Raw genomic sequence first — 119,189 nt, 5'->3', positions numbered from 1 at the left:
GAAGGAAAATAAAGAGGTATTTCTAGGCCATGGAAACACTCAGAAAGTGCCTTCCAAATTGCGAAGGATAAAGACTTGTTGCTGCGCCTTTACACTGATAGGGAAACTGAGGCCAAGGTCTGGAAGCTAGCCCACCTGCTAGCTCTATATGCACAACAGACCTAAACCTTGTCCCTTCTTTCTGCCTGGAACTCTAGAGTCCAATTCCTCCTCAGGCGCCTGAAATAGCTCTAATCTGCTGGCAAGGGTCACTCATTCCCTGTGGCCTGCATTCTTTGGATGGGGAAGAGGGGAAAGGCGGGTGGTTACTGCTATGGTCTGTCTTCCCTTCGAGGGGAAAGTCCTAAAGTAGCTCTTTGTACACCTAAGGTTCCACGAAAATCTTATTCCTCCAAGAGGGGAGAGGCCGGTGGTTACCTTCTGGCCTTCGATATCACAGGCCTGGACTTGACAGTTATTTAATCTGACAAGTGGATGGGTTTGGTAATAGGAACTGTGGTGGACTCTTTTCTCTGCCCATCCCCCACAATACTGCCCTGAAGGGGACCATTCTTTCCGTGGCCTGTGTCCAGGCTGGAATTCCAGGCCCACACTCTTCTCAGCAAGCAAATTCTGAACACAGAACTGGTGGCTGCCTGCCTGGGGTTCCTCCCTGAATCCCAGACAGCTCTGGCGCTCCCTTTCTTCCTTTTCTCAAGAGTGTCTGAGAGAAGCAAATTCAGAAAGCAGAAAGGAATACCCCACTTCCCAAACACAGTACCTGTTTGCAGTTCTCTGTACTTAAGTGAGTAATCTCTAAACATCACAGAGACTAGAAGAGGAAGGAATTAAAAACCAGAGAAAAGTCCTCAGATCCAGTTCTATAATTCTGCTGCTTTAATAGGCTAAAAATGCAGAAAATTATTTGGTCTTCTAAATAAAATTTAGGTCAGGCATGTTGGCACATGGGTATAATCCCAGTGTCACAGGAGGCTGAGGCAGGAGGATGGCAAATTCAAAGCAAATTGCAGGTCAGTTTTGGCAACTTAGCAAGACCCTGTCTTAAAATAAAAATAAAGAATTGGGGACCATGGTGGTGCATACCAGTAACCCCAGCAGTTTCGGAGGCTGAGACAGGAGGATCTTGAGTTCACAACTCAGTGGGATCCTGTCTCTAAATAAAATACAAAATAGGGCTGGGGATGTGACTCAGTGGTTGAGTGCCCTTGAGTTCAATCCCCAGTACCAAAAATAAAGAAAGAACAGGGTGTGTGTCTTAATGACAGAGCTCCCCTGGGTTTAATCCCCAGTACCAAAAAATAAATAAATAGATAGATAGATAAAATAAATAAGTAAATAAAAAGAAAAAAATATTCTCTCATTCACCCCATTCTGCCACACACCCCTAAATATACACCAGACAGTTTGCAGCCCCAAGTTCTGTTGGGTATTTCAGTGTCAACTGCATAGTTATATATCTGTTTTTCCAAAATGAAAAATAGGGGCTGGGATATAGTTCACTTGGTAAAGTGCTCACTTTGCATGCACAGGCCCTGGGTTTGATCCCCTGCACCACAAAAAAAAAAAAAAAAAAAGAAAGAAAAGAAAAAGAAAAACAGGAGTAAACATGGGCTTGAAGAGATGCTTCCCAATTACTGCCATTTGCAAAGAAGTAGCAAGCCATTCTTCAGACCATACTGATCATCCACAGACCAAAATGGCTCCCTTTTGTACTTTATGATATTGCTGTTGCTAGACGAGGCATCAGGCCTCATTTTCACCTCCAGGATCTCAGTGCCCCTTGCCCAAGCACCCTCAAAGTTATGGGCAAGAGAGTGACTCTACCATAACTAGCCAATACCCAAGTGTAAGGTAGATATTTCTTAGTCCCAGGAGCAAAATCAGTGAAGCAGAGTTTTCTTAAAACAGCCAAATCCTTCACATTTCCTACCTCCCCCAGTTTTGGGGCTCATGAACATGCTAGAGTTGATGATGCTTTCCTTCCATCAGCCCTCCACTTTCCACCAGCCCTCCAGCCTGGATTATCACAGGGCATCCAGCACCCCACCAGGGCAGTTTCCTGCTCAGGAGGAAACTGAGCATGAAAGCCTGAAATATTTGGTAGTGAATAAGAGACAGAGACAGAAATTAGATAAAGAGGAAGCAGAGCCCCAGATAGGTCCTCCAGTCCTGGTAGGAGCTGCAATCAAACAACTAGACAATGGCTTTGGTTCTTTAAGGGAGAGTACATTAAAAACAGGGATAAGGTTTCGGTGGGAGGAGTCTTGCTTCCTCATCCTACAGTCAACAGGTTGATTGGCATCTTGGCAGGCCACACCCATCTCTGAGAGACTGTGGCCTTGTGGCTCCAGCAGGTCACCCCATCTCTGGTGCTATGCAGAACCAGTGGCAGAGCTAGATAGGAATGTCACATGTATTGGGGGGTCTCAAACCAGCAGGAGTGCCACTGGGAGTTCCCAGATACCAGGCTTTCCTGCCCATTGGCTACCATGCCTATTGGTTTACAAACATTTCATTGGTGGCTTCCAACACTTGACACATCCCACCTATGTTCTTTCCTCCTAGGCCAGAGAAGCTCTGGCCTAAGCTCTGGCCTCACTGATGTCTTCCTTCATTTTTGTCTGGATTTGAGTTCCCCAAATGCCATGTTCCTTCATGCCCTAGAAGACAGAAAGCTGACTGGCCAAAGTTGAACCAGCCTATTGGGGACCTAACCAGACTACTCTGAAGTCCATACCAAAGTAGAAAGCGAGATGAACAGCTGTCTTCATGGTTTTCTAGATTGGATGGTGTTGTAAGATTGAGGTCTAGTTATTTCCTGTAGTTTTTTCCCCCTCCCTGGGAATTGCACAGCCTCATCCTGAGGCTCCGCATAAGTGCCCCAGTAACTCATCCTTGGAATCCCAACAGAGCCTAGGCCATCCAAGGCCAGGCTCCCTGTTTCAGATTTAAGCCAGTAGGAGGACAGGGGCAAGCAAGAGTGAAGTCTAGTGTATACCCAGGAGCAGCTGCTCAAAGCCCCCATGTGGTATGGACCTAAGGGGAACTGATCAAGAGGCTGAAATTGAGGCTGTTTAGGCCAAGAGTGTGCATTCAACTCTCCTAAATCTTCAGTCCTTAATGCATCCTCTGCTTAGACTCATGGCCTGTGGTTCCAGGAAAATTATCTGATAAGGTTTGTCTTCTCTACTGAATTGTTGTGGCCCCAATTGCAACCATCACCTAATAGTTAGCACAGAGTAGAGCTCAGTTTCTATTTGGGAAGGAAAGAATTGGGTTGTTGCCTGGTTGGCAGTCATCCCAGGAGGTGTCCAAGCCCTGTAAGACCCAAGGCAAATGTCCCAGTGTTAGCTTGAGGCTGATATTATTTAAGCTTAGACTTTGGTTCTAGTTCAAACCAAATCCAACACATGGTTCAAATGTTCCTCTGGTCCTAGGATCCCAGGGCTTTTTTTTTTTTTTTTTTTGAAGGGGGGGTACCAGGGATTGAACTCAGGGACACTCAACCACTGAACCACATCCCCAACTCTATTTTGTATTTTATTTAGAGACAGGGTCTCACTGAGTTGCTTAGCATCTAGCTTTCTGCTGAGGTTGGATCCACTGGGATTACAGGCATGTGCCACCTCACCTGGCCCCAGGGTCTTTTATTGTAGCGTATACCTGAGGAATCAAGGACCAAAGACCAGTGCCCATTCTCAGACTCTTCCCACAGGAGGGAGCCTCCTGATGATTCTTGCTCCAGGACTGATAGAGCAGGGAAGGGCCCAGTCCTGGCTAAGGGTGAAGGCTCCAGACCCAAATGCTATTCCTGCAGGCCTGCCTGGGGCATGGGCTGACAAGCAGGGCCAGCCAAGTCAGAGAAACGAGGTCCCTTTTGTCTGAATTTAACAGAAGACAGATTGTCTGAAAATTCTGGCAGAAAGAAAGAATTGATCAGTCTGGGAGTAGGCATGTTTTTGGATTACCACCAATTCAGTTTCTTCCTTTGTAGGGCTCTGTACTCTAGAGCTTCACCAAGCTCCTTCATATATAGCTGGCACAGATGAGCCACAGAATCTGTACTTGGCCCTCTGGGAACACAGAGTCCTTCTAGAGCAGGAACCCCATAGCAAGTGTAAGTGTTGGTTTAATGAACATTGTTCATACATGTCCAGTGCCCTCTCCATCAGCTACATTCCACTCCCTATTGGCTCTAGGGTAAGACATCCCCAAAGCCAACTTTGGGTGACTGTTCCCAAAACTTTGGATGTGTGGCTTGAGCATTGGACTAACACCAATTTAGATCTAATTTGGCCAGGCAGTCAGTGCAAGCAAGCAAAACTGAGGGTTTAGGGCTAGGATCGTGGCTCAGTGGTAGAACGCTTGCCTAGTATGCATGAGGCACTGGGTTCAGTCCCTAGTACCACTAAATTGAGTGGTTTATTAATTATCTTTAGTCACTGACCAGCTACCCACTAACCCCTATTGGGGGGGGGGCACCTATAATCATGCAATTCAGATGCATTGAGAGTCTTTTCTCTGTTCTCTGTTGTGTTTTCAAATCTGGCTCAGTGCTCAGCCAGGGACTCCTCCAGGGTAGAAAGCTTTTCAGGGCTGGCCTAAGGTCTGGGCCTGTCATCTCATCAGCCTGGGCACCCATTGGTGGCCCCTGAGAGACATTAATGATTACCCAATAATCACTAATTCTGACTCTGTTATCATAGCTGGATGAAGAGATAGCCTTTGCTAGAGGCTGAGCACTAAGGCTGAGAGAGGTGGGGTCTCTGGGAGAGCCCCACTTCAGGTCTGGAGAATGCCCAAGATTTCTGGGATGAATGAGAGGGGTCCCTAAGCACGTTTCATTCATTCTTTCTTTTTTTTTTTTATTCTTTCTTTCTTTGTGTATGTGGGGGAAGGCGTACTGCAGATTGAACCCATGGGTAGCTCTCTTCCACTGAGCTATATCCACAGTTCTTTTATTTTTATTATTTATTTATTTATTTGATGCTGTGGATTGAACCCAGGGGCACTTTACCACTGAGCTACATAACCCAGCCTCCCAAGTAGCTGGGACTACAGGTAATATCACTGCACCCAGCCTTTTTCTTTTCTTTTCTTTTTTCTTTTTGCAGTATTAGAAATTGAGCCCAGATGAACTCTACAACTAAGCTACATCCCCAGCCCTTTTTATTTTTTATTCTGAGACATGATCTCACTAAATTTCTCAGGCTGGCCTCAAATCTGGAATCCTCCTACCACATATTCCTGAATTGCTGGGATTACAGGCATGTACCACTATGCCTAATATTATTTCTCATTTTTGAGATAGGGTCTTGTTAAATTGCTGAGACTGTTCTTGAACTTGTAATTCTCCTGCCTCATCCTCCAGAGTAGCTGGGAGTACAGTCACACACTGCCATGCTGGCTTTGTTTTTTACTTCCCCCTTGAGATAGATTCTCATTATGTTATCCAGGTCTTAAACTCCTGGATTCCAGGACGCCTCCTGCCTGAGCTTCCTAAGTGCTGGGAATGCACGCCTAGCTCTCTTCAGCCACCTGAGGTAGACTAATAAAGGGATGAAGAATGAATGTCAGGCTGGGTTTGGTGGCACAGGCTTGTAATCCCAGCAGCTGGGAAGGCAGAGGCAGGAGGATTGCAAGTTCAAAGTCAGCCTCAGCAATTTAGTGAGGCGCTCAGCAACTCAGTGAGTTCCTGTCTCTGGTAAAATACAAAATAGGGTTAAGGATGTGGCTCAGTGGTCGAATGACCCTGAGTTCAATCCCTGGTACCAAAAAAAAAAAAAAAAAAAGAATGTTAAATGGGAAATGGTAGTGCATGCCTGTAATCCCAGTGCTTGGGAGGATAAGGCAAGAAGATCGCAGGTTCAAAGCCAGCCTCAGCAACTTAGTGAGGCCCTAAGCAACTCAGTGACAACCTGTCTCTAATAAAACACAAAAAGGGGCTGAGGATGTGATTAAGTGCCCCTGGGTTCAATTCCCAGTACCAAAAAAAAAAAAAAAAAAATAGTGAATGTCATCCCAGCACCGAAGACAAAAAAGGTAAAAGTTAGTTCATTAGCCAAGTCTCCCAGTGTGTCCATATAAGGACTAAACCCTAGCTAGGACTAAACCCAGAGCTGAGTGCACTGTGTAACCTTGTATAAACTGCTTGCCCTCTCTGAGTCCCTTGGACAATATATCAAATGATCACATGTGTGGGCTGTGGTCATTTGCTCACTGAAAGTGACAAGACTACAATTATGTGACTGAGTCTGGGTGAAATATCTATTCCTGCATTGTTTAATCCACAGATTTTACTGAGTTTCTTGTATGTTGGTAATACAGCTAAAAATGAAATAAACCCTGCCCTGTGAAGCCCTATAGTGTAAGAAAGGCAGTAAATACAAATGTAAAAATCAGATAATTACAAAGGGAATGGAACAAGTGACAAGAGGTTGGGGTCTGTTGTGTGGTAACAGGGAAGTTCTGTCTTTGAAGGTAGAGCCTGCAGGAAGTGAAAAAGAAAGATTTGGGGTTTTCTCCAGAAGGAATGGAATAAGCCTAGGGAGTAGAAATAGTGAAGACCTAAAAAGTAAATCTAAGGTGCCTTGGAGACCACCAAGACCTGAGCAGTGAAAATGGGAAACAACTGATGGTAGAGCAGATGCATTTAATCAGACTGATGTTTGCCATGAGTATAGGATCCCAGACTAGGGTGCTGGAAGCTGAAAATTAAGAGCCAGGGGGGAGGGAGTAGGAAAGACGCCCTCAGACCTCCTGGAAGGAATGCAGTAGGGTGAGGAATAAGGAAATAGCAGCTGATCCTCAGCCCTGAAGCCCCTTCTTCTCTTGCTAGGTGGGAAAAGACAGGTTAGAAAAACACAGAACAATTGTGGAAGGAAAGAACAGGCCAGGGTGGGGCAGAAATGGGAGTCATGTGGAGGAAGAATGCTGGGCACCATGGAAATCAAGTTAGAACAAGCATTTAGAGAGAAAATGTCTCACTTTTTCCTGCCTCCACCTTCTCTGGAATGCAGAGAGGCTGATCCCTTCCTTCTAGCCCAAGGGGAAGAAGATTGAAGGAGTAGGGATCTCTGAGGTAAGAAGGGCTCCCCGGGGCTGGGGATGTGGCTCAAGCGGAAGCGCGCTCGCCTGGCATGCGTGTGGCCCAGGTTCGATCCTCAGCACCACATACCAACAAAGATGTTGTGTCCGCTGAGAACTAAAAAATAAATATTAAAAATTCTCTCTCTCTCCTCACTCTCTCTTTAAAAAAAAAAAAAAGAAGAAGGGCTCCCCTATCCTTGGGCAACTCCTGGTATGCACTACAAGAGGTTCTGGGGAGATCCTGTGCTGACGGATCCTTTCTAACTCCCTCAGGAATGGAATTCAATGGACTGGGTCAAAGGTAGAGGTCGGGGGAGAGGTAGACATAGTGGGGAGAGAGTCCTATCACAAGACGGATTCTGGGGCAATTCTCTACCTCACTCCTTCAGGGGTGCTGGCCAGACAGAGACACAAAGGAGGCCCTCAGGATAGGTACAGGGTCACCTGGAAGGCAGGAGGCCTCAGCCAGGTATTCTATCCCATCCTCTCCCGCTTGCTACTCAGGCCAGTGACCTATGTATGTATGTATGTCCTATGTATGTCCCTTCTAGCAGCTGCTACTATACAAGCTGGACAGAAATATTGGTTAGAGTCATCATGATTGGTGTGACTCTCAGGAAAGGGTCTATGTCTATCAGCTTCATTTGGCTAAACCTGGAAAGGAACCCCAAGGACTAAGAAAGCCTGAAGTAGGAAGGATTATGGGCTGGTTTAGGACAGGCTCTTAAGACTGGGGTTGTAGGTCAGTGGTAGAGCATTTGCTTAGCATGTGCAAGGCCATGGGATTGAGCCCCAGCCCTGAAAAGAAGGAGGAGGGATAGGAGGAAGATGAGGAAGAAGAGGAAGAAGAAAGGAAAAAGGAAAGAAAGAGAGATAAACCCCAGCTTGAAGTCGGGCTCAGGGCTCTGGGTCTCTCAGGGTGGGCATGCTTGATTTTGAGCATGAGTAGCTCTTTGCAGAGCAGTCGTTAAGTCCCCAGGGTCATACAAAGACCCATTCATGGTGGGGGGAGGGTTTTTCCAGAAAAGGTAAAAAGAAATATTCTATCATTTTCAGGCCCAGGGCACTTGAGGGAATGTGGCAGCTGGTACAATACACAGGTGGTAATATGGCAAGTGGGGAAGGCTGTTTGCTCCAAAAGGGGATATTCTGTGTATCAGAGCCAAAGCCCAGCAGCTGCACCTCCTATACTCAGAAGATCCTAGGGAGAAAGGCTGACCTCAGCTGACCCCCTTACAGGGTCATCTTAAAACTTCCCTGTACTCACTGCTGCCCAAGTCCCTGAGCAATTGATTCAGGGTCAGTAATACTGAAGCCATGGTATTGAGATGGACAGAAGAGTGGAACTTACAGGCTTCCTCACCACATTTACAACCACTGGAACCAGACTCACTTCTAGTTCACAGAGGCAAAATTCCAGGGGACCCTAGGCCCACTTGTTCCTCTTCTTTTTTTTTTTTTTTTTAATATTTATGTTTTAGTTTTAGGTGGACACAATGTCTTTATTTATTTATTTATTGTTAGAGAGAGTGAGAGGAGAGAGAGAGAATTTTTAATATTTACTTTTTTTTTTTTAAAGAGAGAGTGAGAGAGGAGAGAGAGGAGAGAGAGAGTGAGAGAATTTTTAATATTTTTTTTTTTTTAGTTCTCGGTGGACACAACATCTTTGTTGGTATGTGGTGCTGAGGCTCGAACCTGGGCCGCAGGCATGCCAGGCGAGCGCGCTACCGCTTGAGCCACATCCCCAGCCCCAGAGGCCCTGTTTTGTGTCTCAGAATGATTGTGACCTTGGGAAAACAAACCCCTTCTTCTCCCTAGACCCTTTCCCTCTGTGACCTTTATAGCCAGCGCTTTCCTTCCTTAGGAATCCTGTGTTCTGTTTGCTTCCCTTCCTAAGGGCTAGGGCACAGAATTGGATAAGGAGCAGAGGAGGATAGGAAGAAGAGGGACATCAACACAGGGAGAAAGTTAGGGAGGGCTCCTGAAGGGTTCTAGGGTAGGCAATGAGCCTAAGAGCATAAATCTTTGGGGGAACTCCTGCAAAGGAGAGAAAAGCACCTTGCTCCTTTCCTAAGTTTCTACCCCATGATCCCAGCCATTCTTTCCCAAAGGAATTCCAGCTACATTTGAATGGTTAGTTCTTTAGTATGTAGAAGATTCCATCCCAATTTCCTTAAAGTCTCTCTGGATCCCTTCCCCCAATGCCCTTCATCCCCACTGATTCTGTTTTCCCACAGCTCAGCAGTCACAGAACTACTTCACCTGCTGTTGCCTGACTTCCCTCCCTCTTCTGCGCAGCTGTTCACAGACAGCTGGATCAGAGTGGGACGTTGCCTCTTACTGAACTACCAGTATCTCCTTTTTCTCAGCCTTGATAGCTCTGCTGGCCCACCCACAGCCCTGCCTTTCATATGTCCTTGGCCTCATATCCTAGAGACTATAGCACCCACAGGCCACTACAGCTGTTGAGCTGCCTGTACCCTTGCCAGGAGTAACAGCTGCCACTGCTCCCAGGCTTACCCAGGGCCAAGGTCCCCTGCTTCCTATCAGCATGAGAATGAAGTGCTAGCTCCTACCCCACACCTCTCTCATCTCTTCTTGGGCCTTGGTCTTCTGAATAGTTTCTCCCAATAATACAGTGACTTGCAGAGAGGAGAGACTACAGGGCCCTGTCTTCTGCTGGAATCTGTGCTTTCAGCACCCTCAAATCCGATTGGCAAGCGGCAACAGCCAGACTTCTAAATAAACTCAAGTTTACCTGTGATCTTACCCTGCTCAGTATTCTTCTTTTTAGCTGCTGAGGACAAGGATCTCTCCCTTTATCCTGACATCCCTGAGTGGTCTGCTTCTGTCCCTTTCACTTTCCCCCAGTTCTTCCTATCTTTCCACCTTCTACTTCTCCCCACACCATATTCCTTTTTTTTAAAATTATTTTTGTAGGTGCACACAATCTTTTTTTTAAATTTTTTTTGTAGTTGTACATGGACAGAATGCCTTTATTTTATTTGTTTATTTTTATATGGTGCTAAGGATTGAACTCAATGTCTCATGTATGCTAGGCAAGCACTCTACCAATAAGCTAAAGCCCCAGCCCTTATTTATTTATTTATTTTTATGTGGTGCTGAGGCTTGAACCCAATGTCTCACACATGCTAGGCAAGTGCTCTACCCCTGAGCTGTAATCACAGCTCACACACAATCTTTATTTTATCATTTTATTTATTTATGTGGTGCTGAGGATCAAACCCAGTGCCCCATGCATGCAAGGAAAGCTTGCTACCACTGAGCACCCCAGCACCCCCATATTTCTTTACCTTCATTTTTCTCAATGCCAACACTCTCCTCCTTACCTGAGTCCTTCTTTGCATACAACCCCAGCCATCCAAAGACCCCAGCCACAGGAAACCTCTTTAAGTTTCTACAACTATGCCAGGCATTTGTAGCCTCCCTCAAGCCTTCCCACAAGCTAACCCTTCTGCCCACAGCATTCTTTTCCCACTTGACCTATCTTATTCCTGTTTATCCTGTTTTAGCTTCTAGCCTGTCACTGCTCTGGATCCTCACCTAGCACAGTTTATTATTATATGTAATTTAAGATTATTCCTGGGACAAACTGGAGATCCTGTGTCTGTCTATTTCCTCCCCACATCCTGGAAACCTCTAGTACCCAAGGCAATTAGGAGATTCCCAATAAAATTGGAATGGGAATTAGGGTAGTAGTTCAGTGGGAGAGTACTTGCCTAGCATTTTACAGAGCCCTGGGTATGATTCCCAGCACTGAAAAAAAAGAAAAAGAAAATAACAACAACAAAGGAATGGGGTTGGGTGTGTAGCTCAGTAGTGAGTGCTTACAAAGTGTTGGCCAGGTGTGGTGGTGCAGATCTATAATCCCAGTGGTTTTGGAGGCTGAGGCAGGAGGATTGCAAGTAGCCTCAGCAACAACAAGGCACTAAACATCTCAGTTAGATCTTGTCTCTAAATAAAATACAAAATAGGGCTGAGGATGTGGCTCAGTGGTTGAATGCCCCTGAGTTCAATCCTTGGTAGCCACCCCCCCAAAAAAAGGAAATAAAATAAATAAATAAAAAAGGGCTGGGATGTAGCTCAGTAATAGAATACTCCTGGATTTCATCCTCAGTACTGCAAAGAGAGGAAAAAAAAAATAGCAAGGCACAGTGGCTCATACCTGTAATCCCAGTAACTCGGGAGGCTGAGACAGGAGAATCACGAGATCAAAGCCAGCCTCAGCAATGGCAAGGTGCTAAGCAACTCAGTGAGACCCTGTCTCTAAATAAAATTAAAAATAAGGCTGAGGGGGCTGGGGCTGTAGCACTTGCCTAACATGTGTGAGGCACTGGGTTCGATCCTTAGCACCACATAAAAATGAAACAAATAAAAAAATAAAGGCATGCTGTCCATCTACAAACACACACACACACACACACACACACACACACACACACCAAAATAGGGCTGAGGATGTGGCTCAGTGGTTGAGTGCCTCTGAGTTCAATCCCTGGTACCCTCACCCACCAAAAAAAAAAAAAAAAAAAAAAGAAAAAAGAAAGAAAGAAAAGAAAAGAAAAAGAAAAAGAAAAAATGTCCCTAAGCTTTCCTGGCATGTGTCTCTCCATTGTCTCTGGAGGGTAAAGAAATAACTACCATCATTGAGACCTTTGGACACACACACAAAATCTCACCATGCTTTCCAACAAACCTCTGCTGCCATTGTTATTACAGGGTCCATGTTATAGGGAGGAAACTGAGCCCAACAGGTTAAGTCACTACCTGAGATCACTCAGCCAGTAAATGGCCAACCTCAATCTATGAATGTGTTCATCTTAATATATCTCAATGGGCCTGGCCCAGAATAGGAACTCCAGTGATGCTTGTTGAATGACTAAATGAGTGGACATAGTTAAATCAAAACTTCAGTTGCCAAGGGTCCTGAGGGCTAGGATACATGCCTTAGAGTCTTGTAAGGGATTTCTAAGTCAACCCAAGCTGATTTTTGAAGTCAGAAATAGCTCTGGGGGCTGGGAATGTGGCTCAGGCGGTAGCGCGCGCACCTGGCATGCGTGCGGCCTGGGTTCGATCCTCAGCACCACATACAAACAAAGATGTTGTGTCTGCTGATAACTAAAAAATAAATATTAAAAATTCTCTTTCTCTCTCTCCTCTCTCACTCTCTCTTTAAAAAAAAAAAAGAAATAGCTCTGGGTCTCTGTTCTACTACTTCTTTGGACACATGGTCACTAGCTACTTTGGCTTCACCTACTTTGGTGGGATCTTTACCCTGTTGAGTTATAGGTATAGTCAGGGACCAGTGTGGAAAGAAAGAGGCTGCAAGGCAACCTCAGTAAAGAAGAAAAGGCACAGAGGCCTACAGATTGGCCAACCCACTTCAAAGAGCTGTAAAATGACTTAGGGGCCAAGGGTTCAACAAAGGTATTCTCAAGGCTTTCTGCAGTTCTGGGGTTTAACCTAAGTCCACTTCAGTCATTTGTAAAGAGGGTAAGGATCTAGGGAGAGGGTAGAGAAGTAGCCAAATCAAATCGTAAAGTCCTATACTGAAAAGCTACTTCATTCCCACTCATGTAAGAAGGCCAGAGGCAGAGAAATAAAAGTCACAGTCAGGGCAGCTGAGAAGCATGTGTTTCTGCTCCTAGGTGGGGAAAGCTAAACCCAGGAAATGCAGAGGTCTGAGGAGATCATCTGGAGAGGAGTCACTGCAGCTGAGTCTTTAGGGAAGGAAGAAATTAGGATTCCTGCTGGCTTAATGAATTCCCAGGAGAAATTCAGGAATAGCAAGGCATGTCCAGGCCTGGCCAAATGGACAGGAATGGGGCAGAGGTGACTGCCCAAGCAGGCCTCAGGAAGACATCCTAGATTCTGCTGGAACTTGCCCGACTAGAATGATCTGGAGTGGGGAACAAGGAGGGAAAGCTCAGGGAAGTCGGCAGGGGAATTGACAGATAGCCAGCTAGGTCTTGTATTGTGTCACTCTAAAGTCCTCTCATTCCAGATTTCTTTCATAATGGGATAAAATGTGCCAATGGTGAGGACTAGAATGAAGCTGGTGAAGCCCAGTGACTTTAGTGGCAGGACATGGGTCCCAGGAAAGCCAGGAAAGAACAAGCATTCCTTGGCTCCCTGTTCCCAGCAGCTGCAGGAAGCTCTAAGCCCCCAAGAACTGAAGAAAATCTTGTTTCATGCCCTCCCCCTGATTGTTCTGGATGGGGGCAGCTGAATACTCCATAGAGTGCCCTCAGAGAGATGGTGGGTTTGTCAGCCAACGTTTGGGAAGGCAATGTGAGTCCTATCTGGAGATGGAGCCTGGGAAGGAGATACTATTATACCATAGATTTCATACTCTGTGGCAGAGTCTACAGTCTTCCTTTTCTCTATAATCTTAAAAAGCTACTGATAATTTTCTTAGAAAAACACCCTCTACACACACTATCTTCCCTATAATTTAGAAGAGTCCCTAAAAACCTTGTAGTACTTATTTGCAGGGACTCCAGCCTAAGAGCCCCTGAAGTGTGCTTAAGGTCAGGGAAATTCCAATTTGATTTTATCCCAGTTGGCAGCTAGTCATGGGCTTCCTCTTAGCCATCTGGACTTGCACTGCCCTCTAGAGACTGTGGGGCTGGGAAAGGGACGCCTCAAGGGACACACTTGCTCAGCCACCTCGGTGCTACTTCATCCTATTGGAGATAGTTCAAAAGAAAGGGGACCCTGAGGGCTGGGGCTGTAGTTCAGTGGTAGAGCACTTGTCTGGCATGTATGAGGTACTGAGTTCAATTCTTAGCACCACAAAAAAATAAACAAATAAAATAAAGGCATGCCCTCCATTAAAAAAAAGAGGGGGGCCCTGGGTTTGACCCTCCACACTGAAAAAAACAGTATTGTTTCCATTTATTTATTATTATTTCTTTTTGGGGTGATACTGAGGATTGAGCCCTGGGGAGCTCTACCACTGAGCTACAGTCCCTAGCCCTTTTTATTTTTTATTTTGAGACAGGGTCTCACTAAGTTGTCCAGGCTGACTGCAAACTCCTGCTTCAGCCTCCTGAATAGCTGGGATTACAGGCATGTTTCACCATGCCTGGCAAAAAGGAGTTCTAAACCCAGCAAAGAAAATGGGCTTACATTCACCAGGGATTGGCTCTCCTATTCACATTAGGCTTCCTGTGAGACTCCTGACAGTAACTGTTGTTCCCTTACCTTCTGCTCATCCAGATGGGTCTGCCAACTTGTGGGCTCCCAGAGGCTTTTGAGGCTTTGGTTTCTTACTCATAAACACACACATGCACACACAAACACACACACAACTGCTAATGTTGCCAAGCCTTCCATTTTTCTTTTACATTTATTAACAGTATCAGTCATTCATCAATTGTCCCCACCCCCCCCCTTTTTTCAGTGCTGGTAATTGCACCAAGGGCTTTGGGTATGCTAGGCAAATAGTCTATGACTAACCTATTATCCCCCCATTCATCACAATTATTGAGCACCTATTATATACCAGACCTTGAGCTAAACAGCATGAATCCAAATCACATCCTTATTTCTGAATCTTATGTCCTCCCAAGCCTTAACCATCTACCAAGCCTAACCTTGGTTTCTCTTGAAACCAAGTCCCTCTTTTATTCATTAGGACTTTTGATAAACAAATGTGGCCATAGCTGGGTAGGGCCTGGCCATGTTAGTTACTTCTTGGTATCTTCTAGCTTCAAGAGATGAGGAAAGAACTATTTTCTGCCCTAGGATCCAAGAGACCTTTAACAGAAGTGGCCTGGCTGAATCCTGGCAAGATTTGTAGGATGTGTTGCTTGCCAGTTTATTTAGAGTGTTTATTGTTATTAGACATTATACATAAACTTATTTGACTTATCTCACTCCCTAGAATGAAAATTCTGATGGCAGAAAATTTTGTTTGCTACTGTATGCCTAAGAGAGAAAAGTGCTTGGTAAATATTTGTTAAATAAAACAAAGTTGAGATCACCTACTGAATGCTAAATAAGTCTTAGAAATTATTATTATTATTATTATTATTATAAAATTTTTTAGTTGTCAATGAATCTTTTATTTATTTATATTCAGTGCTGAGGATCAAACCCAGGGCCTCACACATGCCAAGCAAGCACTCTACCACTGAGCTGAACTCCAGCCCCCAGAAATTATTATTACTATTATTATTTGCCTCATTCCTTCAATATTGCTAGTTGTTGTTGTGAGACAATGCAAGAAGGTTTGGAGGAGAAATGATTGAATTATAACCTCAATTTAATCGGTGAATTAATCACCTGATGGTATTAATTGAGTGGTAACTGAAGGCAGGTGGGGTGTGACTGGAGGTGGTGGGACTTGGAGGTGTGGCTTTGGAGTATATATTTTGTATCTGGCAAGTGGAGTCTCTCTATCTCTACTTTCTGATCACATTGTGAGCTGTTTTCCTCTGCCATACTCTTCTGCCATGATGTTTAGCTTCACCTTGAGCCCTAAGGAATACAGCCAACCTTCTATGGAATAAGATATTGGAAACTGTGAGCCCTCAAATAAACTTTTCTCCCCCTAACATATTTCTGGTCAGATCTTTTAGTCACAACAGTAAAAAGGCTAACTAAAACACTAGTTTTACCCTCTTAGATGGGAAATTTGATCACTATTGTGCCATTGGGCCAAGGTGTCATTCATTCACTACAGGTTTATACATACTTACTCTAAGGGCAGATCTTTCCATTAGGGCATCTTTCATGGGTTCCCTACCATTATGAACAGTGTGTGTGTGTGTGTGTGTGTGTGTGTGTGTATGTATGCACACATAGTACAATCTTGGAGGAGGTTGCTTTTCATTAAGTTCTCCAAAGGTCCAGACCTTGCATAAGTTTAAAAGGGGTAGGAAGAGGGTGGGCTTACATGATGCTCTCTCAATCAGCCATTTCCAAAATTGAAATTTGAACCATGTGAAAGGCAGTCTGTCATAGTCTTATTGTTTTGATAATTGATGGGACTCTTCCTGTAGCCAATGCCCGCCCCGCCACACACACATACACCAGGAATTGAACCAGGGGCACTTTACCACTGCCCTATACCTTCAGTCTTTTGCATTTTTTACTTTGAGATAAGGTCTTGCTAAGTTGCCAAGGCTGGCCTCAAACTTGTGATCTTCCTGAGCTGGGGATTTAGCTCCATGGTAGAGTACCTGCCTAGCATGTGCAAGACCCTGAATTCAGTCCCTCACACTGCAAAAACAAAACAAAAAAATTGCAACCTCTCCTGCCTCAGCCTCAAGAGTTCCTTAACCGTGCTCAACAAATTGATAGTTTGGTGGGCTTTTTGTTTGTTTGTTTTAATGGTGCTGGAGATTGAACCCAGGGCTTACACACATGCTAGGCAAGTCCTTTACCTCTGAGTTACATTCCCAGCTGATTGGATTATTTTAATTTTTTTAAGTTGTAGGTGGACACAATACCTTTAATTTATTTATTTATTTATTTTTATGTAATGCTGAAGATCGAACCCAGTGACTCACGAGTACGAGGCAAGCACACTACCACTGAGCTACAGCCCATCCCTGATTGGATTCTTTTTATATTATTTAATTATTTATTTATTTTGGTTCCCTATGGACTTTTATTTTATTTATATATAGTGTTGAGAATTGAACTCAGTGACTTGTACATGCCAGGCAAGTGCTCTATATCAGCCCCTGATTGGATTCTGTGATAGCTGCCTTGGTAATACTAGGAACTAGCTAAGGGCTGGGGAAGAACTTTGGTAAGCCAACCAGGCCCAATAACCTTGGATGGACTGTCTCAAGGTGGGTGAATCACCATCATCCAGCAGGTGGCACTAATCGTCTAACAAAGCCTGAGGATTGCCAGGCCATTACTTTTTTTTTTTTTTTTTTTTTTTTTTTTGTAGTTTTAGATGGACAGAATGCCTTTGTTTTATTTTTATGTGGTGCTAAGGATCAGACCCAGTGCCTCACATGTGCTAGGCAGGCACTCTGCCACTGAGCTACAGCCCCAGCCCCTTGACATTACTTCTTTTTTTTTTTTATTTTTTTTTTTTAGTTGTCGTTGGACCTTTATTTTATTTATTTATATGGTGCTGAGAATTGAACCTAGTGCCTCACACATGCTAGGTAGGCACTCTACCACTGAGCTATATAACCCCAACCCCTAGCCATTACTTCTCGGAGACAGGAATGGGAACCAGTCTCAGGCAATGGCGCCAAGGAATGCAAAGTCCCTCTGTTTATTAATTCAACAGACACTAATTGAACACCTGTATGCCAGGCCCTATTCCAAGGGCTGGAAATTTGACGATGAACAAGATGAACTAAATCCTGCTTCTACAGAGTGAGCATTTTAGACATATGAATTCAAATATGGCAGTCACCAGCCACATAAGGGCATAGAATACTTGAAATGAAGTTAATCCCAAACGTGATGTATAGTAGATGTAAAATTCATACCATGCAATTTTTTTTTTGTACTGGGGATTTGTATCCAGAGGTACATTACCACTGAGCTACATCCCCAGCCCTTTCTATTTATTTATTTATTTAATTTTTGGGGGGGATTTAAATTTCATTTATCATTTGATTTTTACAACAAGAATACATTTTACAAAAATTACACAATTAACTTTTCTTATACTTTTATTTTATTTAATTATTTTTTTTATGTGGTTCGGGGGATTGAACCCAGTGCCTCATGTATATGCTAGACAAGTACTCTACCACTGAGCAACAACCCTGGCCCACAATTAACTTTTAATACAAATTTATAATTAATACTGTGGCTAAAATGGAATAATTTTTTATACCCAAACAAATGTAAAACAAGTAGATATAAACTTTACAATAATTTTTTTTAAAGAGAGAGTGAGAGAGGAGAGAGAGAGAGAGAGAGAGAGAGAGAGAGAGAGAGAGAGAATTTTTAATATTTATTTTTTAGTTCTCAGCAGACACAACATCTTTGTTGGTATGTGGTGCTGAGGATCGAACCCGGGCCGCACGCATGCCAGGCAAGCGTGCTACCACTTGAGCCACATCCCCAGCTCAACTTTACAATAATTGTACAAGATCCCTATCAAGAAGAAGAGAAAGGATACAATAAAAAAAAAGAGCCAATTTGAAAGAACTTGAAGGTATGTATATAATTATTATCTAAAGGCTGATTGACCAATGTACCAATGTATAGCCATCCATTAAAATATCAATTGATTTCTTATTCTAAGTTATTTGTGGAATGTTAAATGTATATCACATTATCAAAATACTTTAACTGTATAATAATGACAGCAGTGTAGACATAGTTTATGGGTGAGACATATTGTAAAGGTAAAATTTCTAAGCTGGGGCTGGGGATGTGGCTCAAGCGGTAGCGCACTCGCCTGGCATGCGTGCGGCCCGGGTTCGATCCTCAGCACCACATACAAACAAAGATGTTGTGTCTGCCGATAACTAAAAAATAAATATTTAAAAAAAAAATTTCTAAGCTGATTCTAAGCTGCAAAAGCCTGAATTAAAATGTAAAAGACTGGGCATTGTAAAGCTTCTAAATTGCAAAGCCTAAATTAAAATGTAAAAGACTAGGTATTGTTAAGTTCCTCTGCTACATCCAGAACCTGAAATTCCTGAGATAGTTAAAACAACGCCCTACTGGCCATTTAGCCTAGGGCCCTGTGCAGTTTGTCACAGGGCCCGAACCAATCAGTTTGAATGTGTACCCCGCTTAGGAGTGACCAATCACCCCCGCCCGACCTGTTCCCACCAATGAATGTGCTAATCATGTCTCAGAGTTGTTGTTCAATTTTCCCGCGCCTCATGATGATTTGTTCTGATATATGCAAAACCCCCCCCCCCGCCCTCCCCAAAAAGTGTACTTAAGCTCTGCTTGACCTCTGCTCTGGGCTCTGGGCCACTCTCCCTTCCTGAGTGAGCCTTGAGCCTCAGCGCGCTGAATTAGGATCCTCTTCAATAAACTCCCTCCTGCTCATTGCATGAAGCTGGTCACTTGTGGTCTCTTTCTCCAACGATTCGCCAGACCCTTACATTTGGTGCGTTGGCCGGGAACTGCGCATCGCCGGACAGGGGGACCCAACAGACAGCTTTAGGGAGTAAGTAAGGCGCCTCTCTCTCTCTCTCTCTCTCTGTCTCTCTCTCTCTCTCTTTCTCCTCCTTCTCCTTCTTGTTCTTCCTTTGCGAGCGCTCAAGTCTGGTTTCTGGCTCAATGGCGGGCGTAAGCTCCCAGAGGGTGTCCTTTGCGAGTGCTCAAGTCTGGTTTCTGGCTCAATGGCGGGTGTAAGCTCCCAGAGGGTGTAAGCTCTCAGAGCTCTGGTTTGAGGGTTGGCAGCGTGTGGCTGCCAGCGGAGAGCGTAAGCTCCCCCTGGCGGTGGTGGACAGACGTGTCCAGGAGCCACAGACCACGTTCTCCAGAGGGACGCCCTGGAGGACTCGGGGAGGGACGGAGGTGCCCTCATCTGGGGGGGGCGAAAACGCCCCCCGTCGGTGCTGCCAACCTGTCTGATTTTGCCGGCTACTCTTTGTTTACTGTCTGGGTTGAGTGTACTGTCTGTCTTTAATCTTTGCCTCTGAACTTGTGTTAAACTGTAAAGGTAAAATTTCTAAGCTGCAAAATCCTGAGTTTAACTAAGTTAAAGTTAAAGTGTAAAAGACTAGGGCATTGTAAAGCTTCTAGATTACAAGGCTTGGGCTAAAAGGTAAAAGCCTATTGTTACAATTCCCCTGCTATCCCCGGAACCTGTTATCTCTGTAAAGTTGTTAGGACAATGCGGGAGCTGCTCAGTAAATATCTCTATTGATTCCCTGGTTGTTTAATAGCTAAGGGCTCCAGGTAACATGGCACGTAGGCATCCAGGCCCCAGAACCAATCAGTTTGAATGTGTACCCCACTTAGAAGTGACCAATCACCCCTACCCAAACTGTTCCCGCCAATGAATGGACTAATCATGTATCAGAATTGTTGTTCAATTTCCCCGTGCCTCATGATGATTTGTTCTGATGTATGCAAAGCCCCCCACCCTCTCCAAAAAGTGTACTTAAGCTCTGCTTGACCTCTGCTCTGGACTCTGGGTTGCACTCCCTTCTTGAGTGAGCACAGAGTCCCAGCGCGCTGGAACGGATCCCTCTAATAAAAATCCCCCTTGCCATTGCATGAAGTTAGTCTCGTGTGGTCTCTCCTTCTCCGACACTTCGCCGGACCCTTACAAAACGTTTATTGTGTGTGTCCGTGTTTGTGACATGTTTGTATTCTCTCTCTGCATTTCAAAATGGCCCACCCTTGGAGTTGAATGGCCCCCAGGAGGGTCCCTCCATCTCTCTCTAATCCGCAAAGTCAGAGATATTGTCTTTCAGCCAGGGCCGCATGGCCATCCAGATCAACAGCCATGTAATCTCCTCCTGCATGGGTGGGGTCCACCCAGTCCACCAGGAGGATTCAACCCGGCAGTATGGCGGATCTGCCCCGTCCCTGTTCCTCCTGGCCCCTCCACTCACCTGTCCTCTCCGCCCCTTCGCCGTCACCCCTCCCCAGAGGGGGGGTGCTCCAGCTGGCGGGGTCGGAGGTAAGGTCGGCGGGGGACCGTCCCTCCCCCTCCTCTGCAGGCAACCGGCTGCCATCGGATGCATTTCCACCACAGCGGGGCGGGCGGGGTCAGAGATGGAGTCGGCGGGGGACTGCTCCCCCCCTCAGTCCGCCTAGCGGGGAAGGCGGCTGGGGGCACCCGGCCCTTTCCCTCCCTCGTGGTGGTAGAAGGGACCTGGTCCCCAGAACCGAGTTGCTTGGGAATGCAGCCCCAAAGCGGGTGGTAAACTTTGCTCCCCTTTGTTAAACAAAATTAGGAAAACAATGTTTTCTTTCCCTCGGCTTGAGTGCAAATAGAGATGCCTGCTGGGGATTTAACAACTTTGACATCTCGCTTTGACTTTTCTCAAAGCCCTGTCCTCATTATTAAATTGGTGTTAATTGGCTTTGGGGGATGGGAACCAAATTTTCAGTCACAAATTTTGACACTCCCAAGGGGGCTTTTAAGAAATCCCCACTCTGCTTTCTTGGGGAAGCCTAGCACTCAAAACAACTACAAGCAGAGGATGAACTTTTTGGGAGCTGACTACTGAAAAGTTAGGGAAAAAAAATGCCTAGTGCCTAAGGTCAAACCAAACCAGAGAAAATGATCCTGTGTGTGGAGGATGGGATTAAGGGACTCCCAGCAGCTGCCAGAGCCATTTAGCTCTGGGGAGTTCCCTCAGTCCTTACTTGCACAATGGATGCAGTAATGTGTTGATATTATGGATTGTTTCTTGGAAATGATCTGGGCTGAATATGTATCTAAAAGATGATTTTTTTATTGTAACAATCTGGTATCTGAATGGGTTTCTAAAGCATTGCACTATCTTGCAGTTAAAAGTTGGGTTTGAGCAATTGTTTAGTGTGATTTCAGATAGTTCATGCCAGAGAACTTAAATACTTAGGATAGAAAATTAGAAGAACTCTACTTCCAAGTTGGCAAGTAACTCCCAATCATTCAGTTTTATTTTTTTTCATTAATTTTTGAACTGGGTAGCCTAAGGAGATTTCACTAGGTATACAGTGCATTGATTTGGGCAAGGATAGTAAATTATGATTTGGTATCTGTTTCTCTTAGTGTGTAAGATTAGGAAAAAAGTGTTGAATTAAAACGTTGTTCTCTTGGGGCTGGGGATGTGGCTCAAGTGGTAGTTCGCTCGCCTAGCATTCGTGCGGCCTGGGTTCGATCCTCGATCCTCAGCACCACATACAAACGAAGATGTTGTGTCCGCCGAGAACTAAGAAAAAATAAATAAATATTAAAATTCTCTCTCTCTCTCTGTCCCCCTCTCACTCTCTCTTTAAAAAAAAAAAAAAACGTTGGTCTGACTTATTAAAATGACATTAAATAGCAACAGTCTTGGAAATTTTTAAAGCTTAATTTTAGATATACATGGTAGTGTGTGGTTCTTTTTAAAAAATTTTCAGGCGATTTAATGTAACTTAATACTACTTTAGGAACTTCAGAACAAAGAAAGTGGCTTAATGATCCTGAAAAAATTTCTTCTGTGGTAGCTTTTATATTATTAAGACCCTATTTTCAGTTTTGTGTGAGCAAGTTTTTCTAGTGTAGGAAGATATAAAGATGTGAAATATTGTGAATTGTATCTTAAACTTGTATCATAATTTTCAACTTCCAAACCTAAAAATTGTGACTTATGGTTAAAATGCCTTAGACATAAAGTTTCTGCTCAGAACCCGGTATTCCCAGGCGGTCTCTCCCATCCAAGTACTAACCAGGCCCAACCCTGCTTAGCTTCTGAGATCAGACGAGATCGGGTGCGTTCAGGGTGGTATGGCCTTAGGAAGTATATTTTAGTGCCTGAGTATCTTATGAAAACAAATTGATCACTATACAATTTTTATTCCTGGCTCATGGATAAGTCTCCTATCCCTCCACTTATCAAACCAAACAAAAATTTAGTATCCAGTTCTCTAAAATGAAAAACATTCTAGTATGAAACAGGTATTTTGAGTGGATATTAACTGAATGCTATGTATTCTCCTGGTAAGTGGAAATAACCTATGAGCATTACCAGAAGATAAGTCAATGGAGATTAGCAAATCTAACCACAGAAAGGAGCACACTATAGTTACCTGGGTAAGCAAAAATCTCCAGGAAGATGAAAAACATGGGGATTTTACTGGTGGAACCTATATATAGTCATACAAAAAAAAAATACATGTAGGCATGGTGACATTTCTAAGTATGCTAAGTTTAAGGTCATAGTTAAAAAATGAAAGATGGCAGGGTATATTTCTGAGCTTGCTCCACTCAAGGCTCAAGGTCTGAAAGCACGTGTTAAAAAGGACAGATGGTAAACTCAAACTGTCCTGTTAATGCTCAGATCAATAGTATGAGGCAAATTTACTGTGAATCACCTACAAGGATGAGTCACAGTGGCTTGGTGACCTTGACTAGTTTTTCCTAAGTTTCTCCAAACAATTTTAGCTGGGACAGTACTTTGAATGTGCATCAATGTAATAGTGTGCCAGTACAGGTGCCTGCCTCCTTTTTGTTTTTTAAGACAGGATCCCAGCCTGGCATAGTGGTGCCACCTGAAATCTTAGCAAGACCCTGTTCTAAAAATAAAAAGGGATGGGGGTGGGGGTGTTGTGGCTCAGCTGGAAAGCACTCATCTAGCATGTGGGAGACACTGGGTTCAATCCTCAGCACCACATAAAATAAATAACTACAACTAAATAATAATAATAATAATAATAATAATAATAATAATAATAAAATAAAAAGGGATGAGGATGTGGCTTGGTGGTTAAACACCCCTGGGTTCAATCCCTAGTATTGGATATGGAAAATGAAAAACCCCAAGATAGTGTGGCCTGGGAAAGGGAGTGAAAAAGAAAGCCATACATTAATAGCTTTCATCGATTTCAAGATAAATCCTTGCCAGGCAAGGCACACTCCTGCAATCCCAGCAGCTTCAGCAGCTCCTGAGGCTGAACCAGGAGGATTCCAAGTTCAAAGCCAGCCTTAGCTAAAAGTGACACACTAAGCTACTCAGTGAGACCCTGTCTCTAAATAAAATACAAAAATGGGATGGGGATATGGCTTAGTGGTCGAGTGCACCTGAGTTCAATCCCTGGTACAAAACAAAAAAAAACAAACAAACAATTTTTTTTCAGATGCTAGCCAGTGGTAGGGAGAAAGTGTTTCATCAAACATAGAAAGATAGTTTCTAGGAAACACCAATCTCTTCCAAGACAAATTCTCTCCAGGTGCTGGCCACTGACACCCCAACCCAAAAACCCAAATTCCTGAGTGCACAGACTGACACACTCACTAAATCACCTCTCAGTATAACCAATATATATAAGCCCAATCCTCTCCTTTGTTCAGTGGCTCATTTTCCACCAGGAGATTGGGTTCACCAAAACAATGACTCCATTCCTGAATAAAGGCTTTCGCTGATGTGTGAAGTTTGCATTGGGCCTTTGTGCTAACATCCAGTACAAAAACAAACAAAGACATGGAATTATAGGTGTGTGCCACAATGCCCAGCCCAATGGCAATGATTTAGTATGTAAAAAATTTACATTGTTAACTATCCAATTCATATTTTAAATATTGATTGTGCTAGGCATGGTAGTGCATGCCTATGATCCCTACAACTCAGAAGGCTGAGGCAGTGTTAGAAATACCAGGGTGCTACAAGGAAGCAAACATGTGCTCCAAGTAGCTCAAACAGGCAAACTACTTCTGCCCCAGGGTGTGCTACCAAACAAAATCTAAAAAACAAGTACACTTGGGTGGACAGTCTGCCTGCTTTTATCCCTAATGCAGCATCGTTCCTTGCTCTGATAGGAAGAGCTTGGGGTTACAATAGCTACAGCTATGCAATTGGCTAATTTTAAAATTGGGGCAGAAGGGAGGGGCTACAGTTAAAATGGCTGGGATTGGAAACGGGTTGGGAAGCTCAAAATGGCTACAATTGGATCTTACATTCCAATTAAAGCTAAATACTATATTCTGAAAATGTACCACCAGACTTTCTATTTCTCACAGGCAGGAGAATGGCAAGTTTTCGACCAGCCTCAGCAATTTAGTAAGACCATGTCCCAAAATAAAAATGGTTGAGGATACAGTTCAGTAGTGAAGCATCCCTGGGTTCAATGCCTAGTACCACACAAAAACATTGATTTTATGTTGAAGTTATATTTTATACATTTTTTAAAAAATATTTATTTATTTTTTAGTTTTCGGTGGACACAAATCTTTATTTTATTTGTATGTGGTGCTGAGGATTGAACCCAGGACCTCACGCATGCCAGGCGAACGCACTACCACTTGAGCCATATCCCCAGCCCATATTTTATACATATTGAGTTAAGTAAAATTAAACTATTTCTGGGCCAAGGTTTAGTTCAATGAAAGAAAAATTGCCTATGGCCAAGAATATGATCCCCAGCACCACGAAAAACAATACCTATTCCTTAGCTGGGTGTGGGGGTGCACACCTGTAAACCCAGTGATTTGGGAAAATTGAGCCAGGAGGATCTCAAGTTCTAGGCCAGCCTCAGCAATTTAGTGAGACCCTATCTCTAAAAAATAAAAAAGACTGGGGATGTAGTTCAATGGTAAACATCCCTGGCTTAAATCCTCAGTATAAAACAACAACAAAAAACATTTCTTTTATATTTTATTTTTATTTATTCATTTTCATTCGGGGGATTGGATCCTGGGACTTATACATGCTAAGCATATACTCTACTGATTGGTTTAAGCCAAGAGGGGTGTTCATGCTGAACTACAAGGTTCCCAACACGTTATCTACCACCATAAACTACTGGGAGGGTCATCTGGCATCCCAGGTATTTCCCTGTCTCATGCTGATTGGTGGCTGCTAGGGGGTTGCTATGGATCCCCACCTAGCCTGACTGAGTCAGGGACACCTGGCTCCACAGATCTTTCCTGTTATTTTGTAGATAGACAAAGTAGCAGGGTGGGAATGTGCCTAGTAGTGCTCTGTGGGTCTTTCCAAGGACAAAGGTCATGTCCCTTCCTTGGACAGGCTTTGCTCTGAGGTAGAGGCTGGTTTTTCAGCGCACAGCACACACTTCTAGACATTCTGTCTTAAGCATGGTAGTTCTTTCTGATACTATTCAGTATTATGGTTACAGTCTGAAAAGAAATTTGCCACAGTTTGGCTGGGCACAAATCATGAGCCACTGAAGCAGGAACAAACTTTATTTCTGAACTCCACCAGCACACTCCACACACACTCCCGGGAACTCTCCTGAAAGCCACCCACGTGGCTCCTCCAGCAACCAAAACCAGAAATCCCTCCTCCTGCACTTCCCCAACCAATGGGAACTCTCCTGGAATCCCCTCGAGAACTCCAAAGTAGCGGCCAAGGCGGACAGTAAAGGTTTAATATACAATTGAATCAATCCAGCATCATCTTAATGGCTCACCTCTCAACCATTACTTCTGGCAAAATGCCAGGGGCCATTCTGACTCAGCTGTGGCTCTCAACAGATATTTTCTTTTCTTTTTAAATTTTGTGCTACTGGATTAAACGCTGATACTCTCTATCACTGAGCTACACTCCTGGCCCTTTTTAAACAATTTTTTTTTTTTTTTAAAGACAGGGTTGTTGAGGCTGGCTTCAAACTTGAAACCTTCCTGCCTCAGCCTCCTGAAAGATTTGGCGAGCGCCCTACCACTTGAGCCACATCCCCAGCCCTCCACTGACTCTTGCTTCACCTAAGACTCTTAACAAAATAAGTCCTAAAAACAGAATTGGGCAAAATTTAATTCAAACACATCAAGGTAAACTGATCCCAGAATTCCTAGAAATAACTTTGGGGGCTGGGGATGTGGCTCAAGCGGTAGCGTGCTGGCCTGGCATGCGTGCCACCCGGGTTCGATCCTCAGCACCACATACCAACAAAGATGTTGTGTCCTCCGAGAACTAAAAAATAAAATATTAAAAATTCTCTCTCTCTCTCTCTCTCTCTCTCCTCTCTCACTCTCTCTTAAAAAAAAAAAAAATAACTTTGGTTAGGTACCTATAACCACTCTTTATTTTTGGCAGGAATTACTTCTGCATTTTTATTAAGTTCATTAAAAGTTTATGGGCTTTTTTTTTTTCAGGGGTAAATTCATTTTGGGGCTTAAGTTGGTATTCTTGCTTGACCAACATGCCTAAGTTAAAACATTTCTCTCCCTCTCCCTGTCCCTCTCTCTTTTTCTTTGTGATCCTGGGGATTTAATCTAGGGCACTCTACCACTGAGCCATGTCCTTTTTATTCTTATATTTTGAGTCAGGATCTCACTAAATTTCCCAGGCTGCCCTCAAAATTCTGATCCTCCTGCCTCAGCCTCCTAAGTCACTGGTATTATAGGCACCACCAGTTTATTTTTATTTTTTATTTTTTTAATGAGTGAGAGAGAGAGAGGAAGAATTTTTTAATATATATATATTTTTTTTTAGTTTTTGGCGGACACAACATCTTTGTTTGTATGTGGTGCTGAGGATCTAACCCGGGCCGCACGATGCTAGGCGAGCGCGCTACCGCTTGAGCCACATCCCCAGCCCAAGGCACCACCAGTTTAACTAAATTAAAACATTTCTTATAAGTACCTTTTTGATAATTCTTAAACCACAAATGCAAAGTTTAAAAGCTTTTTATATATATATATATATATACATATATATATATGTATATATATATATATATATATAAAATCTAGGTAAATATAAATAAGATAAATGTTTATAAATGTACATAGAAGAGAAAAAAAATCAAAAACCAGGCCAAGTGGTGTCCCGACTGGCAGTGGGCAGAGAACCTAAGTGGGGAGGAATGAAGGGACAAGAGACAGGAGGGATGACAGCAAGACGGGAGTTCTGATCAAGCTGCCAACTTTTTTTTTTTTAAAGAGAGAGTGAGAGAGGAGAGAGAGAGAATTTTTAATATTTATTTTTTAGTTCTCGGTGGACACAACATCTTTGTTGGTATGTGGTGCTGAGGATCGAACCCGGGTACTACCGCTTGAGCCACATCCCCAGCCCCAAACTGCCAACTTTTATTGTTCACACAGGGGTATTTATATGCTGGGGATGGGGAAGCTCTCTAATCAGCAATTGCTGGATGTGGGTGGTAAAACTGCCAGCTGAAGGATGTCTGATGGTCCTGATAACCGCAGGATGTCTCCCAGGCAGGATGTCTCCCAGGGGGCTGTTTCTTGTAAATGTCAGGCTATTCTTTGAAGGAGAATTTTCTTCTAGCCCCTGACACAGTGGCACATGCCTGAAATCTCAGTGATTAGGGAGGCTGAGGCAAGGGGATTACAAAAAAAAAAAAAAATTTCAGTACTGAGGATTGATCCCAGGGCCTTGTGCATGTGAGTGAGACAAGCACTCTACCCGCTCAGCTATATCCACAGTCCAGGGACTGCAACTTTGAGGCCAACACTAAGCAACTTAATGAGATTCTGTCTCAAAATAAAAAGGACTGGGGATGTAGTCCAGTGGTAAAGCTCCTCTGGATTTAATTCCCAGGGCAAACAAAACAATTCAAAACAAACAAACAAACAAAAAGTAAAATGACCAGGTTGTTACAAAATGGGAAGAAAGATGGGACAAAAGTTAATTTTTTGTTTTGGTTTTGGTTTTTTGGTTTGGTTTGCTACTAGGGGATGAACCCAGGGGCACTGTACACAACTGAGTCACATTCCCAGTCCTATTTATTTATTTATTTATTTTGATATAGGGTCTCTCTAAACTGCTGAGGCTGGATTCAAATTTGGAATGCTCCTGACTCTGTAAGGGTCCAGCGAAACGTCGGAGAAAGAGACCACGAGACTAGCTTCATGCAATGGCAAGGGGGATTTATTGGATCCATTCCAGCGCGCTGGGACTCCATGCTCACTCAAGAAGGGAGAGCAGCCCGGAGCCCAGAGCAGAGGTCAAGCAGAGCTTAAGTACACTTTTTGGAGAGGGTGGGGGGCTTTGCATACATCAGAACAAATCATCATGAGGCACGGGAAAACTGAACAACAACTCTGATACATGATTAGTCCATTCATTGGCGGGAACAGGCTGGGCAGGGGTGATTGGTCACTTCTAAACTGGGTACACATTCAAACTGATTGGTTCGGGCCCTGTGACAAACTGCACAGGGCCCTAGGCTGAATGGCCAGTAGGGCGTTGTCTTAACTATCTCAGGAATCTGGGTGTAACAGAGGAACTTAATAATACCTAATCTTTTACATTTTAATTCAAGCTTTCCAGTTTAGAAACTTTACCCTTTCAACTCAACCTCTAAAATGCTAGGATTATAGGCATGTGTCACTGTGCCTGGCTTGGTTTCCCAGGCTAGCCTGGAACTCATGTTCCTCCTGTTGTAGCTTCCTAAATTGCTGGGATCACAGGCTTACTCCATCATGCCTAGAAGCTAAAGATTTAAACAAGCTGCAGAGGATCTAAGCAAGTCCCAGAAGGTTTATGAAGGATACATATTATAAAAGGAAATTTATAGCTAGTATAGTAGCCCACATCTGTAATTCCAGTGACTCTAGAGGCTGAGGCAGGAGGATCATAAATTCAAAGCCAGACTTTCAACTCAAGAAGGGGTTTTGCTAAATTGCTTAGATCCTGTTTAATTCCTAAGGCTGACTTCAAACTTGCAATCCTCCTGCCTCAGCCTCCCCAGTCACTGGGATTAGAAGAAAAGCAGACTATAAAAGAAAGAGTCTCAAGCTGGGCATGGTGGCACATGTCTATAATCCCATCAGCTCAGAAGGCTGAGGCTGGGGGATCAAGTGTTCAAAGCTAGCTTCAGCAAAATCGAGGTGCTAAGCAACTCAGTGAGAATAGGTCTGGGGATGTGGCTTAGTTGTTGAGTGACCCTGAATTTAATCCCTGGTACAAAATAAAAAGTTAAGGTTTATTAAAGTACCTGAAAGTACAATTGCAGAGTCCATGCAAAGTCCAAAGACTATGCCACACACCAGAATCTCACACAAGAGATTTATTGTCAGTAGCACAAGGAAAACCAACAAGGCAGCAGTGTGTTGACACACACAGAGCAGCTTTATAGCCCGCAAAAGGAATTTCATAAACTGCTTAGGAGTTGCATCATAAGCTGGGGTGGGGTTGATCATTTAGCAGGAACATGTTCTTCCAGGAAGTTAAGCAGCATTGCCTCAGAATTAAAACTTTGAAGCCAAATGGGAGTTCATAACCCACTTGAATCAAATGTATGAAATATGATATGTCAAGAGCATTGTAATGTTTTGAACAACCAAAAAAAGAAAAAAAAGCAACTTTGAAGCCTCTAGATAAAATGGCTCCCAACCTAACTTGGTGAATCTGATGCCAATAGTATTTGTTTCAAAATGTCTTAAGTTATCTGATTTATAATTCTGGTTAATTGAAGAACCATTATTTTAAAATGATAAGTGATATATGATATTGATAAAAATTATAAAGATTTTATAGATTTATAAAAATCTGATGCTCCAGGTGTTACCGCTGTTGACCGGTGACGAGTCCTTGCTTCCCCGATGTTGAAGAATAACACCAAAGAAGCACGCCGAGGCAAGGTCAGAGTAGAAAGTAGAAGTTTATTAAAGGACAGCAGAAAAGACTTCTCCCGGAGGAAGAAGGGGACCCAAGAGATGGAATCCAGTTGGCGGGCAAATGTGTTCCCCTTTTTATAGTTTTGGTGATGGAATGTAGGTGGGAGGGGTTGGGACACAGGTGGGCCAAAGAAGTCATCCGGGCAGGAAGGACTTCATTATCACTTCTTTGGGATGGGGTATCTTTAAGTTTGCTGGGGGCTGTTTATTAACACTTCTTTGTGATGGGCTATCTTCAAATCTGTTGGGGGCTGTTTCCTGGGCTCCATTAACATTCCATTGTCCTGTGTTTTTTCTGAGTCATTCCCAGCATGGCCTCCATTTTAGATTTCACTCGGTATTAGATTTACCTAACTACACTGACTACCTAACTTTAAATCTGGCTTCACAGGTATAATGCTATTGAAGCCAGATTTACAGATAGGTAGTTAGTGTAGTTAGGTAAATAGGGTCTAATATTGAGTAAAATCAAGAATGAAGGCCATTATTGAGAATGGAGTCCAAGAAAAGGGGAATTGAAAATGTCCCTAAGGGGGTGGGGATGTGGCTCAAGTGGTAGCGCGCTCGTCTGGCATGCGTGCGGCCTGGGTTCGATCCTCAGCACCATATACCAACAAAGATGTTGTGTCCGCCAAGAACTAAAAAAAATAAATAAATATTAAAAATTCAAAAAAAAAAAAAAAAAGAAAAAAGAAAATGTCCCTAAGGCCTGGAGCCCATACCAAGGAAATGTTAATGAAGTAGCTCCCAGCAAACAAGGAGATGCTAATCCAAAAGCTCTTCCTTCCCAGATTACTCTTTCAGCCCGCCTGTCCCCCACCCTTTGGGCATTCCCACCTACATTCCTTCAATGCAAGATAACAGAACAAAGCACAGGAATGCAATGCAACAGGAATGCAGGAAAGATGAAAGTAGACCTTAGCTATAAAAGAGGGAAGATCTTTCCCTTACATGGATTCCACCTCTTAGGTTCCCTTCTTTCTCCAGGGAGAAGTCTTTTCTGTTGTCCTTTAAGAAAGCTTCAAGTTTTCACTCTAAAACTTCCCTTGGCGTGCTTCTCTGGTGTTATACTTCAGCATTGGGGAAGCTGAAAAACCAGCCTCTACCTCAGAGCAAAGCCTGTCCAAGGAAGAGGATGTGACCCTTGTCCTTGGAAAGACCCTCAGAGCACTCCAAGGCACATTCCCACCCTGGTGAGTTGTTTATCTACAAATAACAGGAGAGATCTGCTGTGCCAGGTGTTCCTGACTCAGTCAGGCTAGGTGGGCACCCATGCAATCCCCTAGTAGCCAACAATCAGCATGAGATTGGGAAATACTTGGGATGCCAGATGACCCTCCCAGTAGTTTATGGTGTTGGGAAACCATGTAGTTCAGCAGGAACACCCCTCTTGGCTTAAACCAATCAGTTCAAATGGATCCCCCTCTTGTAACCAATCACCCCTACCCAATTTGTTCCCGCCAGTGAATGTGCTAATCATGTTTTAGAGTTGTTTTATGATTTTCCCGTGGTGTGTGATGATTTGCTAAGAGATGCTATGATGTATGTGAAGCCCTGGCCTTCCCCAAAGAATGTATAAAACTGCTGCAAACCCTGGGCTCAGGGCCTCTCAGCGTCACCAGTTGCTGTATGTGCGCACGGAGGACCTAGCTAGCTCACAATAAACACTCTTTGCTGTTTACATCGAGATCTTGGTCTCTGGTGGTCTTTTGGGGGTCCCAAATTCGAGCATAACAAAGCAAGGACTCATCACTGGTAAACATCGATAACACTATCAGTTTAATTGCTATCCTAAGATGCTGTATACAATGGAAATAACAAATAACTAAATTGTTTTATAAAGCTTAACTTGTAAGAGACCACAAGAGACTGGCTTATGCAAATGCAGAAGGGGATTTATTGAGGATCCAGTTCAGCTTGCTGAGGCCCCAGGCAGGCTCGCTCAAAAAGCAAGAGCAGCCCAGAGCACAGAGCAGAGGCTAAGCAGTGCTTAAGTACACTTTTTGGGGAGGGCGGGGGCTTTGAATACATCAGAACAAATCAGCATGAGGCTCGGGAAAATTGAACAACAACAACTCTCATACAGGATTAGCACATTCATTGGCGGGAACAGGTGGGGCGGGGGTGATTGGTCACTCCTAAGCGGGGTACACATTCAAACTGATTGGTTCGGGCCCTGTATGCTTACGTGACAAACTGCACAGGGCCCTAGGCTAAATGGCCAGTAGGGCATTGTCTTAACTATCTCAGGAATTTCAGGTTCTGGGTGTAGCTGGGTGTAGCAGAGGAACTTTAGGATGCTCGGTCTTTTACATTTTTTTTTTTTTTAATATTTATTTTTTAGTTCTCGGTGGACACAACATCTTTGTTGGTATGTGGTGCTGAGAATCGAACCCGGGCCGCACGCATGCCAGGCGAGCGCGCTACCGCTTGAGCCACATCCCCAGCCCGGTCTTTTACATTTTAATTCAGGCTTTGCAGCTTAGAAACTTTACCCTTTCAAACTCTCCTTAAATTTATTTTTTTCAGGCACAGAGGGTATCAGGGATTGAACTCCTGGGCACTCAATCATTGAGCCACATCCCGAACTCATTTTTGTATTTTGTTTAGAGACAGGGTCTCACTTGTAAGGGTCCGGCGAAACGTCAGAGAAAGAGACCACGAGACTAGCTTCATGCAATGGCAAGGGGGATTTATTGGATCCGTTCCAGCGCGCTGGGACTCCGTGCTCACTCAAGAAGGGAGAGCAGCCCGGAGCCCAGAGCAGAGGTCAAGCAGAGCTTAAGTACACTTTTTGGGGAGGGTGGGGGGCTCAGAACAAATCATCATGAGGCACGGGAAAATTGAACAACAACTCTGAGACATGATTAGTCCATCCATTGGCGGGAACAGGCTGGGCAGGGGTGATTGGTCACTTCTAAACTGGGTACACATTCAAACTGATTGGTTCGGGCCCTGTGACAAACTGCACTGGGCCCTAGGCTGAATGGCCAGTAGGGCGTTGTCTTAACTATCTCAGGAATCTGGGTGTAACAGAGGAACTTAATAGTACCTAATCTTTTACATTTCAATTCAAGGTTTCCAGCTTAGAAACTTTACCCTTTCATTCCCCACTCCTTTTTCTGACTACTTTTAATCTTAAAAGTAATGAATCATAATTATTGGGGAGTCTCATTTTTCATCTCTGTCGGTGGAGCATATTGCCTTCTGATTACCATGGGTTGTCCTGTGTTTCCTGGAATCATTTTTAGCATGGCCTCTATTTTAGATTTCACTCGGTATTAGACCCCGATTTATCTAACTACACTGACTACCTAACTTTAAATCTGGCTTCATTCCCCCCTCTAATTTGGGAACTCCTTACTGCTGTGAGGAAGGGGGACGAAGAGGATCTTTCTGGCTTCTTCAGGCTGAAAACGGACGGTGTGGGGCAAGCAGTTTGGAGTCCCCCTTAAAAATATCGGGTTTATCGAGTGGTCCATGCTAAAAGTCCAATTGAGAAGTAATAGGCTGGAGGGCCATTCGAGTGATTGGTGGTCTATAAGAGAAACAAGAATTCATTAGTACTGGAACCAGATTGATGCAGCAAGAAATGCCACAGCACAGAAATATGCCAATGAGTATAATGGCCAAGACAAAGATCAACAATGTTTTCTATCAGGCAGTACCAGGAACTAAGAGTTAAGATACTGTTTCCACGACAATGTTGCTGAGGACATGGCTTCTATCTGAGCATGTAAATCTTTAAGGATATTTGTCACATTGTCAGAAATGTCAGGGATGTCAACACAACAACTAACATTTAGGGTTACAGATGTCTTTTTCCTTAAGATATAGTCTAATAATTTAATGCCATCTGATCCTGCAAAATCCTTTTACTAGTATGACCTCTGTGTCTAATAGAGAAATCTTTAATTCTGCTACTCAGGGCTGGATAACCATACTAGCAAACATCAAGCCTACCTGCGTTGGTTAGAAATAAAGGCCTTAGACTAAAACTACTCTAGCAGTCCCTTTGACAGTTATCAGGCATTTCTGTCTAAGAATCTCTTTTGTAGCCTCCAGTCTACTTATTTATGGAAGTTACATTTAACTATTGTTATCATTTAAGATGTCCAGGAACAGCTGTGCTTTGGCTTTGACTGTCTTTGCTAAGTGTTTAAGATGAAGCAAGTCAAACTGACTTCTGTTTCTACCTATTGTTAACAGTCAGCTGAGTTACGCTGGGAGTCCTCGGGAACTTTACAACAGCTTCTCAGTTCTGCTAGTGCCATTTGCGCTAGGATGGGTCCAGGCCTTGCTTGACCATACGGCTTCCCTCAGAAGCATCAGGGATGTCTCCCTTCTCTGATGACCCTCCTCTTTACAGCAAATGCACTGATTGGCCTTCTGCCCTCCACTGGTCTCATTAATCTCCCTGCTGGGGAAGTTATGTGGCCTAGAGTTGCAGAGCCCTTTGAAAAAGTTCCCTATTCCCTGATTCAGACTGACTCAGAGGGCAAGAGCCAAATTTTTAATTTTAAAACTTAATCTTAAACATCTAGCAAATAAGTCAACAGCCTTATATTAAGGGTGCTGAACTTTAATGTCTATCTCTCTATCCTGTAGGTGATAACTCCTTATCTTAAGTTAACCCAGGTTGTGAGTTCTTAAAGCAGTGCCTCTTTAAAAAATTAACAGGCAATCCTTAGACCATCTAAAAGCAAACTTCAAAACAAAACTAACTAGGATAAAAACATATTTAGTTTACGTAATAGCTACCTTGAATTCTGGCAGAGTTATACATTATAATCCCCTGTTTGAGGTCCTGGCAATCGTGACAAAAACCAACTTTTGGACACAACCTTAAATGCACTGAAATCTGGTCTATTTTTTATAGTCGCCTTCATATGCAGTGAGATGGGACATAGAGCCTTATCTCAAGTAAGGTGGGGCTCTTCATAAATCTTAAATACTATAGTTCTGAAGTTGATCTTTGCTTTTTAGACATCATTTTACAAAGCCTACATAAATTGTTGCTCAAGTTCACATGAATATTAGCTAACACAACATAATATCACATCTAAAACATGAATTAAAGAAAGGCTGAAAGCTTTTAACCTCTTGTAGGAAAGTAGCAAAGCACTTTTGTGTTTTACAATAAAACCTTTACCCAGATTAGGCTCTCATTAACTTAAAAATACATTTAAATTCTGTCTCAGTGTAGAAAGCAACATAGAACTTTACATATCTTACTGATAACAAGTCCAGTTATAGAACACAAATGATAAATACATTTCCAACATGTTTTTTTTTCTAAAAAAATTACCATACAACTTTAGAACACCAGCTTGTAAAGCTTCTACCTTACAGACTTGTATACCTGGAAGATATGAACACATTAGTAACATCACAATTACATTGATGATTTTATGCTAACCAAGTTTGGCTTTTAAAGAAATAACATAGCACAATTCTCTAAAACAACAGCACTTGTTTAACCAGGTGCTTAATTTCTTTAAGATTACTTGCTCAAAAACTTACTTATAACCAACTTGCACAGACCTTTTTTATCACTTACTTAAACCCTCTTAATTACTTAATCACATAGACTCTCTTATCCAGAAACACATTTTCCCACTATTAAATCCATACCTAGAACCTTCTAGTTTCTCTTTTTTATCTGTTAACCTCCTTCTGTTCACATCTTGAAACAATACTTGTAAACTTTTTAATTTAAGCAGAGTTAACATTTTATTAGGGCCTTTTTGAACACCTAGAAAAACTTATAAGCTTAATTTAAGACCTCTTTACTTTCATGTGTTTACCCAATTTAAATTGAGCCATTTGAATCACGTGAATCAAAGATATTTGGATCCATTTTTAATTTTTCATGAGCGCTCCTCATCTGTCAATTGTCATATCACTGCATGATATATGGACATACACACAGACATACCGACATACAACACGTAATACAAGTGTAACACATAACACAAAAGGCCTTGCAGCTTTCTCAGGTGAAATCTCATTGCAATGTTTAAAAAAAAAACTCCAGTTGATCAAAAATAGAACTTATCAGAAAAACATTAACTTGTCTGTAGGATAAAAATCATGAGCTCAAAAAAATATAGAATCTAAGAAAAGGCAAAATTCCTAGAAAAAATTGACCGGCCAGTAATTAGTAAATGCCATACAATTTACTCTTTTTTAATCTAGTTTGAGTTCCCATAAAAAGACACTTTTACTCTTTTTTTTTCCCTTGGGCCTGAGTTCCAAGCTTCTACGGTTTGCATATCAGCTTAAGCCCTGGCTAAGGTCTGGAAGGAGCAGGGAAAAACTGCTATTTTGAGCAGACACTTTAGGCCTAAGGCATTTTAACCTTAAATTATATTTTCCAGATTTGGATATTGAAAATTATGATACAAATTTAAGAAGCAATTCCCAAAATTTTATATCTTTTCACACTAGAAAAACTTGCTTACATAAAACTGGAAATAGGATCTCTACCATTAGAAGAAATTTCTTTAAGACCTCTAAGCCACTTTGCTTGTTCTGAAGTTTCTAAAGTAGCATTAAGTTACATTAAATTTGCCTGAAAAATTTTAGAAAGAACTACACACTACCATGCATATCTGAAATTAAGCTTTGAAAATTCCCAAGACTGTTGCTAATTAATGTCATTTCAATAAGCCAGACCAACGTTTTAATTTAACACTTTTTTTTTTAAATCTTACACACAGAGAAACAGATACCAAATCATAATTTACTATCCTTGCCCAAATCAATGCACTGTATACCTAATGAAATCTCCTTAGGCTACCCAGTTCAAAAATTGATGAAAAATAAAACTGAATGATTGGGAGTTACTTGCCAACTTGGAAGTAGAGTTCTTTTAATTTTCTATCCTAAGTATTTAAGTTCTCTGGCATGAATTATCTGAAATCACAAACTAAACAATTACCTAACCCTAACTTTTAACTGCAAGATTATGCAATGTTTCAATCTCATTTAGATACCAGATGTTACAATGAAACATCTTTTAGACACACATTTAGCCTAGATTATCCCCAAGAAACAATCTATAATAACCTTTAAAACAGACCAGATAAGAAAAAATCTCTCTAGGTTTTGAACTTTTATTTAATTATGACTCCTATCAGTGGCACCTTAGATTTCCCATGAGTGGACCAGATGTTCTCACATAGGGGCAACTACAGGTGTAAAATCAAGGGTCTCAGTGTGACTGACTTTACTGCATTTAGGTGGAGTAATCCTTACAGTTCAGAGAAAAAAATGAGGAAATTTCCCCAAAGCAAAAATGGCTCTGGCAGCTGCTGGGAATTCCTCAGTTTTCCCTTTCACTTACAGGATTAGAAAGCAGAGTGGAGACTCCTTAGAAGTCTCCTCGGGAGTGTTAAATTTTGTGACTGAAAATTTGGTTCCCATCTCTAAAGCCAATTAACACCAATTTAATAAGGAGGACAGGGCTTTGAGAAAAGTCAAAGCAAAATGTCAAAGTTGTTAAATCTCCAGCAGGCATCTCTATTTGCACTCAAGCTGATTACGGGAGGGAAAGAAAACATTGCTTCCCTAGTCTCAGTATTTAGCCTTAGTTGGAATTTATCACCGGCCTTGGGCTGTATTTCCAAGCAGCCCGACTCTAGGAAGACCCATTCGCTTCTTCGGCCCCCGGATTTGGTGATCACTGTGGCCAGGGAGGGCTGTAACCCAGTCCCTTTTACCCCCATGAGGGAGGGAGAGGGCCAGGTGCCCCCGAGCCACTTTTTTTTGCTCAACAGGCGGACAGACGGAGGGGGGGGCAGTCCCCCGCCAACCCCGCCCGCTCTGTTGTGGTGCAAATGCGCCCGGTGGCACCCCCAACTCCGTCCGCCCATCCCCCAAACCTGCGGGAGCATTCCCCCCCTCCCGGGAGGGGGGACAGCCACGGGCAGAGAGGACAGGTGGGTGGAGGGGCTAGGAGGAACAGGGACAGGACAGATCCGCCATACCTCGGGTGGAATCCTCCCAGCAGACTGCGCGGACCCCACCCATGCAGGAAGAGATTCTCAGAGGTCCTGAAAGGTTAGAAGCCATGATCTGGATGGCCATTCGGCCCCGGCTGAAAGACAATATCTCTGACTTTGCAGATTAGAGAGAGAGATGGAGGGACTCTCCTGGGGGCCATTCAACTCCGAGGGTGGGCCACTCTGAAGCGCAGAGAGACAATACAAACGTGACACAAACACGGACACACAGTAAATGTTTAACACAAATTCAGAAGCAAAAATTAAAGACAGACAGTCGACTTAACCAGAAGAAAAAAAAGCCAGACGGGTTGGCAGCAAAACACACCGACGAGGGTTCATCCGCCCCTCTACCCGATGGGGGGCACCTCCGTCCCCCCAAGTCCCCCAAAGCGTCCCTTGGGGGGTGGCCTGTGGCTCCCTAGACACGTCTGCCTGCCACCGCCAGGGGGAGCTTAAGCTCTCCACTGACATCCACACACACACACTGCCAACCCCACCCGAGGCTCTGAGAGCTTATGCCCTCTGGGGACTTACGCCCACCATTGAGCCGCCAGAGACCGAACCTGAGCGATCGCACCTGAGCGATTGTGAAAGAAGAACAAGGGGGAGAAAAGGAGAAGAAGGAGGGGAGAGAGAGAGAGAAAGGCGCCTTACTTACCCCCGAAGCAGTTCGTTGGGTCTCCCTGTCCGGCGATGCGCAGTTCCCGGCCAACGCACCAAATGTAAGGGTCCGGCGAAGCGTCGGAGAAAGAGACCACACGAGACTAGCTTCATGCAATGGCAAGGGGGATTTATTAGGGATCTGTTCCAGCGCGCTGGGACTCCGTGCTCACTCAAGAAGGGAGAGCAGCCCGGAGCCCAGAGCAGAGGTCAAGCCGAGCTTAAGTACACTTTTTGGAGAGGGCGGTGGGCTTTGCATACATCAGAACAAATCATCATGAGGCGCGGGAAAATTGAACAACAACTTTGAGACGTGATTGGCACATTCATTGGCGGGAACAGGTCGGGCGGGGGTGATTGGTCCCTCCTAAGCGGGATACACATTCAAACTGATTGGTTCGGGCCCTGTGACAAACTGGACAGGGCCCTAGGCTGAATGGTCAGTAGGGCGTTGTCTTAACTATCTCAGGAATCTGGGTGTAACAGAGGAATTTAATAATACCTAATCTTTTACATTTTAATTCAAGCTTTCCAGCTTAGAAACTTTACCCTTTCAAAAGTTGCAAAATTTAGAATTAAAACTGACTACCACCACTTTAAGACTGATGTAATGGACTTCTGATTATTCTACAACCAAGACTTAGAGATCAATGCCAAGGAGGATTAAAAGGCTAAGAGAAAGGGCCAGGAGCAGTGGTGCATGCTTGTAATCCCAGCAGCTCAGGAGGCTGAGACAGGAGGAGTTCAAAGTCAGCCTCAGAAATGGCAAGGCGCTAGGTGACTTAGTGAGTCCCGGTCTCTAAATAAAATACAAAATATGGCTGGGGATGTTGCTCAGTAGTTGAGTGCCCCTGAGTTCAATTCCCAGTACCAAAAACAAATCTGGCAAGTGAGCACAGTAGGTGGGATGTCTGCCCTCTTTTTTGTCGTTGTTTGTAGTTGTGGATGGACAGCATGCATTTATTTTAGTTGTTTTTATTTTATTTTTTTTATGTGGTGCTGCGGATAGAACCTAGAGCCTTACATGTGCTAGGCAAGCACTCTGCCACAGAGCTATAACCTCAGCCCTGCCCACATTTTTATCCCTAATGCAGCACTGCCCTAATAGGAGTTCAGGTTACAATCTCCAGATGGACAAATTTAAGATTGGCAAGGGGAAGGGCTATAGTTATGATTAAATCACCTACCACACTATAAGCATTATGATTGGAAGACTTAAGGACAAAGGGAGATATGTTGTAAGGCCCAAATTAGCTACTTTTTTCTTGTCTTTTTCTTTTTCTTTGTTTTGGTACCAGAGATTGAACTCAAGGGCACTTAACAACTGAGCTACATCCCCAGCACTTTGTTTTTTAATAACTATTTATTTATTTATTTATTTATTTTTATGTGGTGCTGAGGATTGAACCCAGGGCAAGGTGAGCACTCTACCCGCTGAGCCACAACCCCAACCCCCTAGTACTTTTTACTTTTTTATTTTGATACAGGGTCTCACTAGGTTGCATACAGCCTTGCTAAATTGCTAAGGCTGGCTTCAAACCTACAATCCCCCTGCCTCAGTCTCCTGAGCTGCTGAGATTACAGACATGTACCACTGAGGAAAAATGGTTACTTTTTTTTTAAAAGAGAGAGTGAGAGAGGAGAGAGAGAGAGAGAGAGAGAGAGAGAGAGAGAGAATTTTTAATATTTATTTTTTAGTTCTCGGCGGACACAACATCTTTGTTGGTATGTGGTGCTGAGGATCGAACCCGGGGCCGCACGCATGCCAGGTGAGCGCGCTACCACTTGAGCCACATCCCCAGCCCAAAATGGTTACATTTTAACCATGTGATTTTGTAACTTAAAAATGGCTCCACTCACTTTTTTTTTTTTAAATATTGCTCAGAAACAATTTTGGTCACCTTTATGGGGTGGAGTGAACCCTTCCCCACTCAAGAGGATAAAGCAACTGAAGTCCATCCACAAGTCCTATCAGAAATGTACCATGGGGGGATGTGGCTCAAGCGGTAGCACGCTTGTCTGGCATGCGTGCGGCCCGGGTTCGAGCCTCAGCACCACATACCAACAAAGATGTTGTGTCCGCTGATAACTAAAAAAATAAATAAATATTAAAAAAAAAAGAAAGAAATGTACCATGGGCTGGGCTGAGCACAGTGGTACAGGTCTATAATCTCAGAGACTTGAGAGGCTGAGGCTGAGTCAGGAAGATTCCAAGTTTGAAGGCAGTATTAGTAATTTACTCAAAATAACAAAAAGGGCTGGGGGAATGTGGCTCTGTGGTTAAGCTCCCCTGCCCTGGGTTTATCTCTGGAACAAAAAAAGAGAGAGAGAGAGAAAGAAAGAAGGAAGGAAAGAAAGCAAGCCAGTCAGGGAACCCTATTCTGTGTGCTGTCTCCCTTGTGCTTGAGCATAAGCACCATTAAATTCTTATTTGTTTGGTATTTGCCTTTTGTGATTTTTTTTTCTTCTAGGACTGAGCAAAAGAACCCCAGGCTGAGCTGATGGTGGGTTAAACACTAATCAATGTCCTGGAAAGCTAGTTAAGAAGGTCTCTAAAGAATATGATAATGAAGGAAGACAGGAAGCTGGGCACATTCCTCATCTCCAGTTTTTTGTTTTTTTTTTTTTTTTTTTTTAGTTCAGGGGACCTTACCCACTGAACCACATCCTCAGCCCTTTTTATCCTGAGACACAGACTCCTTAAATTTCTTAAGGCCTTGATAAATTGATAAATTGCTGAGGCTGTTTTTTTTTTTTAATTTTTTGGGGGGATGGGTACCAGGGATTGAACTCGGGGGCACTCTACCACTGAGCCACATCCCCAGTCCTATTTGGTGTTTTATATAGAGACAGGGTCTCACTGAGTTGCTTAGGGCCTTGCCATTGCTGAGGCTGGCTTTGAACTTCCAATTCTATTGTCTCAGTCTCCCCAGCCACTGGGATTACAGGCTTGCCCTGAGGCTGGTTTTGAGTTTGTGATCTTCCTGCCTCAGCCTCCCCAAATGCTGGGATTATAGCCTGTGCCACCACACGGGGGCTTCTTATCTTTTATTTTGAGATAGGATCTGGTTAAGTTGCTTAGGGCCTTGCTAAATTTCTGAGACTGACCTCGACTTGAGATCCTCCTGGCTCAGCCTCTCAAATCACTGGGTTTACTGGTGTGCGCCACCATGGCTGGCTACATCTAATTTTCTTTTCTTTCTTTCTTCTTTTTTTTTTAAGAGGGGGGGGAGGGAGGGAGAGGGAGAGGGAGGGAGAGAAACAATTTTTTTTTTTTTTTTTTTTAGTTTTCGGCAGACACAACATCTTTGTATGTGGTGCTGAGGATTGATCCCGGGCTCCACGCATGCCAGGAGAGAGCACTACATCCCCAGCCCCTACATCTAATTTTATAGTTTTAGATATTGCACTTATGTCTTTGTTAATTTTTGTACATGGTATGAGATAAGTATCGAACTTTGTTTTTTATGTATTTATTTATTTTTTTTTTAAAGAGAGAGTGAGAGAGGAGGGAGAGAGAGAGACAGAGAGAGAGAGAGAGAGAGAGAGAGAATTTTTAATATTTATTTTTTAGTTCTCGGCGGACACAACATCTTTGTTGGTATGTGGTGCTGAGGATTGAACCCGGGCCGCATGCATGCCAGGCGAGCGCGCTACCGATTGAGCCACATCCCCAGCCCGTATTTATTTGTTTATTTGATGATACTGGAACCCTGAGGCACTATACCACTGAGGTATATACCCAACCCTTTTCTTAAAAAATTGAGACAGGGTCTGCTGATGTTGCTGAAGCTGGCCTCAAACATTCCATCCCCTTATCTCAGGCTCCTCTGTCACTGAGATTATAAGCATGTGTCATCAAGCCCATCTCAACTTTATTCTTTTTTTTGTACTGGGAATTGAACCTATGGTGCTTTACCACTGATCTACATCCTTAGCCTCTTTTATTTATTTATTTATTTTAAAGAGAGAGAGAGAGAGAGAATTTTTTTTAATATTTAATTTTTTTTTTTAGTTTTCGGCGGACACAACATCTTTGTTTGTATGTGGTGCTGAGGATCAAACCCGGGATGCACGCATGCCAGGCGAGCGCGCTACCGCTTGAGCCACATCCCCAGCCCCCCTCTTTTATTTTTTATTTTGAGATAGATAGGGTCTCACTAAATTGCTTTGAGCTTTGTTAAAATGCTGAGGCTGGCCTGGAACCTGTGATCCTCCTACCTCTTGAGTCTTTGGGCTTACAGGTGTGTACCATGCACTCTATTTTTTTTTTCTTTCTGTATTTGGGTTTGAACTCCAAAACTATCTACCACTAAGTTATCTCCCCAACACTTTTTATTCTGAGACAGTGTGAGGATGGCCTTAGGCCTGAGCCTAAGCAACTCCATTTTAAAAACTCCAGTTTGAAACCTGCAGTTTCACTAGGCACACCCTCAGAGCCTTCCAGTATGGCCTCAAACAAGTTACTTCCCCTCACCCTGATAAACAGAGTGAAGCCCCTGGCAGGCTGTCCTCTCCTGATAAGAGGGAAAGGCCAGAAGATCAGGGTGGAGACCACCAGACCAGATGATTCTGATCCCAAGGTAAATGATGTCACTGAGAAATCTGGTGGTAGCTGATAAGGTTGAAAGGGGGGTCAAACCCCCCAAATTTAGTATAAATAATAGAGCAAATGAACAGGGATTCAGCCAGCCGAAACAAGGATGCACTGGAGCTAGAGAGCCTAATGAGGACCTGACATCCCATCACTTGTCATCGTTTCCTCAGCCTCTGCTTGATCCTCACCGATCTTAAACTGCCTTGTCTGAGCCACAACTCCTCCCTAAGATCCTCTCCTCAACAGTCATCTACTCCAAACCAGGAAAAGCCTGCCTTGGTTCCAGATCTGGTCACCTTGGTTTGAGTGAGTGCGCATCTTCTGGACATAAAGCTTAAGGCTTAAGACATTTGAACTTTGCATGCAGAGGGAATGTCTGTCATTAGCTTATCATGATTAAGTGGGTTTTGCAGTGCTTAGAATTAATCTAAAATTGTTTGCTGTATTAATTAATCTAGAATTGTTTGCTGTGAATTAATTAATCTAGAATTATTTGCTGTGAACTGATTATGTCTATTGCAGTGCCTAGCATTAAGGATTGTCATTTTCTGGATTAAGAACCTATAGAGGGGGCTGGGGATGTTCCTCAAGGGGTAGTGCGCTCGCCTGGCATGCGTGCATCCCGGGTTCGATCCTCAGCACCACATACAAACAAAAATGTTGTGTCCGTCGAAAACTAAAAAATAAATATTAAAATTCTCTCTCTCTCAAAAAAAAAAAACTATAGAGTGAAACTGTATTGAGTAATTTGAGGGAATAAAACTTTGAAAGGGGCAGAAGCAGTGGACATTCTTTATTTCTCTCCTCAACTGCATACATTGCAATTTTGCTACATCAAGACACTGGGCAATACAGAAAACCCCAATCTCAAAGTAGGCATGGTGGCACAAGCCTTTAATCCCAGCTGAGAGGCTGAGGCTGTAGAATTTCAAATTCAAGGCCGCCTCAGCAACTTAATGAGGCCCTAAGCAATTTAGCAAGATTCTGTCTCAAAATAAAAAGGGCTGGGATGTGATTCAGTGATTAAGTACTCCTGAGTTCAATCCCTGGTTATAAAAACAAAATAGAACCCTATCTCAAGGGAAAGAAAAAAGGACAAAATTACAACTTTTTTTTTTTTAATTTTGTTTTTGGTACTGGGGATTGAATCTTGGGGTACTTTACCACTGAAATACATACCCAGCCCTTTTTTATTTTTAGAGAGATCTCACTCAGTTGCTTAAGGTCTGGCTAAATTCCTCAGGCTGCTCTCCAGCTTGTGATCCTCCTGCCTCAGCCTCTCAAGTAGAGATTACAGGTGCATGCCATTGTGCCCAGCTTCTGAGTTAAGATTTGATGATTATTATCTCTTTTTATTTTGAGGTAATTCTTTCCTGGGCTTTGAGTATTTTCCTCACATGCATGTGCTGATTATTACTCAGCTGAAGGCTCAAGGGGAACCCCTTGGAGTAATCTCTCTTCGGGTTTTGTCCTTTTTAGCCTCTAGCCATTTTTACCTTCTTAAATTATCCAGTTTTGCCTCTTCAACATGGGAGTCTACCAGATCCCACCTGGATTCCTCCTCTTTGTGCTTGGAAACACTCTTTAGACAGAAAGCTGGGATAATCATTAAATTCATTTAATGTCTTGTCTTTAAAATCTTGTGTGAGGGCTGGGGTTGTAGCTCAGCAGTAGAGTGCTCGCCTAGCATGTGCGAGGCCCTGGATTCAATCCTCAGCACCACATAAAAATAAATAAATAAAATAAAGGCATTGTGTCCAACTACAACTAAAACATAAATATTTTTAAAAAATCTTCTGTGACTGATTTGTAATATCTAAAAGCCATTTTTCCATATATTTTGTCTTGTCCTTTAGTGGAGCCAAGTAAGAGGGTAAGTCCTTTCTTGGTGACTCTATTTTGGCTTTAAGTGGAAATTCCTAAAATCAAACAATAATTTGTTCATTTGGAATATACTTACTGTGCCCATCATATACTTACTGTGCCCATTGTATTGCTAAAAGATGTTGGATATAGTCGTTAAACAGAGAAATTTAATTCCTGCCTTCTGCTCTACATGAGCCAGTGTGAAAGACAGGCTTTAGGTGAGGATCAAAATAAAACCTGAAGACCACTATGACAATGTGTAATGACCCAATTAGTCCAAGAATTAAGAAAAGATTCTGAAAAATTCAAATTTAAAACTAGACTAGGAGGGGCTGGGAATGTGGCTCAAGTGGTAGCGCGCTCGCCTTGCATGCGTGCGGTCCGGGTTCGATCCTCAGCACCACATACAAACAAAGATGTTGTGTCCCCCGAGAACTAAAATAAATAAATATTAAAAAAAAAAAAAAAAACTAGACTAGGAGCCTAGCATTGTGGCACACACTTAGAGTCCCAGCTATTTGGGAGGCTAAGGCAGGAGGATTGCAAATTGGAAGACAGCCTGGGCAATTTAGCTAGACCATGTCTCAAAAACTAAAAAGATGTTGGGTCTGGTGGCACACACCTGTAATCTAAGCAGATTGGGAGGCTAGGCAGGAGAATCAAAGTTCAATGCCAGCCTCAGCAACAGAGAGGCGCTAAGCAAGTCAGTGTCTCTAAATACAAAATAGGGCTGGGGATGTGGCTCAGTGGTTGAGCACACCAGAGTTTAACTCCTGATACTCCTGTTGGGTGTGTGAGAGACCTTGCCTTTTGGTTTTATTTCTCCCATAGGGTTTCTCCCTGCTGAAGTTAAGTTTCCATCTGGCGAGAAGAACATCACCTTAATACCTTACCCCTCCCCCTCTCTCCAAAGGCCATCAAAGTCAAAAGTCTTCTTGACCAATCCCCAAAGGACACAGTGCCCAATCGCCCTACTTGAGTTACCATGCCAATCAGCACCCGCCAAGTCACCAAGCAACCCTTCTTAAGCTGAAGCTTGCAAGCTCAGGCTCTCTGCTCTCTTCCTTTCCTTTTCTTCCCCTTCAGGCGGCTCCCCCAATGAAATCTCTTGGTTGAATATCCGACTGGGGTGAGTCACTAGCCTTTCACCCCCCAAACAAACAAACAAACACATACACTAAAAAGAACTGAGCATCTAGTTCAGTGTTAGAGCACTGCTGAGTTCAGCCCCTAATACCAGCAACAAAACAAAACAAAAACAAAGACTAGAATAAAAGTGTGGAAATGTGGGTTAAGAGTAAGATGTAGAGTGTCCTGGGTAGAGCAGAATGTGAAGAGGCTAGGAAGGAAGAAAGCAGTATGTGGGAGGAACTTGAGTTAAGGTGCCCAGTTGGAAAAAGTGGAAGGTACTGACCAACTTTTTGGTAGGGGCTATTCATGTTCCAGATCCATGGACTTATTAAAAGAGTTGTACTTGGGTCTAAAATCCAGGGACTCGGGCTGGGGATGTGGCTCAGGCGTTAGCGAGGTCGACTGGCATGCGTGCGGCCCGGGTTCTGTCCGCCAATCATTAAAAAAAAAAAAAAATTAAAATTCTAAAATAATAAAAATAATAATAATAAAAATAAATAAATAAAATCGAGGGACTCAGTGAGGATTCATATTGAAAAGGTCAACCTACCAGAATATAGGCAATGGATTGGAGGGGCTCCCTACCAGAGAGCTATGAGGTTAGATTTATCTGCAATGAGAGGCCACACAAGTCTGTGTTTGTCGCTGTGCTCTTACACCAGGAGCCTGAAGGCCAGAGCCTGTCTGTACTCTCTGGATGCCTTAGGCCTGTAGTCTTCTTGGATTTGGGGAAGTCTCTGTTCCAGCATAGGAAACTTCCCTGAAAAGGAAATATCTCAGGAACCTGGAAGGATCTAGGAAGGGAATCATTAGCTTAAATCAAAATAGAGATGAAAATGGCCAGGAGACTAAAGGTTACAAATTGTTTCCCCTGACAATGGTCGAGGAGGAAACAGATTATTTCCTATCACTGAGGGTTTCCAGGCCTGGGCTGGAAAGTACAACTTCTTTAGGCCATTCCTTGGTCTGAACTTTGCGATCCTCCCGCCTTACTCTCTGGGAATTACAGGCGTGCGCGACTGCACCAGGCATCCTCAATCCCTTTAAAAAAAAAAAAAAAAGTCTAATATCTATCTTTGCGACTAATGTTGGCCAGTCGCTACGCTCACTCATGTTCATGGCTATATATACAGTTAAGTGGCTACTGCCCTACCGAATCAAATAGCAGAGATTCAGAGAGACTGGAAGTGCTACAAGTGGACATAAAGGTTTGGATTCTGAAAAAGTCGACCGTTGCAGATCGCAGCGGATTGTGGACTTTAAGGTTCCCATCGTCATTGGCTAAAGGAAAACTTCCGCCGGCACTTCCGACTCCTGGCCTGCCTTAAACGCCGGTGATTGGCTAGCCTGGCCAAGTGCGAGGCTTCCCGGGAGTTGTAGTTCTTGGTTCTTTGCTCGGAAGCCAGGAAGGTTGGAGGCTCTAAGCGACGACTGAACCTGGTCGCGGCTGCTGGCATCATGTCCCGCGTGTCGGTGCCCTGTCATGTGAAAAGCACTGTAGCCCTGCAGGTGGGCGACGTACGGACTTCCCAAGGCCGGCCTGGCGTGCTGGTTATCGATGTCACCTTCCCCAGCCTAGCGCCTTTCGAGGTGAGCACGCCCCTTGCGCGAGACCCGGGCGCCTGGGCGGGGCAACTTGGAAACCTGGGCGTTTCCCAGAAGTAATCATTTACTGAAAGCCTCTGTATTCTTGTACTGCCCTTTGACCTTACGAATTAATAAATCACTGATTTACTTATTTCTTCAATAGAATATATAGTGTTTATTAGAACTTTCTGCCCTGTTCTCTTCCACACCTCTTCCCCGCATCCAGAAGAGCACTGGCACCAGGGTGCCAGAGAGTAGGGTATATGATACTGGAAATACTACACACACACACACACACACACACACACAGACACACACACACACAATTAGAGGTAAGAGATCAGGTCAGTCCTTGGTCACAGCTGGGTTTAGTTAACAATGATTTACCGTGAAACCTACCTGCCTCCCCATTCTTGCAGTCTCTGTCAGAGGTCAGGTGTAACTCATTTCTCATTAGAGACTCCCAATGATTCCAGGTTTTACTCTCCAATTGCATTTCTATATCAGCTGGCAGAGTGACTGAACACTGAGTGATCTCAGCGCAGAGGATAAATCCTATTTCTAAAGGACTGGCATTCAGAGCCATTCTTTGTCTTGTCCTCACTAGCTCTCTGGGCCCCATGCACTTTGGGTTACAGTGTGTGGTTATCTTCCAAGTTTTTCCTTATTGTCACCTGGTAAACTATTGAGAGGACCTGACAGTGGAAATTCTGATTTAGTAGGTTTGAGGTGGACCCTGGACACCTGTATTTTAAAAAATTTCTTTGGATGACTCTGATGTGTATGCAGACACATGTTAAACATGTGGCAAGATCTGCACTCATGGTTTGTTTGCATGCACTTACTCATTTAGACTGTGGGTTCTTCTATTTTTTTTCGAGAGAGAGAGAGAGAGAGAGAGAGAGAGAGAGAGAGAGAGAATTTTAATATTTATTTTTTAGTTTTCGGCAGACACAACATCTTTGTATGTGGTGCTGAGGATGGAACCCGGGCCGCACGCATGCCAGGAGAGTGTGCTACCGCTTGAGCCACATCCCCAGCCCATAGACTGTGGGTTCTTCTAGAAAAGCAAAATTGTGTTTGGATCCTAGCGGTGCTTGTTGGATTGTTTAGCAGATGAGTTGGAGATGTGGCTCTGTGGTAAAGTGCTTACCTAGTATACTTGAGGCCCTGGGTTCAATTTCAGCACTGAAAGAAACAAAAACTAAAGCAAAACCAACAACAAAATTGTTTAGCAGGGCTGAGGATGCCCCTCAGTGGTAGAGCACTTGCCTAGCAAGCTCAAGGCCCTGGGTTCAATCCCCAGCACTACAAACACATACATACCTACACACCCACACACATACACACACATTTAGCAAAAGAGTGCATTTCAAAAGAAAGAAGATAGTGTCTTTGATCCTTTCAGACTCTGGGCTTGATTTGTCATGGTGAGTTGTGTGTGCTCTAGTTGCAGGAGATCACATTTAAGAATTACTACACAGCCTTTTTAAGCATTCGTGTCCGTCAGCATACTTCAACACACTCACCAGCGAAGTGGGTGACCTGCCTGCGGAACTACTGTCTGATGCCTGATCCACACAGTGAGGAGGGAGCCCAGGAGTATATATCGCTGTTCAAGCACCAGGTCAGCTTGACCTCAGCATGGCCAGGGAAGCCAATATGAGGACTTAGAGATGTGGGGGTTAGATCAGTACACCAGGAGGGAAGAGGGGGGAAAGACTTGTTTGGGCTGTGGCTTCCAGGCATGTTCCTTGGAACAACTACCGTTTTTCCTTTGCAAAGAACTTGCTCACTGCTGTTTGGGAGGTTCCTGGGAAGTGAATTGGGTCTTCTCTGGGTTCTTGTTTGTGTATATGTCAGATGCTGTGTGACATGACCAGAGTACTGGAGCTGCGTCTGATTCTACGGCAGCCATCACCACTGTGGCTGTCTTTCACAGTGGAGGAGCTGCAGATCTACCAGCAGGGACCAAAGGTAAGTGACTAGCTCAAAGCTGTTGGTTAGCCATTTTCACAAGAGGCTTCCAGGTAGGGCTGGAAGAGTTGGGGCAGTGGGATCCGGTGGGTGAAGAGTGAGGATAGTGAGACTCCGGAGTCTTTCATGGAAGTTAGTTGCATGTGAATGCTAGAAGTTTGTGAGGAAAGGTGGGGCTCTGTGTCCATATTCCTTGGCCATTTGATGGGGTTCATTTTTTTTTTTTTTTTTTGTCTTTTTTGGAACTGGGAGTTGAACCCAGGGCTTTGCAAATGCAAGGCAGACACTTTTCCACTGAACTACCCACCATTTTCAGAGTTGGAGTCATCAGGACACACTTTCTCCACCCCCTCCCTACAATTGGAGATTGAACCCTTGGGGCACTTTACCACTGAGCTACATCCCCAGCCCTTTTTCTTTTTCTTTCTTTTTTTTTTTTTTTTTTTGGTGGTACTAGGGATTGAAGCCAAGAGCACTTTGCCACTGAGCTACATTCCCAGTCTATTTATTTATTTATTGATTGATTGATTGATAAGAGAGAGAGAGAGAGAGAATTTTTTTAATATTTATTTTTTAGTTTTCGGCGGACACAACATCTTTATTTGTATGTGGTGCCGAGGATTGAACCGGGCCGCACACATGCCAGGCAAGCCTGCTACCGCTTGAGTCACATCCCCAGCCCAGTCTTTATTTTGAAACAGGGTCTCGCTAAGTTGGTGAGGCTGGCCTCAAATTTGTGATCCTTCTGTCTCAACTTCCAGAGTTGCTGGGATCACAGGCATGTGCCGTATCCAACCAGAAGAAACTTTTTTGCTGCTTATGTTTCTGGGGCTTCCTTCTGCATAGCAGGAGAACTTAGTAGTCTGATTGTTCCCTTGAGCTTTGTGGGCCTCTTGAACAGGATTTTTCCAGTGTCTGAGGCTCAGGGCCCCTTATCTCTGCTCTCAGGTGCCAGAATTATCCCACTATGCCTTACTCAGAACAGTATGCCTTTGTTTTGTAGAGCCCCTCCATGACCTTCCCCAAGTGGCTGTCTCACCCAGTACCCTGTGAACCACCTATTCCTCTCCCTGAGGTAAGCTTTCACCCTGGGTCTGAACCACATATGAATGGCTCTGGTGGCCCTTTCTATAAAAATCTGGGGCTGGACCCAAAACCCTTAGTTCAATTTATGACATTTTCGTGGGAACACTTTGGGATTTGCGGTATCTCTGGTGTTGGGCTGGGCTGCCTACCAAACATCAGGCCCCAGCCTTGTGTTTCACAAGTCATCTGGAATACTCATCTTAACTAGAGGGTTCCATAGGCTATCTTGGCCTCTTTAGAGCTCTAAGGGTACTTCTTGGGAGAGACTCATGGCCACTGACCCCTCCTTTTGAGCAGGGTCTTCCAGACCCCAGCAGGGTGTCTTCTGAGGTGCAGCAGATGTGGGCACTGACAGAAATGATCCGGGCAAGTCACACCTCCACGAGGATCGGCCGTTTTGATGTGAGTGACTTGTTTCCTTGTTTGGCTTGCATTTGCCCTGAGCAGGTCAGACCTGATAGTTTTTTTTTTGTGTGTGTGTTTGCAGGTGGATGGCTGTTATGACCTGAACTTGCTCTCCTACACTTGAGCAGTGGCTCCTAGCTGAGACATTGGTCTTTCAATGCCCATCCAGGCTTGGTTTGGGCTACCAGAGGCAGAATTGTGTATCCTGTGCATTCCAAGTGTTGCTTGCATGCCCATTCTGTCTGGGCCACATTTACAGATTCAAGATTCTTGGGGCTTACTGTATTACTTCAGCATGAGTTCCTAACAAGGATACACTCTGTCTTCCATCTGGCTGCAACACAATTCCTTCTTCTACCTTAAAAATACTGAAAATTCTTGAGCACCCTCTGCCCCTTCTGCCAACAAGCACACCCCTGTCTTCTGCCAGTTCCCCTATCCTGACTGCAGTGGGCTGGGATGAATCTGCTCCATCTAACCCTAGAAGGTTACTGTTCCCTTGGCACTCATTTATTGGGAAGCTTGATGAAAAGGTGCCCCATTCATTCCTCAGTCCCCCCTCATGGCCTTCTTTCCCTTTGGTGTTATTCCTACAAAACAAATTTCCTGTTTAAACTCAGCTGCTACCTGCCTACCAGGCAAAGCTGGAGATCTGGGTATCCTGAGTTCCTAGATCCCTGAGCTGTCTCCTGGATGTGTTCCATTGGGCCTGGACAGGTGCCTCTGGCAATACTGGATCCTGAAAATGAGAACTACAACCTGTGTGCCATCTGACACAGCTCAAAGCATATCCATGTTTCTTTTCTCAGTTGGTTCTTTGCATTTGTGCTCAGCATGAGGGGTCAACCTTGGTAGGTAGGTGGGATCCAAGTGAGTCACTGGTGCCTTTTAAGAGGCTAAGGTACTTCATCAACCTGGGCCAACTGTTGAATGATGCAGGCACTTCTTCCTTCATGTGAGAAAGTCCTGCTTACTTCCAGTTCTTCCTGGCTTTGCCCCTGGGGGAGTATTATGAAGGCATACTGCAGGTTGTCTCAGACATGGCAAACTGGACGTATGTGGCATAATAGTTTTCTGGGGGAAGTTTAGTCGAGTCACCATTTGGTTCCCACCCTCTGTTCTCACCCATCAGCCTTCTTGCAGGTGGTGTCTATCTTCAGGGTCATTTACTTAGCCCCACTCAACTTTTTCTGAAAGGATGATGACCATAGACCTGTGTTCAGGAAACAATACTCCTCAGTGTGTGTATATGTGAGTAAAGAGGACCCTGGGGTTGCAGGGATCATATGATATTCCCAGCTATGTTCCCAGTACCCAGCACAGGACAAGATCAATAAATATTTGTGGAATGCATGATTGTGCTGGCTGCCTGTGTGTTCCTGTGCAATAGTTGGAGAACCCTACATGAGGACAGGCTGCAGTGGTGCTCTGCCTGCCAGATTCACTCCACCTTCTTGTGACCTCTCCACTCCTCTATTTGACCTTACATTCCTGAGGTACTGAATGTGTGATTCAAGCCTTTCAGCCCCTTGCAAAACTTTGACCCTTTGGAGGCAGGGCTGGGGGAGGGCTAGCCTCCAGCTTTGGTTCTAGGCAGCCTAGTCTACTCTGGACTGCCTGACCCGCCTGGATTAGGTCTTGCTTGAGGCTGCTGGGAGTGGTTGCACGCTCTGAATCCCAGCCTGCCCTCGGGGCTTCCCGCCCCCTTTTTGATCCCCTGCGCCTTGGGAAGACCCGTTCGGGCAGGGGCTTGGACTACATCTCCCGGCGTGCCTGGCAGAGTGGTGGCCTCTCTTCGCCCTCTGCACTAGTTGCCAGCGGACGATGCAGCGGGCTATGAGCATGGTGGCCCCTTTGGGTTTTCGCCTGCAGGCGCTTCCCTCGGCCCCAGGTCGCCCTCTCAGTTCCTCGCAGGTGGGATAAAGGGTGTTGGAGGTTTGCTGCCGGTTTTGGTGGGTGGGGGAGGGATGCAGCCAGGAACTAGCGCCCTGATGGCATTAAACCCGGTTGCCCACAGGATGTGCTCCGCAGAACTCCGCTCCATGACTTCCACCTGGCCCATGGCGGGAAAATGGTGGCATTTGCGGGTTGGAGTCTGCCTATACAGTACCAGGAAAGTCACATTGAATCGCACCTTCATACACGGCGACATTGTTCGCTCTTTGATGTCTCTCACATGCTGCAGGTGAGCTATGAGAGTGTGTCTGCTGCTGAAACAGACCTTCCTCGACCGCAGTGTTGCACTCCTCGGCTTTGTTTTCTGGGAGCGGGATTCTGAAGACAGCCCATAAATAGCTGGAGGTCTAAGGGTTTCTTGGCAAGGTCAAGGAACTCAAGGGGCTGGCTGATTAACTCAGGGTTTCCTTGATCATCTGTGTGTGTTCTCTCCTGCCTGTTTTCGCTAACTGTATACCTTAATGCCCTGGGTTTTCCAGAGCTGGTACAATGCACCGGGTTGGGTATTGGTTTGGAAAAGTGGGTATTTCAGTAAAATGCTGTATCCCCCTTAAGTCCAATCACACTCTAGGCTGGGAAATGGGAGTGGGAGTGAGGGGTGCAGAACTGAAAGACCCACCAATTACTTTGGGCTGGACTGTCTTGTGAATTGAGAGATGCCTCCTTGCCTAGTGGCTTTGTGTGTGTTTGTGTCTGTGTGTGTGTTACTGGAAGCCAAACCAAAGGGTGCTCTGCCACTGAGCTACATCCCCAGCATTTTTTTATTCTTTTGAGACAGGATCTTGCTAAATTGTCCAGGCTGGCCTCGAACATATCTTCTTCCTGCCTCAGCCTTTCAAGTAGCAAGGGTCTAGTGGCCTTTCAGATGCAGCTATTGCAGTGGCCTAAGGCTTTTGATCTCTTTCCCAGACCAAGATATTTGGTTGTGACCGGGTGAAGCTGATGGAGAGTTTAGTGGTTGGAGACATTGCAGAGCTAAGGCCAAATAAGGTGAGCCCTTTTATTTCTGCTCAATGGGTGTTCTTAGTCACGAGCCAGCAATCAGGCTGGGTCCCTGCCTTAAGCTTGAGGACATAGACATGGATTAGATATGGATTCTTGGGCCTTAATGTCTTGAGGAACTCGGATCTTAGGTCATTTCCAGATGCCTAGCCAGCTGTGGGATGCAGTCCCAGCATCATCACATCAGGCTAGGAGGCCAGAAACCAAGGTTTTATGTATAATTTCTGGCCTTTCATGCTTCCTATCCCCTTGCTATTCAAAGTATGGTCCCTAAGCCAGCAGCCTCACTGCCTCGTAGGATCTTGTTAGGAATATACTCTCAGACATTGCTCCAGACCTCTGAATGAGAACCTTTATTTTGGCAAGATCCCCAGGTGATTCATGAGACCTTACAACCTTAGGTTCTTCATTCATTTAATGGGAAGGCTAAGGCCAGCCTTGCAGTATTTTGGTGGTTTATCTGGGATGAAGATGGACTTCAAGGTTTTTACCCATGAGCTGAGTTGTCTGGGTGGGATGAAGCAGTAGGTATTGGATATCATAGATTAAACGTGAGATGGAATTCTCAGTACTGTAGGGCATTGCCCAAGGTGGGGAGGAGTTGAAAACTTGGTGCATGAGAATCAAAGACTCTGGATTTGAATCTAGCCTTGCCCCTTACAACTTGTACAGCCTGAGCTCTGGGCATGAAGGTTCATGAGTTTGTGGTGTCTGCTTACCCTTGGCTTTGGTTTTCTGGACCTAAAGCAAAAATGCTCCACTTTGATGCTAGGGGACACTGTCGCTGTTTACCAATGAGGCTGGAGGCATCTTAGATGACTTGATTGTGACCAATACTTCTGAAGGACACCTGTATGTGGTGTCCAATGCTGGCTGCTGGGACAAGGACTTGGCCCTCATGCAGGTATAGCCTTTCTGTGTTTCAGGCACTTTTGTTTTCCTTTTTCATAAAGCAGTATTCCTTGTTGTCCAGGTCACAGACAAGAGGCTCAGAAAATGGCTCAAGAGCAAGTCCTCCCTGAAGCATGCCAGGGTTTGGTTGTGGGTACTAGGGAACATGGGGAGGTAAAAGTGACCCTGGCCACTAAGTGAGCATCCTCTGGGGAAGGTAGAAGTGACAGAACTGAGCATAGATCAGCCTTACCATCTGGTAGATGTGTGACCTTGTAAGATGGGAACCAGCCTAGTATCTCATTGCTCAACACTGCAGTGTCCAGCCTATGGTAGGTGCTCAGTAAGTGGTCCCAGACACTGGTGTGGTGTTTCTTTTTTTCTTTTTAGGACAAGGTCAGGGAACTTAAGAACAGGGGCAATGATGTGGGCCTGGAGATTGTGGATAATGCTCTGCTAGCCCTGCAAGGTGAGCGGTCTGGGCTAGATTGAACCTAACCTTTGTCTTCCTGGCTTCATCTACTGCTTAACACAGAGGCCGTTCAAAATGAAGGTGTAGATGGTATGATATTTGTGTGCCATAATTCTAAGGTATCTTTCCCCCCCAACTATTGTTGGACCAGGGGCAAAGGCATCTTCTCTCAGAGAACTTGCTCAGGACTTACTCTAGTCACTGAGTAAGGGCTATAGTCTAGCTTTGAGTGGGGGCTGGGACCAGGGCTCTTGGTCATTGGCTTCTTGGGTCCAGGCCCTACTGCAGCCCAAGTTCTTCAGGCTGGTGTGGCAGATGACCTGAGGAAATTACCCTTCATGACCAGTGCTGTGATGAAGGTGTTTGGTGTGTCTGGCTGTCGAGTGACCCGTTGTGGCTACACAGGAGAAGATGGTGTAGAGGTATGTCAAGTGAATGGAGGGCAGTGCAGGGTACAAAATTTGTAGGAGCAACTGACCACCTGCTCTCTGGTGTCCCATGCAGATCTCAGTGCCAGCCTCTGGGGCAGTCCACCTGGCAACAGCTCTGCTGGAAAACCCAGAGGTGAAGCTGGCAGGGCTGGCTGCCCGGGACAGCCTGCGCCTGGAAGCAGGCCTCTGCCTGTATGGGAATGATATTGATGAACATATCACACCTGTTGAGGGCAGCCTTGGTTGGACATTGGGTGAGTTGGGCTAGCACTGAAGGGATTCTGCAGGTTGGAGTGACCTTTAATGAGGTCAGCCGGCTTATAACTGCTCCTAACAGTTGGAACAAACCCTCCATTCCCTGAAGGTCTACTGTGGCTCTGCCCATTACGAACTGAAGACCCTCAGCATGGTTTTCTGTGGGTAGGAGGTGGTTGGCTGGCTGACTGCAGTGCAAGAGAGGAATCAGCCCAAATGATCTTTTTTCTTTAAATATTTATTTATTTATTTTAGTTCTCGGCGGACACAACATCTTTGTTTGTATGTGGTGCTGAGGATCGAACCCGGGCCGCACGCATGCCAAGCGAGCACGCTACCGCTTGAGCCACATCCCCAGCCTCCCAAATGATCTTGATGGATGTCACTTGGGGTCCTTGTATCTGGGACCTCTTGTGGCCAGGGCTTTTACAGGCTGTGACTTAGGTCTGATGTATCATGTTCCAGGGAAGCGTCGCCGAGCTGCTATGGATTTCCCAGGAGCTAAGGTTATTGTTCCCCAGCTGAAAGGTGAGGTGCAGCGGAAGCGTGTGGGATTGATGTGTGAGGGGGCTCCAATGCGGGCACACAACCCTATCCTGAGCACAGAAGGCATCATGATTGGTAAGTGATCCAGGGAAGCTGGGGAGCCCTTGTTCCTTCCCCAAAAGTGTTGGGGTATTAGGCTGGCATGGTGGTATTGACACATGGCCTATGCTTGGACAGGTACTGTGACCAGTGGCTGCCCCTCACCCTGCTTGAAGAAGAATGTGGCAATGGGTTATGTGCCCTTCAAGTACAGTCAGCCAGGAACACAGCTGCTTGTAGAGGTGCGGCGGAAGCAGCAGATGGCTGTGGTCAGCAAGATGCCCTTTGTACCCACGAACTACTACACTCTGAAATGAAAAAGGCCCAGGGAAGGGCGCTCCTCTGGGAGTCTATCTCTAGGGGGCATTCATTAGGGCTCAGTCAGGATAATGAGGAAGAACTCACCAGGAGTGGGCAGCTAATTAGAATTTGGCTCTAGTCTGTTTGAGGAGGCCACTGAGACTACCCCTAAACCCCAATACATGCCACTGATTTCAGCTCACCCTATGTCCTATTTCAGTTCATAACCCCAGTAACTCTACTCTGCCATAAGTGCTGGCTATAAAGCAAAAGCTCAACTTTGTAGGGAGAATACCTGCCCAATCTACCTCACCAGTATCTCACATTTCAGAGGGCTATTACTATGGACAGTGTGAGCTTAGCATACCTCCTTCACTTTGCTTTCCATGAATGCAAACTGCTGCCTCTCCCTGTATAGGAATGATTCTTGAGTCATAGATCATTGGCTTAGTTATTCCTATGTGTAAACCTGGGGGTGAGTGAGTAGACATGGACTCACTCTTCCACATTCCCTATTTGGCTTGGCCCGCTGCCCAGTAGCAAACCATGGCAAATTTACCACCTGAGGTGACCTTCACCCCTGGGACCCATAACTAGACTTTACTGATTCCTGAAAAAAATTAAATGAGCTTATTCCTTCCAACTTGCCATGGTCTCTAGCTTCATTGTTCAGGGTTCCTGGGTTGTCAACCCAATGCCCGCATTCCTGGCCTCCAAGATGGGCTTGGAGTAGGTTCTCCTTGAGAGAGCCAGGTCTATAAGAACTAATGGGAATACTGTCCTTGTTGGGTGCCCACCACCATTCCTCCAAGGAACTGGCATTACCTCTCATCTCTGCAAATTATTGTACTGTGGGTCCTGAAATCTTCAGCAGTTCCCCCACCAGTTGCCCCCTGTGCATGTACACTTGCCTTGTTTGAATAACCACACAAACAATGCACTTCTTTGTTTAATAAGCTACATCCTCAGTTGGGCTTGGAGTGAAATGTGAGACCCTAAATGTATATGTGGTGGTGCCAGCAGATGGGTCTGGGGCTATGAAGAAAGCATCATCCTGCAAGCCAGATGACAGCTGTGGAGTGGGTACATAAGCTTGAGTGCAGTGCAGTCTCACTTCCAGTGTTTCTCTGTCACAAAAAATCTGCCTAAGCAAAGGCTGCCAGATGGATATGTGACATCTAACAGAAAAAGCAGGCAGTGTGACACTGAGATAGCTGGTGGCCCAGCAGAGGCAAACAGAAGTACAGCCATTAGGGAAGGAGGCAAGACCAGAGCCACAATGCTTTCTGGAGGCAGTGTTTGTATAGGGCCATTTGCCATCTACCCTTTTGGAACCTCTCCTGGCCCACTGTAAAGAGGCCAGCGTTCCCTGGCTTGTGGCTCTTTCCTGTTGAGGATTTCTAGGGGCTGAGATGGTGCTAGTGGCTCTTAGGATGAGGCCCCTAATCTAGTTTAAGGTGGAAAATCATGAAGTTGCAAGGCATGAGGCAGTCACTATACTATAAGTGTTTAGTACTTTCCTATGGGGGGGTATAAACCCAAGATCCCATGGTATTTAAACAATATGAGTGGGATGCCAACCCAGGGGCTCAGCTTGTGGTCTCTCTTTCAGGCACCCAACTTTCTCCCAAGAAGTGCAGAGACATGAGGACAGGTGATAAATGACAATTTCCTTTGCCTGGTTCATACGTGGAGAGCTCTGGTTGGGTGAAGGAGATGGGTATTTGGGCTAAAATGTGGATGGTGCCAGCAGGGATACTCTGCCTTCTACTTAAATGGCCAGCTAAGTAACCATAGAGTAAAAGGCCAGGATTACCTGGTGCTCTGCTAATAAAGCAAAACCAAAGAAATTCAGGAAATTGAGGGCTTCAGGGAGTGATGATTTTCCTTACAAATCTCAGATCTGGTCAACCTCTGGCTTCTTAGAGTGGTATATCACTATGGGGTCACATCCCAGAAGGATAAGAAGGGAGAAAGGAAAAAGATAAGACAGAAAAGGGACTACTGGCCTCCCCACCCAAAGATTTCTCCTGAGCTGACACCAGAGAGAGAAGCAACATGTCTTCTCTCCTTAAGGCACCCGTATCAGGGTAGAGGAAAACTCTTTACTTGCCCAGTACCTGGGACAGTTGGAAGCAAGTCTGAATGTAATGGAGGCCCAGTCCTGAAAGCATTGGGGTACTCTCTACCCCCAATCCCAAACCCCCTGCAGTTGTCCCTGGGGTCTGGGTAGCAGCAGCAGGACCCATTGCAAAAGCCAGCAGACCTCGTGATGCCTCTTGAGACTCTTCTGCTGCCTTCTCTTATTCCCTGTGAGTTTTGAGAGGTTCATTTGCTGCCGTTTCCCTGAAGGAGATGGAAAGAGAAGAGACAGAGGTTATTCATGGGCAGCAGAATAATCTCTGATATTGGCTCTCCCCAGTCCCTTTACTCAGCTGGGCTCAGTAGAGCTGCACTATAATTCAGACCTTTAGGCTGATCTTTCACAGCCCACCCAGGGCTTACCATTTTTCCCCTGCAAACCTGTTTTTCTTGGATCCTTACCTTATGGAGCACCCATCCTTCCTTAGTTGCCCAAGACAGAAAGCTGGGCAGTGGTAGTCTTCCTAAATGATCTCTTACCTTCACTCTTGCACCCCTTTATCTATTTGTCATCAACCAGGCAAATTCAGGCTACAACCTTGCTGAGTCAGTCCTTCAGTGGTTCCTTAGGCCCTCCATGCCTACATGTTCAAACTCCACCATGACAGCTTTATCTATTCTTATATCACCTGTGTGCCTTGTTTTATCCATTCTGCATGCCCAATTCACTAAACCATCCCCTGGCCTTTGATCTCAGCTTAGGTGTCTTGGGAGATGACTTCCCTGATCACCTGTGCCTGGGCACAGCTGCCCCCCCCCCCTTTATAAATCTCTTGCTCCCCTCTATGAGCGGACCTGGGTTCTCCTTGTTCTCTGGGTCTAGTGTGGCATTTGCCAGTGGTAGAAGCTCAAAGATTTGGTGACAATGCTCTGATAAATTAGTTTTACAGATGAGGGGGTTGACTCCAATGAGATCAGTGTGGTAAAAATAGAGATTGGGGTAGAGGACTTGCCTAGAACAGAGGCAACTGAGGGACTTCCCAAGTGAAGGGCTTGCTCCCACATACCTGCCACTTCATCTCTGAAAATTATGACAATACCACTAACCACCCCACAGGTTGTTGAACAGCATGCTGGTGATGATTCTCCAGAAACTGGTGTCATGCCACCTTGAAGCTTGAACTCTGCATAGAAATTTAGAAGAGTGCTGCAAAGGACACTAAGCTGACGAAATGATACCCTGAGAATTCCCCTTTTTGTCAATAACACAGGGATGACCTCTATCTGCCAAGCATGGGGTTGGGGTAGAGACAGATTTACTCACCACGAAGGAAAATGCGTGGAGCCATCAGGTGTGGATCCATTCTGGCCGCCCAGACCTGGAGAAATACATCCAGAGCTGCAGCGGGATGGGGATCTGGGCAGACATTAGTTCAGGTCAGGGAACGGTTATTTTTGGTGGAGAGTGGTGGGGGTTCTAAGGGACTAGTATTATCTGGTGAGGGTTTTGAGGAACAGTTACCATGTGATGGATGGACTGGTGGGAATTCTGGCATTAAAATGGTATGGTGGCACAGGTCAATGAACAACTACAAATTCTGATGAGCCTCTTTGGGGGATTATTAGTAGTCTAAGGAGATTCTAGGGAAACCAATGGTACAGCCTGGTAGTGGTGGTGGGTCGGCCAGCCCACGGAGGTTTGTAGGGAGCCTCACCTGGGCGGTGATATAACCCGGTCACTGTGTTCCCGTAGAAACCCCAGGCCAGCTGGATGCCCAAGAGACTTAACACCAACCAGAGCAGCAACAGCTTGAAGAGGGTCACGCGCATGTCCTGCGCCTCCCACTCCCGCAGGAATTCGCTGCCCAGGGCGCCCAGCGCGCCCAGCACCGTGGCCGGCAAAGCATGCAAAGACTGCCCAGACCAAGGTTCCGCCATGACTGGCCTGCGCCCCACCCGGGGTACTGTCACCGCAGTCCCTACCACGCAGGCGTATGGTCTTCCGGGTTAGGACCACCAGTGCGCACGCGTAATAAAAAGCGGAGGGGCCCTAACTCGCTTGCGCGAAGAGTTGGCAGTTTGGGGAGGAGTATTAAAACCGCGCAAGCGCACCCAGCCCCACCCTGCTTAAAGGATGAGTGACTCCGAAAGCATAAAATAGCAACCGGGTCTTTTATAGCCCCGGAGTTCCCGTGATGCTCCACGCGGCAGCAATGATTGGTTAGGCGTCTTGCTTTTAGGGCGTGGACGTGCTACTGAGCAATCGTGGCTGAGCTGTGAGTGCGCGCCCGCACGCGGGGCCACGACTGGCTCCGGCTCGAGCCCGCTGGGCGCCCGGGGGCGCGCACGTCCCTCCCCGCCCTCCCGCCGCCACCCGCCCTCCTTCGCTCGCGCTCCCCGCCCGCAGCCAGCCGCCCTCCGTCGGTTCTTTCGTTAGTCCGCGGTCGTCTCTGGAGCTACCCGTCTTCGCCTCAGAGCTTGCGACTCACGGACAGGCGTTCTCGGCGCAAAGAGGCCAGACTCGGAGTCGTCGTTTGAGGTGAGCGGGAGGATTCTCTCAAAGCGCCGCTGTTCCCGGGGCCCGCTCGGCACTTTTCCGGCCGCCCGCCCACTGCCCCGCCGCGGCCGCGCCCCACCTGCTGCTCCGCGCTGGCCGCTCCAACCCCTGGACCCTGACCCTGACTCCCGGCCGGACCCCTTCCCCGGAGGCGATGGCCCCGCCCGCGCAGTCTCCGGAAGCGCGCCCCGCCGCCTCCAGTGCCCCTTCCCCCGCCCGGCCGGGCCTGGTGGAGCCCTAGCCGCCCGCCCTCCCCAGCGCTTCCTCTCTCGCGGCCGCGCGGGGTTGGGCGGGGACTCCGGGCTGGCGAAGGACCGCACGGTGTAGCCAGCCGCCGCGAAGCGCGCGTAGCGTTGGAGTTGAAATGATAAAGAAACTCTTTACAACTCCATTTTGCCGTTTACATTTAATATGCAACGTGAACCACTGATTTATAATGGTGAGATGGTTATACTTTGGATAGATTTCATTTTTTTATTGTATTCTTGGATAGTGTTGTTGAAATTCTAGGAGTAAGACTGTCTTATTGGATGAAAAAGGCATTTTCATTTAAAATTTTTTTAATGATTTAAGTGATGTTTCATTAAAATAGTTGTAATTATACACAGCCTTAAGTCACTACGTTAATTAGGAATAATTTAAACATACTTATTCTTAGTTACTGATTGGATTGTTACTGGTCATCTTCATGAGATTGCACTATTTATACCAAATCAATTTGGTTAAAAAACCTTAATTAGTAGTTTATAGTGGAAAATTGGCATCCTTTTCCCCTCAAAGTTGGTTCCACGTATTTTTTAATAGTCCTTATTTAAAACTTTTATCTCTGTTTTTTGTATTTTGACAATATTGAAAATAAAACATTTATTGAAGGTGTGTAATCAGAATATATTTCTCTCTGCCAAATCTGAAGGGAAAAATATAAATAAAAAGGAAACCTTATATTTTAAAGTATTGTTCTGTGGTGAGAATTTTTCAACTACTTAGTGTCACACTCCCCAAAATATAGTGTGTACTCTGCAGATAGATGATTGTCACCTTCAACATAGCTACATTGAAGATATTCCTTTGAACATTTGACACACGTGACATTGGGCTGAAAATACAAGTCTCTTTCTTAATTGTAAAGGATGACTTATTGAAGGATCTTTTTGGGGGAGAAGGATACTGGGCTTTGAACCCAGGGGCACTTTACCACAGTGCTGTATCCCCAGTGTGTGTGTGTGTGTGTGTGTTGTTTTTTTTTTTTTTTTTGGAGGAGGGCTGCTGGGGATTAATTCAGGGCTTCCAGCTCTAGCGTTCTACCAACTGAGCTGCATCCCCAGGTGCCTCCCCTCATTTTATTTTGAGACAGGGTCTTGCTAAATTGTGGAGGCTGGCCTCAAACTTGTGATCTTCCTGCCTCAACCTACTGAGTAGCTGGGATTACAGGTGAGTGCTACCATACCTAGCTGGAGGATCTTTTTTTGATAAGTTATTTTGAGGTTCTATCTACTTATGTAGGGTAGTGATGGCTCTTGAGGGACATAAAATAGATCAGATGGAACTTGGGTTCTTTTTTTTGTTTGTGGTGCTGAGTTTGAGCCCAGATCCTTGTGGGTGCAAGGCAGCAAGGCAGGCACTCTACCAACTGAGCTATATCCCCAGCCCTTTTTTTTAAAAAAGCTGGTGAGTTGAACTTAGGGCCTGGAGAATATGCTGAGCAGGTGCTACACTACTGTGCTACCCCGCCAACCCTGGAACCTGCTTTGAGTCAAAGTCTAGTACTTAACTTGTAGGTTCTATTCAAATAAAATTCTGTACCGGAGGAAAGAGAATAAGAATATAACTACCAACAAATTTCTTCATAGATCTAGAATTTTAGATCCAATAGGAATCTTCAGGATTTGTAGACCAATCCCATGTGCAGGTGTGGAAACTGAGGCCCACAAACTTGAGAGTACTTCCCGAGATGTTACATCTAGTCAGGTATTCTCCATGTGCTCCCAAACAGCTGGCCCAGAGTCAGCTGAAATTCGGGGATTCCAGTTTATTCAAGTATTTTTCTCTTTTACCTTGCAGATTGTGCATAGTTGGAGAGAATCTAAAAAATTCACTTGCCAACAAATTTCTTTAGCTTTCATAGTATTCATTTTTCTGTAGCTGAAGTGTCCTGATGGTATTCCAGTTGAGAGAGAGAGTTAAATGTACAGGGTCCCTTGCTGACTTAATCCTGGCTTTAAGTGTTTGGATCTTTATGAAGGACTAGCTCAGAGGGAGGCTCAAGATTTCCCTGCTCCAAGGGCAGCATTACTAGATTCAGCTAGAGTGTTTTTAAGCAACTCTTTTGACTTGATTTATGGTAGGATGGGGAGAAACTGCATGTATCAAGGTAAGCAGTTGCCTGTGCACAAGCTTGTGGTAGTGGTATATTACTGGAGTGCCCTCCCCACTTACTGGGGATCAAACCTAGGGCCACGCTTGTATACCTATTAGGCAAATGCTCTACCAGTAGCTCCTCTATTGCTTGAGATAGGGGGATCCTCCTTTTAGAATTACAGGCGTGCCCCACTGTGTCTGGCCTATTTGAATATTTTCATAGTCTTAATTCCTTTTCTGTTTGTCATTAGCCCTATTTAAAAGTTTATTCTGGTCATGTGGGGGCATAAGTTATTGGGAGAGTTAAAAACAAGGTAGACCTTCAAGGGTGTTTCTTGTCTTCGGGGTGGAGTCAAAGTGGTGACAGGAAGATGATCTTCTTAATTGTCCTTGGAAGCCCAGAGATTTGTTTACTCTGTGAGAAAACTGTTATTTCAACTTCTAAAAGAACTACTCTGGATTTGATGGGCTTCTATAGATAGCACAGTGGATTTAATTGCATTTTGCTACTAGTGATAAGGATATATGGTACATAATCACTAGATTTTAAAATTGCCTTTTGTAGGGCTTTTCCCCCCCTCCTCCATCCTCCCCATACTGGGGACTGAACACAGGGGCATTTTACAGTTGAGCTACATCCTCAGCCTTGTTTTTAAAATAATAATAATAATTATTATTTTTTTAAAGAGAGTGAGAGAGAATTGAGAAAGAGAGTGAGAATTTTTTAATATTTATTTTTTAGTTTTTGGCGAACACAACATCTTTGTATGTGGTGCTGAGGATCGAACCCGGGCCGCACGCATGCCAGGCGAGCGCGCTACCGCTTGAGCCACATCCCCAGCCCCTAAAATAATAATTATTATTATCTTTTATTTATTTTTATATGGTGCTGAGGATTGAATCCAATGCCTCACACATGCTAGGCAAGTGCTCTTATCACTGAGCCACAACTGTAGCCCCTATTATTATCTTTTGAGACGTGGTCTCCTTAAGTTGTAGACCTCAAACTTGCAATCTTTTGCCCTGCCTCCTGAGTAGCTGGGATTATGTAGTTGCACCATTTGTGGCTGGTAGGGACCTTTTAAAACTATAGATAGACTGGGCATATGCCTGTAAAGTCAACTGTTTAGGAATCCTGAAGCAGGAAGATTGCAAGTTCAATGCCAGCCCGGGCAATTTATCAAGATCTTGTCTTGAAATAAAAAATAAAAAGGGCTGGGGATGTAGTTCAGTGGTAGAGCACCCTGGGTTCAATCCTTATTTCTGAGGAAAAAAAGGTTCCTAAGTGTTTTGTCCTCCCACCTTTATGTGCCAGTACCTATATATTCTAACCGTATTTTATTAATTATTTTTATGGTGTTATTGAATTGAACCTAGGGCCTTGTGCATATAAGCAAATGCTCTATCACTAAGTTATACCCCAAGCCACTATATTTTGCCTTTTGTTGTGCTGGGAACTGAACCCAGGGCCTCATGCATGCTAGGCAAGTGCTCTGTCACTGACCTCCGTTCACCAGTCCTGTTATTGTATTTTAAACTTGTTAGTGGTAAACGTGTCTCAATGTAGTATGCCTTTTGGGGGCATGCTCGCTGTTCAGTATTTGTGACATGAATAAATCAAATTTCTGGGGCTGGGGTTGTGGCTTAGCAGTAGAATGTGTTGGGTTTGATCCTCAGCACCACATAAAAATAAGTAAATTAAATTAACTATTTAATAAGTAAATAAATAAATCAAATTTCCAAAATAGATTGCAATTACTGTAAAATCCCTGTTTCAAATATTTCTATTTCAAGTGACTCTTTTTTGGGTAGGTGGGGGTACCAGGGATTGAATTCAGGGGGGCAGTTGATTACTGAGCCACACCCCCAGTCCTATTTTGTATTTTGAAACAGGGTCTCGCTGAGTTGCCTAACCTCTTATAGTTGCTAAGGCTGGCTTTGAACTCATAATCCTTTTGCCTCATCCTTCAGAGCTGTTGGGATTATGGGTGTGAGCCGCCGCACCTGGCTCAAGTGACTCTTTTTTTAAAAAAAATATTTATTTTGTAGTTGTAGTTGGATATAATACCTTTATTTTATTTTATTTTATTTTTATGTGGTGCTGAGGATTGAACCTAGGGCCTCACATGTGCTAGGCAAGTGCTCTACTGCTAAGCCACAACCCCAGCCCTCAAGTGACTTCATTTTTTTTTTTTTTTAAAGAGAGAGGGAGAGAGAGAGAGAGAGAGAGAGAGAATTTTTTAATATTTATTTTTTTTTAGTTTTTCGGCAGACACAACATCTTTGTTTGTATGTGGTGCTGAGGATCGAACCCGGGCCGCACGCATGCCAGGCGAGCGCGCTACCGCTTGAGCCACATCCCCAGCCCAAGTGACTTCATTTTTAATCTGTGGTGCTATAGTAGTAAGAGAAGGTTTTGTGTACTCATACTCATGGTAGTCATGTGACTGAAAATCAGGCACTGAAGCACTTCATTCTGGGCACTGATTTAAGCTTATACTGGTGCTTGCAATAAATGAATGCATTTTGATTATTTGCCAATAATCAAATATAAGATACAGTGTTAAATTGTAACTAGTAGGCAGTTTATAACAAACTGAACTGGAGTTTTGTTTTGGTTTTTGTTTTAGTTGTTGATGGATCTTTATTTTATTTATGTGTGGTACTGAGAATCCAACGTACTGCCTCCTCACACATGCTAGGCTAGCACTCTATCACTGAACTACAATCCCAGCCCAGGGTTTTTATTTTATTTTTTTTTAATGAGGATAGATAGAGTATGTTTAGGCACATTTATGATAATATCTTAAATTCACTTGAAGGGAAAGAGGAAAAACAAGTAAGTTTGGAGTGGAGTTGAAAGGAAAAGTAGGAAATAAAATTAGTTTAGAGAGATGGGCAAGGATAGATCACATAGTGCTTTTAGGACATGAAAGTTTTTAGAGTTCTGAGAAAAGATGTTATTAGTTTTTTGTTGTTGTTGTTGTTTGTTTGTTTGTTTTTAAAGCAGGGGAGTAACATGACCTCATTTTTAAAAATTTTTATTTTGGTGCCTGGGATTCAACCCAGGGGCACTTAATCACTTAGCCACATCCCCAGCCCATTTTATTTTCCAAGATAACGGTCCTACTAAGTTACTGAGGCTGGCTTTGAACTTGAAATCCTCCTGCCTCAGCTTCTTGAGCCCTTGGGATTACAGGTGTGCTCAACTATGCTGAGCTCTGCTGATATGTTTTTTTTTTTTTTTTTTAAACCAAGAAACCGCCCAATGCTGTGGTGCACACCTGTAATCCCAGTGACTTTAGAGGTTGAGTCAGGAGGATTTCAAGTTGAGAAGAGCCTCTGAAATTTAGAGAGACTCTAAGCAACTTAGTGAGATCTTGTCTCAAACTATAAAGATAACTGGAGATGATGCCTATAATCCTAGGGGCTCAGAAGGCAGAGACACAAGAAGACTTCGAGTTCAAAGCCAACCTCAGCAATGGACGAGGCGCTAAGCAACTCACTCAGACCTTTTCTCTAAATAAAAATTAAAAATAGGGCTGGGGATGTGGCTCAGTGGTTGAGTGCCCCTGAGTTCAATCCCTGATACCAATAAAAAGGGGGGCGGTTCGGGGCAGGGGACATAGCTTAGTGGTTAAGCACCTCTGCTTCTATATCTAGTACCAAAAAATGTAAAAGCCAAGAAACTAGAATCACTCTCTGAGTAGGTATAAATTTGAGTCGATTCTGACTTATTTTTATGGTGCTGGGGATTGAACCCAGGCTTTGTACTTGCTAGCCAGGCTTCCTATCACTGAGCTGTATATCCAGCTGTGGGGTTTTTTGTTTGTTTGTTTGCTTTTTTGGTTTGATTGTTTGTTTGAAATAGGGTCTTATTTTGTTGTCAACACTGATCTGGAAATTGTGAACTCAAGTCATCATCATGCTTTAGCCCTCCAAGTGACTAGAACTACAATACCATCATGCCTGGTTCTATTATGATTTTTTTTTTTAATAAAATAATCTCTGGCTGGGGATATAGCTCAGTTGGTAGACTGCTTACCTCAAATGCATAAGTCTCTGGGTTCTGGGCTGGGGATGTGGCTCAAGCGGTAGCACGCTCGCCTGGCATGCGTGCGGCCCGGGTTCGATCCTCAGCACCACATACCAACAAAGATGTTGTGTCCGCCGAGAACTAAAAAAAAAAATAAAAATATTAAAAATTCTCCCTCTCTCTCTCTCTCTCTCTCTCTCTCTCTCTCTCTCTCTCCTCTCTCACTCTCTCTTTAAAAAAAAAAAAGTCTCTGGGTTCAAGTCCTACCACCACACACACAAAAACATTAATAATAATCTTTAGTACAAAAACCAAAAAATTTTCACTGTAGTCTGGACAGGATATATATGATAACTGTAAAATTCCTCTAACTTTGTTATGTATTTGAAAGTTTTTGTTTGATTTAATATGGTGTTAGGGATAAAACCTAGGAGCACTTTACCACTGAGCCACATTCTGAGCCCTGATTATTTTATTTTTTTAATTTATTTTTTCTTTGGTATTGGGGATTAAACCCCAGGGGTACTTTACCACTAAGTTACATCCCCAGCCCTTTTTATTTTTTATTTTGAGACAGGTCTCATGAAGTTTCTGAGGGCCTCACTAAGTTGCTTAGGCTGACCTCAAACTTGAGATCTTCCTGTTTCAGCCTCCCAGGTTGCTGGTATTATAGGTGAGCACCACTGGTCCTGGCCCCAGCCTTTTTCATTTTTTGAGACAGGGTCTTGCTGACTTGCTTGGGCAGGCCTCTCAATTTGAGATCCTTCTTCCTCAGCTTTCTGAATGGCTTGGATTACAGCTGTGTGCCATTGTACCCAATTGAAAAAAAAAATTATAATACAATGTTGGGGGAAATTACATAAAAATTTTTTGCTTTTAAAAGGGAAACTTTATAATGTTTGCAAAATAAGGTTAAGTGATGGAGGCCAAAGACTGTGTAAAATATGATATATTTTATGATATGTCACGTAAGTTAAATAATGCACTTTTTCTCTTTTCTGGACTTTGGGTAAGCCCATTTACATCTTGTCCTTTTTTGTTTTTCCTTATAAAGTGAATAGATATAATTCTTGATATTTCTTATATTTTTATAGCTTTTCATCTGGGAAGTTCAAGGTACTTTGTACAACTTTGGTCACAGGCCGTGCATTTTCCAGCACATTTGTAAGGTATGTAAATAGAAGTCTCTTCCATTTCCCTTTCCCTACGGAAAAAAGATTATTATTAATGTAAATTCTGGGGAAATATGGGTGCATCGTTTCTATTAATGGTCCTCTTGTGCCAATCTTGAGAGTTTTTGTTGTTGTTTTGCTGCTGGGCTTGAACTTTGGGGCTTTGGATCCTTAAGCACGCGTTCTACCTCTGAGCCACACTCCCAGCACAATCTTGTTCTTTATCTTACTGTAACTCTTTTTTCTGTTTTTATTTTTCAACTTTTTTGTAAAAAGAACTTTTTTGTATTTTTTTGTATTCTTCTAACTTCCTCTCTTTCATTCCAAGCAACATTTTCTTCTTAGATGAAGATATATTTCTGAAATTAGACAAGATTGGATGTGTTTTCTTCTTACTCCTTCTGTTTTTTATTTTTTCAGCTGAGTAGTTTGGCCATCTTAACAATGTACTGTCTGTGAGGTGGTATAATTGTCAACAGAATGAGGATTGAGGATAATCCTTTCTCTTATTGGAGGGGTTGGCAGTGAGACTGGTTTGGAAGGGAGAAGTATTAACAGTAGGTACAGTAGCCTGTGCAGGAGCTCTTCAGTTATTGTAATTTATTTTTGCAGTGCTGGGGCCAAACCCAGGGCTTTGCACATGCTAGGTCCTAGGCGCTCTACCATTGAGCTATACCCACGGCTCTCTTCAGATATATATTTAGTGGTAGATGGACACAATACCTTTATTTTATTTGTTTTTATTTTTATGTGGTGCTGGAGATCGAACCCAGTGCCTCACACATGCTAAGCAAGGGCTCTACCACTGAATCACAACCCAGGCCCCTCTCTTCAGATATTTTAAACTGGTTGCAAATAAAGGAAATTGTAGTTTCTTAATTTAATTGATGACCTGGTAAGTATCCTGGTCTGGTACCATTTGGCCATCTTTTTTGTTTTCCTTGGGTCTGAGTGCATTCTGTATATGGAAAAGTGAGCTGTTAAGGGGATAAGTATTCTAATTTGGTGAGATGAGCTCCCTGGCAGTGAAGACATCTTGCTGGGAATAGTTTGTTGGCTTTGAACTCTTTGGCATAGTAGGAGAGATAGTGAAGTTAGTTTGTGGTTTTGTCATTATTCTTTCAGTAACAAATGGTTACTGAGTAGCTACTGTATGTTAGGAGCAGTCCTGGGATACATCTGAAGAAAAGAGATCTTCACACATGGAGTTTTTCCTACTAGTAGGGGAGACTGGTGATATATAAGTAAAGAATAGACTTGCTTTTTTTAAGAGAATAGCAAAAAAGCTTGAATAGTAGTAGAGTCTAGAGAGCAAGCAGGGAAAATGGAAAAAGTAAGATTATAGAGGTAGGCAAGAGCCACATCTGCCTCAATATAGTCAGAAGATGTGAGTTTAGAGTTTATTTTTTGGGAAGCCATTGAAGAATTTTTATGGCCTGAGAGTGATTAATCTAATTTATATTTTTGATAATGTAGACTTTTCGTATGTGAGGGTGTGTGTGTGTATGTGATGCTGGGTATTGAACCCAGGGCCTCTTGCATACAGGGAAAGCACTTTACCACTGAGCCACATTCTAACTTCTACTTTATGTAGAATAGCTTACAAGGAAGCAAAAACAGAAGCAGAAAATCTATAGGAGGCTTTTTAAATCCACTGATAGATGGTAGTGCCTTGGACAAGAGCAGTAACAGAGGAGGTGGTGGATTGATGATAATAATGAAAGGTATGATAATACCCTTTTTGAATAAATTGCAAGATATGGCTTCTTAAAACCCTAATCTGTGGCCAAAGATAAGCCCCATGCAACTGTTGGGCATAGGAGGCAACTAATTGCTCACCACTGGGCATGGTATTTTTGCTGTTTCATAAGGCTTGAAATGGATTCTCCAGTAACACATTTGTGGTTTGATTAAAGTTCTTCCTTGTAAGATGGCAGACTGTTTTATAGTTGTTTTTTCAGTTCTTTGTTATGTTGATGTATTAAAAACACAAAAAAGGCAAAAGTAATGTTATACTTTAGCTCCATGTATTTGCTAAAAGTAGATTATTTTACAAAAATGCTGATGGCCTTGTAATTATAAAAGACAGTTCTGGCCAAATGTGGTGGTACATATCTAATTCTAGTGACTCAGGAAGCTGAGGCAAGGAGGATCACAAGTTCCATGCTAGAACCTGGCAACTTAGTGAGACCCTGTCTCAAAAGAAAAAATGAAACTGGGCATGGTGATCTCAAAGCCTTGCTAGTTGTTAGGACTAGACTGAATTTGTGAACCTCCTGCCTCCTGTGCCTGGATTGTCAGAATTGATAATAATGAAAGGTATAATAATACCCATTTTTGATCTTGGTTTGTGACTCTGTCTTTATTTGGTTCTGTAATTGTTTTGTTTCACTCTTTGTTTTGTTTTGAGACATATATTGTCCAGGGTGGTAGAACTTCTGGGCTCAAGCAGTTCTTCAAAGTAACTGCCATCTAAGTGTGTTCTACCCCACCTGGTTATTTTTCATTCTAAAGCATCAGAAAATAGTAGCAACAGAAATGGGACTCTCCAAGTGGGTGGAAAATGCAGAAAAGTAGCTGTGTGTGGTGGCACATGATTGTAAAACCATTGATTTATGAGGCTGAGGCAGGAGGATGACAAGTTTGAGGCCAGCCTCAGCAACTTTGTGAGAACCTCAGCAACTTACAGAGACCCTGTGCCACTCCCTTCACACACACACACACACACACACACACAAATTGGTTGGGGATGTAGCTCAGTGGCAAGGCACCTCTGGATTCAAACCCAAGTACCCCCAGCCTCTCAAAAAGAAAAGAGAATGCAGAAGAGTAGATGGTAGGGTGAAGATTTTTCTCCAGTTACCTGCTACCACCAACTTTTTTTTTCTTTTAATATTTATTTTTTAGTTGTAATTGGACACAATACCTTTATTTTTATTTTATTTATTTATTTTTATGTGGTGCTGAGGATCAAACCCAGGGCCTCTCACGGCTCTAGGTTTCACTGCTGAGCCCCAACCCCGCCCACCAACATTTTTTTTTTGTTTTTTCCTTTTTTGCAGTGCTCAGGATTTAACCCAGGGCTTTGTGCATGTTAGCCAACACACTACCATTGATCTATGCACCCAGGTGTACCATCACCATTTATAACTGAAGGGGTCTTCTAATCCATGCAACTCTGCCTTCTGCATGTATAGTGAACTCTGACTAAAGATTTAGTCATGAAATCAGAAGCATTTATTTAATCTACCAGTTAAATACACTTTGTTTTTCCAGGTTTATCTTTTAGAAATTATGTTCTCCATTGTGTTTTCCAATTTTACTGATTTTTACATCCTGACTAAACTTACAAGAAAAATGTTTGTTCTTTTTTAAAAAAATTTTTATTAGTTATTGATGAACCTTTATTTATATATTTGTTTATATGTGGTGCTGGGAATCGAACCCATGCTAGGCGAGTGCTCTACCACTGAATCACAACCCCAGCCCTCAAAATGTTTGTTCTTTACAAGCAATCCCCACATAAAAATTGGTGAATATTTGTAGGAAATAGGGACAAGAGTGTAGATTTTTATCTTTTGAAACTTGTAGTTGCTCTAAAGCACAGGGACCTATTTTCATTATTAAAAAAAAAAGTTTTGATTTTAAGCATATGGTTGAAAATTTTGATGAGTACATTGTTAACTTACATTTTTGCAGCAGTTGTAACCGAGGCCATATGGTGCCTCTTCCATAGACCCATACACAAATGCTCTCCCACTTTTCTGGGTTATTTTCACATAGCCCTATTTGTAATATGGGCTTTGCCAGCCTAAGAAAGTAAATCTTAAGATGGATAGTATATGTTGTAACACTTTGGTAATCTTTTTTTTGCCAGGAGGTGATTTTGTTACATGATTTGGCAACTTTGTTAGTAATACTGTGTCCCGACTTTTTATGGAAAAGTTCTTTTCTGGTTGTCATCTCTTGTTTAACTTTTCTGTTTATTCATAAGGACACTTTGTTTATCTTTTGAAGATCTTAAGTTAAGAAAAGGAAAATAACAGTATCTTAGAGAAGTAGAGTATGGAGTGAATCTGACAAATACCTAGCTCTGACATTTTATAATTGTGACACTTTATTGTTGTGGGTTCTTTGTAGCTCAGTTTTCTCTTCTGTAAAAGGTAATGATAATGGAGTCCAATGAGGGTTCAGTGAGAGAGAAGTATTTAGTCCTTCACCTTTCACCCAGTTTGTATTTTATAGTACCTAAAAATCATACTTTTTTAGTTTGGAGGAGATTTATTTATTTTGTTGTTTGAGATGGGGTTTGCTATGTTGCCTAACTGATCTTGAATTTGTGGGCTTAAGGAGTCATGCTGACTGAATCTCCAAAGTAGCTGGGACTGTAGACATGCACCACTACATTTGGCTGGAAGAGAATTTTTTGGATTGGGGGAGTAGCACCCTAAAAACTGTTGAAGGACCAGGACAGGGCTTATTAGTAAGGCTTATTACTAAGCACAATGTTCTTAAATTTGACTGTTCCCAAAATTGGGATCCAGTTCCTATGAGGAAATTACCTTGGGTGTGTTTTTAAAAATTGTCTTCATGGAGCTGGTGCTCACCTGGTACCAAAGGTGTGGGAGATAGTTGTTGAGGCTTGAGAGGAGTAGGATCTGGACCCTGCCTGAAATGTTTGTTCCAGAATGCAGGATGCCTGTCTGCTTATTTCCATTGCCAAAACATCCTGGTGGGGGCTGGGGGGCTGGGGTTGTGGCTCAGTGGTAGAGTGCTTGCCTCACATGTGTGAGGTACTGAGTTCAATTCTCAGCACCACATATAAATAAATGAATAAAATAAAGGTCCATCAACACTTAAAAAAAAAATCTTAGGACACGTTAGACAGCTCATTGGGGCTATTTCATGGTTCATTCTTCTGTTAGTCCTGCAGAGAAGCATTGTTTTATAGACAATACTTAATCCTGACTCTGTACATCTATTTAAGGTTAACCTTGGAATACTTATACTTTGTATTAGGTAATTTGGTGCTCTTATTTAGGAAACCTGAAAGTATGTTACCTCAGGATGTGTTTCTTGCTTCCCTTCTCACAAAAAGACTGAAGTTTAGACTGCAGTAAATTGGAGGTTTTTTGCATTCTTCTCTGCTTACCTCCATGTGCCATAAATCTGTGGCTGTTGCTCTCTAAAGAATCTTCTGTAGAAAGGAAAGCCCCTGGTAACTGCTTGATCAAGATAGCCAAATAATGGTGGGCAGAGTGGCACATGCCTGTAATCCCAGCCACTTCTGAGGCTATAAGGGGAGATTGTAAGTTGAAGACTAGCTTCAGCAATTTAGCAAGGCATTCAGTAATTTAGTAAGACCATGTTGAAGGAAGGAAGGGAGGGAGGGAGGGAGGAAAGAAGGGGGGAAAGGTGCTCAATGGCAATGTGCCCTTGGGTTCAACCCCCAGTACCAAAATGTGTGTGTGTGTAACCAAATGATGACAATACCAGACTCAAGTTCATTGTGGACAGGTGGTTTGGGCCCTTTTGTGAACGGCTTCCTATAATGGCTTTATACACGTACACACACACCCCCCCACACACACAGTTTAGTGTTTTTTAGTTCTCAATGGATCTTCTTTAATTTTATGTATGTATTTATTTGCAGTGCTGAGGATCGAACTCAGGGCCTCACACATGCCAGACAAGTGCTCTACCATTGAGCCACAACTCCAGCCCATGACTTTATATTTTGAACTTCATTTTCCAGATGTTTAATGGTGTTTCCCCTTTGCATTCTTCTCTGTGCTAGTCACAGTCCTAAGTGTGGGTGAATTTGGAGTTGGTAGTTTTCTACCACTATCTCTGAAACAGTTTCAATTTAGGGATTCTCTTCCTCTGATCTAATACGATACTAAGTATTGTATTTATTTCAGTGTATACTTCCTTCAACAAAGAAGGAAGACATTGGGATCAGAGGCTACTGAAGAAAGGAGAAGCTTTTGAAAAGTTTATACTTCTTTTCAACCAGGTTTATTGTTTGTTTGAAAATTTGTTTCTAGTTTGGTTTCTTTTAGTACTGCCTGGAAAAAATACCATAGTTTTTACTTTTATTTTCAGTTTTATAGCTCTCCTGATAACTTTGCTTCAAGAAAATGCATTGTAGAGTATCTTTTGAGTTTTCAATGGGATTCATATGTATTTAGGTTGGGGGAAAAAGAGTGGCTCTTGTAGAAAAATTGTAACAATAAACCAATGAAATAATATCATCTGGTTGTGGATAGTTGATAATTTTCAGGCCTTAAAATTTGTTTCCTGGGGGGCTGGGGCTGAGGCTGTAGCTCAGTGGTAGAGTGCTCGCCTAGCATGCATGAGACACTGGGTTCAATCCTCAGCACCAAATAAATGTAAAGTAAAGGTATTGTGTCCACTTAAACCTAAAAGATAAAAAAAAAAAAAAAAAAAATTTTCCTGGGCTGGGGTTGTGGATCAGCGGTAGAGTGATCTCCATCCTTAGCACCAAATAAAAATAAATAAGTGAAATAAAAGTATTGTGTCCACTAAAAAATAAATATATATTTTTTAAAAATTTGTTTTCTTAGTGGATAGGTCCTGTTTTCTGTCTTCATAATGTCCGGTCCTTGAGGTTCTCTGAGCTTCAAAGATTTTCGAGTTTTACTTTTAGAGGTTTTATTGCCTACTTTAGGATTCTGTTCTGGCCTGCATAGAGCCCCTGTTTAGGCCCCTGTTTTTACATTTATGAGCACAACGTTTTTGGTGGGGTACCAGGTATTGAACTCAATGGCACTTGACCCCTGAGTCAGCCCCAGACCTATTTCATATTGTATTTAAAGACAGGTTCTCACTGAGCTGCTTAGCACCTTGCTTTTGCTGAGGCTGGCTGTGAACTCTTGATCTTCCTGCCTCAGCTTCCTGAGCTGCTAGAATTACAGGTGTGTGCCAGCATGAGCACAACTAAGTTTCTTTGTCATTAGGCTACATACACATACATCTTTATCTTACTTAAGCATGAGTTTTTCTGAACTGTTGTGAAGTGAGCTACTGGCCAGTTAGAGTAGAATTGTCTAAAATAAGCATATAAGTTCAAAAGAAGGATCTGAATTTGAGCACTTCCTGTCAAAGATAATTGAAGTTTCTGGGGGTTTGTTGTTGTTTGTTTTGAGAGGAGTCTTATTCTATTGCTCAGGCTAGTCTTGAATTCCTGGGTTCAAGTGATTCTCCTGCCTGGCCTCCTAATTTGTTTTGGAAAAAGGAGTGTGCTACCTTGGAGGGTGAATTCTCCAACTACTAAAAGTGTCTTAATGTAGTCTCACCACTGTTTTGTATTGATGTTCTTGTTATCATTTTCTTTTTAAAATCTGTGTGCTACAAGTTGGTTAGTTTCTTTGTTCCATGAGCACCAGTTTTGTGCCTGTGCCTAACCCACAGTGGTGAATAAAACATAATGTTCTTACATTACTGGAGTTTGGCAAGAAGAAACCTTGGAGAAGGGCATGATGAGTGAGGCAGAGATACAGTGAGAGCACCTGAGGGGCCTGAATGAAGTTGAGAGCTCAGGGAAGGGCCCTGAGGATAGTGATTTCAGTCCTAAGCATGATGTGCAAGGGTGGGAGGTGGGGTGGAGGTGGTGGAAGAAATATGGTAAGTTTTTAACCAAATACAACAAGCTGTTCATTCTTTTTAATGAAATTCACATGTTTTTTTTTAAATTGTTGATGGACCTTTATTTTATTCATTTATTTATATGCGGTGCTGAGAATTGTACCCAGTGCCTCACACATGCTAGGCAAGTGCTCTACCACTGAGCCACAACCCCAGCCCCTCACAGGATTTAATTAGAGGAAAAAATAAGATACAACTGAATTGTATAATTGAGATATGTGGGTGTCCCAGAGATGAGTCTCCTCTACTTCCTCCTTCTCTTCCTATTAGGTGCTGCGATTAAACTCAGGTCCTTGTGTATGCTAGGTGTGCCCTCTACCACTGAGTTACACCCCCACCCATTTTCTTTTTAAATATCCTATTTTGTAATTTTGATTTATTATCAAACCCCTGGAAAGGAAAATTGTCTTATTCCAAGTATATAGTACTGTTTTTAAAGTACTGAATTCAGTAAAAAAGTAAAAATTAAGTCATGTTCAGAACTATGCTATATAGATTATACTTTCTGGATGGTTGAGAAATTATAGAAAACTTATAATAATCATTGATGCTGCTTTTGCATAATTAGCCCTTTAAAGAATTGTGAGTTAAAATTATAATTATCTTAAGTGTGCTGAATTAGTCATTTTTTATTGCCATGCTAATTTTATCTGCATGGAAATTTGTTCATTATCTTTCTAAACTATTGTAGAGATCTTGATCTGGCAAAAGCAGTATAGTTATCCAGTTTGTTTATTTCCCCTTGTTTTTGCCTTCTTATAAAAAATGTTTGGCTAATAAACGTCTTTATAATGCATTCATTATAACCCGATAGCATCATCTCAGATATTTTTGTCTTTTTGAACGCCACAGAAACTAAAAATTGCTAAAAAGCTCAAAGTTGAGCACAGAGGCCAATTTGTTGTGAATATGAGAACGTATAGAAAATGTCCAGTCTCGGGCTGGGGTTGTGGCTCAGTGGTAGAGCACTTGAGGCACTGGGTTGTATCCTTAGCACCACATAAAAATAAATAAAGATATTGTGTCTATCTACTACTAAAAAAATATTTTTTAAAAAAAGAAAGAAAATGTATAGTCTCTAGAACAAATTGTCAGAATTAGTCAGCGGGCTGGGATTGTGGCTCAGCAGTAGAGTGCTTGCCTAGCACACGAGGCCCTGGGTTCAATCCTCAGCACCACATAAAAATAAATAAAGTAAAAAGATATTGTGTCCAACTACAACCAAAAAATAAATATAAAAAAAAAAAGTTACTCAGCTAGGGGCTGGGGTTATGGCTCAGTGATAGAGCGTTCACCTAGCATGCACGAGGCACTGGTTCGACCATCAGCACTACAGAAGAATAAAGGTATTATGTCCATCTACAATTAAAAAATAAATATTAGGGGCTGGGGATGTGGCTCAAGCTGTAGCACGCTCGCATGGCATGCATGCGGCCCGGGTTCGATCCTCATTACCACATACAAAGATGTTGTGTCTGCCGAAAACTAAAAAATAAATATTAAAAAAATTCTCTCTCTCTCTCTTTAAAATAAATAAATAAATAAATAAAAATTACCCAGCTAACTTAGGTTGAGAATTCAAATTATTATCAATCCTGCATTTTAGTCATACCACACCTAAACCCCAACATACCTAATTTAAAGCCTGCTTTAATTCCCCATGAGAAAGGGCTCAGCCCACTTATCTAAAAACATTAGTAATGGAAAAATTGGACTTGTTTATTTATTTAAAAATTTATTTTTATTTTTATGTGGTGCTGAGAATTAAACCTAGTGCCTCACACATGCTATTGCCACTGAGCCACAACCCCAGCCCCGGAAAAATCGGACTTGAGGGCACTGGCAAAAGTATTTTATTTTGTTTTATTTTAATTTTTTTTCAATATTTATTTTTTAGTTTTTTGGCGGACACAACATCTTTGTATGTGGTGCTGAGGATCGAACCCTGGCTGCACGCATGCCAGGCAAGCGTGCTACCGCTTGAGCCACATCCCCAGCCCAAGTATTTTAAATGTATCAAAAGGCTGGAGTAGAGCACTTCCCTGGCATATGTGAGGCCTCAAGTTCATTCCTCAGCACTGCAAAAAAGTAAAGTATTGCCAGGTGCAGTGGCATACACCTGTAATCCCAGTGGCTTCGGAGGCTGAAGCAGGAACATCGAGACAAAGCCAGTCTCAGCAACTTAGTGAAGCACTTAGCAACTCAGTAAAAACCTGTCTCAAGGGCTGGGGGTGCTGGGGATGTGGCTCAAGCAGTAGCACGCTCGCCTGGCATGTGCAGGGTTCGATCCTGAGCATCACATACAAATAATGATGTTATGTCTGCTGAAAACTGGAAAATAAATATTAAAAAATTCTCTCTCTCTCTCTCTCAAAGGAAAAAAAAAAGGGGCTGGGGATGTGGCTCAGTGGTTGAGCAGTCTGAGTTCAATCCTCAGCCACCCCCCCCCAAAAAAAAAAAAAAAGTATTAAGAGATGTGTGTGTGTTTTAAAATGTTGTCATTTGCGTTAAAGGTGTTCATAATTACAATTCAGAATTCTGAAAACCAAACACTCAATTTGATGGCAAAACCTGATATGAACTGATGTCCTATTTAGTATTTCATTTATCTTACTGAAGAACTATTAATCCACTGGGTATGTTATGAATATTTAGCATTTGTTGAATGTTACCTTTTTAAAATCTGAAAAAGACAATTTAGAAACGTCTGGTTCCAAAATTTGTTTTTTGGAGGGGTGTGTGGTAGTAATGGTGGGGAGGAGATACTGAGGATTGTACTTGGGGACAGTCTACCATTGAGCTATATCTACCCCCCCCCCCTTTAAAATTTTAGACAGGGTCTTACCAAGTTGCCCAGGTTGACTTTGAACTTTGGATACTCCTGCCTGAGTCACCTGTGTTGCTTGATTTATGGGCAGGTACCACCAAACCTGGCTCCAAGGCTTTTAGATGAATTGTGGGCCTGTATTTCTGTAGCTAAACATTTCTTACAGGAAGGAAGAGGATAAGATGAGCTATGGATGGGATATGTACTTTGGGAAACCTAATTACGTAATTTACCTGAAGTTTCACAGTTGCTTTGAACCTGAGTACCAGGTTCAAGAGTCTTTTCTTGCTTTTTTTTTTTTTAATATTTATTTATTTTTTAGTTTTTGGCGAACACAACATCTTTTGTTTGTATGTGGTGTTGAGGATCGAACCCGGGCCGCACACATGCCAGGCGAGCGCGCTACCGCTTGAGCCACATCCCCAGCTCCAAGAGTCTTTTCTTAATAGAGAGCATTAGGTGATTCAAGCTTGCAGAGTAATTTGAGAAACGGCACTGAGTAGTCCAAGTACCATAGTAATTCATGGATGACGAATTTATTTTACTGGGATTGTGGGGAGGATGTAACACTTGGCCTTCCTTTGGAAAAATGGCAACCCTCTCTTTGAAATTTCAACTGTCTAGAATTTGTCCTGGCCTAAACAAAATAGTTTTTTCCTAAAATGAAACTTTTACTAGTTTAGCAAATAATGGTGTTTGAACTCAGGGACACTTGACCACTGTACCCTATTTTCTATTTTAATTAGAGGCAGGATCTTGCTGAGTTGCTTAAGGCCTTGCTAAGTTTCTGAGGCTGGCTTTGAACTCAAGATCCTCCTGCCTTAGCCTCCAGACCTGCTGGGATTACAGGCATGCGCCACCATGCACACCTTGTTGGATACTATTATCTGTAAATTTTAGTATAAAGAGTCAATGTTGGGCTGGGATTGTGGCTCAGCGGTACTTTCTTTCATTTCTGAATAGGCCTTAGGTCTAATTATTGAAGCAGGAAGTTACTTCTTTTCTAATAAAATCTGCAAGTACAACCCACTGTATAGAAAGCTCTGTAGTCCCTACCCCAACAAAGATGTTGTGTCCGCCGAGAACTAAAAAATAAATATTAAAGTTCTCTCTCTCTCTCTCTCTCTCTCTCTCTCTCTCTCCAAAAAAAAAAAAAAAATTAAAAAAAAAAAAAAAAAAAAGAAAGCTCTGTAGTCCCTACCTTCATATATATATGGCAGGGGGGGCGGTGGGATGAACATCTTAGCACTCCAGATATGACACAAAAAGCCTTAAAAAGACTAGTACCTTTAGAATATTCTAGAGAGCAGTTTTCTACCATGATGAAGAGATTATGGAGAATCAAAAATAACTTGTTATTAACAGATATGTACTGAATATTACAAATATTCTTCCCATGAATTAGAACAGAATTAAGACTACTTAAATACAGTAGTGTTTTTCTAAAATGAATCTTTTCCCAACCTATGTTTTCTATGACCTATGAGGCTGAAGCAGGAGGATCATAAGGTTCAAGGCCATAATATTCCATTATATGGCTATTCCTCATGGCTAACTGAATGTTTGCTTAAATAGGATTGGTTTGTTAATTGAAAACTAATAACTAGAGGGTTAAAAATATGGCAGATTAATAATTAGTGCCTTAAAATATCTGCTTTTGGTCAAGTGAGCAGTTATTTTTAATTTCCAGTCTTAATCTAGAAAGACTGTAGAAGGTAGTATAACAAACTAGGCCAAATGAAGAACTTTAGTGACTAGCTCCAGAAGGCCTTTAGGAAGCTGTTCAGACAGATGCGAGTCAACATCATAGTCATACAAACATGAGGAAATTACCAAAGACGGCTTCGTGAAATGACTACATGTTAACATGTGGTTGTGGCTTAGCCACTCTTAATATCTGAGGAACATCTGATGGACAGACCACTCCCTCACTGTGCAGCCAGATAAGCAAAGTGGGCAGGAGTGCAAATGGTCTGTAGTCATCACTGGGGATCAATTAGACTTGTAAAAAGAAGTGTGAAAAGATCTGCTCACCATTTAGCAATCTTCCTACAGCAGAGCTTCCTGAAGCTTAGAAAGCCACAGCCTTTGATTGCCATCATCTGTTCCCCAGTAGGGGAAAACAGACTTAAGACACACTAGCACCAAGAGTTGATGACTTCAGAGCAACTCGCACATATTCGACATTTTCTCTTCTCTGATATGTAAATGAAATTCTAAAGAAATGCATGCAAGGGCTGGGGATGTGGCTCAAGCGGTAGCTTGCTCGCCTGGAATGCATGCAGCCCAGGTTCGATCCTCAGCACCACATACAAACAAAGATGTTGTGCCCGCCGATAACTAAAAAATAAATATTAAAATTCTCTCTCTACCTTTCTCTCTCTACCTCTCTCTACCTCTCAAAAAAAAAAAAAAAAAAAGAAAAAAAAGAAATGCATGCAAAAACATTGTAAAAGGGCAGAAAACAAATACAACTTTGTGTGTGTGTGTGTGTGTGTGTGTGTGTGTGTGTGTGGCTGGGGATTTTAACCCAAGAGCACTCTGCCATTAAGCTACATCCCTAGCACACTTTTTATTTTGAGACAAGCTCTTGCTAAGTTTCTGAGGCTGTCCTATAATTTGTGATCTTCCTGCCTCAGCCTCATGAGTAGCTAGTATTACAGCTGTGTGCCCCTACCCCAGGAAAAAGTTTTTTAAACCCACATTGTTTGATCTAGGACTATAGCTCAATGGTAGAAGACTTTGAGTAGGATGCATGAGGTACTGGATTGAATCATAACAAAACAAAGTAAAACAAAACCCGTATTGTTGCATTGAGTATTAGACAAAGATGAGATTAGAAGTTTCTTAACATAAGGCTTTTGACCAAATGCATTGAAAACTCAAATCATGAACCTCAGGAGAAATATTCAGAGTAATCACTTACCATGAGTTATTAATTAATTATTTTTTAAGTGTCACCAGTCTGCTAGGGTAGACAAAGGAGAAAAGTATACTAAAGCAGCAGGATTACTTCTTGTCGTGAGGGGGAAAGCAAACAGTGGAATGTTTAAGAATGTGAACTCAGGGCTGGGGTTGTGGCTCAGTGGTGGAGTGCTTGCCTAACTTTCATGAGGCACTGAGTTTGACTATTAGTACTGCATATAAGTAAATAAAAGGTCCATCAACAACTTAAAAAAAAAAGAATGTGGGCTCAGGGTCTGGGGTTGTAGTTCAGTAGTAGAGCACTTGCCTAGCATGTGTGAGACATTGGATTTGATTCTCAGCACCGAATATAGATAGATAGATAGAAAGAAAAAATAAAGATCCATGACAGTTTAAAAAAAAAAAAAAAAGAATGTGGACTTAGGTTTGCCTCTGAGCCTGATAAAAAACAAAACAATATGGACTCTAGAATAGATTATTTAGTTCAGGACTCATTTCTGTGACAGTGGGCCTCATCTGTAAACATGTATTAATGCCTGTCTCATAGAGCCATTAGGAGGAAAGTATGTTAAAATAAAGTAGAAAGTTTGTAACAGCTTGAAATGTTACTGTTTCTGGCATTTTCCTTTTTATCTTCTACAAAGTAGTGGGAGAAAAGTCTTTTCCACCTGAATTAAATACTTATGGTACTAAGTATAAATAAGGAGAAAAAGGAAAGGGGAGGGGTAGAAAGTTACAACAATTAATTACCTAAATAAATGGGAAGACATCCATGTTAATGAATCAACTTAATATTGTGAAGACAGTGGTACTCCCCTAATTTCATCTATGCATTCATTGTAATCCCTATCAGCTGCTTTTTTTGTAGAACTTTACTATACAACTATACAACTCTTTGAAAAAAGCATAGGTTTCTCATCACCTTGGATTTGTCAATTGTTTCTTAGGACATCAAAAACTGTCAATAGCTAAAGAAAAATAGATAAATTGGACTTCATCACAAAGCACACTATTAAGAAAGTGAAAGAAAACAGTTCAATTAAAAAAAAAAATGGGGGGCTGGGGATGTGGCTCAAGTGGTATCGAGCTCGCCTGGCATGCGTGCGGCCCGGGTTCGATCCTCAGCACCACATACAAAGATGTTGTGTCCGCCGAAAACTAAAAAATAAATATTAAACAAAAGCAAAAAAATGGGCAATGATTTGAATAGACATTTCTCCAAAGGACATATATTACTAATAACCAGTGGCACATGAAAAGATGCTAAGCATCTTTTTTTTTTTTTTTTTAATTTTTAGTTATAGGTGGACACAATGTTTTTATTTTACTTTATGTGATGCTGAGGATGAAACCCAGTGCCTCACACATGCTAGGCAAGCGCTGTACCTCTGAGCCCCAGCCCGACTAAACATCTTTAGTCATTAGGAAAATGCAGATCAGAAGAATGCAAGGTAGCAATTTCCATCCCTTTGTATGGATTTTAAAAGAATAGAAGATAAACATTAGTAAGGATGGGTAATTGGAACCTTTGTACATTGCTGATGGAAATGTGCTGTGATTCAACTGCTATAGGAAATCTTTCCAGAGTTCTCAAAGGACTTATAAGCAGAGACTCAAACAAGTACTTGTATCCCAGTATTTCATTGCAGAATTATTACAATAAGTAGGTGGGAGGGGTAGAAACACCCAAGAGTCCATTGGCAGATGAGTGGATAAACAAAATGTGGTTCATCCACTCAGTGGAATATTGTTTGGCCATAAAAAGTACTAAAGCTCTTGTATCACACTACACAATAAACAAAAACATTTTGCTGAGTTAAAACAAGCCAGGAAAAAAAAGAAAAGACAAAATATTGTGTGATTTCAGTTATGTGAACTGTTCAGAGACAGTAGATTAAATAATATTAATTGAGAGGGAAGGGAGGGTAGGATGAGGAGTTACTGTTTAATGGCCTACATTTCCCTTTGGGGTAATGGAAAGGTTTTAGAAATAGTGGTGATGACTGTACAACATGAATATAATTAATATAATTGAATTGTGTGTTCTATTTGTGGGTTTTTATTTTGTATGGTATTTTTGTTTTTGTGGATTTTTTGCAGTGCTAGGGGATCAAACCCAAAATCTTACACATACTAGACATTTATGCTACCACTGAGCTATTTCACCAGCTAGTTTCTTTGGTTTGGTTTTAAATTTTTTTCTTTTTTTTAGTGGATGGACACAATACCTTTATTTTATTTACTTATTTTTATGTGGTGCTAAGGATCAAACCCAGTGCCTCCCATGTGCTAGCTAAGTTCTCTGCCACTGAGCTATAGCCCCAGACCTGTTTGTTTTTACCACTGAGCTACATCCCTAGCCCTTTTTATCTTTTTATTCTGAGACAGCATTTTGTTAAATTGCTTAGGGCCTCAACCTCCTGAGTCATTGGGGTTACAGGCATGTACCACTGCACCTAGCTGTTTGTTTTTTGAGACAGGGTCTTGTTTCAGTGCTGGGGTTTGAATCTTGGGCCTTGAATAAATTGGGCAAGCACTTTAGTACTGAACTATATAGCCCCAGCCCTATGTAGGGTGGTTTTTTTTTAATTTTTTTTTTTTTTTTTTAAGAACTTATAGTTAAGTAAAAGAGTGGGACAGAAGTGGAGTACAGAGCTACTACTGGAAGTAGGTAGGGTTAAGAAGCTGGGGTTGTGGCTCAGTGGTAGAGTGTTTGCCTAGCATGTGTGAGGCCCTGGGTTCAATTCTCAGCACTGCATATAAATAAATGAACAAAATAAAGACCCATCAACGTCTAAAAATATTTTTAAAAAGAAGTAGGGTTTAACATCTCACTTCAGTAAGATTGGCAGCCATTAAGAAGTCCAACAACAACAAGTGCTGGCGAGGATGCGGGGAAATGGGTACGCTTGTTCATTGTTGGTGGGACTGCAAAATGGTGCAGCCAATTTGGAAAGCAGTATGGAGATTTCTTGGAAAGCTGGGAATGGAACCACCATTTGACCCAGCTATTCCCCTTCTCGGTCTATTCCCTAAAGACCTAACAAGAGCATGCTACCAGGGACACTGCTATATCAATGTTCATAGCAGCACAATTCACGATAGCAAGATTGTGGAACCAACCTAGAAGCCCTTCAATAGATGAATGGATTAAAAAAATGTGGCATTTATACACAATGGAGTATTACTCTGCAATAAGAAATGACAAAATCATAGAATTTGGAGGGAAATGGATGGCATTAGAGCAGATTATGCTAAGTGAAGCTAGCCAATCCTTAAAAAACAAATGTCAAGTGTCTTCTTTGATATAAGGGGAGTAACCAAGGACAGGGTAGAGACGAAGAGCTGGAGAAGAAGATTAACATTAAACAGGGATGATAGGCGAGAGGGAAAGTGAGAGTGAAGGGAAATTGCATGGAATTGGAAGGTGAGCCTCAGGGTTATACACAATTACATATAAGAGGAAAGGAGGAGTAGGAGAAAAATTATATAAGTGGAAGAAACGATTTATAGTAGAGGGGATGGAGAGAGAGAAGGGAAGGGGAGGGGAGGGGGGACAGTGGAGAATGGGATAGACAGCAGAATACATCAGTCACTAGAAAGGCAATTTGTAAATCAATGGAAATGTAACTGATGTGACACAGCAATCTGTATACGGGGTAAAAATGGGAGTTCATAACCCACTTGAATCAATCTGTGAAATATGGTATATTAAGAACTATGTAATGTTTTGAACAACCAACAATAAAATAATTAAAAAAAAAAAGAAATAGGGTTTAAAGCCACTAGTGATGATGGTAGGCATCATTATCAGCCTATCACTAAATGGTATCATGTGGCTGCTGCGTTTACCCTTCAAAGCCCATACTTCTTCATCTGGAGTTGGAGATAGTTCTGATGGAGTCAGTGATATATGTGTCTTGGAAAGTGCTTCATCATCAATACCAGCAGAGGAGCCACCCTGAAATGGGGTGTTGCAATGAGTAATTATGACTGTATAAACCAAGGTTTGCACATCACAATAAAAGGCATTCTTTTTTGGGTACCAGGGATAGAACTCAGGAGTACTTAACCACTGTGCCACATCTCCAACTCTTTTTTGTAATTTATTTAGAGACGGGTTTTATTGAGTTGCTTAGTGCCTGGCTGTTGCTAAGGCTGATCCTTCTGCCTCAGCCTCCTGAACCACAGTGGCTGGCAAGGTATTTTACCTAACTCCTCTGCTATGGTTTTGGGAGAGCATTATGTTCAGATCCATTTTATCTTCTTGTGGAAAGAAGAAAATGGTTTCTAGAAGGGTAACCCTTTGCTGTTTGTGTCCAGTTCTGTGGTCTTCAGCAACAGATTTAGTCCCATCTCCCTGAATTACTTCTACCTAAGAGTACCATCTTAGAGCCAGTCTGTGGTACGTTTTCAATTAGACAAACAAAAAAAAGTTGTGTTTTACTTTTTAATAGACACCCTTAGGTGGATTTTATTTTTCTTTTTTTAAATACTGGAACAAGGCTGGGGCATGGTGATGCATGCTTGTAATCCCAGCAGCTCAGGAGGCTGAGGCAGGAGGATCACAAATTAAAGATATTGCGTCAACTTATAACTAAAAAATGAATATTAAAAATAAAAAATAGGGATGGGGATGTAGCTCAGGGGTCAAGTACCCCTAAAGTTCAATCCCCAGTACCCCCACCCTACCCTCCTCCCCCTCAAAAAAAAACAAAACACCTTCCACAAGTAGACCATTGAATGCCAACCACCTTATTGCTGTAGCTTAAAACATCAAGCATTCTAGATATAGTTGCAAGGCCTTACAGAGTTTTATTCTTCGTGTGTGTGTGTGTGTGTGTGTGTGTGTGTGTGTGTGTGTGTGTAGGGTGGGTCATTAGTAATTTTGGGAGTGTGGGACTTCCTTGTTTTTTTTTTTTTTTTCCCAAAGAGAGAGGAGAGAGAAAGAATTTTTAATATTTATTTTTAGTTTTCGGCGGACACAACATCTTTGTTTGTATGTGGTGCTGAGGATCGAACCCGGGCCGCACGCATGCCAGGCGAGCGTGCTACCGCTTGAGCCACATCCCCAGCCCAAAGGGACTTCCTTGTTGATTGTGGAATATTACCTCTGTTTGTGTGAAGGGTGTGGGTGGTGAATGGAATTGAACTCAGTGGCACTTTACTACTAAGCTACATCCCCATCCATCATCATCATCATTATTATTCTTTTGAGACTGGGTCTGCTAGGATGGCCTTGAACTTATGATCTTCCTGCCTCAGCCTTGTGAGTAGCTGGGATAACAGGAGTGCACCACTACACCAGGTTCTGTTATTAAAACAAGGCATGAGAGCCAAAGCAGGCTCCACATCAAAGTCAGGGCCATCTTATCCACACACATCCCCACACCTCAGCCCTCATCACTGCTGGGATTTGAACCCAGGGCCTCAAACATACGAGGTAAGCACTTTACTACCGAGCTATATCCCTAGCTGCACCTTATTCATTTTTCAATGTGTTTGGCTATGAGAAGTTGTAGCAGCTTCTGATACTGCATGTCCTATGTTCCAGGGAACTCATTTTTTTTTTTTTTTTTTTTTTTTTTTTAGTTGTAGTTGGACACAGCACCTTAATTTCACTTATTTATTTTTGTATGTGATGCTAAGGATGGAACCCAGGGTCTCGCACATGCTAGGCGAGCGCTCTACTGCTGAGCCACAACCCCAGCCCCAATTTTTTTTTCATATTTACTTTTTAGTTGCAGTTGGACACAATACCTTTATTTATTTTTTATGTGGTGCTGAGGATTGAACCTAGGACCTCGCACGTACTAGGCAACGTACTAGGCACGTACCAGCCCCAGCCCCAGGGAACTCAATTTGACTTTATAAGTCAAAGGGGAAGGCTAGCTCTGACATAGTATATACTGTCCTGCTCTGAACCATAAACAGTAAGAGCCAGCATTGTTGCTCTGGTCCTACCTGGCTTTCTGGCAACATTTGATGGCGATATTTTCATGTTATGACTCAGCTACAATATAGTAATGGTAGGGAGTATATACAGATGATCCCTGACTTAATGATGGTTTCAGTTTAGTTTTTACTTTAGGAGGTTACAAAAGTGATATGCTTTCAAGTAGTAACTGTACTTAGAATTTTGATATTTTCCAAGATTAATGGTATGCAATGTGATACTGTTCTATGATGCCAGGCAGTAAGCTGCCCCTCCTAGTTGGCCATGTGATCACCAGTATAAACAACCAAATACTTTACAGTGTACTGTGTTGCTAACGTATGATGTTCAGTAGGTCAGGTATATGAAATGCTTTTTCAGCTTACAGTATTTTCAACTTATGATGTGTTTATTGGGATGTAACCCTATCATGAGTTAAATAATAACATGTACAAGGCCCTGGGTTCAATTCCCAGCACCACCAAAAAGAAAGAAAGAAAGAAAAAAAAAGACTGATCAGAGTATATCAGGGAGAAAGATATTTTATCAGTGTTCTTCGGAAACATGCTTCTTTCTTGGGCTTTTGTTCCTCTAAACGTGGGTCCTATTCAGCATGTCCTTACCACTTTAAATGCAGCCAGAAAAAAAAAAAGTTTGGGGTTGAATAGACTGAGCCAAAGTGGTCTTTGCCCTAAGAGAACTTACATAACAGGAATGGATATGAGTCAGGTATATAACTCCTACCATTTTCATTTAGGGTAGGACCCCTGATAAAAAGTAGTTCTGGGCATGGTAGTCCATGTTGGTAAACCCAGATACTTTGGAGACTGTGGCAGGAAGATGGCAAGTTTGAGGCTAGCTTGGGCAATAGTGAGACCATGCCTCAAAAATTTAAATAAATAAGAAGGGCTGGGAATGTAGCTTAGTGCCACAGTGACCTGGATTCAATGCTCAGTATCCCCACACACAGAAATAAGAGGGCAAGGGAGAGTACTTGTATAATATAAGCATCAATAGAAATCCAAGATTTTGTTTGGAGGCAACATCTGATTTGAAGGGGTGGATGATTTAGGACAGAATTGGGCTTTAGAACAAAAGGTAACACCTGAGATGGACAGGTGGGTTTTTTCCCCCTCCCCCACTGAAGAAAGGGAAAAGATTTTCAGAGAAGGCATTGCTTTGAGCTGAGGTAGAAGATATATACAACACCAGTTAATGGAACTAGGTGTGTGATAAGTAATAGAAAGATGGGAAAAGAAAATATTCGGCTGTTACAGTTTTAGAAGACCCCAAAGGCCGGGTTGAAGTGTGAGGACCTGATTTTGGCATTGAGAATCAGTGTGATGGGCTGTAGCCCAGCCATGGAAATCAGGAATTTATCTTCAGCAGGTAGGAGAAAAGAGATGAGATCAGTTGGACTTTTGTTTTTGTCTGTATAAGCAGTACTGAGAACTTGAATTGGACTGATGATTATGGGGATGAAAAGAGGGTAGTGATGAAGAATTTTTCAGAACCTGAAATGGAGAACAGAAGAAGCAAGAAAATCATTTAACACCAGGGTTTCTACATGAGTGAGTTGTGTAGGCTAGGATTAGCAACCTATTTTTATCACCAATATTGGAGGCATTGAAAAAAGTTTTAGAGTTGGAATGATGTCTTAGAGATGTTGATGTCTGAGGTACCACCAATGGAGCACAACATTGAGGTATGATAGGAGTTTGGGAACAGAGCCACAGTGATGTAGGTTTGGGAGTCATGTGCACAGACGTGATATGTGAGAAACTGAAATCTCCAGAGGTAGAGAAGTAAAGGAAACAATCACAGGAGGAATGATTAGATGTGGAGGAGCAAGGATAGGGAGTTAAGTTGTAGCAATAAGAAAAAAAAAAAAAAAATCAGGCCAGGCCTGGTGGGGCATGCCTGTAATCCCAGCAGCTCAGAAGGCAGGAAGATCACAAGTTCATACCCAGCCCCTCCGCAGCTTAATGAGTCCCTATCTCAAAAATAAATAAATAAATAGATAGATAAATAAATAGGGCTGGGGATGTGGCTCAGTGGTAGTGGTAAAGTACCCCTGAGTTAAATCCTTGGGGGGGGGGGGAGGATTTTTAATGGTAGGTCATTGGATAACTTTTTAAGTGTTAATAGAAGTTTAGACAGAAGGCAGATTTGAAGAATTTAAGAGAAGCGAGTATATATCTTTTCTTTGAAACAAGTCATAAAGAGCAAGGTAACTAAAAGAAAGCATGAATGTAGTTTTAAAATAGGAGCAGAAGCTAGGGGAATACCTCAGTATGCATGTGCAAGAGTGCCCTGCACATTATTGTAAACTGAGTACAGGGAAATAGTAGAGAGGAAGAGATTGGGGATGGGGTAGGTGGCCATAGGTGAGAAAACAATAAAGTATTGGAGGACCTGATGTTGGGTGGGCCTAGATAGGAGAGAATGTGTAGTTAGTGATAACTATCATTTATTGATTGACTTCTGTGATGCCAGACCCCAGGAGAAATGCTTGCTTTAGTTTTCATAGCCCTTTTAATAGAGAGTGCTATGTAAGGAGGGGTAGGACATGGGCCCATGAGAGTCAGTGAGCTGATTACTCCTGTTAATTAGGATTTATGGAAATTACTTGGGCCACTGTACATAGCCCTTGCTTTTCTTAGACACTCATTTTAAAATTATTTTGCACTTGAGTGGGAAATGTATGGCAGTATTTTGTTTTCTCATGCTCTACCAGTGAACTACATTCTCAGCCCTCTTTAAATCCTGGGACAGGGTCTCACTAAATTGCCCTGACTGGCTTTGCACTCACAATATTCCTACCTCAGCTTCTGGTGTATGCCCCCATGCTCAGGTTCACCTGGGTGATCTTGTTTCCTTTGTTAACAGAAACCATTTAATATAATCTGCTCAAGTGCCTCAACACATTTGGCAATCCTCCTGCTGTAGCCCCCCTCAGTTGTTGAAGATACAGGCATACAGCACTACAAAAAAAAAAAGAAAAAAGTTTTTTTTTTTTTTTTGATACTGGGGCTTGAACCCAGAGGTGCTTTACCACTGAACTACATCCCCAGCCACTGCCACCCCCATTCTTTTGGTATTTTATTTGTATTTTAAGACAGGATCTCACCAAGTTGCTTAGGGCCTTGCTAAATTGCTAAGGCTGTCTTCGAACTTGAGATCTTCTTGTCTTAGCCTTCTAGCCCACTGGGATCACAGGAAATTAACCACTGCTCCCAGCTATTTAAAAGTTTTGAACATAAAGTAATTAAGAACTATTACAGAATATATAGTCATTTGCTTACTTTTATAAGTAACTCAAGTAGATAAGTTATAATTGACTTCCTAGAAAAGTAAATCTGTCAGAGCACTGAAGAATTATGTCTGAGACAGAACCTAGTCTACAAAATGACACATCTGTCAGAGAGGACCCAATGTAGTTTCCCTTTCTTTTCTTTTTGGTACTGGGGATTAAACCTAGGGCACTCGGCCACTGAGCCACATCCCCAGCCCTGTTTTGTATTTTATTTAGAGACAGGGTCTTCACTGAGTTGCTTAGTGCCTTACCCATTGCTGAAGCTGGCTATAAATTTGTGATCCTCCTTTCTTAGCCTCCTGAGCTGCTGGGATTAAAGGTGTGCGCCATCTTGCCCAACGTAGTTTTCTTTCTTAATTTGGCATCATCTGGTATACCTACTATATTAGAATTATAGCAAAGAGGGGCTGGGGAAGTGGCTCAAGCGGTAGTGCGCTCGCCTGGCATGCGTGCGGCCCGGGTTCGATCCTCGGCACCACATACAAACAAAGATATTGTGTCTGCCGAAAAACTAAAAAATAAATATTAAAATTCTCTCTCTCTCTCTCTCTCTCTCTCTCTCTCTCTCTCTCTCTCAAAAAAAAAAAAAAAAAGAATTATAGCAAAGTGAAAAGTAGTAAAGACACTTCTGTGAAATTTTTTTTCCTGGGATACTAAAAAAAATATATCAAGTTTGGTTTCTCGACATTTGTATTTTTTACTTCTTGTTAACAGCTCCACTTTTATACCATATGACCAGCATCCCCCAGAATCCTAGAACCATAGGTTTTTATTTTGTCCTGTAATCACTTTGTAATTTCTGTCTTTCACCAATGATGGTTGAATGGTTTTTACATTGCTCCTGGGCCAAATGTTCTCCATGGAATGTTTGGTTGGTAGAGCCTCTTTTGTTGTTTCCTGGCATTTTTACTTTTTTGTGTTTTTACATTAGAATGAGATACAGTATTTCCTGGGCTGGGGATATAGCTCAGTTGGTAGAGTGCTTGCCTTGCATGCACAAGGCCCTGGTTTGATCCCCAGCACCACAAAACAACAAACAAAAATGAGATAGATTATTTCTTTAATTGAGTGCCTTCTAGGAATGATGCTGTTTAAAGATGGTCATTATTTCTCTTCTTTCTTTCTTTCTTTATTTAGGTGCCTGCGCTTGAACCCAGGGGTGCCTAACCAATGAGCCACATCCCCAGCCCTTTTTTTATTTTACTTTATTTTTTTATTTTTTTTATTTTTTGGTACCAGAGATTGAACTCAAGGGCACTCAACCACTGAGCCGCATCCCCAGCCCTACTTTGTACTTTATTTAGAGACCCCTGTCTCACTGAGTGAGAGTGTGGTGCTGAGGATCAAACCCAGTGCCCCCTCTGAGCCACACCCCAGCCCCTGGCTCTGAGTTCTTGACCCTCCTGTCTCAGCCTCCTGAACCGATGGGATTACATGTGATGCCATGCCTGGTTTATGTTTCATTTTGTGACAGCGCCTGAGTTGCTTAGGACCTTGCTAAATTGCTGGTGCTGGCTTTGAACTCGCAATCCTCTTGCCTCAGCCTCCTGAGCTCCTGTGATTACAGATGGCTTTTTCTTGAATCAGAAAATTCCTGTTTAATTTTTTGCATCCTATAATGTCCCAGTTGATCAAGGCGGGGGTGGGGGGGTGGCATACTGGAGATTGAAACCTTGGGTGCTTTACCACTGAGCTGCATTCCCAGCTCCCATCATCCCCTTTAAAAATTTTTATATTTTGATATGGTCTTGCTGAATTGCCCAGACTGACCTCAAACTTGTGATCCTGCTGCCTCAGCCTCCCAAATAGCTGAGATGACAGGCATGCACCAGGCACCCAGATGGTTGTTTGACTTTGGGCACAAACCAATCTGCTCTGCATTAGCCCTGACCACTTCACTCAATGGTGAAGATATGTTCTAAGGAATGTAGTGAGAACATTATGGAGTTCTCTCAGCTTTGAAAAGAGACTCAAAGTTGCACACTACAACTTTGTTCTTTTTCAAGATTATTTTGACTATTCTAGGTTCATAACTTTCCAGGTGATTTTTCTGACTGGTTTATCGGTTTCTGCAAAGAAGCCAGCTGATATTTTGATAGGGATTATGTTGAATCAATGGATTAACTTGGAAGATATTACTGTTTAACAGTGTTGTCTTTCAATTCATGACTTTTTTTTCATTTATTTAGCTATAATTAGTAATATTTTGTGGTTTTTCAGAGTTTTTAAGTTTTATACTATTTTAGTTAATTTTATTACTATTTCTGAATGATGTTATGAATGAATGTTTTATATTTCATTTTCAGATTATTCGTTGTTAGAGTGTTCATTGTTAGAGTATAAAAATACTGATTTTTTATTTTGATCTTGTATCATAGTGTTGCTGAATTTATATATTCTAAAAAATTTTTAATGGATTTCTTAGGACTTCCATGTATAGGATAATATATACATATATACATATATACATATATATATATATTTTGGTACCAGGGATTGAATTTAGGGGTATTCTACCACTGAGCCACACCCTCAACCCTATTTTGTTATTTTATTTAGAGATAGGGTCTCACTGAGTTACTTAGGTCCTCAGCCTCCCCAGCTCTGGGATCACAGGTTTGTGCCACTGTACCCTGCTAAGGTCATACCATGTATGAATCAGACAGTTTTACTTATTCCTTTATAGTCTGGTTGCCTTTTATTTCATGTTCATACCTAATTGTCCTAGCCAGAACCTTGTATATTATGTTGGATAGAAGTGAAAGGAATAGACCTCCTTGTTTTGTGTTTAGTCTTTTGGTGCCAAGTGGAACATTGTATTAGAACTTTGTGTATGCTGAGGCTTGTGCCCCATGGCCACGTAACTTCTTATGTATTCTAAATAACACCTTTGTTTTGTGTTTAAGCTATGGCTGCCATCAGGAAGAAATTGGTGATTGTTGGTGATGGAGCATGTGGCAAGACATGCTTGCTCATAGTTTTCAGCAAGGACCAGTTCCCAGAAGTATATGTGCCCACAGTGTTTGAGAACTATGTGGCAGATATTGAAGTGGATGGAAAGCAGGTGAGTACACTTCCCATAATATCTGATGTCATTCTGCATATTAGGCTGTTCAAAGAGCCTGTAGAGAATTACACCTTTTTGTGTCTTTAGATACAAGATATATATTTTTAAAAAATACAAGATATAACAAAAATGTCATCCATTCTCATCATGTCATTTTAGTCCACTTTTTTCTTGTTTTGCCATACTTGGGATTGAACCTAGAGTGTTGGTCTCTCTTATTTTCAGACAGGGTCTAACTAAGTTGCCAGAGCTTGCCTCAAACTTGCAATCCTCCTGCCTCAGCCTCCCAGGTCACTAGGAATACAGGTGTGCTTCATCACACCCTATCAACTTCATTCATTTTTAAACTGTTCTTGTCCAGACTTTATACATTTGTGTATATTTTACATTGGGGCAGCCTTAGTATATGATTTCTTTTTAAGCTTATTTATATTTGAAATTTAGTTACAAAATAGGTAATAATCAGATGAACATTTTTGCATGGATAGACTGTTTTTGTTCTGTCTGTATTTCATCAAATGCCCAAGTATGAGGACTTGGGATATAGCTTAGTTGGTAGAGTGCATGCATTGTATGCACAAGGATTTCAGTTCAGTCCCCAGCAACACACACAGACACACGTCCAAGTAGGAAATTACTTTTCAAGAGGTCCTTATTAATTGTGCTTCTCAGTGGGTTGTGACATTTAAAAAACATCCAAGTTTATTTATTTAACAGTACTAGGCATTAAACCCAAGACCTCACACCTACTAGGCAAGCTCTCTGCCAGTGAGAGAGCTTTTTTAAATTTTTTTAATATTTTGAGACAGTCTTGCTAAATTGCCCAAGCAGCCTCAGACTTGTGACACTCCTGCCTCAGCCTCCCAAGTAGCTGGATTACAGGTGTATGCCACCACATGCAGCATTTTTTGTTTTGTTTCTTGACTTTAACATAAAAGAGCCTGCTACAGTTGTTTTGATTTCCAGTCATTGATAACAAGGCCAGTGTTCCCCATGTCTGACCTAGAAGCCCTATAACAAGAGTAGGACATAGGTCTTATGGAATTCATCTTCTACTCCCTCTTATTGTCAAAATAATTTCTTACTTGACCTCCTATACGTATTCTCTTTTTTAAAAGATCACAATATGTCTATTTTACAGCTAAAGAAGTGGATGAATCCACTCCACTCCAAAAAACATGGATAATTACATTAATGGGATGGGGGAGGTTACCAAGAAACTAAAGAAATAGCACAAGCAAAACCAAATTATAATCACATTCAACAAGCACTTCCTGCTGGATTATGATGTTTTAATCTGAGACTGGGCATAGACTTCAGTTTATTGTGACTCCCAGGTTTTCAGTTCATTCTGATGATTCATCCTGACTCTTTGAAGCAATCAGGACTGCTCTGCATGTATTTGTGAATCCCTTACAGCTTTAACACACATGTAAGTGCACTTGAGGGATCTTTGTTTCCAACTTCCTTCCAAGCATCTGCCCTTTACAGTGGTTTGCCCCAACACTCCATCTATGAAGCAGTTTGAACCATAGGAGCAAACCAGACTTGTTCAGACTTCTACTGTGCCATTTTCCCAGTTTGCTTCCAGCAATGACCTTGGGAGACTTGAAGACTTCTGCTGCCGGTGATCAGGAATCAGGTCCACACTGAAAGCACTGCATGTCCTGCCCTGGCCCCAACTCTGTTTCTTATATGCTTCTACCATGATGCTCAACTATCTTATTCCGTGATCTGTAAGACTCTTAACCACCAAGGTCATTATCACCCATTGTTACTGTTTCTCACTGTGGTTTAATAAATGTACTAGATAAATGTTTTGGGCTTAGGAACTAAATAGGAAGGGGAAAAAAAGATCTAGGTTGAAAGGCTATGAGAGATGGGCTGGGGGTGTGGCTCAAGCGGTATCGCGCTCGCCTGGCATGCGTGCGGCCCGGGTTCGATCCTCAGCACCACATACCAACAAAGATGTTGTGTCCGCCGAAAACTAAAAAATAAATATTAAAAAAAAAATTAAAAAAAAAAAAGAAAGGCTATGAGACAAAGAGATGAAGTGAAGGTCAATGAATGTAACACAAGATGAAAATTGAAATCTGCTGAATGACTATAGCCCTTAAAACTAAAAGCATTTTTTCCCCTATAAATGCATTTGGAAGGAGGTTCCCAGTCCATTCCCAACCCATTAACTATTATGTCTATTTCTTTTTTTTTTAATATTTATTTATTTAGTTAGTTTTCGGCGGACACAACATCTTTGTATGTGGTGCTGAGGATCAAACCCGGGCCACACGCATGCCAGGCAAGCGCGCTACCGCTTGAGCCACATCCCCAGCCCCTTATGTCTATTTCTAAATAAAATGATGTTGCTTCTTTATCTGTATTCAGTAAACAGAACAAGTCTGCCTGGACCATCCATGTCTACTCTAGCTGCAAATAAAGGCCATTCCTGGGGCCAAGAAAGGGGCACTTTTTTTTTTTTTTTTTTAGTATCTATTTTTTAGTTTTAGGTGGACACAATATCTTTTTTTTTTTCTCGGGGGACACAACATCTTTGTTGGTATGTGGTGCTAAGGATTGAACCCGGGCCGCACGCATGCCAGATGAGCGCGCTACCGCCTGAGCCACATCCCCAGCCCCTGAGAGAATTTTTTTTAATATTCATTTTTTAGTTTTCGGTGGACACAACATCTTTGTTTGTATATGGTGCTGAGGATCGAACCCGGGCTGCACGCACACCAGGCGAGCGCTATACCGCTTGAGCCACATCCCCAGCCCTGGACACAATATCTTTACCTTATTTCTATGTGGTGCTGAGGATTGAACCCAGTGCCTCATGCATTCTAGGTGAGCACTGTACCACTGAGCCACAACCCCAGCCCAAGAAAATGGCATTTTTAAGGGATTCTACTAAGCAATAAGCAGGCTACCAAGTCAAGCAAGACTAACCAGACATCTGCAGTAGTCATAATCATGCTAATATGAATAAGGTGCCTGAGCCAGGCAATTACAGGAGTTGGGCAAGGGGCTGGGGATGTGGCTCAAGCGGTAGCGCGCTCGCCTGGCATGCATGCGGCCCGGGTTGGATCCTCAGCACCACATACCAACAAAGATGTTGTGTCCGCCGAGAACTAAAAAATAAAATATTAAAAAAAAAAAAAAAGGAGTTGGGCAAGAGGAGGGAAGGCTCACAGAACTTCCATGCCTGGGCTTCACCAGAGATTCCTGCTCTCAGAAACAGGCTGAAAATGTTTGCTTAGGTGTCAGTATCATTCCAGCATGAAGTAGACAGGTGAGCAGCGATAGGAGGTGAAAGGGGCCTCCCTACCCCTCATGAGTCCCTTGTCTGAGAAGGTTCCTCTTTACTCCCTGAGGGTGGTGGGGCTCCAAAGATTCTGGCAAGGAGCCCTCAGTTGGAGTGGAGCTGGTCCTGGGCTGTAGCCCAGCAAGCCGTTTAGCGCCCTCCTGGACGAGCTGCTTTCTGAACCTTTAGCTCCTGTGCCATGGGACACTGGACAAAAATCAGGAACAGCATGGGCAGGTAGGATCCCCATGAGCAGCAAGGAAGTACTCTCCCCGCTCTACACTTCGAAGTCTTTCTCATGCTTGACCTCTTCTGCTGCCTTCTCAAAGGTATTCACTGAAGTGGGACCAAGTAAAATGGTGCAGATACTTGAGGTTCCACAGGTCACAAAGGAAGCTGCTGCGTCTGCGGGTACCCATGGGAGTATTGTGCAGACTGGCTGTTACCCTCTTGGCCACGCGCTTGTCACCGAACGCCATCCAGACCTTGGTATAGTCCTTGCTGTACTTGGATTGCTTTTTTCCTCCAGAGTCTATTGCCGCTGCCTTCTTTTATCTCACAAACTGGTTCTCAGCCTGGAAGAAAATGTGCCCAACCTCGAAGTAGGCACTGAGCAGGTTGTGGACATGCAGGGATAGGAAGCACAGTGGGACGCGGCATCACCTGTTTCTCGCTACAAGCTGCTGCTTCGGGTTCCTCTTGCTCTTCCTCTACCTGTTTTTTGGTTTAGCTTTTCCAGTGGCCCTCCTCCTGAAGTTGCCTAGGTCTCCTCAGGCTCCATGCTGATGATATGACAGTCTTAAAGCCTCCTATACATATTCTGAAAAGGAATGAAACTCCCAGCAAATGGGTCAACTGGATAAAAAGAAAATTAGAACAACATGTTTAGTCCTCTTGGGCATGTGCATAATACATTAGCTTCCATAATTCTATTTCCTTTCTTACTTGCCTCCTTTACCTACCATTCCTTTCTGCCCCAGAATCACCTATCCCTTCCTTGTGGCATCATGTGTGAAAAGTGGGTTAGGCCAGCTGCTTATAATCCAGAGAGTTATCATTATAGGGTTTCCTATTAGTTCAGTGGTCCTCTATCATTTGTAAAATGGCTTAGGTGATATCAAGGTTCTGTGAAGTAATTGAAGTGTTTGGAAGCATCAAAGTGAGGGAGATATAGAAGGGCTTAGGCGGCAAGACAAAAGGGTGAGTGGAAGGTCAGGGGCAGGACCAGAACCAAGGAGCATGGAGAAGGTCTTTATTTAGTTAAAAAATAAATAAAGATAGACCTTTATTTATTTTTTGTATGTGGTGCTGAGAATTGAACCCAGTGCCTCACACATGCCAGGCAAGTGTGCTACTGCTCAGCCTCAGCCCCAGCTCCAGCCTATGGAGAAGGTTTTCTAATGAGGTCCTCTTCCTGGTTGATGAAAGTGCTCACGGACATAAGCAGGGGACCCAATAGAACACTTTTGTACTCTTAAGTGGGGAGTGCCCCTAAATGGGAAATTCAGTTAAAAAAAAAAAAAAAAGAAAACAGGTGCATGGACATACTAATCAATAATAGTGAGGAGAGAGTATGGACAGGGAAGAGATAAGGAAAGGAGAAAATTTCAGGGGCCATTAAAGAACAAGCCAAAACTCCTCCAGCAGACTCTTGGCTCTGGGCCCCTTCTCTTTGGAGAAGTTTGTCTCTGTCACTTTTGCAGTAAACCTGCTTGCTTATTATCTCTGTGTCCTGTTCTTCAATTCTTTGCTGAACAGAGACAACAAATCCAGCACCTGTGGATGGTAAAAAAAAAAAAAAAAAAAAAAAAAAAGCATCAGAATTGGGCTAAACTATACTGTACTCAAAACTCAGCCATCACCCTCCCAATACTGGAGATTGAACCCAGGTATTCTTTATGACTGAGCTATATCCCCAGTCCTTCTTTCTTTCTTAGACAGGGTCTTACTAAACTGCTTTAGGACCTCACCTCCTCAGTTGCTGGGATTACAGGTTGCACCCCTGGTCCCAGCCCAAAAATATTTTACAGTTTGTAGTTTTTTTTTTTTTTTTTTTAATCAAAATGAAAAGTGGTCTCTGAATCCTACTCATGGTAGTAAGAGCGAACCCCTAAGGTGCCTTTCTGGGCTAAGAATGAAAAAAAGAATATAAGAAATTCTACCCTAACAGAACTTTGGTACTAGGGATTGAACCGAAGTTCACATTTGTGACAAACTGAGTGAGAGTGAAAGTGTGCTAAAATCTTTGGGACTGCTATCACATTGCAGCCACTTATCTGAGATTACTATATCATATGTAGAATGATCCACTGACTTGAAAGAAGCAAGGTCAGGTTGGTATTTGTGTAGCTTATTTCCCCAAAACCTAATGAGTATATATTAATGGTTTTCCTTTGACATTCCCTCCAGAGATTTGCTCTGTATACATAACCATCAGTTAGAAGTGTTTCCCACAACGCACAGTAGCACATGGCCTGTCATCCCAATGGTTCAGACGGCTGAGGCAGGAGTATTTCAGGTTCAAAGCTGGTCTCAGCAACTTAGCAATGAGGCTCAAAGCAACTTAGTGAGACCTTATCTCAAAATAAAAAGGGCTGGGGATGTGGCTCAGTGGTTAAGTGATCCCTGGGTTCAGTCCCTTGTTGCCACCACCCCACCCAAAAAAAAAAAAAAAAAGCAAAAGAAATTTGTTTCCCATCTGGGCAGAATGTATATTTTAGGGCCCCAACACCTCTTGTCCTTTTTGAAGCATCATGCATTCCTGGGCATCTTAGAATAACTAGGATCTTGCCCATAGGACTTCAGGAACCTTGACTTGAAACCTTGAAGAGTGGTTTATGATTATCTTTCTTGTGTTGCCAGCTTTGAACATGACTGATCACAGTAAGACAAGGAGTCTCTTACTCAAGATGAGACCCCTAAAATAAGGGTGATTGGATTTGGAGAAAGGTATCATAGGTTAGCTGCCTACTTGGAACACTTTAGGAGCCCCCACATAGGAGAGGAAGCTGCCTAGGTATGTTCATGCAACAGTATTCATTATAGAGCCTAGGGAGCCATGCAAGATGATAGATGCTCTTGGTCCCAGGAACAGGCCTGCTGAAAACAGAAAGGCCACTGCTGATAAGAGACAGACACTGCACCCTGGAAGCATTTATTAGGAGCCAGTCAAGGTTGGATGTTTCTGACTGAACACCCATGGGATATGAATATGGCAGGAGAATGGTATTTGGCAGGGAGTGAAGGTGCTCTACCATTCTGAAATCAGAAAAGTTGTAAAGATTAGGTATTAGTATATATCAAACTGATATTATACATGACAGTGATTCAGTAGATGTTGTAGAGATTCTGAGTGATATACCCTATGGCAGAGGTTGTAGTTGGAAGTGATCATTAGCCATCAACTTTAAGTAAGAAACGTTTACAAAGTGAAATTTGTGCTGCAAAAACCTAAGAAAAGAAAGGTGTTTCAAGCATTGGTGCTAGAGATTTAACCAAAAACTTTCAAGTGTTTGGAAGCATCAAATTGAGGGAGTTATAGAAGGGGGCAGCAAGGCAAGATGGTAAGTGAGGAAGTAAGGGGCAAGACCAGAAACAAACACTTGCAATCCTCCTGCCTCAGCCTCCAGAGCCACTGGGATTAGAGGCATGTGCCACTATGCCTGAACATACACCAGCGAAACCCCTGGGGCCTAAATGAGCCAGTGAGCAGAGTATTAAATATCAAATCTACTTCTGGAAGAGGTGATAGAACTGGCTGCATTGCTGAACAGTGTGAAAGGAGACCTTTGTTCAGAGCCCAGGCGTCACCCTACTATGGAGGGAGAGCATATTCCCAAATGTGAAAGGAGTACTTCCCTACCTTATGTGATATACTCATTCAGCCATTTCTTGAACAATAAAGGCAGAGCCATAGACCTTTCCTGTGATTTCAGCTTTTGCCTAACACTAGGTATGTTAGTGGTGGTATGGTTTTGTGGGTTTTTTTGTTTGTTTGTTTATGGCTTTTGTTGTTGTTTGCTCTGCTACTGAGCTACATCCCCAGCCCCTTTTTATTTATTTTGAGTTGCCAAGGCTGGCCTCAAATTTAGGATTATGCTGCCTTAGCCTCCTAAGTCCCTAAGATTACAGGCATATGCTACCACACCTGGCTTTGTATCTTTTCTTACAAACTCAAATACACACTTGTTTCAGTGTTTCCACACTGGGGGAGAGTGAGGAGGTGACATGAAATAAGAAAATGGTTTGAATGAATGTGTATTTTTTTTTAAGAGAGGAGAGAGAGAGAGAGAGAGAATTTTTAATATTTATTTCTTAGTTCTCGGCGGACACAACATCTTTGTTGGTATGTGGTGCTGAGGATCGAACCCAGGCTGCATGCATGCCAGGCGAGCGCGCTACCGCTTGAGCCACATCCCCAGCCCATGAATGTGTATTAAGAAAAGTTACTCTGGTGGTTTTCCTGTGTGCTTTGTTAACCTGGTGAAATATTATTTACAGTTTGATTTCCTGTCTACCCACTTTGTTTCCTTCTGTAATGTTATTCATAATAAAATACTTATAAGCTACAAAGGTATTTTGATCAGACATTTTGAATTGTGCCACTTTATTTAAACATGTCCTTTACATTTGAGTTTAAGTCTCATAAAATGAATACTTCTGTATTTTATTATTTGGAATGATATGTTCAAATGTACTGTGATAAACATTATTTTTTCTTAAAATAGGTAGTGGGATTAACTTTGCACTCCTGTGGTTGTTTTTCCTATCACAGGTAGAATTGGCTTTGTGGGACACAGCTGGGCAGGAAGATTATGATCGCCTGAGGCCCCTCTCCTACCCAGACACTGATGTTATACTGATGTGTTTCTCCATTGACAGCCCTGATAGTTTAGGTGAGTGATCCTGCAGCTTAATGTTTGTCACTGCCCGTTTATGTGGCAGGCATCTCTTTTTTTCAGTTTTTTTTTCTGGGCATCAAGTTGCTGAAAAGCAGACATGAACTGCAGAGGAGTGGGGTCATCATGTCCAGAAACCTGGAGCCTTGGCACTATAGAGGTTGGGGTTATGAGTCCTTTTTCAGCCTAGGTCTTCAATAGGTATTGTGCTTATTATTTTTTTTTTCCCTTCCTTTACAATTCTGGGTGTTGCATGGGATCCAGAGCCTAGTACATGCTACTATTGGATAGATAGTAGGTAGATTTCAGATACAATGCCATCTCTTAGACTAAGATTTGGAGAAGATTTTTGGTTACCTCTGTTATTTTATCAGTGCTTCCTATTTAATCCTTTGCTTGCCAACAGCTCAATATCTTGGCTGCTAACTTTGCTTTTTCTTTCTTTTTTTTTTTGGGGTACTGGGGCTTGAACCCATGTGGGTCTTGAACCCACTGCGTTACATTTCCAATCCATTTTAGTTTTTAATTTTGAGACAGGATCTCGCTAACTTGCATAGGGCCTCAATAAATTGCTGAGGCTGGCCTTGAACTTGCTTACCATCCTTATGCCTCAGCCTCCCAAGTCACTGGGATTACAGGCATGCGCCCGATATGCTCTTTCTTTTTTAAAGCCATGTCTGTTTCTTTCCTAAAAGCTCTATCTTTGCCCTTAAGTGTCTTAGTTGGTAATAAGAGACTGACCATTTCACTAGCGCAGGTGGCCACATACTTCAGAAAAAGCTTTTATACAAGTAATACTGGCTTCATGCTGTGAACCAAAACTGAAAATTTTGCTTTTAGTTTGTACTAAAGATTCTGTGATATTTTAACTTGGTGCTACAGCATTATCATGACAAGGCAGCAGGTAGGCCTAGGGATATTGGGATTATTAACGCAAACAGGTTTTTAAGGCCTGCTGGTTGCTTGAGTACTTATGGTTAGGGTGATTGTGCTTTTGTCATTATTGTCCCCACTTTAATGATAATACTAGGTCATTTAAGACATTGAGCCACTTGTTCAAGGTCATGAATTGAGTCCCTTAGGCAGTGTCTGCCAGGACTGAGAAACAGCAGGTAGTCCCTGCTGCCATTGGTCCATTTAGGTCATTTTCAGCAGTTTCATTTTTAGTTTTGTGGTTGTTTTGGTTTGGTGGTACTGGAGAGTGAACCAGGGATACTATACCACTGAGCCACATCCCCAGTCCTTTTTTTATAGGGGTCTTGCTGAGGTTGGCTTTGAACTCGCAATCATCCTTCCTCAGCCTCCCCAGCCTCTGGGATTATAGGCGTGTACCACCGTACCCAGCTCTTTTTTATTTAGAGACAAGGTCTCACTAAAACCCAGACTGGCTTCATACTTGCAGTCCTCCTGCCTCAGCATCTCAAGTCGGTGAGTTTACAGGTGTACACCACCACACCTGACCTAATTTGGTTTATAGACTAACCTGGCTTCCTTTCAGGGACTGCAAAAAGACCCTGGAGACTGGAGGCAGAGCTTTAGATCATATAGAAAATGGAGTTATTTGGCATCTCAGACACATGCATAAAGGTCTTAAACTAAATGCTATGGGAATGAGGAGGACTTTGGGTTCTCATCATCCAGAATATAATTCTTTAAGGACAAACTACCTTCAGAACAAAATATTGTTCCTCTTCTGTCTCTGTGGCAGTGGTATATGCCTATAATCCTCGTAACTCCGGAGGTTGAGACAGAAGTATCCAAAATTTGACACCAGCCTCAACTACTTATCAATACTGTGTCCAAAATAAAAAATAAAAAGGCTGGGGATGCCTGGCATGGTGGCACACACCTGTAATTCCAGTGGCTCAGAAGGCTGCGGCAGGAGGACCACTAGTTCAAAGCCATCCTTAGCAGAAATCGAGGCACCAAACAACTCAGTGAGACCCTGTCTCTAAAGAACAAAAAATAGGACTGTGGGGGCTGGGGTTGTGGCTCAGCAGTAGAGCATTCACCTGGCACGAGTGAGGCCCTGGGTTTGATCCTCAGCACCACATAAAAATAAATAAAGTTAAGGAATTTTGGGGTTTTTTTTGTTTGTTTTATTTTTCTTTTTTGGTGCTGGGAATTGAATTCAGGGCCTTGTGTGTGTAAGGCAAACACTCTACCAACTAAGCTACATCCAAATAAATAAAATAAAGGCATTGTGTCTAACTACAATTAAAAAATAAATGGCTCGGGCTGGGGATGTGGCTCCAGCGGTAGCGCGCTCGCCTGGCATGCGTGCGGCCCGGGTTCCATCTGCAGCACCACATAAAAACAAAGATGTTGTGTCTGCCAAAAACTAAAAAAAAATATTAAAATCTCTCTCTCTCTCTCTTTAAAAAAAAAAAAAAAGATTCCTTTTGTCTGGCTTTCTAGGATTCTCAAAGGCCATCCAGAAGTATAAAGTGATTTGACCTGATGTGATCAGATTTCTATTGGGGGTTGGGGGGGGAGTTGGTTATAGGGGATTGACATACTGAAGTAAAGGTTAAAAAGTTTGAAAATTATTCTTCAAAAGGGCAATTCAGCTGGGCACGGTGGCACACGCACGTCTGTAAGCAACTCAGTGAGACTCTGTCTCTAAATAAAATACAAAATAGGATTGGGAATGTGGCTCAGTGGTTGAGTGTCCCTGAGTTCAATCCCTGGTACCGTGCCCCTCAAAAAATTGGGGGGGGGTGCAGAATTCATTCTAATTTTATGTGCCCAAAATTCCAGGAGCAGGATATAATTTCATATATTTAACAAGTAATTATTGAGCATCTACTAATAGAATTTATACAGAAGGGAAAACAAAAAAGACAAAGGGGGGAACAAGTGGCCAGGCATGTAATCCCACAGACTTGGAAGGCTGAGCCAGGAAGTTCTTGAGTTCAAAGCTAACCTCAGCAGTTTGGCCCTGGTACCAAAAAACAAGAAGAATAAGAAAGGACAACAAGCTGGTTTCAGTGGACACAGTGCTCCCAGTGGTGGGAGGCTGAGAATAGAATATTTGCAAGTTTGAGGCCAATCTTAACACCTTAGCAAGACTCTTTTTTAAATTAAGGAGGATGAGGATGTCACTCAGTGGTTAAAGTGCCCCTGAGTTCAACCCTTGGTACCAAAAAAAATTCTAAGTATAAAATAAAACATTACAAAACACTTGGAGGGGCTGGGGTTGTGGCTCAGCGGTAAAGTGCTTGCCTAGCATGTGTGAGTCCCTGGGTTTGGTCGGTTCTCAGCCCCACATATAAACAATAAAATTGTGTATTGGGTCCAACTACAACTAAAAAATAAATTTTAAAAAAATTTGATAGTGTTGGACCATGGTGATCTGCTATTTTAAAAGGATGATCAATTGCAATAACACTGAAAAGATGACCTTTAAGCAGAGATTGAAAGAATAAACTATTCACTCTCCTACTTCAAGACAAACAACTAAAAGGCAGATACTATTTAGAATATGGAAAGAAGGTTTATCTTTTCAATGAAAGACCACAATAGGTAGAAAAGTCACATTAGTAGAAAAAATTTTTTTAAGAGAGAGCGAGAGAGAGAGAATTTTTAATATTTATTTTTTAGTTCTCGGCGGACACAACATCTTTGTTGGTATGTGGTGCTGAGGATCGAACCCGGGCCGCACGCATGCCAGTCGAGAGCGCTACCGCTTGAGCCACATCCCCAGCCCTAGTAGAAAAATTTTTATAATTCATTGTTCTATGCTTTTGAGAAGCAGGAGTTGAAGGAGGCTCATATAGATACCCAACAAAAGGACTTTCTAGGTAGAGGGGAAAGCAGGCACAGAGTCACCAAGACATGAGACAGGAGGAGGAAGGAAGGAATACAGTACTACTATAGCAGAGGAGATGGGGCTAAGGGTAAAGACCTCTCCTTTCATCAAGATAAGGTGGGAAGCTGGGCCTGGTGGCACATGCCTGTAATTCCAGTGGTTAAGGTGGTTGAGGCAGGAGGATCACATGTTTGAGGCCAGCATCAGCAACTTAGCAAGACCCTGTTTCAAAGTAAAAAAAAAAAAAAAAAAAAAAGGTCAGGGATGTTGTTTAGTGGTTAAGCGCCTCTAGTTTCAATCCCTGGTACACACTCACCCCATCTGTCCCCCGCCAAAAAAAAAAAAAAAAAAGGTTGAATTAAGGAAGTGATGTAATCTCACCTTTTAAAGGTATCACTAAGGCACCTGAACTGACCACAGATGCAGGAATGAGAATAGGGTTCATCCAGAAACTATTTGGTTTCACGTTAGATGTGCTGGCCCTTTTCTCATTATTGCTCTAAAAGCTGGGATGCTACAGTTCTTTGGGAATCTCTTTGTTCAACAATAAGGCTTTGAATTTCAAATTATTACATTTATAATATAATTGACTCTGTAGCAAAGGAAGCAATTGAACATCTATCTATCTTGAATGCTGAAAAATGGAGCATTGGTTTATGAGATTTTTCTGCCCTCACTTGTGTTACTTCTCTACCTTACAGTCTTTCATCCAGAAGTCCAGAAGACATAGCATCTTTCCATTTTCTAAATAGCCCTTTCCTTTTGGTAATTTTGTCTTGGAAATCAGAGAGTAAATAGTTTATTTTTAAAATAGTCTCTGATAACAGTAGGTACACTTTGAATGATTATCATACTAAGAACATTATATGTATTGACTCAAAGTAACCTTATATATGGTAATTATTATTGTCATCTCAATTTTAAATTATCCTTAACACTGAGATGACTAAGGTGGCATAGGAGGTTAAACTTAGACCCTTCATCCATCATAAAGTATATACAACCTTTTTTTTTTTTAATATATTTTTAGTTGTCAGTGGACCTTTATTTATTTATTTACTTACTTATTTAATTGCGGTGCTGAGAACTGAACCCAGCACCTCACACATGCCAGGCAAGTGCTCTTCCATTGCGCCACAGCCCCAGCCCTGTACAACCTTTTTTAAATTAGAATGATACAGTTTTGGAAAGAAATTACAGCTAGTATTACAGTTATTATTATTTTGTTGTTATTTTCAGTTATTTTTCATACCTGGGTATGGTAGCACATTCCAGGTGCTTGGGAGGTTGAGGGAAGAGAACCACAATTTGAGCCCAGCCTGGTCAAAAAAAAATAGTGAGACCCTCTCTCAAAGAAAATATAAAAAATAAAAAGGGCTGGGGATGTAGCTTAATAGTAGAGCACTTCCTATCAAGTGCAGGGTTCTGAGTTTAATTCCCAGTATTGCCAATGTCATTCTTGAGTTATTTGAAATACCAGTAAATCTGTGGGGTGGAGGTTATGCTTTGAGCACGTGAGCAAGATAGAACTGGGCCAGTTAGAACCCCAGAATGGGGAAACCTTCTATAAGCTGGGGTCTGAATTCATCTGCTAGCAATGATAGGCATGGCCAGTGAGGATCTCTCTCTCTCAGACAAGTCATACCATGTGACACCAACTTATGTTTTGGATCTTTTGCTCCTCCAGTGTCCTTACTTGGGCCCCACCTGCAGAGGAATGCAACACTTTTTGAGCACATGCGCTGCTAGAGATTGAATCCATGGCCTTGTGCATGTGAAGCAAGTGGTTTAGAAACTAGTAGGTGTGTGTTCAAAATACTTCTCAAAGGAAGTATCTGTACAATTTAACTAGGGCTTTTGGAGATTCTTCAAGATGGAATTTGTATCCCCAAATTTTGCGCATTTTTCTTTCAGAAAACATCCCAGAAAAATGGACTCCAGAAGTCAAGCATTTCTGCCCCAATGTACCCATCATCCTGGTTGGGAATAAGAAGGATCTTCGGAATGATGAGCACACAAGGCGGGAGTTAGCCAAGATGAAGCAGGCATGTTCTAGGATAGGGTTTTGTCTTCCTATACTTGGGCACCTGGCAGAGACCCTCAAATAAAGTTGTTTAGAGAGACCCAGAAATCCTTCTCTATCTATTTGGACTTCATTGACTGGTACCTGCATAGAAGAACCCTGAGAAAGTCTTGTGAAATGAAATGTGTCTCTCCCCTTTCTCTTGCAGTGCTCACCAAGCATTCTGCTGCAGAGCTACATCCTCCATCCTTGGAATGTCTTTTTTTTTTTTTTTTTTTTTGGTACTAGGGATTGAACCCAGGGTGTTTAACTACTAAGCTACCTCCCCAACGCTTTATTTTTTATTGATTTTTGAGACATGGTCTCACCAAGTTGCTGCTTGAGGCCTTGCTAAATGGTCTAGGCTGGCCTCAAACTTGAGTTCTTACCATTTCAGCTTCCCAAGTTTCTGGGATTTCAGGTGTGCATTATCATGCCCAGCATGGAATCTCTATTTTGAGGAGCTTGTGCCCCTGAGGACTATCAGCCTGGGAAGCAAACATTCCAACAGTACCCAATGCCTCAAATATAAGACCTTTGTCAGGCTTTTTTTTTTTTTTTTTTTTTTTTTTTTTTTTTTTTTTTTTTTTTTGAGAGAATTTTTTAATATTTAATTTTTAGTTCTTCGGCAGACACAACATCATCCTTGTTTGTATGTGATGCTGAGGATCGAACCCCGGGCTGCACACATACTAGGCGAGCACGCTACCACTTGAGCCACATCCCCAGCCCCTCAGGCTCTTGATTTCCCTCTTTAGTTATTACCTAGGTTCAAGTGAGGCCAAAGATAATTTAGTGGCAACTGAAGGATAAGGAAATCCTGAAGGCAAGAAGTCCAAACAGAAAGCCTATTTTTTTTTTTTTTTTAGTTGTAGTTAGACACAATACCTTTATTTTATTTATTTATATGTGGTGCTGAGGATTGAACCTAGGGCCTTGCACATGCTAGGTGAGCACTTTATCGCTGAGTCACAACCCCAGCCCCTAACCTAATGTCTTTATAATGAAGTAATGGTGGTGGTGGTGACATCTCAGCCTCTCAGAAGCCAGATGGCCTAATGGTAGAACTTCCACACTATAGAAATACTGTCAGTCTCTTCAACCCAAGAAAGCCACTGAGGTTTTACTACCTGAAAATCAAGGGAAGGCCCTATTTCTGTCCATGGACATTGGTCCTCTGTAAAGCTAATTACAGGAAGACCCAAGGGCTTGTCCCAGATTCCTTCCTTAATCTTCCAGGACTCCCTTGATCTCTTCCCTCTTTATCTCACTTTCCAGAGAAGAATGTGCTTAATAGAGATTTTATTTTGGGGGTGGGGTGAAATAGGAAGTACTGCATACCAATTCCAGAATTTTCATAAAACAAGTTTAAATCTGGGAGTTTGGCAGTTTTAACAACAACAAAAGGGTTTCTGATGCAGTGTAGTGTTAGTCCCAGTTTCTCAGGAGGCTAAATCCAGAGGATCACTTGAGTCTTTTAAGAGTTTGAGACCAGCCTTCACAACATAGCAAGACCCTATCTCCCCCCCCCCCCAAAAAAAAAAACCTTTAGCTGAATTTAAATATTCTGTACTGTGTATATTTAACAGTATTTGCTGAAAACATTCTTTTTTGCTTTCTAGGAGCCAGTAAAACCTGAAGAAGGCAGAGATATGGCAAACAGGATTGGCGCCTTTGGGTACATGGAGTGTTCAGCAAAGACCAAAGATGGAGTGAGGGAGGTTTTTGAAATGGCCACGAGAGCTGCTCTGCAAGCCAGACGTGGGAAGAAAAAATCTGGGTGCCTTGTGTTGTGAAACCTTGCTGCAAGCACAGCCCTTATGCGGTTAATTTTGAAGTGCTGTTTATTAATCTTAGTATATGATTACTGGCCTTTTTCATTTATCTATAATTTACCTAAGATTACAAATCAGAAGTCATCTTGCTACCAGTATTTAGAAGCCAAACCATGATTAATAATGATGTCCAACCTGTCTGACCTGCCAGAGTTCTTCTGACACTGCTCTAACAGCCCTCTCTGTACTCCACCTGACACACCAGGCGCTAATTCAAAGAATTTCTTAACTTCTTGCTTCTTTCTAGAAAGAGAAACGGTAACTTTTGTGAATTAGGCTGTAACTACTTTATAACTAACATGTCCTGCCTATCATCTGTCAGCTGCAAGGAAATCTGGTGAGTCATCACTTTGGAGCTTTACTCCTCAGCTGATTTCATTGGCATAGCTCTGGGGTGGGCATTTAGTTGTTTGAAAGTGTACTCAGGGCTGGGGATGTGGCTCAAGCGGTAGCGCGCTCGTCTGGCATGCGTGCGGCCCGGGTTCGATCCTCAGCACCACATACAAAGAAAGATGTTGTGTCCGCCAAATACTAAAAAATAAATATTAAAATTCTCTCTCTCTTTTAAAAAAAAAAAAGTGTACTCAGCCAGAAAGGCCCAAGTCCATGCAGCTGTGGCAGAGTTACAGTTCTGTTACTCTGTTAGTTACCTTATAGTTACTGTGTAATTAGTGCCACTTAATGTATGTTACCAAAAATAAATATATCTATCCCAGATTAGATGTAGTATTTTTTGTATAATTGGATTTCCTAATACTGATATTTGTCAACCCACAGAAAAGTGTATTGGTTTTTTAAAAAAGAAAGTGTATTTGGAAATAAAGTCAGATGGAAAATTCATTTTTAAAATTCCCGTTTTGTCACTTTCTCTGATAAAAGATGGCCATATCACCCTTTTTTGGCCCCACATTTCCCAGTACCCCTCTCCAGAGCTGGGCAAAGTAAATAGGAATTTGGTTTCATGCCTGAAACAATTAGACACTTGAAGGTGGCATAACCTCTCACCTAGACTGCAGGGTCTGGCTCTTATTCACAATGCTCCTTTCTTCTCACTGTATCCAGGTTCCCTCCCAGAGGAACCACCAGTTCTCATGGGTGGCACTTGGTTTTTCTCTTCTCTCCAGCTGACTAAACTTTTTTTCTGTACCAGTTAATTTTTCCAACTAATAGAATAAAGGCAGTTTTCTAAACTTCCTGTATCCTGGTGTGTGTTTTGCTCTTTCCAGGGCTGGAAAAGGAGGATGGGCTCAGCCCTCCTGGCCTGGCTCACCCTGGAGAGGTTTGTTCCTTCAGGGTATGTGTAAAATACCAGCTTGTTTGCAAAGGGGTGGAGCCCCACACACACACACATATTCAGCACTAATCTGGCTTCTCCCAAGAACATGGAGATGATTATCCTGTGTCACATTGAATTTCCAAGCACGGATGGGTGGAGTGGGAATGAGCCTAGTGAGACATGAAGGGGCCACTGAATTTTCTTGGCCATAGTGAGCTGTTAAGCAGGGAGCTCCACTCCCAAGAGGTTTTGACACTACTTGTTAGTAGAAAAACTAACTACTTGTTAGTAGAAAAACTAAGGGTGTTGCTGTACCGGTAGCAGAAAGGTAGAAGGAAAATCAGAGGCCTGGATACGAGTATCCCCCAGAAAGCCCTACAATATTGGGAAGTGAAAACTGTCTTACAGGATGGAGCCCTGCCCCACCCCTCCTCCAGTTTGACCTTCCTAAAATTAAAGAGCCTCATTGGAGAACTACTTGCCTTGGAAGCCCTTGTAGACTGCACCAACGTTGCAAGTCAACCTGTATACCTGGCGACAGTAGGGCACATACTGCAGGGGCAAAAGATGGAGGGCTGTTTGTGCATGAGCTGCTTCCACGGCGGCAGCCAATCTCCCAGGCCGGACTCCACAACCTAAGAAACATTTTGAGAATGAATTCTGAGGCCTCGAGGGCTCCCGGCGGGAACCCGGGCAGCCATCTCCAGCCTAGTGCAGGGTTGCTTGAGCCAGACCAGACATGCCCTAGCCTCTGCCTGGCTTTTGTGAAGAACGCATTCCGCTGGGCCGCACCCTCCCGGTAGTCCCAGTCATGGGGAGGGGCAAGGCCCTTGGGGAGGGCGGAGGCCGGATGAGGCGGGACTGTCAGGTCTGGAGCCGGCTGGAGGGCCGGAAAAGTGTAGGTGTCACGTGACCTCGCCGTGACCCGTTAAAAGGCACTGCCTGGGTCCCCCCAACTGTGCTGATAAACTTCTTTCAGTTCCCTGACACCCACGCCATGTGTGCCACTAGGCTGGCGACAATGGCGGCCCAGTCCACAGTGTACACCTTCTCCGCGCGCCCGCTGGCTGGCGGGGAGCCTTTGAGTCTGGGCTCTCTGCGGGGCAAGGTGCTGCTCATCGAGAATGTGGCTTCTCTTTGAGGCACCACGCTTCGGGACTACACCCAAATGAACGAGCTACAGAAGCGCCTCGGGCCCCGGGGCTTGGTCGTGCTCGGCTTCCCGTGCAACCAGTTTGGACATCAGGTGCGCTGGATGGGGTGGGTTAAGGGTGGGCATGCAGTCTTTGTTGGGGGCGCAGGCCTGGTAGCCTTTGGCCTATTGCGTGAAGAGGCGGGCCACCGGCTTCCCTTCCGGTGCTCCTTGCGGCTGCAAGGAGGGCAACATCCTGGTGACTCATCGAAAAACTCCCCATTTGGGATTGAAGGGCTCACTTCTCGCGGCCCGAGTCCCAGCTGCCCTTGCCTCCCTTTAGGAGAACGCGAAGAACGAAGAGATTCTGAATTCCCTCAAGTACGTCCGACCCGGTGGCGGGTTCGAGCCCAATTTCCCCCTCTTCGAGAAGTGCGAGGTGAATGGCTCCAAGGCACATCCGCTCTTCGCATTCCTGCGGGAGGCCCTGCCAGTGCCCAGCGATGACCCCAGTGCACTCATGACCGACCCCAAATTCATCATCTGGTCTCCGGTGTGCCGCAATGATATTGCCTGGAACTTTGAGAAGTTCCTGGTGGGCCCTGACGGTGTGCCGGTGCGCAGATACAGCCGCCGCTTTCCGACCATCGACATAGAACCTGACATTGAAGCCCTGCTCTCTCAGATGCCCAGCAATGCCTAGGACACTCCTCTTATCCTGACGTGGCAGTTGCCAGCTGCTTTCTGTGGGGATTTCATCCATGATGGTGTTTACTCTAAACCTGCATTGAGGAACGCCTGATTTCCGGGAACATCCCCATAGAAGGGCGCTGCGCTTGTTTATCCCTGCCTCCTCTCTGCCTACACCAAGGCAATTTTTACCACTAATAAAGTGCTGGGTGACACGGAATTGTGTGTTTGTTCTTTGTCAGTGTTATCTGAGGGCACTTTTCATACAACCTCTTTATCATATAGGTAGGAGCTTAATCTACAAATCTGAACTTCTTTGTCCTTTGGTCTACATCCTGTGCAATCCATTTTTTTCCTATGTGGGATGCCTCACTTCTGTCTATGCTTTTCCTCCTGCCAGAACATTCAACAAGGCCTTTCTGAAGCTTTGTTACAGCAAAAGTCCTTACTTTAAAAAAGAGGAAGACACCCAGACAAGGCCAACTGCCTAATCCCAGTATTAAGCCTCTCCCTTCTGAGAATTTGTTGAACATGACCTTCACAAACATGGGCCCCACTCACATTCAGACTTTGGGATCTCACCAAGTGTTAGGCCCACATAACCTCTTTTGACATTAAGAGGCTTTTAGCCACTAAGCACATCTCCAGCCCTTTTTTGTATTTTATTTAGAAACAGGGTTTCACTGGGTTGCTTAGGGCCTTGCTAAATTGCTGAGGCTGACTTTGAACTCACCATCCTCCTTTCTCAGCATCCCAGGCTACTGGGATTATAAGCTTGAGCCACCATGCCTGGCAAGACTTGTGCAATATTAAGTTTCCCACTGGGCTGGGGATAAGTTTCCTACTACTTTGCTAGATCCTTCCGAATTGTTTTTTATCTGCTATGATGATGCCCTTACCAGTTGCTGCCATTCATATATTCAGAGTAGTAGTGTACAGTGTAACTTGCCTGACTAGAACCCAGCACTAAGGTGCAATTGCACCTTCAGGCTTTGGATAGGATCATATCTTAGAGGCCAAGTGTTGCTATTGACTCAGGCCTGCTTAGGTCCCACCCCTCCATTTGTTGACTTTGCTGCCAATAATCTTTAAAGACAGCTGTGGAGCTGTTTCCTATCAATGCAGGGACAGCTTCTGCTTAGGCAGACAAGAGGTATGTGAGCAGTATCACTCAGTCTGGAGTATGGTCTTGAGGTTCAGGGATCCCAAAGTGTGTGTCCTAATTGGTGGTTCCTGGCCCTTCCTTCTTTTTTTTTTTTTTTTTTTTAAGAGAGAGGAAGAGAGAGAGAATTTTAATATTTATTTTTTAGTTATCGGTGGACACAACATCTTTATTTTGTATGTGGTGCTGAGGATCCAACCGGGCCGCACGCATACCAGGCCACATCCCCAGCCCCCCTGGCCCTTCCTATGTTTGAAACAATTCAAGGAATTTTTCCCTTGCCCTAAGCAGGAATCTTGCTGGGTGCTGTGGCACACATATTATTTCAGGAACTCAGGGAAGCTGAGGCAGGAGGATAGGGAGTTCAAAGCCAGCGTCAGCAATTTAGCAAGACCTATGCTTAGAAGAAAGAAAAAGAAAAAATCCTAAGCAGGGATCTTTGCTGTGGCCCTTAGCCCTGTATTCCTTTAGATTACTAAAGGATGAAGGGTCCCTCAGCACCTGCTCTGGCTCCCTCTCTTGCCTCCCTCTTGGATACAAATTATTTCACACACACACACACATATGTGTGTGTTGTAGATGGACACAATATTATTTATTTTTATGTGGTGCTGAGGATCAAACCCAGTGCTTCATGCTTGCTAGGCAAGCACTCAACCACTGAGCCACAATCCACAGCCCCTCCTCTCTGTTTTTGAAATCTTTTTGAGGTAACTGAGTTAGAATAAGAACAGGTTGCTCCCCGCTGAGTCCCATCCTATCTTTATTCCTGTCAGAAAAACAGGGAGCCTTTTTCTGGTACTAGGGATTAAACCCAAAAATGCATTACCACTGAGCTACATACCCAGTCCATTTTATTTTCTGTTTTGAGACAGTATCTTGCTAAGTTGCTTAGGCCTTGCTAAATTGCTGAGGCTGTCCTCAAATTTGACAATCCTCCTGCCTCAGCCTCCCGAGTCACTGGGATTACGGTTGAGCTCCATCGTGCCAGGCTCCAGGTGGTCTTAATTACATCTGTGAATGGTCTAGTCTGCTTTCCTATTGGTTAAGAGTCTAGAAGGTGGCCTGGACACTATGGCACATGCCTGTAATCCAAATTACATGGAAGGCTGGCTGAAGCAGGAGGATCACAAGTTCAAAGCCTTAGCAATTTAGTAAGGCCCTAAGCAATTTAGTGAGACCCTGTTTCTTTTCTTTTTTTTTTTTTAAGAGAGAGTGAGAGAGAGGGGGACACAGAGAGAGAGAATTTTAACAATTATTTATTTTTTTTCTTAGTTCTCGGCGGACACAACATCTTCGTTTGTATGTGGTGCTGAGGATCGAACCCGGGCCGCACACACGCTAGGCGAGCGCGCTACCGCTTGAGCCACATCGCCAGCCCAGAGACCCTGTTTCTAAACATAAAAAGGGCTGGGGTTGTGACCCAGTGGTTCAATCCCTGGTACAAAAAGAAAAGAAACAAACAAACAAATAGCAGGATTGAATATTACAAAGCAGGTCCACTTGATCTAAATATCTAATACTGGAACAGTGTCAAACAACACATGAAGTATATCCTGGGTGGTATCCTAAAGTTCTACAGATCATTTGGCTCCAGGAAGATATTTAATTTTTCTAAAGTATACTTCTAGAGCCTTTTACTTCTTCACATTCCCTGGCAGGTTAAAGAAACACAGACAAGATCCAAATCTCCCTACAGAAGTACCTGTTACCCAAATTTCCTTTGTCCCCAGTGTGTGATGTGTGTATGTGTTGTGTATGTGTCTTGAGTTTCCCTGAGCAACCTTTGCATACCTCATCACCCATTCCCAAAACCCAAGAAAAATGTGGTTTTCTTTTCTTTTCTTTCTTTTTTTCTTTTCTTTCTTTTCTTTTTCTTTTTTTTTTTTTTTTTTTGGCACTGGGGATTTAACCTAAGGGCACTTTACCACTGAGCCACATCCTCAGAACTTTTTGTTTTTTATTTTGAGACAGGTTTTGCCAAATGGCTTAGGGCCTTGCTTTGAATTTGCAATCCTCTATCTCAGTCTCCAAAGTCTGTAGGATTACAGATGTGCACCACTTTGCCCGACTTGGATACTTCATCCATTCATTTATGCATGAAATGTCTACTGAGCTGGGGTATGATGCATGCCTAGCAACTCTGGAGGCTGAGGCAGGAGGACTGCAAGTTCAAGGACAGGCTGGGTAACTTAGCAAGACTCTGCCTCAAAATTAAAAATAAGGAGGGCTGGGGATATAGCTCAGTGACAAGCATGCATGAGGTCTTGGATTTAATCCTCAGCACCACAAAAAGTTAAAACACAGGGCTTGGGATATAGCTCAGTTGGTAGAGTGCTTGCCTCGAATGCACAAAGGCCTAGGTTCAATCCCCAGCACTACAAAAATAAAACTTAAAAAAAAAATAAAGTTAAAGCATGCACAAGTTGGGCTGGGGATGTGGCTCAAGCAGTAGCACGCTTGCCTGGCATGCGTGCGGCCTGGGTTCGATCCTCAGCACCACATACAAACAACAATGTTGTGTCCACCGAAAACTAAAGAAATAAAAATTAAAAAAAAAAAAACATGCACAAGTTAACATCTAAATACTTACTCATAGTTAAAACTATGATGGTAATAAAATCAGAGAAAGAAAAGACACTGGCCACACCTGGGCCCAGGGTACCACATCCTCTCTGCCCAAACAGTACTGACTAATAACAGTGGCAAAACCAGAATGGAATTTGTATATCAGCATGGTACTTTCTATCCTCCTGCCTCAGTCTCTCAAGTAGCTGGGGTTACTGGTATATGCCACCTGGCTTCTCTTCTCATCAACATGACTTCCCAAATTAAGAAAAGTGATCCCATTTCAATTTTGGGAGGCTTTCACTTTCTTCAGTACCTAATTTTTATATAAAAGAGGTAAGAAATCAGAGAAGATATTTAATTTTCCTAAAGTATACTTCTAGAGCCTTTTACTTCTTCACATCCCCTGGGCAGGTTAAAGAAACACAGACAAGAAGTAACTAAACAAGGGGCTGGGGATGTGTCTCAAGCGGTAGCGCGCTCAACTGGCATGCGTGCGGCCCGGGTTCGATCCTCAGCACCACATACCAACAAAGATGTTGTATCCGCCAAGAACTAAAAAATAAATATTAAAAATTCTCATTCTCTCTCTCTCTCTCTCTCTCTCTCCCCTCTCTCGCTCTCTCTTTAAAAAAAAAAAAGAAGTAACTAAACAGTATTACCCCATTTCCACCTCAACTATTTGTAAATACTGTCATATGTGCTCGGTGATTTCTAGCCAACTATGTACTAAGGGTACAACCGGAAGGCCAAGTCCAGATAGGTATAAAGCCAAGGCAATAACTGTATGATTTGGAACTAAATAAAGTTCACACACCAAACAATATGAATCTTCATGACCATCACAGCATGTGACTAATCAGCCAAGCCAAGTACTCTCTGACTCCCTTCCTGCTTTGTCTTCTGTTTGTTTGTTTTTAAAATATATTTTTAGTAGTTGATAGACCTTTATTTTATTTATTTATATGCAGTGCTGAGAATCAAACCTAGTTCCTCACAC

At 42.9% G+C, this 119,189-nt stretch overlaps 5 protein-coding genes and 1 pseudogene across 12 annotated transcripts; 4 read left to right on the top strand and 2 right to left on the bottom strand.

The window, feature by feature from the left end:
* The first annotated feature begins 47,942 nt into the window (after positions 1-47,942).
* Positions 47,943-52,623, top strand: NICN1 (nicolin 1, tubulin polyglutamylase complex subunit). 2 transcript variants are annotated; one of them, XM_081302562.1, is made up of 6 exons: positions 47,943-48,154; positions 49,608-49,778; positions 50,015-50,128; positions 51,132-51,203; positions 51,512-51,616; positions 51,702-52,623. In XM_081302562.1, the coding sequence occupies exons 1-6, from the start codon at positions 48,023-48,025 to the stop codon at positions 51,741-51,743; spliced, it is 636 nt and encodes a 211-aa protein (XP_081158688.1). In that variant the 5' UTR covers positions 47,943-48,022; the 3' UTR covers positions 51,744-52,623. The 2 variants fall into 2 exon arrangements, with proteins under 2 accessions (XP_081158688.1, XP_081158687.1); XM_081302561.1 differs by having other exon boundaries at positions 47,950-48,154; positions 49,602-49,778.
* Positions 52,624-52,738: 115 nt separating this feature from the next.
* Positions 52,739-57,533, top strand: AMT (aminomethyltransferase). Of its 2 annotated transcripts, XM_081302551.1 has the most exons (11): positions 52,739-52,870; positions 53,010-53,115; positions 53,352-53,533; positions 53,637-53,804; positions 54,485-54,565; positions 55,350-55,481; positions 55,859-55,937; positions 56,217-56,362; positions 56,445-56,625; positions 57,092-57,247; positions 57,350-57,533. In XM_081302551.1, the coding sequence occupies exons 3-11, from the start codon at positions 53,444-53,446 to the stop codon at positions 57,526-57,528; spliced, it is 1,212 nt and encodes a 403-aa protein (XP_081158677.1). In that variant the 5' UTR covers positions 52,739-52,870; positions 53,010-53,115; positions 53,352-53,443; the 3' UTR covers positions 57,529-57,533. The 2 variants fall into 2 exon arrangements, with proteins under 2 accessions (XP_081158677.1, XP_081158678.1); XM_081302552.1 differs by lacking the exon at positions 53,352-53,533.
* Positions 57,534-58,499: 966 nt separating this feature from the next.
* On the bottom strand, positions 58,500-61,766 carry TCTA (T cell leukemia translocation altered). 3 transcript variants are annotated; one of them, XR_014023121.1, is made up of 5 exons: positions 61,309-61,766; positions 60,918-60,972; positions 59,778-59,857; positions 59,328-59,449; positions 58,520-58,638 (listed from the first exon to the last, which is right to left on the bottom strand). XR_014023121.1 is itself a non-coding variant. In XM_081302572.1 (4 exons), exons 1-3 carry the CDS (start codon positions 61,529-61,531, stop codon positions 59,815-59,817), a joined length of 321 nt encoding a protein of 106 aa, XP_081158698.1. In that variant the 5' UTR covers positions 61,532-61,766; the 3' UTR covers positions 58,500-58,638; positions 59,778-59,814. The 3 variants fall into 3 exon arrangements, 2 of the variants coding, with proteins under 2 accessions (XP_081158698.1, XP_081158697.1); XM_081302572.1 differs by lacking the exon at positions 59,328-59,449 and having other exon boundaries at positions 58,500-58,638; XM_081302571.1 differs by lacking the exons at positions 58,520-58,638; positions 59,328-59,449 and having other exon boundaries at positions 59,603-59,857; positions 61,309-61,759.
* An 88-nt stretch (positions 61,767-61,854) lies between these two features.
* RHOA (ras homolog family member A) lies at positions 61,855-111,435 on the top strand. Of its 3 annotated transcripts, XM_081302565.1 has the most exons (7): positions 61,862-62,132; positions 63,505-63,581; positions 69,639-69,713; positions 95,294-95,451; positions 103,530-103,650; positions 109,379-109,509; positions 111,149-111,435. In XM_081302565.1, exons 4-7 carry the CDS (start codon positions 95,296-95,298, stop codon positions 111,320-111,322), a joined length of 582 nt encoding a protein of 193 aa, XP_081158691.1. In that variant the 5' UTR covers positions 61,862-62,132; positions 63,505-63,581; positions 69,639-69,713; positions 95,294-95,295; the 3' UTR covers positions 111,323-111,435. The 3 variants fall into 3 exon arrangements, with proteins under 3 accessions (XP_081158692.1, XP_081158691.1, XP_081158690.1); XM_081302566.1 differs by lacking the exons at positions 63,505-63,581; positions 111,149-111,435 and adding an exon at positions 109,696-109,797 and having other exon boundaries at positions 61,855-62,132; XM_081302564.1 differs by lacking the exon at positions 63,505-63,581 and having other exon boundaries at positions 61,863-62,132.
* Positions 98,547-99,414, bottom strand: LOC308652692 (activator of basal transcription 1-like; annotated as a pseudogene). The gene has a single exon. The product of its transcript is annotated as an activator of basal transcription 1-like (transcript).
* A 2,132-nt stretch (positions 111,436-113,567) lies between the features above and the next one.
* Positions 113,568-114,679, top strand: GPX1 (glutathione peroxidase 1). The gene is made up of 2 exons (XM_081302563.1): positions 113,568-113,883; positions 114,113-114,679. The coding sequence occupies exons 1-2, from the start codon at positions 113,635-113,637 to the stop codon at positions 114,470-114,472; spliced, it is 609 nt and encodes a 202-aa protein (XP_081158689.1). The 5' UTR covers positions 113,568-113,634; the 3' UTR covers positions 114,473-114,679.
* Positions 114,680-119,189: the final 4,510 nt, after the last annotated feature.

This window comes from Spermophilus citellus (genome assembly GCF_964194105.1).
Source record: "Spermophilus citellus genome assembly, chromosome: 7".
Taxonomy (NCBI): domain Eukaryota; kingdom Metazoa; phylum Chordata; class Mammalia; order Rodentia; family Sciuridae; genus Spermophilus; species Spermophilus citellus.
This window is presented reverse-complemented; position numbering and strand designations above follow the sequence as displayed.

Coding starts and splice junctions, on each gene's coding strand:
- NICN1 (XM_081302561.1), top strand. CDS start 48,023: ATGTCCCGCGTGTCGGTGCCCTGTCATGTGAAAAGCACTGTAGCCCTG. Junction 51,204..51,511: donor CACCTATTCCTCTCCCTGAG/GTAAGCTTTCAC, acceptor CCTTTTGAGCAG/GGTCTTCCAGACCCCAGCAG. Junction 51,617..51,701: donor CGAGGATCGGCCGTTTTGAT/GTGAGTGACTTG, acceptor GTGTGTTTGCAG/GTGGATGGCTGTTATGACCT.
- RHOA (XM_081302565.1), top strand. CDS start 95,296: ATGGCTGCCATCAGGAAGAAATTGGTGATTGTTGGTGATGGAGCATGT. Junction 95,452..103,529: donor TTGAAGTGGATGGAAAGCAG/GTGAGTACACTT, acceptor TTCCTATCACAG/GTAGAATTGGCTTTGTGGGA. Junction 109,510..111,148: donor AGTTAGCCAAGATGAAGCAG/GCATGTTCTAGG, acceptor TTTGCTTTCTAG/GAGCCAGTAAAACCTGAAGA.
- TCTA (XM_081302572.1), bottom strand. CDS start 61,531: ATGGCGGAACCTTGGTCTGGGCAGTCTTTGCATGCTTTGCCGGCCACG. Junction 60,973..61,308: donor CGGGTTATATCACCGCCCAG/GTGAGGCTCCCT, acceptor GTATTTCTCCAG/GTCTGGGCGGCCAGAATGGA. Junction 59,858..60,917: donor TCCACGCATTTTCCTTCGTG/GTGAGTAAATCT, acceptor CATCTCCTTCAG/GGAAACGGCAGCAAATGAAC.
- AMT (XM_081302551.1), top strand. CDS start 53,444: ATGCAGCGGGCTATGAGCATGGTGGCCCCTTTGGGTTTTCGCCTGCAG. Junction 56,626..57,091: donor CAGCCTTGGTTGGACATTGG/GTGAGTTGGGCT, acceptor ATCATGTTCCAG/GGAAGCGTCGCCGAGCTGCT. Junction 57,248..57,349: donor CACAGAAGGCATCATGATTG/GTAAGTGATCCA, acceptor ATGCTTGGACAG/GTACTGTGACCAGTGGCTGC.